Source organism: Syngnathoides biaculeatus, chromosome 2 (genome assembly GCF_019802595.1).
Source record: "Syngnathoides biaculeatus isolate LvHL_M chromosome 2, ASM1980259v1, whole genome shotgun sequence".
In the NCBI taxonomy this organism is placed as follows: domain Eukaryota; kingdom Metazoa; phylum Chordata; class Actinopteri; order Syngnathiformes; family Syngnathidae; genus Syngnathoides; species Syngnathoides biaculeatus.
Genome location: NC_084641.1, coordinates 20,876,985 through 20,988,303, shown reverse-complemented (window position 1 = coordinate 20,988,303; position 111,319 = coordinate 20,876,985). Strand labels below are relative to the sequence as shown.

Below are 111,319 nucleotides of genomic sequence, written 5' to 3'. Positions count from 1 at the left end.
CCATTTTGGCGAGTCACATGACCTACATGCGCGGATGTGTCGTAATAGGCGTGCAAGCAAAGAAATCCTCGCCGATTTGTAGCGTCTTCACATGCGTTAGCACCACGATCGAGCACAGTAAAATGGCTTACTATATCGCTAAATTTTGCCATAATTCGGATGGAAATAATCCGCAAAATGTTCGGTGGCACGTTCTGCCCTATAAGAAAAAGAATCATTTAAGGATCGGAAACCGGAGTGCCCGGGGAAAACCTACTCAGGCACGGGGAGAACATGCAAACTCCACAGTTCTCCAGACACACAAAACTCCACAAAAACAACAAAAAAAAAAACTCCACAAAAATCAAGCCCAGGTCTTCAGAACTATAAAGCCAACACTTTACCAGCTGAACTACTGTGCCGCTGTTGTGGAGGCAGTTTTAACTTGCGCCAAGCCAAAGATCATTTCATTATGACTTGGACCCCGGCCACCCTGTTGGTTAAAACAACCTTTTCCACAATAGGCCTCCCTTTCACTGATGCGTTCTACCATCCTTCATGGCCACGGGTGCTGTCCTCAGTGCAGTCCTCCGCCTGGCTGGCCTAAACACACTCCAAAATCGATAGGATGGATGAATGGTGTGTCCCGCGCGTCAGCCGACTCGCGGTCTTCATCAGATGAGGATAAATCCGAGAAATCAGCGCTGTCCATGATTGTGTAGAAACGTAACCGAAGCTTTGTTTATGCGCTTAATGTCCCTGCGCGTCGGACGAGTCGTCAGATTCTGTGTCATTCCCGTCTGAAGTACCATCCGAAAATTCTACATTGTTTTCAGCCACAGGTTCAGCCATCTTCCCGATCAACAAATACTTCTGTTTTTTCATCAGATGAGGATAAATCAGAGAAATCAGCGCTGGCCATAATTGTTTCCCAACGTAAGCGAGCCTTATTACGTCACACCCACGCACGTAGGACATGTGATTCACCAAAATGGTGGCGACCATGAAAATTTGTAGTTGCTGGTAAAAATCTTCTCAAAAAACAATTAAATGGGAGAGGGTTAACATCACATTGTCAAAGTACAGTAGATATGACTTGACTTACTGGATACATTGTTAATCCAAACCACCAGAATTTACCTTTAAATGACCTCCGGCAGCCACTCCTCACCTGTGCCTCATTGGCTCTAATTATGTTATGTATTTAATTAAGCCTTGTATGTCATGTCGTGCCAGTTCTTTGTGTATGAGACTGCGTGAGTATACGAGCTTCTTTTTGTCTGTTTGCCTCGTTGTCAAAGTCAATGTTCCTGAGCCACCACAGCCAAGTCTTGTTTTTCCTGCTAGTTATCTGACCTCGTTTTCATGTATTGGGACCTTGCCTTTTGCCAGGCATTTTTTTAGCCTTTGCCTTTTTGGACTGCTTAACTGTGCATGACCTCTGCCTGGAATAAAATCCCCCTCGACAACATGTCACTGTCACGTCCCATCTGAATGAGAGGTAGGACCCAAATGCAGGAACTCGAAAGACGCAAGGTAGTTCAAGAAGAGACACGTTTATTATATGCCGAGGTCAGGGATCGAGCAGGCAGTCCGGTGCAGCAGCGGTTGTTGGGGCGTCGGGCGAAGAGAGCAGATGAGTGGGCAGGCAGTAGTCGGTACACGGGGAAACAATCAACGCAGGCAGAAGTGTCAAGGAGTCAGGCTTACAGGGTTGGTCGGAGAACGGACGAAGGTCGGTACACACAGGTTCAGTCAGGAATACGAGAGTGCTGGAACGGGACATAAAGCTCAACGAACTGCCGGAGGACCAGTCGTCACCGGGTCCTATATATACGGGGGATGATCAGGCCGCATGAGGCACAGGTGTGTGCCTCCCAATCAGCGCAGCTGCACAGCTCGTGCTGAAGCGGCAGGATCATGACAGTCACTGCTTCGGAGTCCTGCATGAACAGGAATTAGTCTATAATTTTGGGTTAATTCAAGGATTTGTGTTCTTGTGAACTGCATGGAGTTTGCCAAGCTTTTTTTCCTCCAAGTGGTATATAAGTTTGATGATAATTTTGAAGATTTGCCATAAAAATTAGTTGCAAGACAAAATTAATTATTTCAGAAAGAGTACAAAAAATGTTGAGATTTCCAGGAAATACAGGATGGGTTCTCCCTGTGTTAGAGAGAGGTGGATGCACGAGATAGGCTTAGATGGAAAAAGATGACACAGTGGTGACCCCTAACGGGACAAGCCAAAAGAATAATAATAAGAAGAAGGAGAGGATGGGTTCTACCTGTGTTAGAGAGAGGAGGATGCACGAGATAGGCTTAGATGGAAAAAGATGACACACTGTGGCGACCCCTAACGGGACAAGCCAAAAGAATAATAATAATAAGAAGAAGAAGAGGATGGGTTCTACTCAACAAATGCAAATAGCAAAATCTGTGAATAGCAAAGGGTGTATAGGAGAGAATTCAATGTACTCTGGCTAATGTGCCTGGTGGATGGCATCAACTTGAGGACTCTCAGATTAAAAATAATAATAAGATGGAACAGTGGAACAGCTGGTTAGAGCATTGGCCTCACAGTTCAAAGCACTGGGGTTCAAATCCAGGCCCCACCTGTGTGGAGTTTGCATGTTTTTCCCCTGCCTGGGTGGGTTTTCTCCAGGCACTCCAGTTTCCTCCCACATCCCCAAAAAATGGATTGATTGGAGTCCCTAAATTGCCCTTAGGTGTGATTATGAGTGTGACTGTTGTCTGTCTCAATGTGTCCTGTGATTGGCTGGCAACCACTTCAAGATGTGCACCTCCTCCTGCCCGAAGAAAGCTGAGATAAGGTCCAGCACTCGTGCGGCGCCTCATCAGGATAAGCAGCTTGGTCAACAGATGGATAATAATAATAAATCAGAACCAGAAATCATCCACCCATTCTCGGTTGTGGCTTAGGTGATTTTGGGTTAGAGGCAAACTAACATACCATTCACGTGCACTTTCGCAATTTTGAGCACAAGAGACATTTTTGGGGGGTACGGGTGGAAAACACAGAACATGGAGAAAACCAACTCAATCACAAAAACTGCAAACTCCATAAAGGGAGACTGCATCCATGACGTAAGTACTGTATCTATCTATCTAGAGTCCTTTTCATTATTTTTTTGCAAATAAACAGTCTCAATGGGGCGGCAGGTAAAGTGTTGGCCTTACAGTTCTGGGGTCCTGGGTTCAATCACCTGAATGGAGTTTGCCTGTTCTTCCCATGCCTGCATGGGTTTTCTCCGGGCACTCCACATCCCCAAATCATGCAACATTAATTGGACACTGTAAATTGCCCCTAGGTGTGATTGTGAGAGTGACTGTTTGTCACGATGTACCCTGCGATTGGCTGGCAACCAGTTCAGGGTGTCCGCCACCTCCTGCTCGTTGACAGCTGGGGTAGGTTCCAGCACTCCCCGTGACAATTGTGAGGATAAGCAGTTAAAATAATGGATGGATGGATGATCTCAATGGGATGGAGTAAAATGTTGTCAGTAGTTTATGGAAAAAAAATAACAAAAATGCTCACTTTACTCACACTGATATCATACCCATAAATAGCAAAATGTAGTGAAATTAACTATTTTACAGTAGCCTCTTACATTTGTTCCAATGTAGCTATATAAAAAAGAGCAATATATACAATAATGAATGCAGTAATTACATGACAAGGTGGAATCTTGTTGGTCCATGTTTACCTGCAACCATATTTTTTTTTTTTTCTGGAGTCTGCTGCATGTTTGTTGTTCACCTCGCCTGCTGACGCGAGTACACTGGCTCATGAGTCAAACCTGCGTCACACATGGTCGTGACTTGCCATAGTAATATTCCCCCCCACCCCCCCACCCCTTCGTGGTCCATCCTGTCTGGAGGTTTGCGGTGCGCGGCTCCTCCTCTTCGATGTTCTCCATCTATAGATGATCCACGCGCACTTTTCGCGTGTCGCGCGCCCACCCGTGAGCGTGGCCGAGATGCTGCACACGAAGAGCCTTTAAAAACCCACCCGAGGTACGTGCCCCACCCTTTTCATGTGGACAAACGTGTTTGTCGTCGTCGTGTGGTGCACCCCCGCCCCCCCAACGCGCTCCACGGCACACTTCCCTTTTTTTCCCCACACCTGGCGCGCGTCGCGAAACGTCTTTTGACATCGCTTCATCGTCACCTCCTCGCCGGGGAAAATGGAGAAGGCACCTTTTGCCGTGCTTTGGTGAATCACGCGCGTGACCTTGACACGCCAGCAGAGGTCATTTGAACGGCAGATAGCCGTGCGTCCTTCATACCTGCATGTTAAAGTTGTCACTCGTTCGATGCTTTTATTTTCATTTCAGTTTCCATTCATTCCAACGCAATCAATGTTTAGAGGTGCCTGGCCAGGCAAGATCAGAACACGTTTTGGGCCAATCTGTTATCTGATGGAGGTTATTTAAATGTTGAGCCAAAACAAAAGAGTTAATGCTGGTTTAAAGACTTACACATCACTAGAAGTCAGCTTATAGCTCTGTGCAGCTCTCAAAGCCCAGTCAGGGAGAGATGGGATGGATAAAGGGGCACAAATCGTTTTTGAGTCATGGGGGTAATGTACTTTTGTTGTTAAAATACGGTAATCCATGTTCTTAGCTACTTATCCTCAAGAGGGTCGCAGGAGTGCTTGAGCCTATCCCAGTTGTCAACGGGCTAGGGGACAGGGTACACCTAAACTGGTTACCAGCCAATCGCAGGGCACATGGAGACAGAGAAGAGTCACACTCACCACCACACCTAGGAGCAATTTAGAGTCTCCAATAAATGCATGTTTTGGACGTGGGAGGAAATCGGAGAGCCTCCTACACACACACATGAAGTGAAATACCATTTATCTGTTCTAACCCTTCCAAAAGACCACAATTTACTCCATGTTTTTAATATAAATCACAAGCATTTTTGCTGTCCAAGTATTCATTGAGCCATTCGTCTTCAGTTTTGCTTATCCTCACAAGGGTTGCGGGTGTACTGGAGCCTATCCCAGCTATTTCCTGCTGAGGGGCACATTTAAACAAACAATTTTCACACACAATCACACCTACAGGCAATTTGGAGTCTTCAGTTAACCTACCCTCCATGTTTTTGGGACGTGGGAGGAAATCGGAGCGCCTCCTACACACACACATGAAGTGAAATACATTTCATCTGTTCTAACCCTTCCAAAAGACCACAATTTGCTCCATGTTTTTAATATAAATCACAAGCAATTTTGCTATCCAAGTATTAATTGTGCCATTCGTCTTCAGTTATGCTTATCCTCACAAAGGTTGCGAATGTACTGGAGCCTATCCCAGCTATTTCCTGGAGAGTGGCACATATAAACAAACAATTTGCACACACATTCACACCTACAGGCAATTTAGAGTCTTCAGTTAACCTACCCTCCATGTTTTTGGGGGTGTGGGAGGAAACCGGAGAACCCAGAGAAAACCCATTTAGGCACATGGAGAACATGCAAAGTCTACACAGGCGAGACCAGGATTTGAATCCCGGACCTTAGAACTGTGAGACGAATGCAGTAACTTCTTGTCCACTGTGCTGTCGTGAACAGATGGAGACTGGACCCAAGAGCAAGTGGAAGCCAAGAGGTTGTGTTGAACAGTTTGTTGAAAGGGGAGATGTAGGTGGTCCTTGGTATCGGGTGGCAGGTTGTTGAGGCAGAGAATGCATGGCAGGGGGTGACTGGCTTGACGGCAAGGTGTCACAGACCCACTGAGGATATATTGAGGACAAGGAAGAACACGAAGGTCAGAATGGTGACATAGAACTGAGTAAACTTACTCATAGGCTGAGGAGATGTGGTTCCGTTGTAGGAGCTGCAATACTCTGCCGAGGTGTTCCCGGATAAGGCAGTCAATCTAAAACGTTCAGCAGGGTAATGAACAAAAAAATCCTTTGAATTTACTTAATTTGAACATGGATATCAGTTGTCCATAATTCCATAGTGTTCATTTTACATGTATTTGGTTATTTGTGAGAAGCGGGGAAAACAGCAGTTTGCCAAAGTTTTAATCGTGTGCGTGATTCTATTTGGTACATTTTTAAACTGCCAAGTCAGCAATAGTTATACAAATGATCCAAAGGGCACCCGGACACTAAAGAGATGTGGAAAATTGGAAAAGTGTCACAATGAGGTTAATGGCAAGAGCAAAGAAGCTACAGGAATGTCTGTCGGTTTTAAAAGAACCCTATTTTGCTGTAAAATAGATATTTGGAAACATAGTTGAGAATTTCAATTAATGACTCAAGCGTAATCAAGCTGAAAGACAGACACTCTAGTGTTCATGTGTTAATGTCTGCCTAAGGGAGGCGTGGTGGATTGAGTAAGGTTTGGATGTTAGACCCCGTCGGGTTTGCCTGTTAGTTTGTTGTCAGTGTCGCCTTCGTGCTCCTTGCAAGTGTTTTCAATTGGGATTTGTGTGCAGCTCGTAATTTGAAAAAGAAAGTCACAGTAGCACTGTAGATTCATTTTCTTTTCTTTCATTCTTTCTTTGTGTTGTCCTGCTCAGCTGTTCAGCCAAGCAGAAAGGAAAACCCTTTTATGCCGCAACAGTTTTAAGCTGCTAGTGTGATTTGTTTTTATTGTGATGGATATTTATTGAGGCGGTATGGTAATGCAACTGGGTAGAACATCGGCCTCACAGCTCTGAAGACCGGGGTTCAAATTCTGGCCCCACCTGTATGGAATTTGCATGTTCTCCCCGTGTCTGGGTGAGTTTTCTCTGGGCACTCTGGTTTCCTCCCACATCCCAGAAACATGCATCCATTGGAGATTCTAAATTGTCCATAGGTGTGAGTGTGGCTGGTTGTTTGTTTCTATGTGCCCTGCGATTGGCTGGCAACCAGTTCAGGGTGTACTGTGGGATAGGCTCCAGCACTCCTACGACCTTTATGAGGATAAGCAGCTCAGAAAGTGGATGGATGGATATTTATTGAGGTGGCTCGGTGGAACGAAAGGTTAGAGCCTCTGCCTCAAAGTTCTGAGGGGCGGAGTTCAAGTCCTGGCCCCGCCTCTGTGGCGTTTGCATGTTCTCCCTGTGCCTGCGTGGGGTTTCTCTGGGCACTCCAGTTTCCCACCACATCCCAAAAACATCCACGATGGGTTAATGAAAGACTCAAAATTGCCCATAGGTGTGATTGTGAGTGTGAATGCTTGTTTATGTGTGCCCTGCGATTGGCTGGCAACCAATTCACGGTGTACAACGCCTACTGGCCGAAGATAGCTGGCATAGACTCCAGCACTCCTGCAACCCTTCTGTTGGTAAGCAGCTCAGAAAATGGATGGATTTATGGATGGATGGATGGACATGTATTGAGAATTATAGTGGTTCAGTTCAATAGAATATTTTAAGCGGATTGAGAGGAAAAACAAAAAGGAGTGCAAGTGAGTAGGTAACTAAATAATATAGGAAGAGAAGACAACAAATAACGAAACACTTGCTGTACACAGTATGAGGACAGTAAAGCATGCTCTACCTAGTACAACGACACATTGGATGTGAGCGTTGTATGGGTCTTCAGCACCTTCCACATCGAGGGATCCACCGTGGTCCACTCTAAAAATTGGTCAACTGGAGGAGGTCACTGGGACCCAACTCCACTGCCTCAGCCAGCCCCAATCTCACTCCCATGCAGACCTCTGACCCATGGAAATGTAATCTTTTATATACTGTACATTTTTGCAATGTAGGAAGAAAAACCCAGATAAACAATAACTCTAAAAGCAGAACAGCACCCGGTGTGAGTTTTGCCACAAATAACAGAAATGTTCCTGATCCAAAAAATTTCTGTATGATTTTTTTTTTTTTTTTATAAGGGGCGCCACGGTGGTTCTGCTGATAAAGCGCTGGCCTCACAGTTCTGAGGTCCTGGGTTCAATCCCGGACCCGCCTGTGTGGAGTTTGCATGTTCTTACCGTGGCTGCGTGGGTTTCTTCCGGGCACTCCGGTTTCCTCCCACATCCCAAAAAACATGCAACAATAATTGGACGCTCTAAATTGCCCTTAGGCGTGATTGCGAGTGGGGCTGTTTGTCTCCATGTGCCCTCCGATTGGCTGGCAATCAGTTCAGGGTGTACCAACCCACCTGCCTGTTGACAGTTGGGATAGGCTCCAGCACACGCCGTGACCCTCGTGAGGATAGGCGGCAAAGAAAATGGATGAATGGATGGATTTTACAAGGTGAGCGTTGTGAATCAGGACAGCTGCCTCACAGTTCCGAGGTTTGGGTTTTAAATCTTGGCTCTGCGCTCCCTATGTTCGCATGTCAGCCTCATTGAAGACAAAGACAACATCCAAATATAGTCAAATGGGTGGAAATAGTCATAGTATGTGCTTTGGGATTGGCTGGTGACCTGAGCCAATATTTAGATGTGGTTTGAGCAGGCAAAAGTTGAGACCAACTTTCTGCCACCAAATTGGCACTCCCCTGAGCACATCTGCAAGGGCACACCCTCGTTGCCCCGAACACCCAGCTTGGCGGAGAACGCTCTGGCGAATATGCCATAAGACTTGCACTTGCACAAAATCAAATTCGTCCAGCATTTGCGCCCTGCTGCAGATCCCGAGTCTACGAAAATAGAGCCCTTAGTGTGCGGCTCTGTACACGTAGTGCATGCCGTAGACACATCGCCACATTTGCTTTTTCTGACTTTTGAAAATCAATCAATGAAAATTCTGTTGAGGTTTGAATGAGTTTCTTCATTCTTCAAATGTAATTCAAAATTTGAAGATGCTGTTTTCCTTTAACATTCAAATGGTTTTTTTTCTTGTCACTCAAAATATGCATCACAACTACCGATGTGCGATAACTGTCTCCAAGCGATTTGACCCCTTGTAGATAAATCCAAGATAAGAAAACTGAACATTTCATGTTTTGTGTTAAATGAACTAGAGTATTTTTAAAACGCCTTGCAGATGACTCGATTAAAGATGAAGGTGACATCTTACACCCCTGATATGTTGACGCTATATGCCGAGGTTTAAGAGTAAAAAAAATCCCAGATAAAATAAATATTTTTGTTGACATATTTTTGAAAATATATTTTTTACATTACTAAGTGAAATAGTCTTTTTTATTATTATTATTTCAAGTTGGAGATCATTCTTGGTTTGTTGGAGATGTAGATGCACTTGTAATTTAAGGCTTTAATTTCTCAAGGCCTTGGGGTTCAAATCCGTGCTCTGGGCATCCTGTGTGCAGTTTGCATGTTTGTGCCTGCGTGAGGACTCCCACATACAAAAAAACATGGTAATGTTTTCATGCAAATGATTGTTTAATTTGTGCCTTACGATTGGCTGGAAACCAATTCCGGGCACCTCAAGTCAGGTGAGATAGACTTCAGTAAGACCATCAGTTTAGGAGGATGAGTGGTACAAAAAGTGAAATTTAATTTCATTCATTCATAATTTCATAGACTCAAAGGACCTGGGTTCAATCCCGGCTCTCCCTGTGTGGAATTTGCATGTTCTCCCCGTGCATGTGTGGGACTCCTCCAGGCGCTCCGCTTTCTCCCCGCATCCCTGTAGACTCTAAAATGCCCTTAGGTGTGATTGTGAGTGTGACTGTTGTCTGTCTCCATGTGCACTCCGATTGGCTGGCAACCAATTCAGGGTGTACTCCTGCCTGATGACAGCTGGGATCGTCTCCAGCACTTCCGTGACCCTAATGAGGATAAGCGGTTAATAAAATGGATGGATGGAAGATCATCTGAATATAGTTTTTTTTTTTTTTATATATATATGCAGGTAAAAACAAACATAAAATACTAAGAAAATGTTTAAAGGGGTTTTGTGGCTCCCAGGTTTTATTTTCCATAGGAAATGAGCTAAATGTATTTAAGGGTGCTGACACATGAGCTAGGCTATCAGCCAGCGTCCAACACGACAGTAGCTCCTGCTGCACTAATACTGTATGCCGCTTTAGAAGGAGCAGGATGAACTGGATCAGACTTGACTTACAGTATGTGCCGAGTCATAGGTCATTGCATTATTATTTTCATTTATTTTTAACTGTGTGTCTGTGCTCATCTACAATATGTACTGTATCTATGTGGATTAGTGGTTGGAGGCAATTGATTTGAAATATGAAATCCACTTTAAGATACTGGTCATTGTATATGAAAAGTGCTCTATAAATACATTTTGATTTGATTTGATTATGTTCGACAAAAGAATTTGGAAGTAGGTGAGTTTGCTAATGGCAATTTGGCTGCTTCTGCTCAACCAGCAGAGCATCGCTTAAAATGTCACCTAGGAAACGTGTCCCTTTCCCTTCGCTGGCTGTTTTGCTGGAGTGTCATCATGACACGCAGCACAACAATCACCTCCAACTCTGCCACAATGCCTGCCCTCCCCCGAGGCAGATTTGCAGCCGTCCCCTCAGTGGACATAGACTCTATTTGCGATGGCGAGAGGAGAAACGGGCGAGCAGTGAGGCTGTACTGTATCTCCAGTTTGCACCAAGAGCCATTGCCTAGCAACTAGACTAAAAGATAATCCATCAGATATGAACTGTGAGAGAAGGTGTGAACCTGTGCTGTGTCGCTTTCATTTGACTGCGGACAACACAGTTTTAATGTGGTTCTCATGTTACAAGAGCACTATCTGGAGTACCTGTTGTCATGTTTTGTGCATGTTTATAACATAGTAACATGCTTTTCACTGCATGTCAAGTCCATCCTGTCAGTGTTAATCCACCTTTGGAAACCTGCAAGTGCTTTTGTCCGCAGTGTTTGGGAGTATCAAAATACATTTAATTATGGTACAGAATTTCCATCCATCCATTTTCTTTGCCGCTTATCCTCAGAAGGGTCACGTGGAGTGCTGGAGCCTATCCTAGCTGTCAACGGGCAGGAGGCGGGGTACACCCTGAACTGGTTGTCAGCCAATCGCAGGGCACACAGAGACAAACAGCCGCACTCACCATCACACATAGGGGCAATTTAGAGTGTCCAATTAATGTTGCTTGTTTTTGGGATGTGGGAGGAAACTTTAGTTACATTTGAAACATCACTGCAACATCCCAAATCTATTGAGAAACTAGGAAGATGTACACTTTATTGTCTTCCAAAGATAATAAGTCACCAGGTCATTTAGCTATACTGTGAACATGAATAATGAATGAATAGAAACATTCACAGTTATTGTTACATGAAATGATTATGGCCACTTACCAATGAGCCTGACATTTTACTAAGACACACACTTATAACAATGAGGACAGAGAGAAGAGCAACGTCTATTTTGTATAAATACAACTATTTTAGAGCGATTAATTACAGGCATGTTGCCACATTGGTTTTGAACATGTTTGGAGGAGGCAGAGAAGAAGAAGAAATTGACCATTGACAGGAGCAAACAGTAGAATACAATATTATGAAAAAAACAAATATGGTGTTATTAAAGTTAACTAGGTGAGAGAGGAACATTTTTTTTTTATTTCACTACAGCAACAAGTTAGAAAAAAAAATAACACTGTGTATGATGTAGTACATAGTGTCTCGTTGATTATTTACTGTGGTATGGCATGACGAATCAGCTGTAAAGCGTTGGTCTCACAGTTCTGAGGATCCGGGTTCAATCCTGTGTGGAATTTACATGTTCTCCCCGTGCCTGCTTGGGTTTCCTCCGGGAACTCTGGTTTCCTCTCACAACCCCAAAAAAATGAATTAATCGGACACTCTAAATTGCCCACATAGGTGTGATGGTTAGTGCGACTGTTGTTTGTCTCTATGTGCCCTGCGATTGGCTGGCAATCAGTTCAGGGTGTACCCCGCCTCCTGCCCAGTGACAGCTGGTATAGGCTCCGGCACTGCCGTAACCCTCGTGAGGATAAGCGGCTAAGAAAATGGATGGACAATTGTTTATTAGATTTGAACTGTCATTTGGCTGTGGGGAGTAAGACGCATTCCTTTTTGCACCTCAGTGTGAAAGCCTGAGAGTGAAGGAGCTGTTGATGGACACGGCGGTCTAATGCAGTTACAACAGTTAACGGTAATATCAAGTCTATCCTGTCAATGGAAATGGCGGCACGGTCGCATGCCTGGTTAGAAATGTCTGAGGATTGGGGCTTCAAAGCCCGGCCCCGCCTTTCTGGAGTTTGCATGTTCTCCCCGTGCCTGCGTGCCTTTGCTCCGGGAACTCCGGTTTCCTCCTACATTCCCAAAATATGTTTCAATTGGAGATTCTAAATTGCCCGTTGGCGTGAATGTGGCTGATTGATTGTCACTATGTGCCCTGCGATTGCCTGGCAACCAGTTCAGGGTTACTATAACACTATGTTGAGTTACAGTTGTAATGGCCCTCTGATGAAATAAATAACATAACTACAATATACCCCATGACAAAGTGAGTTTGTTACCCCTGTTCTATAGGGTTTAAGTCTAGAGATTCACTTGGCCATTCTAGAGCCTTCCACTTCTTGCTCCTGATGAATATCCACAAATGACAATATGGCCGGCGGCACGGTGTGTCAGCTGGTAAAGCGTTGGCGTCACAGTTCTGAGGTCCCTGGTTCAATCCTGGACCCGCCTGTGTGGAGTTTGCATGTTCTCCCCGTGCCTGCGTGCGTTTTCTCCGGGCACTCTGGTTTCCTCCCACATCCCAAAAAATGCAACATTAATTGGAAACTCTAAATTGCCCCTAGTTGGGATTGTGAGTGCGGCTGTTTGTCTCAATGTGCCCTGCGATTGGCTGGCAACCAGTTCAGGGTGTACCCTGCCTCCTGCCCGTTGACAGCTGGGATAGGTTCCAGCACTCCCCGTGACCCTCGTGAGGATAAGCAGCAAAAGAAAGTGGATGGATGGATGGATGGACAATACGGCCACATGGTGTCGTGATGACAGGGTTTTATCTCCACTCCTAAGAAATGCCATGTGCCTGATGCCAGCGGGACTTCGCCAGGTGGATTTCCAGTCTGCTCAGTTGGCAGCAGCATGAGTACAAGTCCCTGCGAAGGATTTCATGTGGATGCATTATGCAAAATATGGCTTTTTGATATTTGTATGCAAAATGTGAGCAGTGTTTGCCCACACGTGACATGTGAAACGAAACAACCAAGTCAGTTTTTAGTTCTCTGACTATTCCTGAAAATGTGTCTGTGAGCGACTGTTACACTGTTCCCGCTGCTATCAAGCTGTGGGGTTTATTGACAAAATAACAACCCCCACACAGTTTCTCAGCCACTCACTTGGTAGCTTGGCTGGATGAAATTCCAGAGTGAAAAAAATACTTTGGCTGTGGCGCTAATGAACTAATTACCCTGTAAACGGCCATTTTTCTGTGGGAAAAATGGATGGAAAGCACCTTCAAATTCACACGTGTGTTATGTCATCTTTGCAAACTCTTTTTCAAAGGTCTTAGAGCCATGCGTGTTGCGATCAATTGTGCAGTGAGCTGGAATAAGGACATTTACTTGGCTTTTGTCATTGTAGTCTGGCAGGCTCTCACGCAGTTTTCGACCTAAATGTGGCTGGGCCAAAATTTGGCTCAAAATCAACAATGGTACCTCACCAGAAACTAAGCCTAATATTAGTGAAGTCTATTGCCGGGGCGGGGGGTTCTGCAGACAACTTTTTAAAATCCAGAACTGAGATAACTATTTGATACAGTAGATCCTTTAAATAAACGCCTTAAATTCACATCCATCTGGGTTCCATGGCGCTGCATTAGTCTGGAGCTTTGTGTCCTTGCAGCAGTCTGTCTGCGAGCACTCGTCCCCAGTCAAGATGCATTATGCATTGTGACTGTGATATTTATCCAAGCCTTTTGAACAGTAGCCTCATTGTTTCGCAATGTTTTCATGTAACATTTCAGCAGCACATTGATGGCAGACATGCTGAGTGTTTCTGCTGACACAAATCCTTTCAATGCATCTATTGGGTCGCAGTGATGAGGACACACTAGCTCAATAGCATTGTTAATGGCAACTTCAGTTTCATATTGCTATTGAAGTCATTTCAGACAGCATCAAAGGATTTGCTCAGATTAGTGTGGGTTGCTTTTTTTTAAACTTTAACTTTCTGAGGCTTATTTTTTTCTAAATGGACAACATTGGTGAGAGAAGAAGAGACTATAGTGTCCAAACACTTGTCCAGTTTGCTTGTCATGCTAGTTGGAGATGACGGCTCCAAGCACAGGCACTTCTAACCCATTTTCAGGGCTCATGAGGCACCCCTAAATTCAATCTGAGCACCTCTAAAATTTGAGGGACTATTTCATTTACTTACTTACTGACTTATCCTGTGTGTCTTTCTGAACAAGCTAACAAGGAATAATACCATACAGTGCTTTGTGGAAACACGTTTTAACCATAAAAACAGCAACCCAGTGCCTCAAAAATAGTTTGATCCACCTAATCCCAATCCATCCTACCGCTCCTTGGGCTCTGATTCACGTTATCGTCCACGTCTTCCAATCATAGTTTTGTAATTACCTGTCTTACATCAGGTTATGTAGCACATTTCCCAACATCGATTGCTCAATACTAACAGACTGGGTCAATATTTGTTTTTAGGTAGGATATACTCAGCTGGTAAAGCGTTGGCCTCACAGTTCTGAGGTCCTGGGTTCAATCCCGGACCCGCCTGTGTGGAGTTTGTTCTACCCGTGCCCGCATGGGTTTTCTCTCCGGGTACTCCGGTTTCCTCCCACATCCCCAAAACATTAAACATTAATTGGACACTCTAAATTGCCCGTAGGTGTGATTGTGTGTGCGGCTGTTGTCTGTCTCTATGTGCCCTGCGATTGGCTGGCAACCAGTTCAGGGTGTACCCTGCCTCCTGCCCGTTGACAGCTGGGATAGGCTCCAGCACTGCCCGTGACCCTTGTGAGGATGAGCGGCAAAAGAAAATGGATGGATGGCTTTTGCTGGTGTGTTTTTTCTAACTAGGAAACAGTTGAAGTGGTCGGGCAATACCACTCTCCTCTGTTTGAGTTGCAACAAGAGAGGCTAGCTGTTGTGTCTCTGTGCATGTGCAAGTCTGCTGACATCCAGAAAGAGAAGATTTTCGATATTAGCATTTAAAATGTACATTTCTGTTAATAATGTATGATCCATTTTAGTTATTTCTTGTGTATTGAGTACCGTATTTTCCGCACTCTAAGGTGCACCACATTATAAGGCGCACCTTCAATGACTGGCCTATTTAAAAACTTTTTTAATATTGAAGGCACATAGAATAGACACTACAGTAGAGGCTGGGGTTACGTTATGCATCCATGAGATGGAGCTGCACGAAAGGCTCAATATTGATTAATATATAAGGTGCACAGGATTATAAGGCGCACTGTCGGCTTTTGAGAAAATTAAAGAATTTTAGGTGTGCCTTATAGTGTTGAAAATACAGTACTCACTATAGAATAATATATATTTAACACAACCTTAATTAAATCAACCAAACGTCATGCAAGAGCAGTGGTACTGTGTTTTTTTTTTTTTTTTTTTAGTTTTGTGTCGCATGCCAAAATGTAAATCATGAGCGAGCTTCAGATACACACAGCTGCTCGAGTGAATAGAAAACCAATTAGTACTTAAGAGACTTAAGGACCTCGATTATACTGTAGACAAAAATTGCATAGATTTCTGCTGATGAATGGTGGTGATGGTTGAGATTATGAACAGACCTAACAGCTGCCGGATAGACACGCCATCAACGAGGTGGTAAAATTTGTTTTTGCAGGATTATTTACAGTAGTTGCAGAAGCAAGTTATCATGTGGAAGACAGAGGTAAACCTATTTTTGTTTGCGTAGCTATTGGCTTGGTGGTGTTTGCAGCCTGTGTGGCGCAGTATTTTGTGAAAAGTTGACTTTGTATCACGTGGGACTGGTGTGATACATTTGCGTGTGTGTTTGGGATGAAGGACAAGAAGCCGTACTGAGGGAACATGTAAAATGTTAGCTTCTTGCCGTAGGAGTAGCAGGAATCTTTATTACCAGACACATGTCCACATACTGTAAAATAAGAGCATATAAGTATAAAAATAGACGATAAAATATGAGACAAAAATATATAATGTACAAAAATAGTATATAGAATTGATATACATGAACGCAACAAAGCAATCTAAGAGTGATTCTCTGACTTTTCTACTCGAAACATTAAGCAGAAACTCTGAAAATAGTGGAGACAAACAGATATGCCACCTTGAGACTGCAAGCAAAAGCCTCAGGTGTCTGCCATAATTGGCAGCCAATTTGTTCTTGAGTCACGTTCTACCAGCCACAGCCAGCTGTGCCCGTGGCTGTGGGGGATTCTGGCACAAGGTCAACGAGGTGTGAGTTTCTCTGTGAAAAGTGGATTAAAGACAACAGTGAAATCTGAGCATTTCTCGACGTGCTATCTGTGGATGGTGGAACATTGCATCACATTGGACCAACACAAAGAAATCTTCAAAACCGGAACCTCTTGATTGTGCGAAGAACTGTACTTTTTGCTGGCTTTGAGTGACCTCTCACAGTTGGTCATAAAGGGGACGTATTTTACCAAACCAATTGCGTTTTTTAAAATTTGGGATGTAATATTGTCTCTGTTGTCCCTCAGTAAAACCTATGAAATATTAATCAAAATTGTCCACGCATTCTTGAGTTCCAGACATTTTCATACCGAGACACCTGACATCATTCAAAGTTCTCACGCTTATCTACATCACTAGCAAAGATCTTTGCATTTGCTTTCTGCTTCCACACCCGCACTGTCAAAATATCAATATATAATAGTTTTTTTTGTGTATGTGTGGCCAGCAATTGTCTGGCAACCATTTCAAATGTTTAACCACTCTTTGCCCAAAGATAGCTGGGATAGATTCTAGCACACCCGCAAACCTTGTGAGTGTACAGAAAATGTCAGTCTTTAATACAGAGGCAACCAATTACAGAAAAGGGAGCAGTTTTAGCCAAATATGGATAAAGAGGTTACAGAAGTGGGTCAAACAAAAGTAGCTGTTTGAGAGGCCTTTTTTGGACACTCACGTGACAAAACTAAGGTTTTCTTTTATAATGAAATTGATGCTTTCATACTAAGTCCATGTTAGAGAGTCACTCTTCTTCTTCTTTTCTTTCCGTTTGTCCCATTAGGGGTCGCTACGGCGTGTCATCTTTTTCCATCTAAGCCTATCTTGTGCATCCTCCTCTCTAACACCCAATGTACTCATGTCTTCCCTCACAACATCCATCAACCTTTTCTTTGGTCTTCCTCTCGCTCTTTTGCCTGGCAGCTTCATCCTCAGCACCCTTCTACCAATATACTGACTCAATCTGGATAATGTCCAAACCATCGAAGTCTGCTCTCTCGAACCTTGTCTCCATAACATCCAACTTTGGCTGTCCCTCTAATGAGCTAATTTCTAATCCTATCCAACCTGTTTGCACCAAGCGCGAGCCTCAACATCTTCATTTCTGCTACCTCAAGTTCTGCTTCCTGTTGTTTCTTCAGTGACACCATCTCTAATCCGGCCTCACCACTGTTTTATAAACTTTGCCCTTCATACTAGCGGAGTCTCTTCTGTAACTTAGAACACCAAACACCTTCCGCCAACTGTTCCATCCTGCTTGGACCCGTTTCTTCACGGTTAGAGAGTCACTCTATGGAGAAATTTCCCATTACAAAACGCAATATCAAAGTAGGATCCCAACACACACAATCAAGATTGAAATTCAACCCAAAAAAAAAAAAACATATTTGACCAATTGAACAACAATAATAGGGAATAAAAATGAAAACAATGGTGACAGAAATGTTGACGCCAAAAGAACGTGGAAATTACCAAAAATCCACACAGTGGATGGACTGAGAGCAACAGGGAACAGAAGCTGAACAGAATAAGTAACAAAACGAGCACAAGAGCAAATAACGACACTAATTAAGTAAAAAACAAGACCAAAACTACAAAAAAAACCACACAACAAAAACAAGAACTGATGTACACAAGATCAGAATGAACAGAAAGGAACACCAAAAGCTTATTTAGATAAAGATAAACAAATACAAGGAGAGAAGATCACAAAACTACTCACACCCTGTCATTGGAATGTATTTTAAAATGCTGACAATAGACGTCTGTCATTTATCCAATCCTCAGATATGACCTACATGAAATATTTCCTTACACCCATCACGTGTGTGTGTTTTTCCACAGTATTAGCCACTTTTGAGGCAAATATAGCGCGGCTTCATGTAGAACAAAGGTCTCAAACTCAAGGCACTGGGCCCAGATACGCCCCGCCACATGATTTTCTGTGACTCGCGAAGACAAATCATATGTGTTAACATGACATAACAAGATTCTTGTTAAAATCTGTACCAAAATTTAAAATTGTCCTATCTTAAATGATAACGTTGAGATATTATAGTTTTGTGTTATAAAACATGAACAATACCCTTGATTTCTGATTCCAAAACTAGTTCATAAATGTCATGTGGAAATATGATGAGATGACTCCTTCTCATTCATCAATCCATCCATCCATTTCTGTACCATTAATCATTTGTAAAAATGTTTCATTGTTTTTAATATAATAATACTGGGGTTTCAGCAGTGCATATGTTTGCATGACTGTACAATTAATAAAGACTTTAAAGTCCTAATTTAGTAGCTCCTACATCTTTTAAAAAAAAAAAATCCTGTTTCAAACAAATGCTGACCAAAGCTCCAACACGTTTGCCTCGGACCAACCGTCACACAAATAGATGGTGTCCCGTTGCCCATGAATGTCACATGATTCACCTTTGAAATAATAACCTCCACTGGGAACTGACTGCTGTAATAGTGGATTAGTGAAATTTTTCAGTCTGAGCTGTTGCGGCACGACTGTTTTCCATCATGGAGGACAATGCTGACATATACTTTACATTTGCGATGCGATAAGTATGAAAAAGCGACTATACAAATAATGTGGTGCCTTGAGACATGAGTGACACTGTAACTTGGGAGTTTTTCAGCGTAAGAGCTGTTGTTCGACTGACTTTTTGGTCTGGATCTCAAATTAAAAATTTCCACTGTATAGGAGCAGTGAATTCAATTCAACTCACTTCACAAGAAGCGGATGTTTGGCAGATGGTGAACAACTCTTCAGAAAAGAGGCTGTTCAGTGTCACTTCCAGCTGAATTTTACTGTCAAAGTAAAGAGAAAAGAAACAAAATTACACAGTGTGTATTCAAAGCAACCACATAGCTTTGCCTTTAGAAAATGTCATCTTAGCTTAAGATGAACAAACGATGCAAAAAAAAATTTTTTTAGAATATCTAACAAAATAGTATTGGTGTTACAGTGTTATATAACCTTTTAAGCACCGATTATTTAAACACAAACGGTGCTGTAACACATGTAGGCAGGCATTGCATACAATACAATACACGTATATTAAATCAAAATCATTTAAATTTTTTGACAGTCATTATTCTATGCTTTTAAAGTACATTATTATAGAGTGCTAAATTATTAAACATTTCAAACATTTTTAATACAGTTTTTATGGGGGTGAGGCTGAATAGAATTTCCATTTGGATTACATATTTGAAGTCATGAGTTTGCTAACAGAATAAATTATACTTGGATTTCAAGGCTCCACTATAGTTGTATCATTAAACTCTCCTTTATTTCCAGGCTAAAATAAATGTTAGGGAACACGGGAAAATTGAAGGAGACTTCACATGCTAATCGTAGCTGTGTTGGAAGAGAATAAATGAAAAACATTCACTTTTTAAAAGTATTTTACTAACATGTTTTTTTAAGCAAATTGATGGCCAGTACAGAGTTTGATGCTCCAGCTATTTGTCTTTGCAGAAGCAGAACGTTCTTCCGCTTCCTCTGAATCTCTCAATAAGAACGCATCCCAGAATCCTCTCTTCATCACTCCCGCCCACCCGTCTGCCTGCACCCCCATCAGAGTGACTACTCACGTGTGTAGCCAACCATGCCAAACAACACGCGAGTGACCCAGCTGGAGCACAGCAATGAGCCGGTCACCGAGTCGGTGGCGGACCTGCTGTCTCTGGAGCACCCGATGGACTACAAGAGCAGTCAGATGAGTATGGGTCTCAGTCCCGGCTCCACTGCCCCGGGAAGAGCCCTGCTGCCCTCCCCGGATCCCGATGGTGAGGACGGGAGGCCGGCCTGGAACAATAAGATGGAGTACATCCTGGCACAGGTGGGGTTCTCGGTGGGCCTGGGGAACGTCTGGAGGTTCCCTTACCTGTGTCAAAAGAATGGTGGCGGTAAGTGGACCCCATTGACCGGGATTTAAAGGAATGTACAGTATGATGGAGCAATTCTCATTTGGTTGACTTTCAAAACAAATTTGTCCCTTGAGATTAAATCCATCTGTAATATTTTCTTCCAAACTTTCACCATCGCAAAAACCTACGGCCAATGCATGAAAAACTCTGTAACGTGAATTTAGATATTATTTTTAAATACACACACATGGATAAATCCGTGAAATATTTCTAAAACCATATTATTAAAACATTTTTTTTTTATCATTTCAGTTTTTTTAGTGTGTGTGTGGCTAAAATGATGCCTAGTGATGCACTTGGGCTTTGCCATGAGTTTTTCCACCCCCACTATATAAGAACTTGAACACCTTTGTCACAGTGACAAACATTTGACAGCTTAAGGTGATGGATGTTGTTGACATGTCCACACAGTCCTCTAGCTAGAAGGTTAGGGTCTATTATTTATGATTTTTGAGTTTTACTTTTATATACTTTTTGGTCACTTTACAGACCCCTAAACAATATTTACAATTTCATATGTACATAAGGGCAGCACGGTTGCTGTAGAGCGTTGGCCTCACAGTTGAAATCCCGGCTCCCGTGTGGGTTTTTTCCGGGCACTCTGCTTTCCTCCCACTTCCCTAAAACATGCATTAATTGGAAGCTCTAAATTCCCCTTAGGTGTGATTGTGAGTTTGACTATTGTCTGTGTCCATGTGCCCTGTGATTGGGTGACAACCAGATCAGGGTGTACCTGATGATAGCTGGGATAGGCTCCAGTGCTCCTGTGAGCCTTGGAAGATAAGCGACTCCAAAAATCGATGGATGGAGGCATTATGCGTTTACTTGTGTCTTTAACAAATACTTTAATTTCTTGGAAGTCCAACAAACAGCAATTCCTAATAATATTGCTATTGAGTAAGAGCACAGTATCTCTGTACTGTTAAACATGGAATGAAAGTCAACAGCTCTGCATTCTTCTCCCTTGTGTCGTAGGTGCCTACCTGGTTCCCTACTTCATCCTCCTTCTCCTCATTGGCATCCCACTCTTCTTCCTGGAGCTGGCGGTGGGTCAGAGGATCCGACGGGGCAGCATCGGCGTATGGAACTATGTGTACCCCCAGCTGGGAGGCATTGGGGTTTCTAGTCTGATGGTAACTGTATAACCTCTGTCATTGATCACATATTAGCAGCACCATTACTGGGTTTAAATACTCCCAGGTACTACTAATTGAATAAAAAAAACAACACGCCTATGAAATGAAACACTCGATAATTGTTGATGGTTGAAGACACTTCACCTTAAATAAAAAAGGTTTCTTCAGTTCAAAATTGTAGAAGTGGTGTTTCCCCATTTAGGTTTCTATTGAATGTCAGAATTATTCCCTTGTGTGTGGAAAAAGACACAAGGAATTTGTCTCCAGTAGTTGGAACCGCTCTAGTATGATATTTGATTGCCATTTTTAAATACTTGGAGTCATAAAACCATAAAAACACACTACAATGAACCAATTAGTCTTTATCAATTCAAAGGCAGGAGGGAAGAATCGCTTTAAATGTCAGCTGGCTTTAGTTTACATTGTTTGATAGTGCCTACCTGAGGGAAGGAGCTGGAAGAGGTGGGGACCAGGATGTGAAGGACCCAAGAGGATTTTTCATGCTCTCATCTTAGTTCTGGGAGGGAGTCTCTGGGGTGTGTGTGTGTGTATGGTGTTGGTGGTGGAATCAATGATTTTTTTCAGTAGTCTCAAATGTCCGTTGCATCACAGGTTGTCTATTTTTTTGTGGCAGAACTAATCCAGATTTTTTGAGGATGGCGTTGACATCGGTCTCCCACTTCAGGTCCCAAGAGAGTCTGTATTTCCCAGAAACTTGAAGATCACGATGGATGACACAGGCCAGCTGGGCACCCTGTCCCCATCCACGATCTTGGGCATGTTTGGTTTCATGTCACGTCAGATGCACCAAAGCTCCAGTTGCTCCACTTTTTGTCGATACAGAATCATCTCCATCTTCGATGAGGCTAATCCCTGTGGTGTCGTCTGCAAAATGAAGAAGTATGCTGGCCGGTTCAGTTAGGGTCCAGTTGTTTGTGTAGAGAGAGAATGAGCAGTGGAGAGAGGACATATCCCTGGGATGCGCTGGTGCTGATGGTCCATGTGGATGAGGTGGTGTTTCCCAGCTTCACTTGCTGTGTCCTGGCCATCAGGAAGCTGTGAATCCTCTGGCAGATGGAAGACTAGACATTGAGTTGGAGAGGCTTGACGAAGCGGAGTTCGCGGATGATTATGTTGAACCCAGATCTGAAGTCCACGAACAGAATCCTTGAATAGGGGCCCGCCCTGTCAGGGTTTTTTTAGGAGGTGCAGTCCCATATTGACTGCTTCATCCAGCTCGGTTGGCAAGGTTCAGGCCCCAAATCATTTCGTGATTTATAGATTTTATAATTGGAGTGATTTGGTCTGATCGCTTTGAAGGTACAGCGGCTGAGATAAATACTTAAAACGTCATCATTTTTTTCCTCACTAAATATATTTCCAAAGGTGCTATTGAAATGAAAGTTTCACCAGATGTTAGGAAGAACCCAAGTAATCCACCCATACAAAGAAAGTAGAACAAATATGAGCACAAATTGTTGTAATAATGACAAATGACACACGGGAATAGTATTGAACACGCCAACTATTTATTTAATACTTTGGAATGACAGCTTCAAGACACCTCATGTATGGAGGAACTAGTTGCATGCATTGCTCAGCTGTGGTTTTGGTTCATTCCACACAAAGAATTTTCAAATCTTGAAGATTCTGTCGGCGTCTTTTATGGGTCAAACTTCACTGTTGGTATGATGTTTTTAGGGTGATGTGCAGTGTCATTTCTTTTCCAAACGTGGTGTGCATTATGGCAGCCAAACGGTTGAATTTTGCTCTCATCCGACCAGACTGTATTCTCCCAATGTTTAACTGGTTTGGACAAACGTTTTTCAGTCAACTTTAGATGAGCTTTGACGTTTTTTTCACCAATGGAGTCATCCGTGGTGAGTGTGCATACAGGCAACGGCTACAGAATGCATTACTCACTATTTTGCTTGTGACAAGTCTATTTGAAAGTCTCCAGAGATGGTCCTTGGCTCTCAGCCAACGCTTCTTGATTATTCTTTGCACTCCTCTGTCGCAAATCTTGCAAGGACAACCTGTTTGGGGCAAATTTATGGTGGTATGATTTGGTTTTCAACTTACAAATTATGACTCCAACCGTGCTCACTGGAACAGTCAAAAGCTTAGATATGTGCCTGTAACCAATGCCATCATTTTTGTTTTGCAACAGTTTGTCATGGCCTTGAGACAGTCCTCTGCTCTTACCGATCATGAGTCTTGACTCATACCTTGGCAATGAGACCTACTTGCACTGACAAGGGGCTGTATTGGTGTTTGAGTATTGATAGATTTTAGGTTACCTTGGCATTCCATCCCTTTTTGCGCCTCCCTTTCTTCATGTGTTCAATAATTTTCCCCCACATTTTGCACACAACTCAATTTCTGATCTTATCTGTTCAACTGAACTTTGAACTCGTTCGCATAGAAAATTAACTTTCCCAACACTGATCTTGTCTTATTTCACATCACAATTCATATTGCAGGTTAAAAAAAATAGATATATCCCAGTGCCACATTTTTCCAGTATTGTGGAGCCCCACCTCACATTGACAAAAGAAAAAGTCTCATAATGAGGGGGGAAAAAGCATGTAAGAGAACTTTTAGGTGTTTGCATGAGTGTTTTGGGTTCGTATGAGAACATTTTGTATGTGTGTGAGTTTATTTGGTTGTGGCCATTACGGAGAGACTCCATGTTAGTTGACAGACAGGAGGGAGACAGATCTGACCAGGGTGGAGCCTCGAGGGCACGTGTCATTGGGCAGCTATAAAAAGAAACTCAGCTAGGACTGCTGAGAGCAAACTGCTCAATAATTCATTGGCACTCGGAGTTAACCTGACATGGGCTCAGCATCTCCAGCCCCCATGAAGATTTAATACGACATGTTTGACGACACAAACTTAATAAAGCACACACACTTTCCCGGTCTCACACATGCTACTTTTACTTTCAATACACTGTGTGTGTGTGTGTTGTGGAGTGGGGTCAATTGTAGGGGAGATCGATGTATTTTCTCTCTGAATTGTTAAAATTCAAGAAAGACATCTTCAGGGCAGCTGCAGCAAAATTATGTATAATTGTTGCTGAACGTCGGCATTTTTTTTCAAGAAAAATCAACAAAGGATCTTTTTTTTCAGTTTTCAGGACCTTTTAGAAAAAATCTTGGCATTTTCACCCCAAAATACACCCGTTTTTCCCTAAAAAATGGAACGTGCATTTGACCAATGACCATCTTGAGTTAGCCGACAAGGCGAGAGAAAGCCCTTCAGCAGGTGCTGCAGTCTACGCAGTAATGGTGAATGTATACATTTCATATTATGCCTTTCAGTACACAATCATGGCCTCGCTGTCTAGTCACCCGCAGACTCTATGCTCACAGGCTACTGCTAGAGTCACAATACATGCAGTATATTTGACCATGTGGATTTCATGTGTACATTCTGGCTACTTGTACTTACCTGTAAAATCCATGCCATGGACACTTGATATTTGGATCAATGGTGCCACCTACTTGTCCTTCTAATCATTCATTCTTGTGCTGTAAAAACAATAATACTTTTCATATTCTTCAATTAAAGTTTCTATTTCTTCAAAAGCCCAACTTCTTTCCTTGCTCTTGGAAGCTACAATTTTGTCCAACAAGTCAATCACATGATCACCACCTCTTCTCTGATTGGCTGGGCTTTGCTGAATTCCAGCAAACGCTTCAAAGAGTGAATATCTCCAAACAATAAAAAAATTCTCATGCGCTGAGGTTTGGATATGCGTCAGCATTACCAAACTTTGCAAACTTGCAAACGTTTGGTGGCAAACACCATCAAACACACGTTTTCTCAATGTTTGCAAACACATTTTTGCTAAGTGGCAATGGAGTGAGGCTCAAGATGATGAAGTCACACGATCACATTTGTTTCTTCAAGGCATTTGGCGCAAACAAGGTGCTGTCTTTTTAACGGCAGGTTTGCGGCTTCGTGGGCCTCTACTACAACGTGATCATCGGCTGGAGCATCTTCTACTTCTTCCAATCCTTCCAGTACCCACTCCCGTGGGCCGAATGTCCGGTCCACATCAATGGAACCCAAGCCAGTGAGTACAACAGACCAAAAAGACTCCTTGTGATCCATTCAAAACATGAAATGACATTTTCAAAGTCCAAAATGCAAGCATACAGAAATATAATTGACTTTAGAGAGAGAGAGATGCACAACTCGGTTAGCATTAGTGATTTTGAACATAAAAAAATAGACAGATGCATACGTATGCACAACTCTCTTGGTAACATGACTTCAAACATCAAAAGCAAAGACGGGTTCATATGTAGACGCAAGTGAGTTTAAAACATCCAGACGCACAACTCCCTTCGGTGTATACATTTTAACATGAGAAAACAGCTACACATGCAGAGATATAGACACATCTGACTTTCAATGTTAGACACATGGGCAAAGAGAAGCATAACTCCCTCATGATATGACTTAATATCAAAGAAAGAGACAAGTGCACATAGACGCACAGCTATTTGTGGAACATGACAATTGAAATTAAAGTAAGAGATGCAAGAAGTTACAGTAAGAAATACAAGCTATCATACAGAAACAGTGACTTAAAAACAGAAAAGAGACTCAAAAACATGCAGATATCTAACTCCTTTAGTCACATGACTTCAAACATCCAAAACAAACACAGGTGCACTTATAATTATGTCTTTAAAGGGGAAATCCAGTGCTTTGCATGAACAATATATCCAAGAGGTCATGTGATATGTACTCTATTTTAACAATGTGATATTAAATCCTCTCCCATTTAATAGTGTTTTGAGAAGATTTTTATTTACAATTACGAATTTTCAGGGGCGCGACCATTTTCGTGAGTCACATGACTTACGAGCACAGACGTGACGTGCGAGGTGCCACGCCAAAGGCTCGATTACATTGTCCGAAGAACCATCCCCGTCTGTCAGCCCGGAGCTACGGCGGCCTTTGTTAACACACTTACGTCCTGGACGTAGGCCTCCGAGTAGTCAGACTCCGGCGTCATGCCACCTGAAGAACCATTCAAATATTCAACATTATTTACAGCCACAGGTTCAAATCTGTATGGAAGTATTCCTCCATCCTCCCGATCAACCGATACGGCTATTTCTTCATCAGATGAGGACAAATCCGAGAAATCAGCGCTTGGCACAATGTAATCGAGCCTTTGGTGTGGCACCTCGCACGTCACATCCGCGCATGTAAGTCATGTGACTCGCGAAAAAGGCAGCGCCCCTGAAAAGTCGTAATTGTTGATTAAAAATCTTCTTAAACACTATTAAATGAGAGACGATTGAAGATCACATTGTCAAAATAGAGTACATATTACGTGACATATTGGATACATTGTTCATGCAAAGCACTGGATTTCCCCTTTAAGCATTAAGGAACGAGACATGGGCAAATATTGACTCACTTTGTAAGGTGACCTCAAACTTTAAAAATATAAGGCAGATATAGACAGAAGTGACTTTAAACAATAAAGAACGGGTTACAGGTGCATGTCCTTTTTAAATGTGACTTTTAACATAAAAACAGACACAGGCGCACATATAAACACAACTGACCTCAAACATTTGAGAAACACAGGCGCAAAAAGATCCACATCTCCCTTGAAAACGTGACTTTTAGCAACAAGCGTTGAGATGTACAACTACCTTTGGTAGCAGAGTTTTAACTTCAAGATGAGGGAAACAGTTTTACAGAGACATATCTTTGTAGTTCCCGCAGCCACGTTTTTTTTTTTTGTTTTTGTTTTGGTCATTGCAGTTGTAGAGTCAGAGTGCGAGAAGAGTTCAGCCACGACTTACTTTTGGTACCGTCAGACGCTCAACATCACCAGTACCATCGAGGACACAGGCGGCCTCAACTGGAAGATGACCCTCTCCCTGCTGGTGGCTTGGATCTTGGTGTGCTTGGCTGTCATCAAAGGCATCCAGTCCTCTGGGAAGGTGTGTAACAACTGACCATTCTTTATTCTTGCTGTCTTTTCCACAAATTACTTTCTTGTGACATTTGAGAGGCACAAAGACCATATGTAAATGGGGTATTGATGTCGGGTCTCTAAGGTGTCTAAAAGCGCTGATTTGAATAAGTGACTGAATAAACAAGTTGAGTTTGTTTCAGATTTTAAAAGATACACTTTTCCAAACAAATACAAGCATTAATCCAAAGGATTCCATTGCTGATCAGTTGTGGGTTGACATTCTCCGCCACTGACGACATTAATTTACAAGTCAGTGGTGGAAATTCAGTGAATGTTCGTTGATGATGGAGAGGTGGAAAGCAGGTTCTTGGGGAGAAAGAGAAGAGGAAACCACAGAGGTGAGAACTGAGTGTGGGGACTTTGAATGTTGGGACAATGACAGGAAAACCTCAGGAGTTGGTTGACAAGGTGATTAGGAGAAAGGTTGATAAATTGTGCATCCAAGAGAGCAGGTGGAAAGGTAGGAAGCCTAGAAGTTTAGGAGCAGGGTTTAAATTATTATACCATCGAGTAGATGAGACGAAAAATGGAGTATGGGTGGTAGAATATAGAATGTTTTGGAGGTGAAGAGCATATCAGATCGAGTGATGAGGCTGAAACTTGTATCATGTATAAAGTCATTAGTGAATGTGCCCCACCAGAGGTGAAAGATAAATTCTGGAAGGAGCTCGATGAAGTGCTTCTAAGCAACCCAGACCGGGAGAGAGAGTTGTGATGGGTGCAGATTGTAATGGACATATTGGTGAAGGAATTGAGGGTAATGAAGAAGTGATGTGTAAGTTCGGCATTCAGGAAAGGAACTTTGAGGGACAGATGGTGGAGCCAGTGACATAGAATTGTGGAAACGATGACATTTGTGGGAGTTTCGAGCGGTTCACATTTGATTTTGATAAGCAGATGGGCTAGCTCATTTGTAGAGGAGGTGAGGAAAAATAAGTTAAAATACTATGTTAAATATGTAAAATGGTTTTATTTTAACAAGAGCATAATAATCTATGCCCCTTTTCATTCATTTAGTGTTAAATTAATGGTCAATATGTTTTAAATCAAAATGTAACATTTTTAATTATGCCACCTCCTGTGTGAAGTTAACATTAAGAATAATTATCACCACCATATTTAAAACAAATAATCAACATTTTTTTAGGTAAATTAGTACAAAATGAATGTTGCTTTCTCTCGTTGGAAGTGAAAAATCTCACTGACTTAAATAAACTGCCAATGTTACAGTGGTATATTAGTACATATATTTGTATATTTATTTGGTAGAGTTCAGTTGCATTTAACATTTAAGTGCAATACATTAGCATGTAAATATTTAGGAATGATTATTTGCAAACTTTTATTTAGGTACGATTTTATGTCAACTTGTAAGTGCAAAAAATTTTGATTAAATGATTATTTACTTACTTTTTAAATATGTATAACAGTGTGAAGCTTCAAACTGTGCTTGATGTAAGAAGAATAATACCTTAACTTTCTTTCAGTTTGTCCTGTTGGGGGTCACCACAGCATGTCATCTCAGATGAACACTCATATTTGTTTGGCACTATTTTTACGCTGAATGAATAATAATAATGAATAAAGAGATTAATAATAAAAAGAATAAATGTTCTTTTTTAGGAATAAGACCTTTTCCTCGTTCTTGATGACCACTTCAGCCTCCAACTGTTGTTTTCTAAAGTCGGTTGTTATGGTGCTGCTTGGAGAGCGAGCTCGATAGAATACAAGACTCTTGATAATGTAAAAGCTCATTGTGCCGGATCCAAAGATGGAGTGGGCATTGACACCATTCAGTCAACGCGTGTGTGTCTATTGTGTGTATGTTCGCGTTTCCTCGCCTTGCGTATCCATGGCGTCCGTGTCTCCTTCAGGTGATGTACTTCAGCTCTCTGTTCCCGTATGTGGTCCTCTTCTGTTTCCTGGTGAGAGGTTTGCTGCTGAGGGGTGCGGTGGATGGCATCGCGCACATGTTCACCCCCAAGGTGAGAAGCCAACTGTGGGCCAATCAAAGGTTTCCTCCCACGTCCCAAAAACATGCATTCATTGGGGACTCTAAATTGCTCCTAGGTGTGATTGTGACTGTTGTCTGTCTCTATGTGTACCCTGTGATTGGCTGGCAACCAGTTCAGTGTGTACCCCGCCTCCTACCTGTTGATAGCTGGGATAGGCTCCAGCACTCCCCCGACACTCATGAGTATAAGCAGCTCGGAAAATGCGGCTGTGGAATGTTGTGAAAAGATGTGACAAATCCATCGTGTTATCTCCGGCTCCAGCTGGAGAAAATGCTGGAGCCGCAGGTGTGGCGCGAGGCGGCCACGCAGGTCTTCTTTGCGCTGGGCCTCGGCTTCGGCGGGGTCATCGCCTTCTCCAGCTACAACAAGCGAGACAACAACTGCCACTTTGACGCCACACTCGTCTCCATCATCAACTTCGTCACGTCCATACTGGCCACGCTAGTGGTTTTTGCCGTCCTCGGCTTCAAGGCCAACATCATGAACGAGAAGTGTGTCGTGGAGTGAGTATTATTGTGTCGTCACATCCACCGCTCTGAATTGTTTGTCTTATTTTTAGTCGGAACCTTTATTGTAATTCCTCACTCATTTGATGTTTCACACCACAGTGACGTGCTAAAAAATGGCAACTTTTTTGTATTCACATGCTTTTGTATGACCTGTATGCAGGAATGCAGAGAAGATCCTGCTGTACCTCAACACCAGCGTGCTGAGCAAAGAACTCATCCCTCCTCACATCAACTTCTCGCACCTGACTTCGCAGGACTACGCTGAAATGTACGGCGTCATTAAAACGGTCAAGGAGGACAACTTTGCCCAACTCGGCCTCGATCCTTGTGTGCTGGAGGACGAACTCAACAAGGTAGGCGGTAGTTTTCTTTTTTTTCCTCATTTGGATCATCTCAAGTCTATCCCAGCTGAATTTAGGCAAGAGATTCAATGTACAGATAGAAAATACGATTAATAATTGGCAAACAATATACACAAGCAATATACTCGTCAGAAGTCAATGTCAGGGCAGATGTCGACACAAAACTACTTCGGTCAGGAGTGGAAATTTGACTTTTTTGATAACTACAATTGTGCAGCTTGGGGGTGGCAGGTGCACTAAAAAAATTGCTTGGCTGTGGAAAGCTTGAGCGCAGCGTATTTAGTCAAGTGCATTCAAATGTTTTCTATATTTCACGGCACTTAAAGGCAACACAGGTGGAGAAACTTCTATCCATCCATTTTCTGATGAGCTTATCCTCACAAGGGTCACTGGAGTGCTGGAGCCAGTCCCAGTTGTCATCTGGAAGGTGGCAGGGTATACCCTGAACTGGTTGCCAGCCAATTGCAGGGTCAAGAAACAGCTAAATAAAAATCAGTAAAATGATTATGGGACTCCTACGCATTTTTTTCCATGTGCTTAGTGAATTTGTAAAATCATTTATTTTCTGTTTCTGAGCAGTATATGTAAGACGATTTGTTTTCACAATGATATGGACTGGACCTATCTTATTATTGCATTTTTGGGTGTAATGGAATGTAATTTTCCGAGAGACAGGTATGTATTTTTTAATGGGAGTTAAAGTCGTTATTCCCTTTATGCAGGATGTTCATTCACATATGACTTTGGACTCACTAGTACACCACGTAAGAGTGATGGTACTATTACAGCATGCTTAAACAATTCAGCGGAGGATGGGGCCATTGGCGACGACGTAGAAAGATCCGATTGACGGGGTTTCCCAGTATCAGACGGCAGTTGGCTGACTTCGCAAAGTCTTTGAAAAGAATTGCAACTAATGATCATTTTAGAATTCGATTGGCTGGTAACCAGTTCCAGTACCCCGTCTCCTGCCCGAAGATAGCTGGGATTGGTTCCAGCACTCCCGCGATACTTGTGAGGATAAGCGGGTCAGAAAATGGATGGATGGATCAATGATTTCCAAAGTTAAAGATGATGTTTACTCGTGTCATATTTTAATCAAACACAAAGATAATAAGACATGGAAAATAACATAGAGTACATTCGAGAGGCTGTTGAGCTGCTGAAATTTCAAGGGTTTGGAGAATATTTGGGTAAAACAGGTCTGTAAATGATTATCGATTATCAGAATAGTAATTGATTAATTTGATGATCAATTGGTTGTCAATGAATAAATTCATTGTTGCACCTAAGAACTAGTTGAAGTTACAATGGGTCTAATCACGAAGGAAATTTGCATCACTATTTGCGACATTTTTGCATCCTCCAGGCCGTCCAGGGAACCGGTCTGGCCTTCATTGCCTTCACAGAAGCCATGACGCACTTCCCAGCCAGTCCCTTCTGGTCGGTCATGTTCTTCTTTATGCTCATAAATTTGGGCCTAGGAAGCATGATCGGGACCATGACCGGCATTACCACGCCCATCCTCGACGCCTTCAAGATACGCAAAGAAATCCTGTGCGGTGAGCTTTTCTTCTCATCTCTTCAGCAACTTGAAGTTGGTTAAAGGTCTGATCGCACTTTTGCGTCCTTCAGTGGTTTGCTGTATCATTGCCTTCCTGTTGGGCCTGCTGTTTGTGCAGCGCTCAGGGAATTACTTCGTCACTATGTTTGATGACTACTCCGCGGGCTTGCCGCTCACGGTGGTGGTGATTCTGGAGAACATCTCCGTGGCCTGGATATACGGCACCAAAAGGTACCAACCTCGATTGCAATCCATCAGTCTTGTATAATGTATCTGAAAGCGATACTGCATACCAGGCAGCACCGACTGCCGGAGAAAAATTCCTTGTGTGTTTTTACACACTTGGCCATTAAAGCTGATTCTGATATAACGGTAGCGATAAAATTTTGGTAAAAAGTATTACAAGTAAAGGTATTTTGAAAAACATCATCTCCCATTTTGTCATTACGAGAGATGAAAATTCTCTAGGGAAATGGAAGGGAGTAAAAGTTGACATTTTATTTAGGATATGCAGTAGTTGCCAGAAATATAAATCAAGTGCAGCTATATACAATGACATAATTTAAGTCCAATAATATAGTATTTGCTTTCAGTTTCATTACAAGACTGCAGTTGGCTGTCAGCATTAAAGGCCACTTTAAAACAATTCTTCATTGCATCTCTCCGTAGCTTGGCACGCACACTTAAAAAAAAGTAGCTCTACGGGGAAGCCGCGGAGCTCTTCTCTCATGATTGGCCCATTTTAGTCACATGTTGTGATGACGTACTCAACGTTTCTTTGGGCTTCACATACCACCTACGTCAGTACCTTCTCGATCGATTCATCACCATCTGGTCCTTTAAGTCCGTTTGCTGGAGAAAACAACGGTTGCCATTGTTGTTACTTTGTTCCTTGAAATGGAAAGGAAAGTAAAAATGGCTACCGGAAATGACCAAAAAGTGCTGAGGAAACTCCATCCCATCGCGTATGAGTCAAAATCAGCTGTAGTGACACTTCTGACCTGGAGAAGAATTGGAGCACATTTCCAAAAATGCATGTGGGTTCCCCTCGAGTATGAAGACAAACTACGCGCAGGAGACCCGCTGTGATGTCAGAGCGGTCGCCGCATTAGCAACTATAAAGAAGCCTTGAGTAGTCAACAAGTAAATGAAGTAATTAGTGATGAGTGAGTTTCAAACCCATTAGAAATCCACAAAAAAATCTACTCCCGTAATTTCTGGAAAATAATGCGCAATTTTTTCCAAAAATATTTTCAAAAAGTCAATAGCGCATTATATATTGGTATGGATGAAAAATAAGAAAATACAATCACCTTGTTTAGTCGTATACAGGTAGAAAGAGTGGTTAAAAAAAGGCATACATACACATTTCAATATGATATTCGATGTCTTGTGTTATACATTTATATAAATTATGGTAATGTTGGCCACCAATGTGAACTCTTGACCTCCTCGGGTGGAGCTTTTCTTTTTACGATCATTACCATAGCATATTGCACCAAACATCAGAAACGACTGCCCGTGAGTTTGTTTTAACTAAAATGAAGACATAAATCGTCAACTACACGGGCTAGTTGTCCAGTCGCTTTTAAAAGAAATTTGTCATCACTACGGCCGATGACGCCTCCAAACGGAAACCAAAATAACGTGAGCTGAAACTACGTAGTAACATCGTAATCGGCACATTTGAAAATAAAACGTAATTGAAGTGCTCACTTTTTTTAAGTGCCCTTTATGCTCATTTCTATGTAGTTTTATCCCTCGTTTTGATAGCGAACTGGCGCGATGAAGAGCTGCTACAAATTGTAGCCTAACGGGGGAAGGAGGCTGCGCTCTTCGTCCTGTGGCCTGTCCCGATATATATATATAACCGCTTCGTGAGTACATGCACAAAGATTATTGTTAATGATGATTTTTTTGAAAAACAATACAAGTACAAACAATAAAAGTACAATCCTAGCAAAATAGAAATACAGATAATTCCTAATATTTTGAGCATATGGATAGCAGCAAATTGGTGGTGTGCATTGTACATTGGCAGAAGGGTTTTCCTGATTTTTTTTTTTTTTTTAGGTCAACTTTGGGGGTGTGCATTATACTTCAGGACGCATTATACTCGAGATATTACGGTGTTTCCTGTGAATAACTCTGCTGCTTTCTGTTGTTGCTCTGTCCACACCTTCCCATCAATAACTTTGTTGCTCTGTCTCCAACTTTCTTCTCTACTGCTTCTTATTCTCCTCACAGGTTTATGCAGGACCTGGAGGACATGCTGGGCTTCCGGCCGTACTCCTTCTATTACTACATGTGGCGGTACGTTTCACCGGCCGTGCTGGTGCTGCTAATCGTGGCCACCGTCATTGAGATGGCCGTAAGCCCTGCAGGGTACAACGCCTGGGTGGAGGCTGAGGTGCGTGCACCTTGTGTGTGTTTGAATTTTACAACGAAAGTTAAAAAAATAAAGCTATCAAGGTAATGAGATCGGTAGAACAGGAAGTGGAACTCCACTGGGACAAGGGAAGGGGATGTGGTTGCTAAGTACAATATGAGTAACATGATTCAATAGCAACGACCTTAACAAATGCTGTATTTATTTTACAAAGCTAATTCTAACATGAATTATCAAACCTCTCTATTTAAGGACCATGATCTACTGCAAATATTAAACAAACCGTACAAATATTTTTTTAGAATTTCTCATAGACCAGTGACCCATGACATCACACATTTATCACATTCTTCAGTGGCACCACTAATTTAAGTAATAGTAAAAGTCATGTACAAATTTTGACTCTAACATTGTAAAATCTTCCTCGATCACGTCCGTTGTAATAATTTTCTTTTTTTCAAGGAAATTAAAAAAAAAAACATTTTTAGAAGATATCTGGCAGCCCAAAACTATGGTCCATTTCTCATTTTAAACTCATCTTTCAACATTACCCTTAAAAATGAGTGGCAGCCAAAGTCTGAGGAAACTCGCACGTATGTCGCCTCTTCTAACAACCTCTTAAAATCCCAGTTATCCCAATCCCTATTTACCATTTGATCAGACTTTTTTACTCAATGTTATTAGACATTATCTCTCACTAAAAGTCTACTGGACAGGGATCCATCTTGCCCGCAATTCAAGTGAGGATAAAGAAATACAGAAAAGGATGCATTCCTGTCACAAAAAAAAGTCATGTTATTAACGGGTCCGGAATAAAAGTATCCCATTTCAATGGGAAAAATGGTTATGGTATTCAAGTAAATTGAGTTATGAGTTTACCTCATAAATCGAGGGACCAATGTACTCTAGACTGAAATATGGCTGATCTTATCAATTTACTGAGATATCTACTGCATGTGAAATCTCGGCCTGTTTACTTGAACCCAAAACTGAAGAAGTAGTTATCATCATTGCCATCATTACTTATTATCACTGTGAATTGTGAATGATAGGCTCGGCCCAATTGAGTAAAAGTGGGTCTGTAGTCATCTGGAGGTTGGGAATCTGTGTTCATCTTCGCCTCATCTGTTTTCTCTCCACCTCTTCAGGGGGCTGAGCGTTTCCACAGCTACCCTCCGTGGGCTTTAGCCATGGCCTACTCCCTCATCGCCGTGGCCATGCTGCCTTTGCCCTTGGTCTTCGTGGCGCGCCACTTCAACCTACTGTCGGACGGGTCCAACAAGCTATCCGTGTCCTACCGCAAAGGCATGATGAAGGACATGTCAAACCTGGAGGAGCAGGACGAGCAGCGCTTCATCCTTAGCAAAAACCCTCGCCAGGTGCCCTCCCCCGTTCCCCCACACCGTGCCTACCTGGGGCCCGGAGGCACACAAGAAATGACCAACACCAACTACGGGACCAGCACCAAGACGGGCTACCAGAACATCGGCTCACCCGAATCTGAGCTATAATGCGCTGAGGTGGTTGCATTTCGGAAAGAGGTTCCGTTTTGTTTTGTTTTTTTCATCCCACCTTTTCGCGTCGGGTGGATCAGGTTCAGGTTTGTCCAGTGCTCATCGGCTTTATGATCTGAACACAAATAGGAATTTAAGCTGCAAGCAAGGGCCCATTTTGTCATGGCCAAGCATCCAAAGTATCATCGAACTTTGACTCAGGCTTTATTAGATGGCGTGGAGTTCGTAGACCAAAAAACCTGGAAATTTGGCATCTCCAATACTAACTTTCTTGCATATCTGCTTCAGATTAGGGCTCACAAGAGATAAGTTAAGGTTGCAATTGCAATTTAATTTCAGGGTACAACTTTTTCTTCAACCCTGTTATGATAGACATGGCCACACAATTTTCTGTCAAACGTTGAAATAGTGTAGTCATCCAACCGAGCCCTTGCACCATCTGTCATAGCCGTTGCTCGAAATGCCAATCAAACTTTGACACCGCAATCCGCCCACTTCAGACAGCGTAAGGCAATTTGGCCTCCCCTCTCATATCTGCTCATTTGAATTAAGCTAAGAGGAATTTGTCTAAGTATGAGCCTTGGAATTCAATCAAAAAGGTTGATTCAAACCAAAATGGCCACAATTCTAAGCATGTGGCCTTGAGACGTTTTGGTGAGTCTTGTCACAAGAGACATGTCCACCCGATTGCGTGTTGATTAGTTACTTTTACTTAATATTTTCTATGTGTTGCTAATGAGGGAAGCCCTAAAATACATATATTTTCACCAGGATACATACACTTTGAAAAACTGAGTTTTCACCCTTGCTGAGGTCTCCAAAATGGTATTTAATTCATTGGTAGAATAACATTTATGACTGTACAGTTGTTCCAAAAGGGCCTTCAAAGGACGGAGGCTTGTACTGGGATGTAACAACAATGTGGAAAAGAGCACAATTTTAGTCAGCCTTTCACATTTCTTGAAGGATATACTAAAGACTTGTTTACTGTGCTTGACATACTTGCCGTTTTACCAACCAACACAACCAGCAAAAACACTGCACAATGCAGAACAGAGGTCCAGCACTCCAACATGGAATGTTTTTTTTCTGGAGGGTCTGGATGATGTCTTTGAATCTTAACTCAATATCCCTATAATGTGGAGCCAATTTAAAAACAACCCCAACTGTAACAAAGTGCCGTATATACATGAAAATCAAATACGAAACATCTTACCATTTAATGTAATTCAAAAACAACACAACAGGAGAAAATGTAAAAACAAAACAAAAACGAGCTCAAGTCATGCTCTGCTCTGACATTTTAGAAGGTCATCCCTTAGATTGTGACCGGAAACAGAAAAAGAAATGCCGTACCCCCTCTGAAATTCACGGAGCAAGAGTGTAGGAAGGATCAGCTCAGGGAGGTCAGGTGTGGCAAGACCATTTTAAGGTGGCAAAACAAAGAACAGAATCTTGACATGAACTCGATGTGGAGAGTGAGCCAGTGGAGGGAGATCAGAATCGAAATTGCTGGATGTCTTACGTGCTCCAGTTAAGACCAGCGTGGCGGCATTCTGTCAAAACTGTTATTGTAATGAACTTTGTTGTTATTATTATGACCTTTGCTCCAAACTAAGCCACATATTTGTTTGCTACGTCTTAAATAATGCTATGTTATTGTTAGCCGATCTGCACGAACACTGCAGCTCTGCTTACCTTTTGAGATTGATAGGCTCACATTCAGCCAAAGTGGTTCTTTTGCTCTGGAACAGGCCAGCTGATCATACCATCGTCCATTTGGTTACGTCAGGACAGAAGTGCAGAACGGCTTGCTCATATTTTCTCAAGTAGATTGACAAGGTATTTTAATTTCACCCTTAAATGTGTGGGCAGCCACTCGCGACACAAAAATGTTTGCGTACGAGACATTGAAAATGAGTCTCGAGAGACAAAATGAGACTTTTTTTTGGGTCCCATTTGTTGAATGTGATTGAGAAAACTAAGTCTGAGGGCTCAATGATCGTATTACGGGTGGGACTTTGGTCTTTTGTGTGTGTGAGGCCCTGGTGAAACCCTTAATGTTAAAAATAGAGCTGCCTTGGTAACACGTCTTTCATGCTTAAATACCATGAACATCAGAAGGTTGTTGTCACCTGCACACCTCTTTGTTTAGCCATAGATGAGATGATTTACTGTTTGGTAGAAACATTCAGTATTTCAAACTCCTTGAATGATTACAATAATTAAACTAAATGCTTAGATGGAAAAAGATGACGCACTGTGGCGACCCTAACGGGACAAGCCAAAAGAAAAAGAAGAAACTAAAGGCTTGTATTTATATACTGCAGCACCTTTCAAGGGACCCGAGGAAGTGTAACAATGTTTTTGTTGTCCAAGGAAACTGATTTTAGTAGGGTGCGAGGGTTCTAGAGAAAATGAAGAATTTGGATTTCACAGGCTTGCTGTGAAAAACCAGAACCTCCTTAAAAACCACACACACATGTACAATATAGGGACTTGCAGTACCTGAGAAACGTCCTAATGTTTAGGTTTAAATCCTTGTAGCGGACGACCAGAGCCTCATTATGAGAAGCTTCTGTAGAACATCTAAACCCGTAGAATCTCTTGGCTAAGTTTGAGTTTCACTAGAATCTTCGGTAGAATGTCTACATCTGGAAAACCTCTAGTCCCATCTTATTTACCAGATTCAGAACCTTGTCGTGGATGAAAGGAACCTCCTCGATCACCACCGGAACGTCCTGTTGAACATCTAGACTTGTGGAACCTTTATAATCTTTTTAATATCCTTATTCCGAACATTGTGGTGGATTACAGGAACCTCCTTCATCACCGCAAGAGCCGGCAACAGATTAGGTGATTAAGAAAAGTATCAAAACTCTGGAACTTGATGGGTGCCGGTGAAGGTGCTTGCTGTTAACTAACAAGAAGATGAACAGCAAAATCCTCAGTTTTTTACATTTCCATGGATGTCTGTTTTTGTCTAGTCTGTTGGAACCTGCTGAAAACACCCCATCAAAGATCAGAGGGCACTTTTTTTTAAATCATCATCCAAAGATTGCAACAACAATACAGAAAGACTGGAAGAGCGGACATCTTTGGAAATTTTCATAAATCAAATACTTGTAAATTTTGCAGCTCAGCTCTTTGTTAGAGAACAGAAGTTGTGCAAAACGTACTGAAATATTAGACTGTTGGACACAAAGTCGAATTAAGTTCACATGTGAGGGTTAATGTGCATTTTTACTTCCTGAAAACCAAATATCCCTAAATTGTTTTGGCAGTGGCGGGATGGTGGATCAGCTGGTAAAGCGTTGAGTTCACTGTTCTGAGGTTCCGGGTTCAATCCCGGACCCGCCGTATGGAGTTTGCACGTTCTCCCCGTGCCTGTGTGGGTTTTCTGGCAACCAGTTCAGGGTGTACCCCGCCTGCTACCCGTTGACAGCTGGGATAGGCTCCAGCACTTCCGCGACCCCCGTGAGGATAAGCGGCGAAAATAATTGCTGGATGGATGTTTTGGGTATTGTAGTCAAGACATGAATGCGTGTTGTTGTTCCTGTACACGCTTGCAACCGCTAGGTGTCGCTGCTTCCAAGCAATGACGGAGCCTTGCTGTGGCCCCTCCCGAGTTCCAAAGCTTGAGCGTCATCGGGTGTCTCGTCGCCTTGCCTTGATGGCTTTTTAATCATTTTATTAATGGTGATGATCATCATCATGATAACGTTTAGTGGTACGCAATGTTACCCAGTAATAATTCATCTTTGTAATATTTGCTGGTCTGGCTCAACGGTTGTCATTTTTCTTCAAATAATGAAAGTACTTAGAGCGCTTCAAAAAAGAGCTCTCCAATTGTTTGTGCTTTTAAAATGTAATATGACACATTGTAAATGTTGAGCCATGATAGCAGCAACAAAAATGAAAGTTGCAATAATGCTGTGTTGCATAGTAAAGTAATTTATGGCACACAGAGCCGAAATGTATGTATATTTTGCGTATTGTTTTTCACAGTTTAAAAAGGTTGCAATGTGTCTTAATCCCAAATTTTTAGTATGTTTTTATTGAAATATCCCAAGGATTCCCTTTTTTTAGTCGCAATTAGCCTTTTTCGGGGGGTTGTCCTTTCTCCACCATGACCAATTTCGAGTTTGACTTTTGTGACTGTAAAGACCGGGGGGCTGTTCTAAGGGATTGACGAGCCAACACTTGTCCCCGAGCACCCCAACGTCTGAAGAAAAATAGCAAGCCCCTTAAAGACCAATTTGTAACGTTTCTGCTTTCAATGCTCCGAGGCCCCTCAGAAGCTAAAACTATTAGCTAATCCTAAACTGTGCTAACACGGCAGTCCTTCCCTTTTGACCAACTGTGACATCACAGCAAATTTCAGAAGGGCCTGTTCACAGACACATTCTGGGAGCTACAGTAGAGCCAAGGACACGATTTAAGATGTACTTTTACTCACTGAAAAATGGGAAACAATTTTAAAAATTTATAGTACTTAACATTTCATTCACAATTTTACATATATTCATGTTTGAAAAAAAATCTCATGAAATAAATGCAAATATTGAACTTCAAAGTTCACTACAACTGAACCGTATTTGAGCAAGGATTCTATGGCGTACTACAATATGGGTGACAGTGAGTACTAGTTTTAAATGACATTATTTTTGCCTTCTTTATGGCACGAGATGAAGCACATTTGAGAAAAAGCACATTTACGTGAGCACAAAGCAGCGGCCGCGTCTCGCTGCTGAGCGATGAGCTCCAGCAGCCGGCGAGCTAAAAATACAACCTAGCAACCAGCCGGCCAGACAGGGTGAATTTAGGAAAGAAACGAGTAAATCATGTCAGGTGTTGGTCTTGGCACAAAGAAAAAGCGTGAAAGCACACTAAAAGCCCTAAAATGCTATCGCTGGCCACATCTCACTCTTCGTACGATTTAACTCACTATTAAAAACAAAAAAATACTGTAGTTCATTTTTCATTTTTTAGTTTTTGCCTCAGATGTGGAAGTTTGGTTAAAAAAAAAACATTAGTAAATATGTTTTAATTGGTTAGCCACCACAACCACGTTCTATCAAATATTCCATTAGTTGTATTTGACAAACCTGCTTAAAACATGAATCGTAATGTCGTGCGCCTAACATTGACTGCTTTTTGTCTAATCACATTGTTTACACCAATTTTATGTTTGTTTGTTTTTTTGGTGCTAGATTAAAAAAGTGAAATGATAAGTCACTTTTTGATTTTTCACGTCTTAGCGAAAGCAAAAAGGAATCAACCAGAAGGTTCATCTTGATGTGAGCAAAGCATATTTGTCTTCTACTTATTGTATTTAAACTGTAAATCTTGATGTACATTCCGATAAATTTACAAAGTGTATCGGTCTATACTTGAGCTGTAAAAAATAATTGTATATTTTCAACAAATTTTTGATGTACAGTAGGTCATTTATTGTCGGTTTACTGTCTGTCAGAGTGTGTATGTGTGTGGGCGTACAGTACAGTGTGTTCAATCTATGTAGGTTTTTGTGGTGTTAAAAGTGTAGTGTGTTCACGGGATGTACACTCGTGGTGTGTAAACAATCAACGTGTTGGATTTCACCCCTACGACTAAAAGAAGAAATTTGATCAGTAAGATAGAACATCTTTCTTTCTTTGTGCGAATGCGTGTGGAGGGAGGAGGGGGTTCAAATTGTACAATCTAAGATGAAAAATTAAAAGATGGCTTTGATTAAACGTCTTTTGTGAGGGCTGTCTTTGGAACATTCATGTTTTAAGACAATACATGTACAGTTTGTGAGCCAGAAAGAGAATTCTAAGCTATTTATTTAAAGGCTGATTTGTAAATTTCCAGACTTTTTTATTTTATTTAATATTATTTTTATTTCATCATGTCGTGATCAATCTGTTTCTGTAATAAAGTTTCAAATGTATTTATTGTATTAATTTATAAACTACATTTGAAAAAATAATTTAATATTAATTTTTCCATGATTTTGTTCATGATTTATTTATGTCACAACCACTGTACCAGTAATAAATTATGTAAATTGTGTATTTATTAATGAAAAATATATTAATATATTTACTGTATTTCATGTTTTATTTCTTGATGTTTCGTTTATTGTAGCATACCATAAATTATATGGATATGGGTATGTATTTTGATTATTATTATTATTATTTGATTACTTTTGTGATTTATTCCTCATGTATTATATGATGCAGTCATAATAATATTAGGATCCCAAATTAAATTTTCACTCCGCTTTGTGTAGCAATGCCTATAAATTGGTATGGAAGGCATTTTTAAAGCAATTATAAGAAACTTTAAAGAATTTAAAATATATCTGTTATAGTTTGCATTTTATAACTAACAAGGAAGCAAAACGGCCAAAAATACTAACAGCAAGTAGATGTCACTAATAGTCCACCAATATCGGACCACAAAACAATTTAATCTCAGGTCACCATGGCAACAGCGGTGACATTCTCCACGCATATTATTGATTTAGCCATATTTTTACATTATAGTATTGCTTTTAACATACTGTAAAGGGGCGGTGGGTCAACCGGTAAAGCGTTGGCCTCAAAGTTCTGAGGACCTGGGTTCAATCCCGGCCCCGGCTGTGTGGGGTTTGCATGTTCTCCCCGGGCCTGCGTGGGTTTTCTCCGGGCACTCCGGTTTCCTCCCACATCCCCAAAACATGCAACATTAATTGGACACTCTAAGTTGCCCCTAAGTGTAATTGTGAGTGCGGCTGTTTGTCTCTATGTGCCCTGTGATTGGCTGGCAACCACTTCGGGGTGTACCCCGCCTCCTCCCCGTTGACAGCTGGGATAGGCTCCAGCACTCCCTGCAGCCTTTGTGAGGATAAGCGCAAAGCAAATGGATGGATGGATGTTTATTGTATTTGATGTTTAATACAAACTTCCATTTTCGTCTACGTGTGGCAATTGGATTTATGGTACATTAAAACAATGTATGGCATAACAATCAAATGCCTGCGTAGTCAAAACAATGTTTACTACCTTGAAGATCCTCAAAGTGGGGGCTCACCATTTTGCTCAAGAACATTTCGACATGGTCACAGGGGCGGGGGTTTGAACCCACAGTTTCAAGATTGGGAGATGACCTGTTGGGCCATGCCTCCCTAATCTCTCACAAAGACACGTGTCCTCACTTCTGTCATCAATATGAATCTCCACCATAATGTATGCATGCCATAATGATACCCTTGTGTAGTTAAAACAATTTCTCACAAACCTGTGTGTGGCATAACAAACCCACATTCCGTCCATCCATTTTCCAAGCCGCTAATCCTCACAAGGGTTGCGGGAGTGCTAGAGGCTAGCCCAGCTAACTTCAGGTGAAAGGTGGACTACATGCTGAACCGGTTGCCAGTCAGTTCGATCCTTTGCTTCCCACACCAGAGACAGGCATGTGTACCACTACACCATCAGTCACTCCAACCCCACACATGTGTAGTCAAAATAATCGCTCACAAAGCTTCAGTTCCAGGGGAAAAAATCTTGGCCCTATTCTCAAATTCATTTTTTTCTTTGCATTTTTTTCCCCAATTTAATATTTAAGATCATCAGACAAATGTAAATAAAAGATAAACAAAGTGAACATAAAGAGCAGTTTTTAAAAGCTGATTTTATCTATGATGGAAAAATATGACCCATAGCAACTTTGATCTGGCTAAAAAAAATCAATGGCCCTGAAACTTAATAACTGGTGGGGCCGTCCTCAGTGGCAACAACTGAAATCAAACATCTTCTATCACTGGCAATGAGTTTTTCACATCTCTGTGGAGATATTTCGCCCCACTACTTCCTGTGAGAATAGTTTTAATTCAGCAACAATTTTGAGCACGAATGCCCTGTTTGAGGTAATGTAACAGCATTTCATTTGGATTTCAAGTCCGGACTTCAGCTAAGCCAAAACCTTCATTTTATTTTTTTTTAAACCATTCAGAAGTTGACTTGCTAGTGTGTTTTGGATCAATATCCTGAAGAACCCAAGAGTGCTTCAGTTTGAGGTCAGAACCTAGCACATCTGTGAAAGCACCATGATTGCTTAAAGTTACAGACATGTTTTGAGCAACATATGCTGCCATCCAAGCAACACTTTTTTCAGGGATGTCCCTGGTTGTCTTAGCAAGAAATTACCAAGAAATTACAACATCATGGCTTCCTAATAAAAGTGTGTGAGTAGTAGATTGGCCTGCAAGCAGTCCAGACATGTGTCCCAGTGAAAATGTTCGGTGCATAATGAAGCTCAAATACGACAACGGAGACTCTGGAGTGTTGAGCAACAGAAGCTGTACATCAACCGAAAATGGGAAATAAATCTACCAACGCGACTTCAACAATCAGTATCCTCAGTTCCCAAATGCTTATTGAGTCTTGTTAAATGGAAAGGTAATACAACACAGAGGTAAATATGTCCCTGTCTGGGCTATTTTGGTGTATGTTGCAGGCAGCAAATTCAAATTGAGTGAATATATGGAAAAAAAAAAATAATGATCACTTTAAATATTAAACATCTTGTTTTTATAGTGTATCCAGTTTAATAAATGTTGAAATGTATTTGCAAATCATTATATTCTGTTTTATATACATTTTACACAAAGTCCTAACTTAAATGGAACAGGGGTTTGTAAGTCGTTGTTATTTTTTATTGGGGGGATTTATTTTACCTATGTCCATCCATCCATTTTCTTACCCGCCTATCCTCAAGAGAGTCGCGGGGAGTGCTGGAGCCTATCCCAGGTTTCGTCTGGCAGGAGGTGGGGTACACCCTGAACTGGTTGCCAGCCAATCGCAGGGCAAATCTAGACAGACAGCCGCACTAACAATCACACCTTGGGGCAATTTAGAGTGTCAAATTATTGTTGCATGTTTTTGAGATGTGGGAGGAAACCGGAGTGCCCGGAGGAAACCCATGCAGGCATGGGGAGAACATCCAAGCTCCACAGAGGCGGGTCCGGAATTGAACCCGGGACCTCAAAACTGTGAGACCAATGCTTTACCAGCTGATCCACCGTGCCGCCCATTTTATTTATGAATGTATTTATTTATTTATTTCATTTGTTTTTTTCTAAGCAATCATAATGGCTGTCAATTATTTGCAGATTTTCACTTTTCATGTTCGGGTCGGAACATGAGTATATTTGAGCATGACATGAGCGGGAGTATATTTAATAATCCAAATGTGTTTGAAATGCAGAAAAAATCCCAATGGACATTATTTATATCTCATTAACTCTCTTACTAACCATTTTGTTGATACAAGCAGAAGAGGTTTCATCTTGAAAACGTTTTTTTTTGTTTTTTTCAATCAATTGCTCTCGCTGACCTGCAACACAACAGGAGGATTAAAAGCAGTAATTGACTCATTATGATCTGTCAACATTAGGGATATCCGACAGGTTGTGTATTTGAACAAGGTCAGCACTGACCACATAGAACTTAACCTTGTTTTATTACCACATACATGAATTGTGCATTCTCACTTCTGCGATGCAGTAGTTCTAATCGATAGTTCCATTCCTCGAGGCCATGTTAAACTCAAAAGCTTTTCTTGACACGCAACTGAAGACTAAATATCATGTGTTTAAATGTGCACTTATCATGCTGCCTCCAAGTTGGACCATGATCTGTTCTGTGGAGCTTTCCTTTTGTCAACTTTTAAATCAACATTTCCATTTTAAATCGTTTATACACTATTTGGAATACAAATAATGTAATTCATTCTGACCATTGGAAAACTTTGTACACTATTCGGACATTGTTTATACTAACATAGGAGAAGTAGCCGGCACAGTCGAAACTCACATAGAGTATGTGCAAGTTAAGTCAGTGAAAGGTTCTTTCTTTTTTTGTTTATTTATTTTTCAAGAATTACAATTAAACACAGCTTGCTCTGAACCAAATAATCTTTAGAGCTCCCTCCATCATACTTTCCTCATCAAATGACCTCTGCATCATAGTGTACTACTTGGTTGTCAGCTTTGTGTACAAAAGAAAAAATAACAAAACCCAAAGAAATTACACACTATTTTGAAAACACAGTTTATAATGTAAACAGGGAAGTCGTGAAGTTCATACTTGTATCTCAAAGCAACAGTGCACAATTAATTATAAATACAAAAATAAAAATCAAACGTGCCTGTCGAGCAGAAAGATTGCCAATTCTGGCATCTGAATCCTCTTTGCTGCTTGACATACCGCCGCTCCGCTTTTATTCGTGCCGAGTTGTTGGAAAAGTTCTTTAGCAAAGCCACTTAAGCCCAAACTAACGGGTAAGTTTGTGTGAGGCTGTAGATTTGTACCCACAATTGAACATTGTCAAGTTTCATATGTAGATTAGTGAGAATAAAAGTGGCATTCAGCATTGAAGTTGGTAATTATCACATACACTGCTTGTACACTTTTTATGGTGGACTGGGAATGGCACCAGCAGGATCTCTTTTTGGGATGTTTATCCTAGAGCCCGCTCCTCATTTTACAAAAATTCAGCCACCCAATGGAGGAAAAGAGCGCTGGATATTTTTCACAAGTCGAGCGTGGTTTTCCTGGCAGAGGCGCTGCTAGGGCAGAGAGGCATCCGTGGTATTCTCACACAGCTCTCTCGCAGCTGCTGTCATCCCCGGCAGATGGCCCTGCACCAGGCCCGTTCAGTCGAGCGACCTGACAGACAGCCAGGACAGGACAAGATAGGACAGGACAGCTCATTCCTGCCGGAGCAGCCAATTCCCAAGAAAACACAGCTGAGCAGGAACGGCATCATATGTTGCGCTCTGATTTCACACACACAAAATGAGACTATTAATAGTTGTGGGGAATTAATATGAATTTTCAGTCCGAATCTTTGCATACAGTAAAATTACATGATAATCTAACACAAGTTGACACAACCCAAGGAAAGGTAGCGTAACGGAATCAAGCATGCCATAAAAATTTAGAGTATTGGTCCCAGAAGGGGAATTTATCTCTTAGCAAAAAGAAATGGGAACAATGAATATTTCAAAAGATCAATACAGATAATAACAGTAATAAAATAAAACGTACATTACAGATAGCACAGTAGCAACCAAGACTTCCAGCTGTCCATCCATTTTCTGTACCACCAATCCTCACTCGGGTCATGCATGTGCTGGAGCCTATCCCAGCTATCTTCGGGCAAGAGGTGGGGTACGCCCTGAACTGGTCGCTCGTCAATCGGGGACGGAGCATCTCCTTGGAATATGCTACATTTGATGTTTACTCGTGAAAATGGCCAGAGTTAAGTTCATGTGGGGCATTGAGTAGTAGGTTTACTCAAGCAGCGCACAAGGGGGTACTTCTGATTTTACAGTCTTGGGAAGTCCTGTTGACCAGTAGCAGGTGTTTGGCTCCCCTGCTGTTGCCTTTCTGCGCTCTGCTCATTTACTGATCCATATGCCTACTCAGGTTTGGCGCTATGATGCCAGGGATTCCTTGGTGTTCCAAGGTAGGTTATAGGCTGGAGGTTTGATGGTGTCGTTGCTTTCTGGAGTCCTAGATGATGTCCGACTTTCAGTTAGCCATTGTGGTCTGTTCCTCTGATGTTAGGAGCCTCTTTATTTGTGATCCCAGGCATTCATAGAGAGCAGGTAGCTTCTTTAGCCAGTAGGTGTGAATCAACTCAAGTCCTGGTGCTGTCCAGCTCTTCATTTTTGACACTATTTTGGGCATCTGCCACTGTTATGACTACTGGTTCTGGCCATTGTGTGATGCCTCCTTCTCTCAGAAACCTTTCCATTATTGGGCTGTCTCAGGCTTGGGTGGGTCTCTTTCAATCTTGTTAGCTTGCCACTGAGAGTAAGACTTAGCTGGGTTGTTGGAGAACCATGTTTATTCTCCTGGCCTCTCCCTCTCTCATGTACCTTTTCAGGTGGATAGCTAAGGCTGTAAGTTGTTGCTTGGCAGTCTTAAGTGTCTTGGCTGTGGACATCTTGTTGCTGTGATCTTCTTGGTAGGGATGCTCAGCATTGCTCTCTACTTCTTTCTTTAGCCTTGGTAAGAAGTCAGTAGCCGAGTTCCCCCATGACGTCATGATCTTCTATCTCAGGTCAATTGTTCTTGTACTGAACTTGTCTGTTCGTGGTGTCTGGAACCCAATCTCAATGTTTGGATGTGATGGTACATGAAATCAGCCCTTTTAACTACTGCCAACCAAAATTATAAATAATTACCTTGCTGTAGAGCCTTTGTACTGCAGATGAGGTAGATTGAATCTCAAGTATCTCTCACTGTGATAGCAAGATCATTTTGCTGATATTCATATACTGAGTTGTTTCTTACTCAATGTGGCTGTGGGATTTTGGAGATTCCATTCCTCCCACATTCTCTGCATGCATCGCCTTTCACTGTGGTTACTAGAGAAGTAGCACTCCATCAGGTCCTTGTTTTCCACACTGCTCATTGAATGTTTTGCTCTAGTTCCAATTGGCATTTTTCTCACCAGAGTGTCCTGGTTCCCCAACACCTGATGCGGACCTTGTTGATGCAAGTGACACTGGGGCCGGTATGACTTGTTGTGTGTATTGCTCATTCTAGGTATCGTAAAATTAAAAAAAAGTCCCCTTTGACTTTGCATTAAGACATTAGCCATAAATTGGTGCATTTTTGCCTGTTTTAAATAGCCATATCTTCCTTCATGTTTTTCATTGGAGTCATCTTTAAAAGGTTTTGGCTAATAGGGCTGATCTTGTGTTATTGCTTATACAAATGTAATCGATTAAAATTTTAAAGATTACACAAATAAATTTACTACGCTGTCAGCCATCACATCTGGCTAGTACATGCATGACCCAACAAGCAGAAAATCTAGATGCTCTTGAATAAAATCCTCCAAAACAATTCCACTTTCTGCAGATGTCTGAGTTCCTTTACTGTCCATTTCAGAATTATAAATTTCACACAAAAGTTTCATTATCCTTGTATAAATAGCCAGATGATGTTTGGGCATTGTGTTCTTGAATTTACATTTCTTCTGGATTATGGGAAAATTCCCAAAATCGGTTTAGGAAAAATGATATAATAGTTCAAAATTAAATTGTATGGGATGTTTTTTCATATTTTTTCATTTCATAATGAATAGCAATATATAAGCAGATGAGGCATCACATCTGACAAAAATCATAATTGCCTAGTAATACTCTGCGTAAGGGCTTTAATAGTATACATGAGAAGAGCAGAAAGTAGCACGTTACGGTAATTGCAGCGAGACATAACAATCCATGGACTAAAAATTCTGCACCATTAGGGGATAGGATGGGCCATATCTTAGCAACATCATGGAGATGAAAAAATGCAGTTTTGGTCACATGCTTAGTGAGCATTTGAAAGGAGAGTGTTGAGTCAATATGTTTAATTTTAGATTTTTTGGCCAAGATACTTCGGGTAATGGTACTTTTATCATGTAGAGCACATTGCGTTAACTTGTGTATGAAATGTGCTATACAAATAAATTTGCTCTGCTTTGCTTTCCTTTTATCAACACAAAAAAACAAGACAGCAATCCCACTTGTGAAACTAGCTTTGCTGTGATAATTTCTTTTCATGTTGAGATGAATATGAAATCACTTGCAATGGTGGTTTGCGTTAGTATCGTTTTCTTGTTTTTTGGTATTGCAATGGGTTGTGACAAAGTGTGAGTCATGGATTAAACAAGAGGGCCTTTTGAGACAACGCAATGCTGACCCAGTCGGAAATTGAGGACTGACAGTTGCACTAGGTCCTGCTTTATTTGTTTTTTTTTCTTAAACAAAAACATATTGCTCAGTGGGGATAGAGCGCTTGTGTGTGTGTGTGTGGGGAGGGGAGGGGGGTGTCTGTGGCAAGTTTCTCTGCATGCTAGCCTGAGGTACTCATCCACAAGTGAGAATTATGTTTATCAGACAAAAGTTCCAGAAGTTTCACTGGAATTATAGACGTCGTATGAGAGCAAGAAAACAGGCACCACTGTATATTTCCCTTACTGAGCCACACTCATGCGCACAAACACAACTTTATAGCCATTGCATCTATTCAAATAATTTTTAACATTTTATAACACATATTTCCGAGCTATACTTTGAATGCATTATCAAATGTTGGATGAAAAAGCCATGTAAGGTGAGTAACTCTTTTACGTTAATGGAGACAAATTAATTGACGGCATGGTGGATGACTGATTTGAGGGTCTGCCTCACAATATTGAGGACTGGGGTTCAAATCCCAAAATATTAATTGGAGACTCTAAATTGCTTCTAAGTGTGATTTTAAGTGTGAATTGTTGTGTTTCTATATGCCGTACGATTGGGTGGCAACCAGTTTCGGGTGTACCACGCCTCCTGCCCAAAGTTAGCTGGGATAAGATCCAGCACTCCCACGAGCCTGGTGAGGATAATCGTCTCAGATGGATGGATGACTGGAATTTCTTTCACATGTTAACCCACACAGGCACGAGGAGAACATGCAAACTCAACACAGACGGGCCCGGGACTTGAACCACGGTGCTCACAACTGTGAGGCCAATGCTCAACAGCTGCTCCACCGCGGCGCCAAGAAAATCCCTTAGCGGCAAAACAGGAGCCATGTGGAGATCTGGAAAGGTGTAGGAAGACGGTCACTTGGGATGTGATCAGAGGATAAAATGTTGTTATATTCTTTCTTCAGTTATTTAGAAGATAATGTAAAAAAAAAAAAATGGATTTCAAATGTTTCAGGCCATCTCCATGAGCAGATGGAGGGATTAGAGGTGGGAGAACAAGAGAAGTACGTCTGATCCTCTAATCTGATGTTTGCATTTCCACACTTTTCACTGCTAATTTGTCATGTCTCCCACGCCTCGCCCTGGGTAAGACACCTATGATGCATCCCTCCTCTCCTTGAAGATATGTTTAATAAAATCTGACACACAGATTGTTATTTCATGAGTTCTTACGTGAAATACTCGTGTAAAATACTGTTACGCTCAAGACCACATTACCTGAGACTAAGACTTGCCTGAAACCAGAACTCACTGACACCAAAACAAGACCAAGACTTGTAGGAGTCACATTGGACACAATACCAAAATCTGACCGATCTAAACATTTCTAGTGTGTCGCGGAGTGTTATAACACTTGCTTTCGCAGTCAGACACCTCCTGTGAGGGATGTAGCACGCAACGCACAGCACATCACAAGAAATGCACGACAAAAACAACTTCTTAAAGAAGCTGAGAAAATTTTGAATTACCCGTAAACTGCTCAGCACTCCAGATGCACAGTGGAAAGCATCCTTTACAATATTGTATGAGAACTACTGTACTGGGGTGGACGGGAAGGCTCTCCAGTGTGTCATTAAAACTGAACATAATTTTTGTGGAGTCGTCTTCACACCACTACACCACATTTATGACACTTGTGCCACAAAGAGGGCACAGAACATTAGTAGAAAATGGACACATCCACAACAAACAATTTTCAAAATTCTTCCATCTGGCAGATGCTAGCATCATGGCCAAAGCATCCATCTGTCTATCTTCTTAGCCGCTTACCCTCACAAGGGTCGTGGGAGAGCTGGAGCCTATGCCAGCTATCTTGGGGCAGGAGGCGGGGTACCCCTTGAACTGGTTGACAGCGAATTGCAGGGCACATATTAACAAACAACCATTCACACTCACAATCACACCTCCAGGCAATTTAGAGTCATCAATGAACCTGCCGTGCATGTTTTTTGGGACGTGGGATAAAACCCACGCAGGCATGAGAGAAGTCGCAAACTCCACATGGGCAGGGCCAGGATTTGAACCCCAGTTTTCAGAACTGTAAGGCCAACGCTCTAACCAGTCTCTCACTGTGCCATGTGTATCCATCACATCTTAAATCAGCTGAGATTGACTCCAATTTACGCATGATCCAAATGAGGACATTAAAATTGATGCATGGAAATAAACAGACTTTAAAAAGTTCGAAAAATTCCAAAACCAAATTTAAAAAGCCGAATAAACCAAAGATTAATATGTCTTGTAAATTTGACACGGGACAGAGAAGACTATTGTTGATAAAATGACAGACGAATTAAAGGATTAAAGTCGATGATTGGGCAAAGATAAGAATTGGCATAATCACTGTATTTTAATAGTACTGCAGTGCAAATATAGCTGTAATACTTTATTGCACCATATAATGAATGCCTAAATGCCTTTCCAAGTTCAACTACTAGGACCGTGAGAGCGATGTGATCACAGTGGTTAGTGGATTGCACTGCATTTAGGAGGCCATGTTAAATATTTAACAGGAGCATGGATGGTCTCCATAGGGCAGCTGGGGGTAGGTAGTACAGTACATCATCCCTTGATGAGCAGAGTTGGCGCCTGATTGATTTCCCACCCACCTGTGGTAAGATGTGGTGGGGGAGGGGTGAGGGTCTCATCATTAATGCATTAGCAGTTTAATGGCCCCAAAGATTGCACCCATGGAGCCGAGGTACTGTAATGAAAGCTGGATAGCAAGAAGCAGTCATGTTGCAGTCCTTCTCTAAAGCTCAGTTGATTGGATTGGACATCCCTGTCAACATTGTGGAAGCTACTAGTTGTGAGCGGACTGATCCAAATATCAATAATATCAAAACAAAGTCAGGACTGGAATCGGATCAATACTAATGTGCAAAATAAAATCACTGTGTTGTGCTAGTTTGTGCCTTGACCAATATGTCCATTACAATCTGCACCAATCACTGATGGACTGTAAAAGAGTTACGTGAAGACAAGGTCTGGTTTGTCACGTTTTCTGCTGATCAAGAATCCGAATGCAGGTAATTAATATTCATGAGTCATTTACTTCTTTTTAATTGATTCCTTTCAATGTGTCAGGAAGTGAGCGCCCAAATGGACGATGCACTCGTTCAGGGAGTTCAGAGGCAAGCGTTGGAGAGGAAAATGTATGTATGTTGCTAATGGTTGGCTTATTCGCTGGCTGACTCATCATGGCCAACCTTTCGCTCTCTTTCAGAGAGAGAGCGAGAGAGATAGAAAGAGAGAGAGTGAGAGAGAGAGAGAGAGAGAGAGAGAGAGAGAGAGAGAGAGGAAGGCCACCTCTGCACTCGCTAATAAAATTTTGCTAAGCAGCAGAAGCTTTCAGGTAGTCAAGGCTCACTTGAAAGTATTGGCAAGCTTCCACCTGAATTGTAGTGATTGCAATGTCAAAATGTTTGAAGTTTACATAAACTAGCTGCTGATGACGTCAATTATATATATATATTTTCCGTCAAGTGGTATCACTTTTTTAGTTCAAAGAGATCCGAATTTCTGTGTGTTACTTCTATTCCAAGTGCTTCTTTTCATTTCACCTCTGGATTTTTCCACTCATACTATGAGAAAAATGTGCTTAGGGAAAACATCCAAGTGGATTGACCAAAATTCCACAACCATTAATCCAGATGTGCATACTTTCCTCCTTCCGTCAGGAGCTAATGACCCCAGAATCTTGTCATCTATTTTCCTTTTTGTCCAAAAAAAATAAAAATAACAACAGTAGACAGACTGATTGGATGCATGAACAGATAGATAGATAGATAGATAGATAGATAGATAGATAGATAGATAGATAGATAGATAGATAGATAGATAGATAGATAGATAGATAGATAGATAGATAGATAGATAGATAGATAGATAGATAGATAGATAGATAGATAGATAGATAGATAGATAGATAGATAGATAGATAGATAGATAGATGGCAGTGCTCAATACCAATGCTAGAACCACGACGGATTGAAGTGACACCCACACATACACCGAGTGCCTCCATTAGCCTTCCACAGAGCATATGCTGCTTTTGTGGTGGTGGGGGTGACGTCCCTTTCTGTTAAACATGCAGCAAGGAATCATTCATGTGCTCCTCGCAGATCGTGACATCTCCATTACCACTCACGTTGATTTCTTTTCATTTTTTTATTTTGATGGCTCAAGATGTTATTATGGTCAATGGGCTTTTGAGCGCTTTGTGAAGCACTCTGGCAAAACACTTGCGGGCACTTTTGAACAATGTTGATATTGTGCGCACAACTGATATTAACCAAGTGTTTGATTACAATTTAAAGTGCAGTAGTATTTTCCTTGGACATTGTCACTAAATTGCTCGTGTAATAAACCTAGAGCTGGTGGGAAGAATGTGATCGTGACAATCAAGTCCCCCGTGAGGAGTCATCCCATTAAGACCTCTTAGAAATCCTGTGCTTTTGATTGATATTGGTAAAGAGGTATTTAAAAATAAAACCTCTGCCTCATGTTTCAGAGGTTCGCGATTTGAATCTTGCTCCCGTCATCTTGAAATTGTCCATCATTGTGAGTGGGAATGCTTGCTTGTACTTTATTAGACACTGACTGGGGATCAGTCCATTGTTCGCTACGGTGCATTCAAGTAACGATGAAGACATGTGCTATAGAAAAGCGATGTGAAGATGGGTTGTTTGTTTGCTTAAAAAGGATTCCTCGTGCATCCATACAGGGTTTTAAAAAAAAATAATCCACAAGTAGTCATCGTGGAGCTTTCTTTCACATTCGGCATCACACTGGCGGCGACGCGGCTCGGGCTGAGCCCCTCACCATGGAAACTATTCCCTATCGTCATGACAACCGTCAAGTGGGAAGAAGAGCACAAAGCCGTGAAAAGAGGGCAAAACAATCAACGAGTGTAATCAAGGTTGACAGTTTGAGCCCTCGGCACATTCTCTTCCTCTCACCGTCCGCCTCTTCCTCGTCGTCTTCAAGAGCTCGTCGGGTTTTGTGAATCATCGCCGTCGTTTGGGTGGAAAAACTCCCAGCTATCTCAGGGAGCGCCTGCTTTCCATGATCCAATTTAGAAACAGCAGCTACACCAGGGGTCAATAACATGGTCCACACGAGCAGCCTGCGGACCTGTTCTAAAAATAGCTCCTCAGTAATGGGACATTGTGACTTCCCAGGAATTCTTCTCATTTGAAATGTTGTAGAGAATAGTGTGAAGTATTAATATTTGTTTCCTACTATTTTAATCATTGTGGATTATTATCATGGGAAATCATTAACATGATCCGTGTCTTCGCATTGATTTATTTGTGAATAACAGATAAAGGCAAGTTGAGCGATTGTGTTATTTTAAAATTTGAATCAAAGTGGTACCCTTCACATTCATTCATTCACAGTTACTGTAAGTTGCTTTAAATGCATGCATTTTTTTTGTTTAAATAGAACATGTTTTTACATAAATGGGAATTAATAAAAATAATAAAGTATGGGAACACATTAAAGCCCTTTGTATTATTTCCCATGGAAAAAAAATGTTTCGCAGGTTGAACAAATCTGACTTTGAACACTCCACAAAAACGATTTATGTTTGAATTCTGAGGTTCCACTATATAGTGTCTTACATTTATCAAATCAATGAAGTGCTACAGAGAACACCTTTTATTCCTGCATGAAACAAATATAAGTTGAACTCTTTTTTTTAAAAAAGCTTACTTTCAAATAAAATAGTAATTGTGTGTTTGTGTCCTGTTCATATTTATGAAATTGAAACATAACTTAGATTATTTACCAGCAGCCAACCAAAAACACATTTTTTATTAAGGCATCTTTTAATTGCATGTGGAGTGTGAAGTCAGGTTTCTAGGATTAAAAAATTTTCCTTATCAGTGTAATATACATATACACACACACTGTATATGCAAAATACTAACCAATCGAAATATTAATTTTTCCTTGTTGGTGATTATTGCTCCTTAATCTCAGCATACATCACCTGCACATCAGGCCTGTAGACGTCACTTTCATTTTCATCTGTGTGGCCTTTGTTTTCGATATAGTTCATGCAGCATTAAATGCTCTGTTTCTCACTAGGATTGCTCTAATATAGCTCAATAAATCTTGACACAATCTATTGCACATTGGTGCCTGTGGCGCATATTATGAATGATAAAAAATACATATTTTAATATTACAAGATCACCATAATCTTCAAATTCAGAATAACATTTGAAAACATCCATCCATCTATTTTCTGAGCCGCTTAACCTCACAAGCCAGCTGTCATGGGGCAGGAGGGAGACTGCACCCTGAACTGTCGTATCAATACTGCTTTGTGAGACATGCTGGTTTGTCATTTAGTACCTGTGCATGCAGGATTGTGCAGTGAAAGTGTAGAATGTGTTCAGAGGACATCTCCATGGAGATTTGAAATGGCAGGCAACACTAATTACTGCTCACACAGACGGAAAAAATCTTGGGCCCATTTCTAACCTGAAGCCACAAAGCAGCAATTTATACATTTCCTCTCAATTAATTTCATATTGTCACTAAATGAATATAAAGGAGGGATAATCTGTTTTCTTATCGACATGTGGCGGTATAATTAATGCAAGTCTGCGTGTCTGTATGTGTGTGTGTGTGTATGTGTGTGTGTATGCATGCGTGCACTTCAGTACAATAAAGTACAATAAAATGAATGCAGTGGCGATAAAAGGCAACAGCCATCTGCAGAGCACAGTGTGTGTGATATGCAAAATGTGTTTTTTGTGCGGTAGTGCTTCACGACTTCTAATTAAAACTAAGATGGTATTAACACGTAGACAGTTACCCTCCTATCTATCTATCTATCTATCTATCTATCTATCTATCTATCTATCTATCTATCTATCTATCTATCTATCTATCTATCTATCTATCTATCTATCTATCTATCTATCTATCTATCTATCTATCTATCTATCTATCTATCTATCTATCTATCTATCTATCTGTCTGTCTGTCTGTCTGTCTGTCTGTCTGTCTGTCTGTCTGTCTGCCTGTCTGCCTGTCTGGGAGGACCATCCGTCCATCCTTCCTTCTAGGACAGGGTTTGGCAACCCATGGTGTGGCTCTTCCATCCTTCTGTTGTTGCTCTCTGTTGATTTAGAAATTAAATACGAAATACTGTGACGCCACTGAGCTAATGCTTAACAAAGCTTAGTATAGCTGATTGTGCAAATGACTGGGATGTCATTGTATCCCACACAACCAACATTCAGAGTTTTGTAAAAACAGGTAACATTAATGGATCCCAGCAGTTACATTAGACACACATTCAACAAACTGAACAGAAACATGGATGGAAAAAAAGGATAAATGTGCTTAGTTCAGCAAAAGTTCAGGATTGCATTATGTAATGCATGGGATTTTAAACATCTTAAAACGTCTGAGGACCGGGGTTCAAAATCCCCTCCGCTCCCTTCCCGTGTGGGGTTTGTATGTTCTCTCCGTGCCTGCGTGGGTTTTCTCTAAATTACCCCAAAGTGTGATTGTGACTGCGACAGTTGTCTGTTTCCATGTGCCCCTCTATTGGCTGGCGACTGGTTCAGGACGCATCCCAACTTTTCTTGTGAAAAAATGATTTCTTTTGTTCTTTTTGGAAGGGCGGAGTTTGGAATGAATCAACAGCATTTCCCTTCATTTCAATGGGGAAGAGTGACTTGAGATATGAGTGTTTTGATATATGAGTATACCTCAATGCACCACTGTATTGCCGTAGTATCATGCATGTGTGTGTGTATATCTGCTGAAAACAACAAGAATATGCATCTCATTCCAGACCACCATTTTTTTAATTTTTAAATGCGACACTGCGCTTAAAGGGGCATCTATTCAATTCATTTGTGCATGGAGACACAAGACTACATTATACGCACAGCGCACACACACGCAGGATCCAACAACTGATGTGCTTCTTTTTCATTATCAAAATAATACATTCTTCATTCATGGTCATATATGTATTATATATATATATATACAGAACAGTTACAAAACAAAGAAGAATAAAGAACATCAGACTGTGCTACATACTGTACAAACAGTACAACTGTGCTTATTATACACAATGTCTATACATGGATTCAAAGGAACTTGTAATAAACATAAGGCCACTATGGTAGACTGTGAGGAGGACTGTATACAACGTGTAATGCAACTGTCATCAACAATGGCTTTTGACATATGAAGTAATCAGATTACGTTACAGCACATAGTCCAGATGCATTACTTGACATGAGGCTGGATTTACGCTGCACTGCTTCAAAAAAAAAAAAAAAAAATAATATATATATATATATATTTTTTTTTTTTTTAATGGTATATTTGCATGTACATTTCCAGTGTCCAATGTGGCCTACATTTGCAGGAACTGAATGAATAACACAACACAAATTCCACCTTAATAATCTTAATATGAAACTAGGCAAAGACAACATTATCTGACTTTAGCACTGTTGATATAAATGATTTAAATCTACACTGCAGTTGTTGTTGTTGGCTTGTTTGGTTGTTTTTTTTTTCCTTGTATTCTTCTTGCTTTTTCCACCAACCGCCCTGACTTACATCAGGCACCCATTTTCTTATTTGTGTTGTTGATATTGATTTTAATCCAAGCTTGTGGCTGGTAATTTCATGAAAGGCAACAGCAATAACCACTACATAGCGTTAGAGCACTACAGTAAATTTTCTTTCATCAACCCGGATCATATTTAATGCTTTATACTCCTCAGTCACCTATTTTCATCATATTTAATGTACTGCATATACAGCTTGAATGCAACATATTCAAATCATACAGAGAATATAGCCCAGTTCAAATGCCCGGTTTAGTGTTATGAAAAAGTGAGCCTTGCACCTTCTTATATTCAATGTGATATTGTCACATTCACACTCATGTTAAAAGGGAATCAGCGCACAGCTGACGCTATTTATAATGCTTGCGATGAACCCCAAATAAATTTAAGATGTTCTTTTCCTGACATTTTTTGCGTGATTTCTATCAGAAGCTGCAAGGTTTTGTGCCAATACCAACTGCTATTTTGAACTGTTTATACTCCCTCCACATTGACTAAGGCCGCAGATCCCGAAAAAAAACAGCCTGGGGCATGATACAGCCACTACTGAGTTTCACTATTGGTATGGTGTTCTTTCGGTGATGAGCCGTGCTCTGTTTGTGCCAAACATAGCCTTTGGAGTTATGGCCAAAAAGTTGGTTTGGTCAGACCGTGACACATTTTCCCTCGGGATTTGCAGTAGTTGAAAAACTGCAGAATTGTACAGGTTATCAGTCACATTTATGGTGGAAAAAAATTCAAAATGATTCATCTTGGTCTCATCTTGTGATATGAAGACTTTTTATGTTTATATTTCTATACCGCTAGACTACATTAAATTGTTTATGTGTACCGTATTTGAATGTGTTTGTGTGAGTTATCTATTTTTTATCCACGTTTGAAAGAGGCCAATTTTTTTTTTCTCTCTCTTTATGCTGCCATGATCCACGAGCCAATGGGGCCACTTGACAAGAAAATATTGGAATTGTCCCTGGAACTTGAAGCATGCAGAGTGAATCCAGCCTTGGTGTTATTTCTCTCTCCTGCATGAGCGCACATTTGGTCCTGACTCAACCAGCGTTGCTACAGCAGATGACAAAGGCAAACAATGTTGCCCCACATTGATTTTTTTTTTTTTTTTTGGGCGGGAGATCAATCGAAAGTGTAGAAAGGCGATGGATGACTTGACAACTGCTGTGTTGCACTTGATGAAGGCAGTATTCTCTAAACTTAACCCCAAAGAAAAAAACAAAAAATCATCTAAAATTAGTTCACAGTTACCGTTACTATGTACAATAGCGCAAAGGTTTGAAGTTACTGGCCAATCATCATAGCACAGCCCTCAGTGGCGGCACTACCTTGAGTTCAGGACAGTATTGGATGTGATTTATTGTTTTGATTTGAGCTTGTTGTTGTCATAGTTAAAGGTCAATTAACAATTAATCCAAAGGGGAAATAGTTGCATAGTTAAAAAAAAAAAGACTGCAAAGCAGAGGTAGGCAAACATAAAGGTAACACATCATAATAAATGCAAATGTTGCTACATTACTAAAGTAATGACCAGCTCATATAACACTAGATCATGCACTACATGCTTTTAAACATGTGATATACTGGATACATGGGCAAAAAATTCAACTCATATTCACCTTAACATGTCTGGAGGGTGAAGAATTGAGTCTAAGATCCTTCAGGACTGGAGAAAAAAAAGTTGAGTTCATGCTTTTTTCCCCCCCATTCCTGTCCTGGCTGATTAGCATCCAGTCAGTGACGTGACGTCCGGCTTAGAGTAGTTTGCGGTGGACGCCATCTTGTCTTTGCAAGTCTCTGTTAAGACACACAGATATCTCTTAAGAAGGCTTACAAATGCTATGGTAACATAGCAAGAAAGCAACATTAGGACCAAAATAATTTTTAAAAACCACAGTAATCCAGATTGATAGGGATTTTACACAATACCTAGTCGTTAGGTAACATTTCATAGGAAAAATGGTGTAAAGACAAGAATTAAAATATATATGTAATCTATGTTGAAATATAAAAAATACAAATCTAACGAGAAAGAGTACAACGGGAAATTGAATATACATCCAAACAGGAGTCAGGTTCTAATGCTAAATGCTAACATATAAAGAAATATTGTGCAAACATTTTAAAACTTGATTCAACGTGTGCAAGCGATGCAACACAAGACTAGTTATGAAATAAAATTTGACACAAAACCAAATGAAAACAAGACAAAATCACAAAAACAAAACAGCAGTCGATTTTGTCCTTCAGTACGAACGTACAAGCGCAACAGGTGTAGGAAGTAAAACAATTGTTGAAGAGTGACTAAAATGTGTTTACTTTCATTTGATAAAATGTTAACCAGCTAAGAAATGGTATGCTAACATACAATAATATGGCAACATGAGTAAAAACATATTGTTTATTGGAAGAAATGAAAAAATGAAAATATGCTTATGTAGCAAGATAGCAACTCGATCATAAACCTTTAGTTTAATAGTACTTGACCAAATGCTAACATGCTAACATGCTAACAAATGTGCAGACTAACTAAATGCAGGTTTTTGGATTTTGCCCTTTAGTCAGCAGCCGTATTAAAATACTGAAAATGAAAGGAAACTGTATTGTTTTTCGCTCTGATTTCCAGGCTCCAGCAAAGAGAGGCGTCCGTTCTGTCCATCCATTCTCTTAATGGAGACATTTTAGCGGCAATCGTGCAAGAGTGGTCGATTGAGGATATGGAAAGTCAGTGATATTCACACAGCTCTTACTAACACTTGAGAGCTCAGCCAGCCAAGATGTCGTTTGTTGGAAAAAAAACCCCATCATTGTTCCTTCACAAAAATGTCATGTACTGGGCTTGTGTTTGTGTGTATTTGCACAATTTCACAATTCCAGGAAGGGTTTAGAGGAGGAGGGGGCAGACAATAGGCCAAGGCCCACATGCAATCCGTTCAGTTCTTCAGTCTGGCCCACTGGGTCTTTACTGTACAGTATAAAAGGTGCTACAATACTTCTTGCATTTGTTTCTTTCTAACCATGGTTTAATCTTTCCATCCATCCATCCATTTTCTTTGCCGCTTATGCTCACGAGGGTCGTGGGAGTGCTGGAGCCTATCTCAGCTTTCAACGGGGTACACCCTGAACTGTTTGCCAGCCAATTGCAGGGCGCATCGAGACAAACAGCCACACTCACAATCACACCTATGGGCAATTTAGAGTGTCCAATTAATGTTGCATGTTTTTGGGATGTGGGAGGAAACCGGAGTGCCTGGAGAAAACCCACGCAGGCACGGGGAGAACATGCAAACTCCACACAGGCGGGACCGAGATGCAACCCGGGACCTCAGAACTGTGAGGCCAACGCTTTCCAGCTGACCCACCGTGCCACCAGGTTTAATTTATATTATATATTAATAATAACCATCCATCCATCCATTAACCAAGTGATAATTTAAATGGATAATTATTGCATTATTAAAATATCCTATTTTACATGCACATTTTTCACTTTTTGTTAACCTCATCCAAGAACAACATGGCCCATCTGTTGGTTTTAATAATGTAAAGTTTGGCAATGGGCAAATTGAGATTTAGTTAGTTGATCTAACATTACAAAATATTTATAAAATAATCAAACCTTGATTCAAGTTCAACATTGCTTGTATTTTATTAAATGTATCAATTAGTAATTAGAATTCAAATCATGACAACAATATTTTGTTGCCACGTTAACATACATTGTTTTTTTTTCTTTTTAATATGCTTTTTTTTTTTATTGTGGTCATTTTTTACTGTGACCAGAACTGGTTGGATGGATGGCTTAGTACAGTAATGTCTTAGTAATTGTGTTACTTTTGTAGTGCGTTGCGCTGAGCACAGACGAAAATGTGTTTCATGGACGTCGCGCACATGGCTCAGAATTGAATTACCTCCTCTCTCTTTCTCGCTCTCCGCAACTGAATTTTGTTTGACATGCTGTGTTTTTGCTCTGCTTTCTATAGCTTTTCTTTGAAAATGTGTTACTTGACAAATACGCCTGACATCTTCAGGGAGAAGCCGTTTTTCATTCCCGCAATGGGCGTATAACCTACAGTTTGTGATACACAACACATTCAGGGACTTTTCGGAAGAAAATACTTGGATTGGGTTCTAAGGTTTAAAAGAAGAGAAAAGAAAACATCTATAAGTAGTCTCATTGGAGCTGCACTCCAGTAAGTGGGCCATTTGTGTCTCGTTGTATTTTTCTTGTCGTTCTAATGAGCTCTGCGAGGAAAATCATGTAGACAAAGTGCAGTTTTGCAGGAAAATCACTTGACGGATGACAAACGGTCCAATTGGACATGGGTACCCTAGACGGTCTGTACACCTCAAGTGTACAATATTTATTCATCACTGAATGGTGTATGGATCTCTGGTTGAATATTTTAATCATATGAAATTGTCTGTGCAACTCTAATAAAACATTTTCGCGCATACTTAATCGTCTGTGCAGTGTGTGCCTCTAGTGTGCAATATTTATGCTTTATTTAATGATCAGTGCACACCTAGAGCAGGGTTGTTGAAATAAAATTGAAAAAAAAAGGCCCAGATAGAGAATATTTCTTGAAGCAAAGGTCTGGAAGATGATGTAATTTATTGTTCTCTTCCATTTATTATGATATTTATTTAAGCAGCCTAGACTTCATTTGCTTGGACTCAATAAAATCCAAAACCCTCAGCCATTCATTATTATCAATTAATACAGAACTTAATATCTAAGTCTGTTAGTAAATACCTGGACTCGCTAGCTTTAAAAACCAAAGACACACCTGGGTGTTCTGATAGATTCCGACCTGACCTACAACAGTCATATCAAACCAAATACTAAAATTGCCTTTTACCATCTGAAGAACACATCCAGAGTGAAGCCTTGGACATACTCAGCTGATAAGGAGAAGCTCATCTATGCTATTTTCTCAAGTAGACTTGACTATTGTAATGTTCTTCTGACTGGACTCCCCCAAAAAGAGCATGAAACAGCTGCAGCTCATTCCGAAAACTGAATCTCAAGTTGTGACCGGAACAAAGAGGTCAGAGCATACGGCTCCAATTTTTAAGTCTATACTGTCTCCCAATCAGGTTTAGAAAAGATTTGAAAGATCTGCTACTGGTCTATAAATCACTAAATGGTTTCAGATCCTGAATACATAAAAAAAATGCAAATGATATATAAAACTTGCTAACTTAGTGAAGCAGCGTTTAGCTATTATGCTGCACACAACCATAGGCTGGGATACGCTCCAGCACTCCCCGCGACCCTCGTGAGGATAAGCAGCAAAAGAAAATGGATGGATGGACAACCGGAATAAGTTGCCAACAGAGGTGACGTCAGACCCAAGTGTGAATATTAAAAACTTTTCTTTTTTTCTTATGCTTTTTGAATATTTCCATCTATAAATAATAGTTGTTGCACTGTATGCTGTTTTACTTTCAATTAGCTCTTTGTTTTTAAATGCTTTTAATCACGTAAAGTATATTGGGTTATCTTGTGTATGAAATATAAATTCAAATGCAAATAAAATTGCTTTGCTTTGCTTAGTTTTTTTTTTTTTTTGCAGGGGGGGGGAGATAATGGGTTCTTAAAAGAATCAGTAGTGACAGCAATAATCTAGTGAAACATTTTAGACCATGTGTAATTAGGTGTTCACCTCAAGTGTACAATATGTTTTCTTTATTTAGTGGTCCGTGCACCTCTAGTGGAAAATTTTAGACCATACCAACTGGTCTGCACACCTGTAGTCAAACATTTTAGAGCATACCTAATGGTGTGTGAGTACCTAGTATAGGATTTTTACAGCAGATTAAAATGGTCCTTGAAGCTCTCATGTGGCATATTATATTATTGTGCGCCTCCAGTATATTTAGAACTACTGTATGCTAGAATTACAATTTGATGTGAAATATGAGGGCAATCCTTTTATAACCTCGCAGGCTTTTTGCTGCGTGCCGTGTGGTGCAGTAAATCACCATAGTGGACGCTGGGTTCTTCGGGCGTGAGCAAGAAGCAGGTGGCTTCTTTCTTGGTGCGATCTCTCCCCCGAGGGCAGCGCAGGGACCATTTTTCACTGGGGGACAGCGGCTGAGTCAAGCTGCAGCCTTCCTCCTCGGAAAGGGCCACATTTGCGTCGCCATTCTGTTTGGAGTCTGGCAGAAAAAAAAAAAAATAATAATCACCACACACCGACAGAAAAAAGCAATGGTTTTGAACACTCCTCCTGCAGGGCCTGACAACAACTGATTACTGCATTAGACCTGCCTGAGATCAAATCCTCTGCATGGCTAGTTCACATACACCCAGATGCATGTAAATTCCATGGACAGACGCCAGGTGCTTGTGTGCTGGCTCTCTAAATTCTTCTTCTTGACTGGATTTCAAATCCCAGGTGGAGCAGCTATGTTTGGATAAACCTTTGAAACATGACAAGCTTTTTAAAAATATTTATTTAAAGTTATTTTGTACTGTATTGTGTGGTTCAGGACATAAAAAGCCACTTTGTACTGCATGTTTGTATTTAGAGCATGAAAAAGGTGCCCTCATTTAGTCCATTAAATTGAGGTTCCACTGTACTTTGATCCCATTTACGTATTTCTCCTTCCACCTATACTATTTACATTATGTTCTCTAATGTATCATAGACATTATGCAGTCGATCATACCTTAATTGTCTGTGCATCTCTAATGTAACAGCATTTCATGGCTGGTGCACCTCTTACGTACCATGTTTACATTATATTTAATGGTTCTATGTCTACTGGAGCATATTCCCATAGTGTTTTCAACATTGACATCACATTTAATGGTTGGTAAAATACTTACAACAGATTTAATGGTTTGTGCACATCTACTGTATGATATTTACAGCTTATATGTAATGGTCTGTGTAAATCCACTATAACATATAGACATCATTTTAATGGTCTGTGCACCTCTAATGTGGAAGTTTTATGTCAAATTTACATGGCCTGTGACTCTGAAATCTGGGCTTTTTGCTGGACATTTGGATCAATTTTAACTGTGTTAATGCCAATATGGGTGTCCCGGTGGCGCATTTCGTTAGAGCGTGGTTCAAATCCCAGCCCCGCCTTTGTGGAGTTTCCATGTTCTCCCCGTGCCTGGGTGGGTTTTCTGCGGGCACTCCGGTTTCCTCCCATATCCCAAAAACATGCATTAATTGGAGATTCTAAATTACCCTGAATGTGTGATTGTGAGTGCGACTGTTGTCTGTCTCCATGTCCCTGCATTTGGATGGCAACCTGTTCAGGGTGTATCCTGCCTCCTGCTCAACGATGGCTGGTATAGGCTCCACCACTCATGAGGATAAGTGGCTTGGAAGATGAATGAATGTTAATTCGAAGGATTTTTGTACCTGATTTTATAATGTGCAACTTCCGCTCTGTAAGTATCTGTACACCTCTAATGTACCAACAAACCAAAACCCTCACAGTGAGCGGTGGTCTGACCTGTTCGATTGTCGTCAGCCGCCAGCGGAACCGTGTCACTTTGGGTGCTTTCCCTGCATGAATTGCTGTCCGACTTCCCAAAGGACGCTGAGTCAGTCTGAGCCTCAGGATTGGGGTTGTGCTTATTCTTCTTCTTGGGCAGCTTCTGCTTGGCCATGGCCAGTGAGTAGTACATCCCAAAGTTGTTCACGATAACTGGCACGGGCATAGCGATGGTCAGCACACCGGCCAGGGCGCACAAGGCCCCCACCATCATGCCCAGCCACGTTTGCGGGTACATGTCTCCATAGCCAAGTGTGGTCATGGTGACCACGGCCCACCAGAAGCTGATAGGGATATTCTTGAAGTGTGTGTGGTGGGCACCGGTAGGATCGTGCGGACTGGCTCCGATCCGCTCAGCGTAGTAAATCATGGTGGCGAAGATAAGAACTCCAAGAGCCAAGAAGATAATAAGCAGCAGGAACTCATTGACGCTCGCCCTTAGTGTGTGCCCGAGCACGCGCAGACCCACAAAGTGTCGAGTCAGCTTGAAGATCCGCAGGATACGGACGAAGCGGACCACCCGCAGGAATCCCAGGACGTTGTTGGCCGCCTTAGATGACAAGCTGCTCAGGCCCATCTCCAAGTAGAAGGGCAGGATCGCAACAAAGTCAATGATGTTCAGCGAGTTCTTCACAAAGAGCACCTTGTCCGGGCAGAACGCAATCCGAACCAGGAACTCGAAAGTGAACCACAGCACACATACACCCTCAACCAGGGTGAGGACAGGCTTGGTCACCATCTCCAAGCGCTCCTCGGCTCGCGTCACGTTGCCCACCAACACCAGCTCCGTTCGGTTCTGGAGCTCGTTGAAGGCCTCATGGGTTTCCAGGCAGAAGGTGGTTATGGACACCAGGATGAAGAAGAGGGATGCTAGGGCCACTCCCTGGTGAGATATCATTGGACAAGAGTATATCAGCATTGCAAACAATATTGTCCACATAATGTACATATTTTCAGAATGTTTGTGAAACAAAAGTAAACATCAACAGGGGAGGTAACCCTGAAGACGCAAAGTGTAGTACACCAAAGAATCATGAAATTAAAATGTCGAATAATGCATAATGTTACTGTGGCTTACAAGAATAGTAAATGCAATTTTTAGGAATAAAGTCTTGGCCTTGTCTTTGATGATCACTACCAAATATACTACAGAATCTTAATGTTGGTCATTCCGGTGCTACTTGGAGAGCCGAGTATTTTTTGGAGATGGGACGTAGTGTAAAAGGTCTGAGATCCATTGGCCAATAGCCCAGAACAACTTCTAATGTTGGCCCATATAAATGAGTAAACAACGGCACTGCTTTAGACGCTGCAAGGACATGTTGGGAATTCAAATGCAGAAGCCTCTTGAATAGCTGTTGGCATAACTGTTGGTAGTTAAGTTATTTGTTATGTTTAGTTTTGGGGTCCTATGTGGTCCTTCTTTCCTGGGCCCCCAAAAGGGTCTCAGAGTATCCCTGGCCAGTGTTCTTCCAGGTTGCATAAAGTTATTGACTACAGCTAAGGTTGCGAAATTCCCCAATGTTTTGTGCATTACTGCAAATCTATAGGAATTAAGGGGATTAAACCAAGAGTTTACAAAATAGAAGAGTGGCTATTAATTAGGAAGGTAAGTTTAGTTGCGGAAAATACATTTGGGCATAAACCCAACTAAAATAAGCACATTTCATGTAAGTACAGTTGAATATTAAGAGCCCATTGGCTCAAAGCTAGACATTCTAGGGGTGAGTCAATCATTGGGGAACTGGGTTCTTGATATCCTAAACCACAGACCGCAGACAGTCAGAACCAAAGCACTGTGTCCTACTCGGTCACTCTAAGCTTTGACTCCCCCCATGGCTGCTTGCTCAGACCCCTACTGACCTATAACTGTTCAGAAAAAGTTCCTCAGCTGTAACAGTAAAGTTCGCAGATGACACGGAAGTGGTTGGATGTGTCACAAACAACGATGAGTCCAAGTGCATTGAGAAGGTAGAATATCTGGTGGAATGATGCAAAGATAATTTTGGAATCGTGTGGAGAAGACCGAGTAAATGTGTTCGACTTCAGGAGGGACAGATGCTGCCTCAACACCTGCACATTGGAGGACCAACAGTGGAAGCGATCTCTAGCTCATTGGAGTCCACCTTATCAAGGTTCTCACTTGGAGCCAAAACGCTTCCTGTCCCCATAAGAAGGCACACCAACATTTCCCCTTCCTCCGGAGCGTCATCAGCAGTAGCATAACAGTGTGGCAGCTTTGTCACAGCGGCTGCTCGGCTGCAGAGAGGCTACATATTACAGCAAAGGCTGCTCAGAAGGATCCGGATTGCAGCCAGCCGAACACAACAGAAATCTTCATCAGCAGATGCAGAATGAGGCCTGTATGCACCTTCAAAGACTCACCTGACTAAGCACACCGTCTCTTCCATCCACTACCCTCAGGCTGGAGGCTACAGAGCATCCAATGCAGGACCACCAGGCTGAAAAACAGCTTCCTTCCGAAAGATTTTAGACTAATAAACTAGAAAAATATTCTGTAGAGAGGATCTTTAAATATTTACTTGTACTTTGTTGGTGTTTTGGAATAGAGGGGGAACATTTTTCTTGCATTTTTGAATGGCTTTGGATTTGGAGAGTAGGAACATGTTGCTCATCATTATTGTTCTTCAATGAAAGAATTGACTGCTCAAGAGTTGTTGTTTTTTAATTTTTCAAAAATGCTATATCTACAAATAAATATTTCTAATTGTCTTTGATTTTAATTGTATTACAGCTTGACCTGGGATGGATTTTACCAGAAATTCCTTTGCAACCATACCTACCGCTAATTTGAACTGACAATGATAAAAATCAAAAGATTGTCGTGTTTGGGGTTCCATGGCCAGCGGTAACCACTTCCAAGCAGACAGATTGGAAAGCAAACATTCATGATCAGGATCATGATGATTTTTTTTCAATGGTGAAGTACGTGTGATGTCATAATCAAAGGGTCTGTTCTGTATGGTGCATTGGAGGTTGACAGACCATTACATATATCCATCCATCCATTATCCAAGCCGCTTATCCTCATAAGAGTCACTGGAGAGCTGGAGCCTAACCCAACCAGCTTGGAGCGAAAGGCGGACTAAACCCTGAACTGGTCGCCAGTCAGTCGCACGGCAGATATCAACACCATCACTGAGCAGGAATTGATCCCATGCTGCCTGCACCAAAGCCAGGCGTGTGTACCACGACACCATCAGTCCATAAAATATACTGTAATTGTGAATAATGTTAAATTAGAGGTCCATATTTGATCAATACATCACTTATTTTTCATGTCCCATGGTATGAGTTGGTGAATAAATATGGAGAAAACTGAAGTGCTCAAAACCATGCAAACAATGAAAAACAGTGAGTTTGTCATCCCATCCCATTTTCAATGAACAATATTGCAAGCAGTCAAAAGAATGAATGGATGCATGTTTGTCTCTATATCATAAGAAGCCTGTCTTGTGCCTTTCAAAAAGCCTGAACAAATTGTATCACCCTTGCTAAATAAATAATCCTGCAGCTGGATAAATAGGTGCGCACACACGCGTGCTAGCGTGTATATGTGCGTCGTGTGCATGGATGGGCGTTCGCGTGTATATTCCATGAACATGTTTACACGTTGTGTAGCTACTCATCTCCCTTTTTAGGATGAAACGCTACCAGCTCTTTCGTGTCAATTTACGTAAAGTCTGTGTGTGTGTCTGTGTGCATACACGTTTGTTCATATGTGAATGCATGGCTGAGTAAATTTATCTACACTCGTGAGCCAACGTGTGTGTGTATGTGCATGTGTGACCGTGTGTGAGCATGTGCGTGTTCTTCTGCATGACAGGTTGTAAGTGTGAGTGGATATACTGTATGTGTTTTCACCCACGTAGAGAACATGCAAAGTCCACACAGCCGGGGCCAGAATTTGTACCCCGGTGCAAAGTATGACTATGATTGGTTGAATGATGGGTGCTGTCCAGGTTGTGTACCCAAGTCTTTTTTCTGTGGTATCGCCAGGACCTTTGTCATGTGACTACTGCACGTACAGACATCGCGATGATGATGATCAAATAATAAATCATGCAGCCCGACTTCGGTTCGGGGAGGTATTCTGCAAATTACGTCATGTTTGAGACTACGCAGAATGGCACGTGAAAAAAAGCACAATGTGTCTGCTTAAGAAGGAGGAAGTGGAATAAAAAAAGTATCTGCCCTCCATCCATCCATACATTTTCTTTGCCGCTTATCCTCACGAGGGTCGTGGGGAGTGCTGGAGACTATCCCAGCTGTCAACGGGCAGGAGGCGGGATACACCCTGAACTGGTTGCCAGCCAATCGCAGGGCACATGGAGACAAACAACCAATCGCACTCACAATCACACCTACGAGCAATTTAGAGTGTCCAATTAATGTTGCATGTTTTTGGAATGTGGGAGGGAACCTTAGTGCCCTGAGAAAACTCACACAGGCATGGGGAGAACATCCGAAATCCACACAGGCGGGTCTGGGATTGAACCAGGGACCTCAGAACTGTGAGGCCAACGCTGAGCCAGGTTAGGTTATTTTTAAATGAAACAATATTGTAGCCATTTAAATTTCCAAGCCAATTCATTTAATTGCACAATTTCTTGAAGGATTGTAATGGATTATATGGACATAAATTTTGTCATCCTTCATCTCATTACCTGTAATTGATTCCTCGCCAACATTGCTCTGCAGGTGTGTTATGTGGATTGGTGTGTGCAGTTTTGCAAGTTTTATCATTTTTCATTAAGGCGTCTTTCTGAATGTGATTTGAATAATGAGTGTCTGAATATGATTGGATGAATGAATTGGTGGGTGAGGCCTGTGCAACCCAGGAAGAAGGGGAAAATATTGCGCAAGAGAGCTTGTGTTTGGAGGCACTCACAGTGAGTTGATGACTGGAAAAAATGTCACTGACGTTATTTATTAGTCAAAGTCAACTCGACGACCGTCACTTTCATGTTGACTACAAAAAAATCTGCAGTTGCTTAAACTCTGGCGTGTGTACGAGGCACAAAAAGAAAGCGAGAAAGAGAGTGATCACGCTCTACGGTGGAAACTTTAAACACGTAGATTTATTAGTGTGACCACCTAGGCCCGTTTTTATGCACACACACATACACACAAATATATATACAAACAGCTTTCTATTTGTCTGTCGGGACTGTGGCTCTGATGCAAACGTGGTTCATCGGACGCTCACGCTCAAATACAGACTAGTGGCAAATGTGTGCCCACCGACAAGAATTGTTGTCATACGACATATTTAATGGTCTGTGTAACCTTTCAAAATGTTTACATCATATTTAACGCGCTGCAAACCTTTTCAGTAGCATACTGACAACACTGCACCTATTGAGCATGGGTGACAAAACATTTCGCAGCACGCCCGGGACACAAACGAAGATGACATATCACACGTTTAAAGAACAAACATATCTTTTGAACACAAGGGACGAATACAGTGGAACCTCAATTTAAATAATAATGGTGAGGGGCCAGCTGTTAAAACTGTCTGTTAATTTGAAGCATTTTTTTTCAATGGCTAAAAACCAGAGGTGGTTGAATTTGTGCTTCACTTCTGTACTTAAGTACAATTTTTTCAGGTATCTGTTCTTTACTTAAGTATTTGGAATTTTACCCTCTTCCTTTTAAACACAAACTTTATTTTAATAGCACAAATAAATGTTTGTCTTTTCATTGAAGCACACCTGTATCTATCTATCTATCTTATAAATATTTATAGAGCCACACGTGGTTGTCCTACACAGACAGACCTACGGACGGACGGACGGACGGACGGACGGACGGACGGATGGACAGATAGATAGATAGATAGATAGATAGATAGATAGATAGATAGATAGATAGATAGATAGATAGATAGATAGATAGATAGATATAGATAGATAGATAGATAGATAGATAGATAGATAGATAGATAGATAGATAGATAGATAGATAGATGTGCCAGGACCATTAAATTGAGCTAGCGAGAAGCTAACAAGGCAGTTTTTTTTAGCATCAAAAGTGCACTGCAGCAGTGACAAGATAATACAAATATGCTATAGTAGAGGTGCGCAGGCGATTAAATTCAATGTAATTATGTTACATGAGATGTGTGCTTGCCCCAGTGAATGAACTAGTAGAGTGCTACTTTAGCTTCTATTCTAGCTGATATTTACTTATACGAGATACTTTGAAAGCGGGCATGTTTCATGTTTCTTATTTGACCATCATGACATTTTCTCTGATGTAAATGTGACTAAATGTAGTTTTTGTGTGTCTTTGGTCTAAAAGGCAAATCTTTAAATGCCATCAAGTCCAAGTCCAAGGGCGCTGACAAAGAAGTCGACTAAAAGCTTGCTTTGCTGCGCTGCCATTAGCGTGCGCATTAAATGCTACTTACGTATGAATCCATCCGCGGGACTACACGAACGCAGACCTTTTTTTCTGTATACGTTTAAAATGCATTTTCTTTTTTGCTTATCCCGCAAATAAAATGATGGCAGCCGAAGCTCAGCTCAAGATAGTTGAGCACCACATTAAACGTGATTGATGGTCTGCAATGTTTTCCTATTTTTCAAACAGTTTCTACATCTCATAATAACATGTACTGGACATTATTTTGTCAATGCCACAAGGATTATTGAAATATTCATATTTCAACCACCCATTCATTTTCTTTTGCGCTTGTTTCCTTTGGGGTCTGCCCAGCTGACTTTGGTGGATACATGAGGTGGTTACCAGTCAATGTTAGATCGCATGTAAACAGCCAACAGATTGGTCACAGGTCAGTGTCAGGGCACATACCGTTTACAGCCTGTATAGACCAATAAGCGCTCATACTATTATGCTAACAGGTTTATGGAATGTTGGACCAAAAAAAAAAAAAAAACACACAAAAGGGGAAGGGGAGAACTTGGAAACTTTGAACCTTAGAACTGAGAATGATGTGTTTACCACTTGCTTCAAAATTTCTTCCATCAATCTGTAAATTTTCTTTATTGCTTATCCTCACAAGGGTCGCAGGGGTGCTGGAGCCTATCCCAGCTGTCTTCGGGCAAAAGGTGGGTACACCCTGAACTGGTCGCCGGACAATCGTTGTCCGAATTTGTTGTCTTTTTGAAATTAGCCAATTTTGAGAGTAAGGTCTCATGACAGTTAAGCACGCCTTATATAATCCTGAGCCAATAATAAGTCACACATCTGTTACTGTGACAACAGTAGGCTTAGAGTCCAGAGTGTGGAAAACAAGTGAGCGCTCATCAAGCCTTTTCATTGTTGGAGGCAGCACTTCATCAGAAAGTTGCCCAGATACATACCGTGCATGTGGCAAGTGCAAAGGAAATACTAAATACTCACTCAGCCACATCACTGCATTGACAGCATCACCCTGTAATCAGCTAAGTGCTCAATAAAGCTCAGCTTACGTTTTGGCTTTGAAATGCTATTTCCCTGAGTGTAGTCTCGCTGTGACATCAAAAGCGTCGATCTTTGTGGTTGCACAAGTGTGCACACCCTCTTATAACTAGGAAAAGCCTATCTTAAGAATGAATCAATCACACTCAAACTCAAGTGGGTGTCAGCCGACAATTACCACCTTTAAAAGCACCACTGAATAACCCAAATAAATATTTAGATGTTCTAGTAGGCTTTTCCAGACTTTTTTTTTTCACTTTCTAGAAGCAGCCTGAAGGTTTTGTGGTATTAACTCATCGAAAGCCCCGAGATTTAGTTCAAAGAACAACAGTCCAAAATTACTTTGCTGCCACCACAACGCTTCAATTTAGCTATTGATTTTTTTTAAAATTCCAAACATAAATTTTGGAATTGTGACCAATGTTTTAACTTTGATTTAAAAATCTTGCAAAACACACTTGACATCTCTCATGTGCATGTGTAAAACTCTGTTATGGTTCAATGCCCCCAAAGCGCCAGAAACAGGGAGTCACATGACTGCCAGCCACCATCTCGAATGATCATGAAACTCTGGACAAAAGTATTTGGACACTGCTGCAGTCCTTTTCTACAAAAAATGTGAGGACGCTTACTTTACACTAGCTTCGTGTGGATATTCTTCCACTCTTATCACCAGTCCTTCCAGAAAACGGTGTTGCACACACACACACACATGCAATCGACCTGACATCTGGAAAGTATTCACAGTGTTTCACTTTTTATGTTGCAGCCTTACTCAAAAAAAAGAAAGAAAAATAATGCCTTCATTTTTCCTTCCCATCCTACGTACAACACCTCACAATGAAAATGTTAAAATGAGTGTGAAATATATTATTATTCACATTCATTTCACCACACAAGAGCTAAGGTCAATTTCGTACAATCTAATATTAATTCCAGCAGTATCTACATAATGGTGCGTGGTGACAAAATACCTCTGGCAACATCCTCATCAGCCTAATTCAAAGACTGAGTAGTTTTACTTTTGTTTTCGTTTTAAGAGCAGTTAACTCTGTTCGGCACACAATGTTAAAAAAGAAGTCTTTCAAATATTTACTGATTAAGAAAGTAAATAATGATTGTATGATAAGTGTACAATAACCACAGCTTTCCAGTAAAAATTCCATCACTATCCTCCTTTTACATTGCGGGTCAAGTTGACCCATTTCAAAATCAAACCAATACGATACAAATAATAGTTTTTGGGCATCACACATATTAGTGATTGAGTTTATAATGATAGATAAACTAAATTTATGGGGGTGTTTTTGTTTCCTGACACAAGACACGTCCTGGGTCAGATTGACCCGGGATCATCATTGGTGCTTCTGAGAAATGGACGTCACTGGACGATTAAAAAGATGTATTTTATTATTTTGTAATAAGAATTTTTTTTCATTTCATACTTATTTGGATAGGGTCAATGCTAAAACAAAGACAACTGAGCAGCACATCTTTTATGCACAGAAACACATCATTTAGGGCTAAGCTAACTTCTGGTGCCCAACCTTGAAGAACTTTTAAACAGGCGTACACACAAACATATAAATGTTTTAGAGAAATATATATAATAATAGTAAAAATAATGCCAATGATGTTTTTTCTTTGTTTCTGACACTTTTGGATGATTGCACATGCCTCGGGTCAAATTGACCCTGGAACATTGTTGCTATTCCTGAGAAACAAGAGCTAACTGTTGTTGTTTAAGCAACATGTGGGCCCTAAAGGTGGAGAAGATCACGTTTATGTTTATTGTTTCTGGCGCTTAGGTAGTTAAACGTGCCCAGGTCAAATCAATCCATTCAAAAGTAAAACAAATGCATTTCTAAAACATTAAAATACATTTGAATGAACGATTAACGATAAATTGATTGGCATGCATTTGTTTATGTACCATGGATTGGGACAGGGTCCAACTCACCATTTTTAATACGGGAGCAATCATGGTTTAAAAAAAAAACTTTTAAAAGTATTATGAAACTTCTTATAATGGAGCTCATGAAGTGATATAAACAATAATTATTGGGATTTTTTTTTTTTGCATTGTTTCTAACTGGTGGATAATTTCATGTGCTTTGGGTCAAACTGACCTCAGAACATTACTGCTGTTGCAGGACAGAGGAAAAAAAAGCTACCTGTTGCATAAGAAAAATGTGCCCATTTAAAAGGATAGTAATAATAAAGATTGTTTATTTGTTGCTCACAATTTTGGATATTTGCCCACTCGGCTGATTCACTGACCCATTTAAAATTGAAGCAAATGCAACAATAAGAAATTTTGAATGCATTTTCCAGGATTAATTTAGTTATAGTTAAGTAAATAATGAGATATCCATCAAATTTCTTTGGACATTACTTCCCATCACACTGTACATGACATTTCTGAATGATTGCACATACCTCTGGTCAAAGTGACCCTGAGGCATTATTGCTGTTCTTGAGAAACAAAAGCTACCTGTTGCACGTGACGTTTGAGCAACATGTGGCTCGTAAAGGAGAAAATAATAACAATAATGATAAAAATGTTGGTAGTTATATATGCATTACCTCACTTTATAAGTAAACAAAAGTAAATGCCAATAAATAAATAAAAATTAAATGAAAATATTCCTCGTAATGAGATGTAAGCGTTAAATCGAGCTTGGCACATTAAAGCTGTTCTCAAGAGATAAAAGCTACTGTAGCCTATAAGTGCTGTTGGAGCAACACGTGTCGAAAAGTGTGGCCCAAACTCACCCTGGCTGCTTTGGACGAGTAGGGGTCGTCAAACAGGGCCCAGATCCTGGGCTGCCAAACTTGGCAGCAGCTCTTGGACCTGCCCGGACACTCTTCGATCCCGAAGCGCCGCGTCACGCCGTCGTCGTCATAATCGTCGTCCGCGTTGTCGTCCGGCTCGGGCGGCTCAAAGGTCTCCAGGGCCTCCTCGGCGTCGCGGTGCTGTCGGTAATTCATCCAGCAGCAGGGCTCCACGTCCGTCTCGTCGATGCCCCAGAAGGCCAGTTCCTCCTCGAAGAGCGGCCCGCACACGTCGGCGGGGCAGTGAAGCTTGCCGGTGCGGTAGTAGTTGAGCACGTAGGCGAAGATGCCAGGGTGGCGGTCGAAGAACAACTCGCCGCCGCCGGCGCTGCTGCTCGGCGGCGGCGAGTTGCACGACTCTTCGGAGCCCTGCACCTGCCCCTGCGGCTCCGGGTGGGCCAGCCATGCCAGGCGGGTCCCCGGCAGGGTGCGCAGGGTGCTCTTGTAGGTCTCGTGCCGGATGCCACCAACGTTGATGATGATCTTATCCGAGTCCTCCCCTCTGGACAGCTCCTCTTTCAGGCATGATTTGGACGGAGGCTTGTTGCCGGACTTGCGCCCTCGGTAAGATGAAACGCACACGGAGCTGATCATCGTCAAATCGGCGCCGCTAGATGATGTCTGGCTGCTCCTTCAGCGCGCCCTCATCGCATCTCCCAAACCACTTGTTTGCCAACCGAGTGTGGCTTGGCCTCACTGTAGTCCTGCGACCCGATCCTACCTCCTACTGTGCAACTTTCCCCGTCGCCGACCCTCCCAAGGGAGACATTCAACAGTTGGAGCAGGTCGGGGGGGAAACAACGCCGCTGTTGCGCCTCTTTCTCCCCAGCGACGCCACGCCACGCCACGCAGCTCCCTCCACCACACAGGATCCGCTTTAACTCTTTCCCTGCTGTCATCGCGCAACCACTCCCTCTGTTTTTCATTCTCAAAACGCGCACGCACCAACCTTTGAATTACACCAAAATCCCCTTTAGCACCGTGAAAACAATACCGCTGGAGGGAATATTATACATAGCCTACTGTGCACGTTTTTTTTTTTTAAATTCTTTTTACTGTAAGTGCAATCCTCTGATTGACGGGTGTACGGATCCAGCCCTATAGCAGATATCCGCGCGTAATTGACGTTCGTAAAATAAGGTTTATAAATACCTACCGATGCCACAATGATCACCACAGCACCACATTTGTCTAAATGAAGATCCTCAACACATTTAAGTCGTTTCTTAGCACCAAGATGGTGGAATACCTGTATAAACCCGAATTTGGTCTAAATAAACCTCCTCTAGTCACTTCGAACTTGCATCAATGGCACAGGATGGCGGAGAAACACACATTTTTGTCCAAATTGTTCTGTGGAACCAACTTCCCAAACGATAGTGCCAACAATCTAATTTTGCCTTAATAAACCTCCTCAATTCTTTTCAAACTTGCATCTATGGAATAGGACGGCAGCAAAACACAATTTTTTGTCCAAATTGTTCTGTGGAACCAACTTCCCAAAAGATAGTGCCAACAATCTAATTTTGTCCAAATGCATAACAATTAATGTTGCACCACTATCTTACAAGATGGTGGCAAAGCTATTGTTTTGTCCAAATGAGGCATGCAGACATAGTACTTTGAGAACACAATTCCAGAAGGTGGCAACAATGCATTACTTTTAGTGATTTAAAGCTTCTCAACTCACCTCAACGTAGTTCCTTGGCGCAAGATGCCACAAGGTGGTGGGAAAAGGGCAACATTATTCTAAATACTGCTCCTAAACTCACATCTTTGAGTGAGTTCTTTGGCACCAAGATGCCACAAGATGGTGGAAAAGGACTACTTAACAAAATAAAATGCATCAACTAACTTCAACATTGTTGTTGGCATCATGATCTCACGTGATAAGCTCTGTATGTCAAAAATGTACGCTCAAGGATGTTAGCTTGCAAAACATTGTGGCACAAGAAAATGATCCACTATCATTTTTTCCAGTTCAGTTTTACGAAATAGTTCATTTGGCAACTACAAATTTGATGAACGGTTCAAATCCCTGCGCCGCCCGCGTGGGGTTTGCATGTTCTCCCCGTGCCTGCTTGGGTTTTCTCCGGGCACTCCGGTGTCCTCCCACATCCCAAAAACATGCATGGTACTCTAAATTGCCCATAGGTTGTGAATGGTTACGTGCGGTTGTTCGTCCACATGTGCCGTGCGATTGGCTGGTGATCAGTTCAGGGTATTCCGTGCCTCTTGCCCAGAGTCAGCCAGGATAGGCGAAACTTGTGGAGATTTGCAGTATGGAAGATGAATGAATGAATGTCCTCCTTTGTTCTCTTTTTACACCACCAGATCAAATGCGAACAGATACACTTATTACCGTAGCAATTTATAGCAACATATATGTACACAGGTGGCACGGGGGCTCAGCTGGTAAAATGTTGGCCTTACAGTTCTGAGGTCCTGGGTTCAATTTCAGACCTGCCTGTGTGGAGTTTGCATGTTCTCCCCGTGCCTGCGTGGGTGTTCTCCGAGCGCTCCGGTTTCCTCCCACATCCCAAAAACATGCGACATTAATTGAACACTTGAAATTGCTCCTTGGTGTTATTGTAAGTGCAACTATTGTCGGTCTCCATTTGCTCTGCGATTGGCCGGGAACCAGTTCAGGGTGTACCCTGCCTCCTGCCTGTTGACAGCTGGGATAGGCTCCAGCACTCCCCGTGACCCTTGTGAGGATAAATGTCTAAGAAAATGGATGGATATAAAAAGATAAGTCTCAGTATAAGCCAACAAAACATTATGTTACCTCGCAAGCTAATGGTAACACTAACAGTTGTACGTAAACATGCTGGCATTCTGTGGAATCATGGTGTAAAATTCTGGTGTGGGTGAAGTAATTTTATCACAATTAAGTAATTTAACTTTTCTCGAGTTTTTCTTTACAGAGAATAAATAATACTCTATATGACAGAGTAATGTTATATGGTTTGTCTACATGTTTTGCGACACAATTTTTGTTCAAATCTTTTGCTTCAATTGTTATAACACAGCAAAATAAATATATAAATACTAAAGGCTAAACTATGTGGTTGTTTGAAATACACGACAAGTAATGGATGCTTGGATGCTAACTTTGACCAGTAAGTACGTTGCAGAAGCCTCTTTTCCCCCAAGAACTAATTCTAATTCTATGTGAGAGCCACTTCCAGAAAAAGGTAAATGTGACAGTTGTAAGATTGCAGAAGCAGTCATTTGTTCTCTTATATAAAGAGCTTTCACATGAACTAAAATAGCAAACAAAATCAAACAAGATCGGCCCATCATCAATGTGGAGACACAGGATGTATTTTATGACCATTTCCGGCTACTTTTTAACTATGAGCGTAACAGGTATTGTTGCTGTGAGGCGTTCAGGTGAACTCGGAAAAGTTGTATACTGCTCCACAGTGGGGATTTTGCGAAAACTCTCTCAGTGTAGTCTATTAAAAATAATAACATCCATTCTTACAATTTCTGACACGCTTATCCTCACAAAGGTCGCGGGAGTGCCGGAGCCTATCCCAGGTGTCAACGGGCAGGAGCCGGGGTACACCCAGAACTGGTTGCCACCCAACTGAATGGCACATGGAGACAGACAACAGTCACACCCACAATCACACCTACGGGCAATGTAGAGCGTCCAATTAATTTTGCATGTTTTTGTGATGTGGGAGGAAACCGGAGTGCCCGGAGGAACCCATGCAGGCACGGGGAGAACATGCAAACTCCACACAGGCAGAGGCACAATTTGAACCCCGGTCCTCAGAACTATGAGGCTAATGCTCTAATTAGTTGTTCCACTGAGCCCCGAAAATAATAATACAAATTAAAAAATTAAATTCGTTCACTCGTACAGTCAAGTGGTTTTCTCACGATTCACACCAAATGCCATATAAACAAAAATAAAGCTGTCGAAGTAGCGCCATAATGCCCGTCTTAAAATACAGAATGTAGTCGGACAAAATGTTCTTCGGAATTAGTGATTCCCAAGTAAGTATAGTTCATATTATTATAAACCGCGGTAATATTATGATTGATTTTGATTTTTAGTGATGTGCTTAAATATATTGAAATTTAAAAAAAAATGCTATTTCAATAAATAGTCATTTTACGCTATGCACATAAAAGTCAAATAAAAATGGTACCTAAATGAATGTCTTAAAACAAACAGTCCTTAAAGATGAAATGGGAATGTTTAGATCTAAACGTTAAACACAACGGTAATTCTTTCATGCGCCACGAGAGAGAGCCCGCAACCACCATTTTGAGAATCACTCATGCTGTCAATGACAAAAATCCAGGAGGAAGTCATGCCAAAAGATGGCAATGCAGCATAACCCAACACAACTAAGAGTTTGTTTGTTTGTTTGTTTGTTTTTCAAGACAAAAGCTAATATAAAGCAATTTAAGAGATATGTTAAAAACTATTTTAAAGTAAACCCAGGTATGTTTAAAAGTCAATTAAAAACTAACTTGAAAACAGATTAAAAACAGTTTATTAGTCATGGCATCAAGTTCATGTAAATCTTGCAAAGGACAATAATCTTTATATCACAAATGTTACAAATCATTGAAATTATTTATTAAAGTTCAAATTGGAAAAGGAAGTTGAGATTTAAATTTTTTGAAACAACAGTATACATTTTTCTTGCGTCCAGAATAATTGAATAGATTATTGACTGAACTTTTTATTTGGACCGTGCAGCACAAAATAAGACAAAGAAAAAAAATACATACACATCTCATCCTGAAACCAGTAATAAAAAACACAAGTACAATTACTAATTTCTTTTTATTTGGCTGAATCTTTATTACGTTAACATTTTGGGAAAACATAAATAATCTAAAGTGGAAGAGCCATGCATTGTAATTCAGTGCAAATATTGGCTTGGAAGCCTTTTTTTTTTTTTAAAGAAATACACAAATCTTACAAACACAAAAATAGGATAATAATACAGATGGCAAAACAATCAAATACTGTTAAAAGTCTGCACCTGTCAGACGCTTTATAAATTATTCAAACAAATTGGAATTGGACCTATATACAGTAGGTCTTAAAACATTGACTGTTATCAATCTGTAATTTCACATATGCTCACATCAAGGGTTGTGCTATTTACACGTGTTAAAGGCCAATACAATATTGTGTCGGACCAGCGATGGCAGGCCTACAAATAACCCTGGAAGTGGTCAGGCACTGCACGGAAACACTGATTTGCGCTTTCCCTGACTCTAAACGTCTTCCGATCCCATCCCGTTCAAGCGAGCGCTTCAAGAATCGGTGCACCTCAGCAGGTCGTATTTGATGTAGCCCACCCGGTCCACCTGCTTGCGGGGCGTCATGCGCCAGTAGAAGCGGTCCCAGTAGAAGTAAATGTGACCTACAGAGCAGACAGACAGGTTTACACTCAAATGACAGAACGCATCGTACCTCAATCAGTGGGAACAAAATGTAGAGTCAAAAAATCGGTGGAATAACAGATGGAAACCAGTTTGAGAGCACATTTGAAAAAAGTTTGAAGAAGTTTAGATGAACTACGGTACTTTTGTATAAACTATTTAAAAGTGGAGGAAGGCAAATTGTTAGAAAGACTCATTTGAACATGTTTAAAACTAGCTTGAAAGTCGATAAAGTGCTATAAAAGTTGGTTAAAAGTAGTCTGAGAGTAGACTTAAACTCATTTGAAGCACCAGTTTCAGAGTGGATCAGCACTTTTTTTCGCATTTCAACACATTTTTACAAAGTCTAACTTTTTTACAGCACTGACAGATTATTTTACTTGTTTCTAATCAGAATCCTTTCGAAACAGGTACACACAGTGGACCGCTACATCCAGAACTCTGCCCACTTGACGCTATGCCACTGACGCCAATCAAGATTTTTACGTGATGACGGCATTTACCGTTGAACTGGAAGACATCGTGAGGCTCACTGGGCACGCCGCCAAAGACCGTGTGTGTGTATCGGGGATAGCCCCTTTCAACCATCTGAGTTTTCACATCAAGCCTGTATTGACAAACATCATCACAATTATGAGCATAATAAAATGTTAATATTGGTTCAACTTAATGTGCGTCTGTCTGAATTTCAACTCACCTCCAGTATTCATCCCCACTGAATAGCAACACCTTGGATTTTCCCCTCTGCAGCGCCCCCTCTACCTTCGTCACGCTTGCCGGGAGGCCAAGCTTGTCAATGCTGCGGGGGCCCAGGACACTTTGTCCAGTGTACACCCAGAATTGCCGCCCTAGAGAGACCGCGAATTGTTTAATGGGACATACGCTACTAGAAGACATGATTTCATGTTGCCATTCATGCAAGCTTTGTGTTCAATCGGCCCAGATTTCACACTAAGTTGTTTTTTTAAAAACATTGAGATGAGAACATCCATTCATCCATCCATTTTCTTTGAGACCTTTTCCTCACGAGGGTTGCGGGAGTGCCGGAGTCTATCCCAGCTGTCAACAGACAGGAGTCAGGGTACACCCTGAACTGGTTGCCAGCCAATCGCAGGGTATCATCGAGACAAACAGCCGCACTCGCAATCACATCTATGATGAATTTAGAGTGTCCAATTAATGTTGCATGTTTTTGGGATGTGGGAGGAAACCGGAGTGCCTGGAAGAAACCCGTGCAGGCACGGGGAGAACATGCAAACTCCACACAGGCGGGATTGAACCCGGGACCTCAGAACTGTGAGGCCAATGCTTTCCGGGATGTACGTGTGTTGCTGCCTTGTTCATATTCAAATATCAGTTGCTTATAACACCGCAGCATGGATGCTAATTGTTAGCCCATGTCTACATTGTTATCCATTAAGTGTTCTAAAGAAGCCAGCGCAGGTTACGTGGATGTTTCAAATAAACAAAAACTTCAACTGAGCTCCATATTTTTATGCTAGGAAAGGCAGTATTTGTGTTTTGTGCACATAGAATACATGAAGCTTACATACCAGAGAAGAAATACAGTTTCCCAGTGAGGAGGTCTTCAAAGGCAGCATCAATGATTGTTGGCAGTGCTGGCCAACGCTCAGAAACATGAAATGGACCTTTGAGCTCATCACTACTATCTCTGCTGGATTTCTTCCAGTAATATCTAAAAAAAAAAAAAAAAAACAGGAAGACATTAGGATATCTGGGTGACTATGAAGTTTGTCACCAAGTTGTTTTACTTACCCATCACTGAAGAAATATAAATTGTTTTTAATGACGGTGATGGTGTCAAATTTGTCCACTTTGCAGACGTCTTTGGTTGTCGGATCCACAGGTTTTGGGGTGGTGGTAGTTTGCACAGGTACAACTGGGGTGGTGGTGGTAGGGGTGTCAGGTCTAGGGGGTGTTGGAGCTGGACCTTCTCTGCGTCCTGAACACAACAGCACATATTTTATCCAACAATACCAACTCATTTTGAATGATGAACGTACTTGGATTTGAGTGTCTCTTGCATTACCGTAGAGATACTGAATGCCCGCGATGTCATCTTTGTGCAGGGAGAAGTTCTCCACGTAGGTGTACATGGGGTACATGAGCGCCTGTCGAATGCTGGAGTGATCCAGACCAAGCGCGTGTCCAAACTCATGAGCAGCCACCAAGAACAGGCTGTATCCTACATGGTTTGGGAATAAACAGGTCAGTAAAGAGCCGAAAGAGTTTTTAACCCGTTGCCCACACATACAGGTAGTTGTGTGTCCGGAGTTCCTGCCCAACCGTCATGCATAAAATGAAGCAAGTCAATCTTTTGTCAGCAGACTGTTTTCCCCAAAAGGTCTGTAGGCGAAGCACGTGTGTGACGTATCCCTGATCCCATTAGTGAAAATACAAGTGATGTTTTTCCCTGGTCTTTATTGAGGCTTGCTTTTCTCTTCAGTTATAGGCTGCTATAGAACGCGTTGCTCCTAGCCTCGTCCCAACACCCTCGCTTCAGCTTGGATGTAATGGTAACAAAAGCCTTTTGGCCCCATAGAATAAGGCGGCAGGGTGAGCTGTAGCAAATTTCCACCAAGGACAATTTGTTACTTCAATGTTCAGCCAAGTTCAAGTTGTGGGGGCGGGAGTATTTGTGTCAGCTTCATGCCCCCACCACATATGCCACATTGACTACACTAATTGGCAACAAAGTGTAATTGGGCGACTTGGTGATCGGTGAACAGTTGAAAACGGACTATTTCACCCACAAATGGTTTCTGTAAACAAACTGTGGTGTGGTGAAGTGCTGCCCCCACGAGTGAAATTCCAGTAGAAGTGGTGCTTTTAGGGTGCCTCACTTGTTTAGTCCAGTGGGCCTCAAATGTTTTAAATCAAATCCCACTTTGCCTCTCCAAATAACACCATAATGACCAATGCTGGAATACAGAAGTCAACTCGGCCCATCAAAAATGAGGTTAATCCCTAAAAGGAATATTTATTATTATTGTAAGCCATATTAAAATTATTCACTGTTCTGTTTGACTATTAACACTCTGCAAATATAGGAATAAATAAATCTGAACTTAAATTAGACTTCAATTAAAATTCATTATAAATGAAATTTTAATATGTAAATTATTGTTGGAAAAAAGCTCTAAACGATTAAATTAAGTGTAATTAATAAATGTGCTGTGGTGGATTTAAAAGAAATGTCAAGTCAGTTTAAAACGATGTAGTGTCAACATTTAATACAGTAATACTTTCATACACCGCTAGAGGGAGCCAGCGTACCACAAGTGGTACTCGTACCAAAATTTTGAGAGCAACTGGAAGAATGTGGGGTAAGATTTGCAGTGGCTCCTCAAACGTGAGTGATTTTAACAATTGCGACTTGATACGTGTGGTGTAATTTTTGGTTGTCTTTGAGCTGAGATTTGAACCGCAATTTTTAGAGACGAGCTATCACGATGCTACTCCAGGTACACGTTTGGAATTGTGAAAAAAAATAACATTTGAGTTCCTGACCTTTATCCTTACACAAGCCCCATTTTTGGTCCGTGTCGTAGCTGGCGGTGGTGGCACACCACAGCCTGCCGTCGGTGCGGCCGTCGCTGGTGCATGCGTCATACTCCGTCCCCTGGAAGATGAACGGGAAGTGGCACGGCTCTCCCTCTGAGTTCCCACCAGATACAGCAGTCTCTGCTCGTGTGGAGACACACACAGAATAGTAACAAGTAGGGTTTGAGACACATGGGGGGGTCTTGAAATGCATTTTTCACCAAAAATCTGGAATGACAAAATACACAAAAGGTGTCCTTTTCTGTAACATTTGTCGATACGCACCTCGACTGGGACAGAATCCATATTTCTTATCCTGGTCAAAGTTTTCTGTGGTAGCACACCAGCGGTACCGGTCTTCACGACCCTCCGTTGTACAGCTGCTGTACTCTTTCCCTTGGAAGATGAAAGGGAAGACGCAGGGGGCGGCGTCGGCGTTTCCTCCAATAGTGTACAGAACTGTTGTTTTGGGAGGAAGGATGTGGATTACACTCTCTAAGATCACTTCAAAGTTAACTACAGTGGTACCTCTACTTACAAAATTAATCCATTCTGGAAGTTATGTCATCATGTGAATTTTTCGTAAATTGAAGTGCATTTTACAGGTAAATAGCCTAATCTGGTCCAAGCCAACCAACCCTGGCAAACAAGCATTCAAAGTATATACTGTAGAAAATAATAAAAATTATGTTAATTTACCTTTGGCATTGAGTGGCTTTGCGAGGAAGCGTGACAAGCAAAAGGAAAATGCTATGGTGACAGCCAATGGGAAAACAGCTCTAATAAACCAAGCTAGAGGATGTTTACGTTCAGCGGAATTTGGGGGCTGCAAATCCAGCACCTATTTTTTTTCTTTCATATCCTGAATTTTCCTTCATTACTGGGGACATTTTTTTTTTTCCAAGGAAGCGTTTTGTAACCTGAGTTTTTAGTTACGACAGATGTTCGTAACTAGAGGTACCACTGTATTCATTTACATCCCGGGTGATTCTAGGATCAAGGTTTCTGGGGTGCTGAGCTATTAGATTTTTTGTTAGATTAGTACTTTTCAACTAAGTGTTAAATGCTTTTCCACTTTCCAACATTATTTAAAAAATGATGTGATCTCTCAAATTTTAGGGATGTTTGGATTAATTATGTTTTTGAGCACCCACCAAAATTGAGCAATGAATATGAATTTTACTTGATAACTAACATCGATCTAACCGTCAGCTTTTCATACTCACGTTCACTCGAACAGAAGCCATATTTTTTGTCTCTGCCGAAATCAGCCGTGGTGGAGCACCACGGGAGGTTGTCCTCGCGGCCGTCGGTGGTGCACCTCGTGTAGGATTTGCCCTCAAAAGTGAACGGGAAATGGCAAAGGGCACCTTCGGCATTCCCGTAACGAGTCTTCACCACTTTTTTAGAGACAGGAGAGTGTGCTATTTATAGGACTGAGCAGCAGAGTGCGGCCGATGCAGTACAAGGGAAAGCATCAACAACCTGCTCCTTTTCCCAGTGTCCAGTTTTCATCGTCATCGAAGTGGGCATCTCCCTGGATACCCTTGCCCGGGGGGTACGCGTGTGCCAGGAGGCCATCCTTACCGTCAAACGGGTACGGGTCGCCGTGGTCTGTAACGTAACATTCAGAGATTTCCATTACATATTTGGCAATGGCAAAAATGTTTACTGGTTAATGTGACCCAATGCATGTTGAACCATCAAAAATGATAAAATGTTGCCTCCCTTTTGGCAGCAGTCTGATGTTGGTTGGTTTATGCTCAGACATTGACTGGTAACCAGGCTATTGTTTGTCAAAATGTGCCCTGATATTGATTGCTGTTATTCTATAATTCTTGATGATGTAAAAACCAATGAGCAAAAATGGGCCAGGTTAAAAAGCAACATAACTATATATGGCCAGCAGACCATAATTCGCCCCCCATTGATTATTGTATTTTGTTGTTAAATGTCCATTGTTTGGGATATTTAGACCTCCACAGAGAGATTTTCTAACATGGATTTATTATAAAAGTGGCAATTTCAGACCTCTCGAAGGATATTTGGAACTCAGGAATGGACGATTTGAAGTCATATTTCACATATGACATCGAACCGATATTACATCCCAAATACTAGAAAAAGTTGGGTTGGCAAAATATGTCTCCTATAAATGATGCGCCACAACCCCCAAAGATGAAATCCGTGACATCCTGTGACACGTACCGCCTTTTCCAAACGACACCATGATATCTGCCGTCCCTTCAAAGAGGCGAGTGAACGTCAGTGGGGTGACGTCACTCCAAACCTTGAAAGCTCTGGCAAATGCGTCATCAGTCAGGGAGCTGTCCAAGTCTGGAGAGTAGTTCAAGATCCTGTGGAAGGACCATTAACAAAATTCCATTAGAAATATGGTTTAATATACAGTGTTGGGAAGATTACTTCCCATTACAGGAAATGCAGTTGGTTACAAGGACAAGTTATTCTGTTGAAAATATAAATACCAACGTCATCAGTGTAAACACTCCAGAAAATAGCATTTCATAATATTCTTCTAGAAAAAGGTTACAAAAATATAAAAATAAACCTGTTGAAAAGCCAATGTTTTTGATTTGTTCAAAAATACAACTAAGAACATAACACCCCGTCCCAAAAAAAGCCAGTGGGTTTAGAAGGGGGAAGTGAGATTTAAAAAAAAATCATAGGTTTTGCAGGATATTTTTCAAATGCAGAAAATATATTCATGGAACCCCCCCCCCCATACCAAAACAACAACAACAAGAAGAAAAAAAAAATCTTAAATGTATTTACACATTTTCTCCCAAAAATATTTTGGCTAAGAATTACATAAATTCTGTGATTGAATTATGTAACTGTGTTATGTGTTTTCTACTTCTTAAAATTCTGTGTATATGTGTATTTTAGATTTTTTTAAAAGTATTTCAGATTGGCACTGGATGGCTTAAAGCATCCATCCATTCATTTTCTTTACCGCTTATCCTCACGGGGGTCGTGGGGAGTGCTGGAGTCTAACTCAGCTGTCAACGGGGAGGAGGCGGGATACACCCTGAATTGGTTGCCAACCACATTCGCAATCACACCTAGGGGCAAATTTGTGTCTTATTAAAGTTGCATGTTTTGGGGATGTGGGAGGAAACTAGAGAGCCTGCAAAAAACCCTCACAGGCACGGGGAGAACATGCAAAGTCCACACAGGTGACGAACACGGGACCTCAGAACTGTGATATCAAAGCTTTACCGGCTGAACCACCGTGCCACTTTTCTTAAAGCGATGGTTTGCAAATTGTTTTCGTAGTACAATCTCAAAACTACTAGGAAATCACAAAATCTGAGAAAAATCCCTGCCCTTGAGAGGTTGAAATGCATTTGCCAATACTTAGGAGGATAATTGCATAAAGTCAGGAGATTGTAAGACTGCGTTTTCTGGACTCACCTGTAAGTGACGTCATTGTGGTCCCATTTGAGGTCTCCGTCAAATGTTTGGTAGTTGGCCACGTCGGGAAGGCCACAGCGCGGCTGCTTCATGGCCTCCAGGGTGGCCGGGTCCAGCTGACCCGTCTCTTCCAGGCCCATATGCTTCTGCATACGCTTCAGGGCGTTGGCGGTGGACACGAGTGACTGGAAGCCACTGCGATGGAGGTTCTCCATGTAGCCAAACTTGGTCAGATAATTCTGAGGAAGGAAGCAAATGGTGAGAAAACATACAGTTCCGGAGATACGGCAACAGGTTAGGCTGGACTGAGAAATTCACCCAGTTTGATTTGTTCCTTAAACACTCAATTCATCTTTCCCAATTGGAATGAATGAAGAGGCATTTAATCTGTTCCAGCCCCAAGTTAAAGACCAACCAAATTTTGTTTTTAATAAATAGTACAATATAGATAATCATAATAGTCATTTATAAAGCCATACAGAAATGACAAAGAAATGAAACACTTTTTGCCACAGGTTTTGATGGACAGTGTGTTCCTCTTTCTAGTGTGCGCGTTTTGGCAATCTGGGTACAATATAATACCATGCGGTTACTTCAACTCCTCAGTACGCTGCAGTAATATTTGTTGTTCTTCACAGAGGTTAAGAAGTGTTAAAATTTAATGCTCATATATCTGTGCTGGATTTAACAGGCTCCACATTTGCATTTAAGTTAGTTAAGTTATTCCTTTTAAAACACAAGTGTATCAACTGGTCCAGCTAGCATGCATAGTACTGAAAACTGATTATTTTCTTCATTAATGTCCTCTAGTAATTAGTTGAGCAGGTCATTCATTTTTTTAGCAGCACCAGTAGTTGAAAGTGTGTCTTAGGGGACATCCACTGCTTACACTAACAATATGGCTATGGAAAGGAGTTAGTTTAGCAACGGAGTGATGAGAATTTAAGGAATTTTTGCAATGATTGTGAAGACTATTTTATGACTAGTGATTTTATTAAGAAATGACCCATATAGAAGGCAATTGCTGAGTCAATAGCGTTGACCGTAGACAAAGACCACAAGAACACTGCACATGTTTGCCAATTTGACAGACCAGTCTGTGCCAAGCTGGTCATTTCGACGCAGCAGAGAGAGTGTTCTTGGACATGCGCTCTGCTAGGTGACAATTTGGCAGAGGATGGATGGATTGATGGATGTTAAACAAATTATTTCTTAGTTGTTATGTATCGATGGAAATAAAGCAAATCCCAGAATAGAAAAGAAAAGAGCAAAATTTGTTTTGTATTTGGGTTCAAATTAGGCCTCGCCTGTGTGGAGTCTCCATGTTCTCCCTGTGCCTGTTTGGGTTTTGTTTGGGTTTCCTCCCACGTCTCAAAAACACGCAATTAAATACTCTAAATTGCCCCAATGTATGAATGTGAGTACCGATTCTGTGCCTTGTGATTGCCTGACGATCAGTTCAGGGCGTACCCCGCCTCTCGCTCAAAGAAAGCTGGGATAGACTCCAGTACACTCACAACCCGAGCGAGGATAGGTGGTGCGGCAAATGAATGAATAAATGAATGCAAGTTTTGTGAAAAAAATGGAGAATGTCATTTCAAGGCCAGATTGCTCAGCCCTAGTGCCAGGTAATTAGTTTCCTCTCCTGCTTCCCCGCACAGCTTGACTGCTTTTGTCAAAACAACACGCACCATCTGCTACTTACTTGTGCCAGCTCCATATCAGTCATATTTTTGATGACGTCTCCTGGAAACGTGACATGGAGCGACTTGAGGGGAAGGCTCCATCCGTCCCGCGTGGTGCTGAAGCCCCAGAGCAGACACACAAGCAAAGCACAGGATCGCATGGCGGAGCCCGTCGGTCTCTGTGGACAAAAAGTCAAATTGAAAAGGCGCAATCCGTCTAGTGTCCTCTTGTTGGCGTCTCGCCGCTCTTGTGTCCTTGTTTAGATTTGTGAGGCCTTTTATGCAACTTGACATCTTAGTCACTTCACCTCATCCCCCTCCCTCCAGCAACCTCAACCCTCCCACTGCACACCCTTGCCACATGCTATAAGTTCAATTGACTCCACAGGGACTTTCCAAAATATTCACATCTGAATTTGCAACAACAATAACAACAGGCCAGGATGGCATTTGTGATGATCGTACATTTTATACGGGATTTGGACACTCGTGGAAAGGAGTAGTGTGAATTTATTTCAGCAGCGTTGCTTTCAAGACAGTTATTTACTGGGCAATTACATTATCACCAATCCAGTCATATTTGTTGTGGTCATTTTCAACACAAATGGATTGTTGAAACATGTTTACTGGTTTGAAAATAATTTATCTATTTAAATAATTCATCAGTTGATATTGTGGGATTTGTACCCGGTACCTCAGAACTGTCAGGCCAACGCCTTCCAGCTGAACCACCGTGCCCCCCTAATAACAACTTATTCAACTTATTTAGTTGATATTAAGTCATACATTTGAACCATAAGTGTAGGAATGATTGTGAATATAATTATCATACATCTGCTTCCAATAAAGAAATGCTTTGCTCTGCTCGAGATAACCTGGCAGCCGCCTAGCAGGAGATAGCAAGAACAAAAACATCCAATCATAGGGAACTGTTAGAACCAGCAAGAACTCAGCAATCTTCCACACACATGCACACGCACACGAACAAACAAGTACACTTTGTTTCCAACCATGTTTTGCTTGCCGTCTCCTTTTTGTAACATCCGTCTAAATAAGGGGCGTCTTGAAACTAAATAAATAGAGGTGCTGAGGAGAGGATAAGCAGAGAGTGCAATGGCGAATTGTACGAGACAGTTCCTCTCCTCAGTCCTCGCGAGCTGTCAAACTTGAACTGGTGTCTTTGCTTCTTTTTTTTGTCCAGTTTAATGAATGTCTATTTGGTAAAACTGACAATAAGTGCAATTTAAAATGATAGCACTGATAGCAAAAATAAACTAATAAGGTTAACCTCTTCAGAAAATGGATTTCCTAAATCCTAAAAAAAATGCACGATAGGTTAATTGAAGACTCCAAATTGGCCGTAGGTGTGAATGTGAGTGTGAATGTTTTTTTGTTTGTCGTTGTTTTGTTTGCTTGTTTTTTTTTTTTTTTTGGGGGGGGGGGGGTTCTTTATACATACCCGGCGATTGGCTGGCGACCAGTTTAGGGTGTACCTCGCCTCTACCCAGATGCTGCTGCAATAGGGTCTAGCAAAAGTGAGGAGAAGCAGTATGAAAAATGAATGAATGAATGAAAATAAACTATTTTAGGTTTTTACTTTGCATTTTACTTTAGATACTTTCTCAAAAATGCTGTCTCTTTATCTCTTCTACAAATGAGCTAGACCCCATCCTCATTTTAAACTTCAAATTTTGCCCCTGACCACAAAAGTCTGACCAGCTCCCTGGTATACACACAATATCGTGTTAGAAGACATTTTGTGTGTGTGTGTGTGTGTGTGTGTGTGTCTGATTGCTGCAGGAGACACTTCACGTTGCACAACCAAATCACAAGTTCTGATGTTTATTTTTTTTTATTTACTTAACTTTTTCCACAAATAGAAAAAAAACTCCTGCAGATCTAAAGTTGTATATGGAAGAGATACAAATAAAAAGTAGGACAAATGAAAATAAAATGACAAATTATTCCCTGAAACTTGTTCTCATGAGCTAATATTTTGATTTTAATAGTCTCCCACATCGTGTAACTCATGTAATATTCCTTCCTCTTGCTTTGCAATTCATTTGTCATTACAGGTTTCATCATCACATTGATGCAAAGTCCTCTGACTCCATCAGCAAAATGAAACGAGTCGCCACAACACCCTTGCCTCATTTGGTCAAGGCAATTCAGACGACTTTTTGAAACATGTCAACACTCTTTCTATGCAACGGGGCCACATGGCGTGTACATCTACCTCAAACATGAGGTTTTGAACTTTGCTCACAGCCTCCTCTGTGTGCCGTTTACATCTTCTGCCGTGGTTGCTTGGGTTTTTACTGTCACAATCCAAAAAAACATGTTGATGAAGAAATCGTTCATTGGTTGGATTTCTTGTTTATTGATATGTACCCTGTGAAATGTGCATTGTTTGTATGTTCCCTGGGATTGACTTCTTCATCCGCCCGTTTTCACAGTCAAACTGGTGTTGCGCTCATATGTAAGCGTGTGCACAAAAGTATGACTTACCAAAGCTGCATAGGGAGATTTTCTCATTGAGTGCACTGACGTCGTTGATCATCTGCCCGTCATTCTGCCCCACGCAAACCAATGACATCAACCGGGTTTGTAACTACAGAACTGAATGGTGAATATTTCACAGAGGACTCAAATTCTGTTCGATTAGTTGAGATGTAGTCAATGTACAATGTTTGATTTGGGGAAGAAAAATACTAACGGTGAACACTCACTATCACTTTGGTGTTCATTGTTCTTGAGCATCAAGTTGCTATACTTGTAACCTTATATGGTAAGAATTATGAGCAAGTGTTTCTGCAATGTCCTGTGAGAGAGGAGTGTTGTGAATGTGGTTGGATGAGTGAGATACTGCATCCTTCCTTATATTTCAAGTTCCTGACATGGTTGATGCATCACTCATTTTGACACATGGCATCGAGCCTCATTCATCAGCCTGTCTGCTAAATGATTATTTGCACCTCTGAGAAATGTTGTCATCTTTACTTGTGCAGTACTTCTCCATCGTGATTGCTCACCTGAAAAGCACCATTACGGTGACGGAATATTTATCTTGTGATCTAATGTGCAGTTAAGTACATAATGATTCATTCCCATTTCAAAGTTTGAGTTGAAGTGATGTTTTTATATGTTGTGTCTGACTCAAAATGACACAATGAAGTGGCAAAACATTCTAAGAAATATATTCAGCATTTTCACATTTTTTTTTTTACATCTGGAAAACAAATGTATCTACACCTGACAAATTTAAGGAGACACAATATATCGGGCATCTGGCGGGCGGCCCGGGGTGCGCGCCCCGAGCGCCACCGCTAAAACCCTCCGCACGAAAAAGGGTGGCACGGTGGAGCAGCTGTTCCCTTCACAGTTCTGAGGAGCCTGTTTCAATCCCCACCTCTCCCCGGCAGTGTGGAGTTTGCATGTTCTCCTCGTGGCTGGCTGGGTTTTCTCCAGGCACTTCGGTTTTTCTCCCACATCTCAAAAACATGCATTGATTGGAGACTCTAAATTGCACCTAAGTGTGATTGTGAGTGTGACTGTTGTCTGTCTCTGTGTGCCCTGCGATTGGCTGGCTACCAGTTCAGGGTGTACCCCGCCTCCTGCCCGTTGACGACTGGGATAGCCTGCAGCACTCCCTGCGACCCTTGTGAGGATAAGTGGCTAAGAAAATGGACTGATGGATGGAAAATGTATTGAACAATCTGTCTGTATGTCTGTGTGTCCAATCACAGGGCAAAAACAGACAAATGACTGGTCACCAGTCAATGTCAGGACACACAAATGAGCAATGGATTGTCTGCCAGCCAGTGGTTGCCAGTCACGGTACATATTATCAGTTGAACTGCGTAATTGTCCAAATTGTTTTTATTTTACAAAATCAATTAAAAAAAAATTTCCAATGTCCTTGCTAATGGTTGTTTTTCTTCTTTACTGTATGTCTGTGTAGATTTTGAGGCATCATCTACCAAAGGTTTAATCAAGGCAATTTTATGCTTCTTGTTTGTTGAATTTTGTTGTGTTTTTTCTTGTTTTCTGAAAATGTTTTCAAATATTAAAAAAATTATTAGGCTAACAGGAATCAATTGTTTGTCCCTCACATATATACAAAAAAATTGCTGTCTTGTATTGTCAATGTGTAGACAAACAATACAGTGGTCAAGATACTATTGAATAAATGTTTTGTGAATCTGTGCGGAAACTGGAATACGTGGGGAAAACCTACACAGGCAACGGGACAACATGCAAACTCCAAACAGGATGGGCTGGATTCTGCTTCCGCAGAGACAATTTGACTATTTGAGTTCCTGTGCCGCGTCCATGCATGGCAGGCCTGCTTTAAAAACATCTGCCTCTAATTTGACGCGGCGTCAAAAAGCCCAAGTGAACGCGACTCCATGTCAACAAAGTCATCTGGATTTTGATTTTTTTAGCTCCCCAAAACAGGCCTGGAACCTTGAAAAAGATTGTTTTATTTTCAGAGGCATTCTTCCCAAAATTAGCTTCAGTCATAACATGGGTGCACGCACACACATACGCACACACACACACGCACACACACTAGTACACGGCCAACAATGTCATAACAGAGCTGGATAGTGTCATGGCAGAGAGGTAAGTTCCTCAAAATGCTTGTGGGCAGAAACCATGTGATGAAGTTACAATGTGAAATAGGGCTCGGTGATATTGCCTTCAAGGGGAAGTCAACTCCCTTTTTTTTTTTTAACAATACATTGTATTGAGTCCAAACACAGTACCGTGATCAATATTGTGTTGTGGAATAAGAATCCATCCATCCATCCATTTTCTTTGCCACTTATCCTCACGAGGGTCTCGGGGAGGCTCAGTTGTCAATGGGCAGGAGGCAGGGTACACCACGAATTGGTTGCCAGCCAATTGTAGGGCACATCAAGACAAACAGCTGCACACACAATCACACCTAGGGACAATTTAGGGCGTCCAAATAATGTTGCATGTTTTTGGGATGTGGGAGGTAACCGGAGTGCCCGAAACTCACGCAGGCACGGGGAGAACATACAACCTCCACTCAGTCAGGTCCGGGATTGAACCCAGGACCTCAGAAGTGTGAGGCGAACACTTTACCAGCTGATCCACCGTACCGCCGAAATAAGGTTCAAACGTTAATTAATCCACATGAGAGCGGGTCGCCATGTTTGGTGAATTTGTCATCAGCATGATGTGTACCAATGATGAAGGGGCTACTGGGGGGGCCTGCCACCCTGGTATTTGACTGGAATTCATATTTGCATTATACTATTGGTCTGTCCCCAGGTCATCTGGTTTTTTTATGCATTATTAAGCAATTCAAAGTGGTGAAAACATCTTGAGAACAAAACTCCATTACTGTTTATGAGCCAGTGTCTGAGAAGTGATGTAAATCTCTGGCTCTCCCTGTACTCTGCTGTCAGGCATTGTTCCTCATGAATGGAAGTCTGGATTTATTTTTTTGTTTGTTTTACAATAACTACCGAAGGTAGTTATGTCAGATGCATTTGAGCAAATTGATGGCTGTAAGGCTGTTGTAACCTCAAAGGGGATACTTGTTCGCCTTTGAAACTTCTCATTATTTATCTTGAATGCATCACACATGGCTCTAAGACCTGTGAAAAGGTCAACCAGGCGACCCGCCACGCGACCCACTCAACTGGAGTGAGCAGCTAGCTGTTAATGGGGTCAAGCTGGCACCGTATTATACAATTTTAATCAATGAGCCCGTAATTGATCAGTGATGTTTTTTTTAGTGTGTTAAATTTTCAGTTTAACATGATTTTGGGGTGGTGTAGCGTTGTAAGTTTGCAATAGTACCCATCTGATGATAATATTATATACAATGCCAACTTGATATGCAAGCCAGCTGTGAATATGCCCGACTGTGATGACATATAACTTGTTGCTGCTGAATATTTACCAACTTTGTACATTTTTCTTAGTTAAAAAAAAAGCTGCATAATAAGATGAAAATGATGAACATGAATTACAAATTCATCAACTCTCCCAAGTTTGCACTTTTGCAGGAATAAGAAGATCTAAAAATGGCAGCTTCCATAAGCGAGTAAATGCAGTATTTGAATACGTCATAGACAAAGACAAAGACATAAGACATTCTATAAACAACAGCCGATAAATATGTTATGCACTTGGAAAATACAAAAGTTTTAACATCCTGGTGTGTGGAGGTGAGGATGGGCTCGATGATGGCCGTTGAGAACTCAACAAATATCTTGGTTGGAAATTTGTGTTCCCTCAGCTCCTGTAGTGTGAACGTTCTCTGGTGGGCCTATTTGACCAGGGTGCTGATCGTTGGGTCTCTCTTCAGGTCGCAGGTGATGGTGGTGCCCAGGAAGTGGAAAGACTCCATGACAGAGATGGAGACGTTTGTGAGACTGAGGTTTTACCGTGAGGCTGTGACTGTCTTCAAGTCCACGATCATCTTCTTTTGTCTTCTGGATGTCAAGCTCCAGGCTGCTGCGGTTGAACCAGGACACCAGACGCTCCACCTTGTAGGGAGACTCATCACCATCCTAGATAAGCCCAATGAGAATGGTCTTGCCCCCAAACATGATCAGTTTAGCTGAGTGATGAGTGGAGATGCAGTAGCTGGTGTGCAGGGAGAAGAGCTAGGGGGAAGGTAAACAGCCGTGACGGGATCCGGTGCTGATAGTCCAAGTAACAGTCTGCCCCAGCCGCACATGCTGCTTCAGGAAGTGGGTGATACACTTTCATGAGGAGTCGGGAATATTGAGGTGGAAGAACGTGTGCTTGGGTAGATGATGGAGTGCAAAGCAGAGCTGAAGTCCACAAACAGGATCCTGGCGTAGGCAGATCCTGCAGAATTGAGTGAAGGGCCAGGTTGACTGCTATATCTACAGGCTCTCCAGGCAAAATGCAGCGGGTCCAGGATCTGCAGCAGGTGATTGACTTGAGGTGGGGCAGGATTAGACGCGCCGAAGACTACATGACCACAGACATCAGTACCACAGGTCTGTTCTCATTAAGGACAACAAACCCTGAATTCTTGGAGACGAGGACAATAGCGGAGGACTTGAACCAGGTATCACTCCAAGGAGGTGTTGAAAATATCGGTGAAGAAGGCAGCCAGCTCATCCGCACAATGTCTCAGTGTGTAGGAGTGGACATTTTTGGGTCCAGAGGCTTTGTTGGGGTTCAGCCATCTGAACATTCCGCGTGGATCCCTTTTTGTGGATTTTCAGAGTGGAGAGAGGAGTCGGGTGTCACGATACGGGGCTCAAGGGTGGACCGAAATGCACGACTCCAGAGACAGCAGACAGTACAGAAGAAACCTTTATTCGGTCCGAAGTCTGAGATCAGGTAGACAGTCCAAACAATCCGAAGTACCAGTACGGATGGGCTTACGAGGGTGGTCAGTGGACAGGCGTGGGTCGGTGTACGGAGATCAGAAGTCAGGAAAGCAGGAGTGCGGGAACGAGGCATCAAGAGCAACGATCTAGCGGAGTATTTGTCGTCCCCCGGGTCCTATATGTACTGGGTCTAATCAGTGTTCATGAGGCGCAGGTGTGCACCTTCTGATTAGCTGGCCACGCCCAGCCCGGGCTGGAATCCAGGAGCATGACATCGGGTTGCCGTTGAAGACAATTGTGACGTCTTTGCCGGTCATGTCCATTTTAAAATCAGGTCTGCAATTGATTTAATAAAAATCGGATTTCACAACTCGTTTTTTTCCCCCTCTTCTTATTCAAAAAGCAAATGACGATGAGGTTATTCAAAACCAGTTTTACTCTGGCCACACATGCACACTGTACTGTACTGTAGATACAGTAGTATACCTACTACAGTACACTCTCACCACCAAAATTAATGGCAACGGTGTTTGTCCTCAATTCTGTGTTCACACTTCAGTGTTAAATTTAGTGTCACTTATTCTATTGCTAAAAAGTGTTCTCTTATGTTTTCTATTAAGCATGAAAAAAATGGCCAAAGTCACTTCCTGTCTACCAAAGCACTGCTGAGAATGGACCTCAGCACTGCTTTTGTAAATCATGTTGAATTTGTGGTAAGTCAGTGACAACACTCATGCATGCATGCATGCACAAAGGCACACACGCACACACACACAAGTGTGACTGTGTTTGATGTGGAGACAATATTAGCCCATTTGCTATTTCACAACCTCCTTTGCAGTGTGGGAAATGTTTCTTTTCTTGCAACTTTCCGGTATGTTGTGTCCCTGCCTGGTACAATATTTGGGTTTTGCCATCTGTTTTGATTTCATAATGACAATTTCCACAGTAGATCATATTTCCAAAGGTAAACCTTTTTACAATAAAGGTGAAATAGTAAGCATTTCGTTCAAAGAGTTCCCAGTAGAGATGCACGAAAAATGTTTATGGTTTTTTTAATCGATACCGAAAACTGATTGCGTGCTGCTTCTCCTACTGATATTTTTTATGGTTTATATGAAGGGCCTTCGACAATTTCCAGGCCAAAGAACAGCAAATGGATGGAAAGCTGGAGAAAGGGTCCCCGACTTATGTATACTGTATTCTATATATTGGTATTTTGAACAAAACTAGTCATATAATAGAATACCTTTTTATTCAAATGAAATGTGGTTAAAGTAGGAAAAACTGTGTTACTAATATCATAAACATATGTCACATAAAAATAAAACTGCTTTCTTTATTGTCACTATACACAAGTGCAGTGCAAAAGTGACATAAGATGTGATCTGTAAATTAAATTTTGCATTGTGCAATCAATACGCGACCATTAATTGTTCAGTTAACTTTTTTCTTCAGAAACTTGAATAACGCACTATTATATATAAAAATATATATATTCACGTATTTATGTATTTATTAATTTTTTTTTTAGCTATGAAAGAAAGGGGGCCGGGACGGTGGATAAGCTGGAAAGCGTGGGCCTCACAGTTCTGAGGTCCCTGGTTCAATCCCGGACCCGCCTGTGTGGAATTTGCATGTTCTCCCCATGCCTGCATAGCTTTTTTCTGGGCACTCCGGTTTCCTCCCTCATCCCAAAAACATGCAACATTAATTGGACCCTCTAAATTGCCCCTAGGTGTGATTGTGAGTGCGGCAGTTTTATGGTAAATGAGCCAATGAAAGAGTTAAACCTGATATATAGTTGAGACCCAAATAATTAATTGCCTGGCCAAATGTGAGAGGTGATATATTTGCTATTTTTCCACAAATCAAAACCAAGGTGCCTTTATAAACGGTACCTTATATTCTGTATACTCAAAATATAGACTATATATACTATACTCAGATCTCTCTAAATAAAGTTGCATTAGGTTGAGAAAGGATAAAGAATTAAAATACACTTAACGTCTGCTGAGAAGAATCTGGGTCTTTCCACGGGCTTCGTAGTTACGAACTCTGAGTCACTGTTTGGTCCTAAATTTGTACACTGATGTTGATCACAAGATAATTTATTGCGGATCTTTACTCTTTTAGGTGTCATAGGCGAAGAATTATGGTCATAAAATCGAGGACATACGCATACATACACATAGTATATCAAGTATGGGGATTGTAACTAGGTCAGTTACAATGAGCACAGGTCCCACAAAATCAATGAAATGTTTTCATATTTTTATAAAGTTTAACATGAACATTCACAGCCGACAGAGGAAAAAGTAAGGTGAATCCTCAGATGTCATAACTGCGATGTCTGGTTTGAATCACACTCTTGAGGTCATGCCACAGCATCTCCTGGCTTTTTTACTCCCATAACGAAGGCGGAGGCGAGGGCTTGGCAAAGGGCCATTGTGACTATCTTCCGCAGGAGAAAACAACAAACACTGGGAGCCACTATACCCTTTCAGCATGTGAAATGAACATAGGACTCTAATCTGATTTTACTTTACCCGTATTTGCAATAAAAAACAACAACAAAAGAAACTGTTTATGAAAGCGAACACCTGCTCAAAGATGTAAGATATTTTGACATACTACATAGAAAACTGGAGAGCAACCACGGTTGTAACTGTGAAACGAGTAGACAGGCCTCAGTGAGAATTGAACTCACAACCCCTGGTTTACTAGACCAGTGCTCTAACCACTGAGCTACAAGGCCTTGACATGAGTTTCTGGGTGGGTGACCTCTCTCTTATAGCCAGGATCATGACGCCTGTATGCCCTGTATGCTTCTACTCCTGTCCTTGTCTTTTCTACTCCTGTCTTTGTCCTTGTCTATCTTCTCTACTGTCTCACGCAACAATCTTATTTCATGTTTCCTTGTTGTAGATATGTGATGACTCACTTTTCTCATCCTGTTTAAGAGTAGCCCTTTATCTTTGTCTTTCTCCCCTTCTAGAAATTCTGATTTTGAATAAACTTCAATTATAATACAAAGAAACTACAGAGAAAACTTAGAAGCTTGACTGTGAGACAGTAAAATTGTTCCGATTTTCCATTTTGCTTGATCTAACAGCCGAACAAGACCAGAAAAAAAAGAAGACACAACAATTTTTTTATCAATTAAGAAAAAAATTCAAAGTCCTAAAATAGATGATTGGTTGAAACTTACATTCAAATGAAACTTGAGGTGAGTTCTCATATTTATAAAATGAAAAACATACTTAAAATTATCCACCTGCAGCCAAACAAAAATATAAACCAAAGATGCTTCTGTGTTCTGTCATTATTTTTTATGGCATGGGGAGTGTGCAGTCAACTGTCAGTTTGAATTAAAAAGGACAATTTCACTTAAGTATATAAAATATACAGTATATTCATAAAAATAACCAATCAAAACAATATTATTTTACTTGCTTCGTGTACATTTTTGCTCTTGAACTTCAGCATACAGTCAATACATCAAGGCTGTAGATGTCCCCTTCATCTTTACACGATGGCAAGGTGTCCTCTGTGAGCTATGTTTTCATTTTTCCTTGCGCACGGCAGGTGTGGCACATGGGCCTCTTTAATGGACATTTTGAGTGATAAAAAATTATTTCCAAAATTTTTTCTAATGTTACAAGAGCGCCATAATATTGAAATTCAGAATTACATCACATTAAATTATTTTTCAAAGTCACAGAGAGCCACAAGAAAAAGATGACCCCGTGGGGTGTACACCACTGACGTAGGTGCGAAAATGACCAAAACTCTGAAAGCGAGCTGTAGCTGTGTTTTTTTTGTTTACTCTAGCAAAGGTTTTTTACTCACAGACAAAAACAGAAATGAAAACATGACATTATTCTGGCCGAGGGTAAGCGGCCATAAAATGGGCGTAAACCACTTCAAAGTTAGTATCGTTCTTACGGCCGCCTTTGTGTCATGAGTCATAAATCCTCCAGTTTGACAAGAATACATTTGTGAGTGAGACGGCTGTCATCTGGTACCGTGGCAGCACAGTCATGACTCACGTTCTCCTGCCGTTAAACACTGCCGATCAAAACAGAAATGTACAGTATTGCTTTTGTATCACCTGATGGTATTAATACGAAATTTATTGGCATTTGACTTTCAGCATCGAAGGTTGCTTAGCTCTTCCCAAGGTATTTTACAGGGATAATGTAGTTCAAACAGGATATGAGTACTGAAACGTCTTTCATCCCAAGAGAGTCCCTGGTGGAATTTTGAACATGATTCCTGGGCGTGTCCAGAAGGTTAAAGCGAATTCTAATGAATTTTTAAACAAACAACAACAACAAAATACTTTCCTCTAATACCCATTTGTGGTAATAGTTAATTCGGAAGAATTTAGAAAAAAAAAATACAGTACAGTATTTTGTGAATTTATGAAGAAAAACATATGCATTAACAGGTGACGGTCTGTTTAGCAAATCTCCCTCACAGGAGAGAAGTCCTGGGTTTAAATACGGGCACCAGTTTCCTGTGTGGAGTTTGCACGTGTGCTTCCACAAGTTTTTTTTTCTGATGACTGTTTTTTTTCCACATTCCCAAATTTTGTCCTTCCAATTCCATTCAAATTCACATTCCAAAAACTTTAATTTAAATGAACACTTTAATTGTCCATAGGGGTGAATGGTTGATGGTCTATGACCCCTACGATTGGCTGGTAACCAGTTCATGGTTTACCCCACCTCCCGTCCAAAGTCCTGCACACCCGTGACCATTGAAACAATAAGCGGTACAGGGAATGGCTGTTAAAATGTGGGGATACTTTTTAATCACATTGTAGACAATAAATAATGTAAAAAAGGTTCTTGGTGATGGATACACACTGCAAATAAAACAATTCAAATCTGTCATATCCAATCAATTGTTGTTACCCTGTGTATGAAATGCAGTGTATAAATAAATTTGCTTTGCTTTGCTTAAAACATTGTATGTGAAGTTAATAAAGGCTTTATGATAGTGAAAGTTGGGCCCAGGAATGAATTATTACAAATGGAGTTGATTTTAGCGGGAAATTTTGTTATGAAAGTGAACCATATTAAAGTTTGACCAGCATCACGGAACAAATTGTGGTCCAACTTGGAGGTTCCACTTTATTTTGAGAAGGTTGGGAAACTCCTCATTTCACACATAAAAACACCCACCAGCTACAACATTATACACGGAGTTGTGGCAGTATGACGAGAAAGTGAGTGCACGGGTGTGCATGTGTTTGCATTTACTCAGCACGCTGAGCCAAAGCCTGGAGGCTTGGATTACTCTGCTCTGCTTGGATTGAGCCCAAGAATCAAAGTGTGCTGTGCGCATAGAAAGCCATTCATTGCCACTCTAAAGCACACCACGGACTGGTCGCCAGCCAATTGCATGGCGCATAAAGACAAACAATAGACTGTACTTGTGAGACATTTTGGAAATTTTACAGTCATTTATGACATAGCATCCAGCAAAATACTTCAAAGCGGCTATACAATCAGGAATTAAAGTTTCCACTGCACTATGGGAATTTAGTTGACATCACACAATTAGTGTACTTTCATAAATGAATCTTAATTATTGTAAAACATTGGAGGCACAAAAATACGATAATATATTATAAATCAATTTGGAATTCCACTCAAGCATGATATAAAGCAGACCTGGAGAACCCTAGTAAAGTACTATGTTGAGAATTTTATTATGCAATCGCCATCTTAACTGTGCTATTTCATAAACAAATATTGTGTCAAGACGGCATGGTGGAGCAGCTGGTAACACAGTTCTGAGGTCCCTGGTTCAATCCCGAACCCGCCTGTGTGGAGTTTGCTTGTTCTCCCTGTGCCTGTGTGGGTTTTCTCTGGGCACTCCAGTTTCCTCCCACATTCCCAAAACATGCAACATAAATTGGACTCTCTAAATTGCCCCAAGGTGGGATTGTGAGTGGAGCTGTTTGTCTCTATGTGCCATGCAATTGGCTGGCAACCAGATCAGGGTGTACCCTACCTCCTGCCCGTTGACAGCAGGGATAGGCTGCAGCAATCCCTGGGACCCTCACGAGGATAAGCGGCAAAGAAAATGGATGAATGCATGGAATATTGTATCAGACAATTTTCTACAATAACACAATAAATTGGTAGAAGTGCAAAATGCTCCGCAAAGTTTGAAAGTAGCAGAATTTTGAAGCCTTGTGTTTCCCAGCATGCCTTGCGCAATACAATGTCGAACAGTTGGCATGATAAAAGCATTCATCCTTAATCTTCATTGACGATAACAATTAATGCAACATTGATCATGTTTCTTTATGTCACCTGTATTTCGGTGTATTTGTGTATTATTTTAAGTCTTGCGTTACATTGACTGTATGCTCCACTTTAGAATTAACGTCGAACTGGTCCGTTCTGCTGTATCCTAAATGGACCTGAACCATGAAGCGCTACCTGGTGACTTCTCATCTGCATTAGACCCAAGTGTGTAATTCCGTGTGATTGCTCAATTCGGCCTACTTCTTCTGCAACTCACAACAGCTTCCGTTTTACTTGTGTGACTCAAAAGCACCGCAACGAATAAATACATTAATTTAAAAATATAGGGTAAATTTCTCCTTAAAGTACACAACATCAACCAATTTCCCGTGATGTAGTGGAAGGTAGATTTAATTCAAATCTAATCACAGTATTTTACTGTATGAGTATAAACGACTTGGACAATGGACACGGACATGGATATGCTGTGTACGTGGTGATGGTGGTCATAGTACGTTTCTATGGGGGAAAGCTCAATGAAGCAGAAGACCATTGCTGCTTTTGCAAAGTGTCACCTGATCAATGTGAGCTAATAAACAATAAATACTGCTCAATAAATGATTTTAAGTAATATCTTCAGAATCCTATTCCAACAGCTGGCCTCTGTTTTTATTATCTTTTTAAGATCAACATTGACTGTGGCTTGAAAAGCATCTAATAAGGCTGCTGCATAGTCAGCATGTTAACTTTGTTGAGGTCTGGTTCATACGGTAGTTGCCTCTTATTTTCCCAAATGTACACATTGCTATAAATAGCAGCGGCAAGCAGAGCATAGCTGGCTGGCGGCCACGTGCGCCGAGTGCGTCTGCTGTGGCGTGGGCCACTGTTCACGTCAAATCCAGGCAGACGTCTTGACTTTATGGACGACCTCAGCTTGTTGGTTCACGGCCACGCTTCGAGGCCAATTGCTGCCGGTCATGAGGGGGAGTCTTAATGGGCGCGTCACCCCCGCACATCCAAAGGACAACCGCAAGCAGTGCACTCCTTCTACTAAATCATTTTGTTTTTTCGAACAGAACAACTCCTCTGCCTTTTTTTGAAAAAGAAAAATTCTACCACAAGGAACCAAAAGATAAACTGCCTGTCAAAATGTGGGTTTACTCAGACAAATTCTGATTTTCCATGAAAACGTACTCTTGTCCACAGACACTACATTTCAAAGTGTGAGGGTCATCTAAAAGTGTTTGTTTTTTTTTTACTACAAAAAAGCATTTTTTTATATCACAACAGACAATACAATAATGGAATGCCGTAGATTCTTAGTAAATGTTATTTTGATTGGGAACAATTTTTTTCTTCACAGACTGAGCATATTTATGAGTCTGTGTATGCCAAAATTTGAACTGCCCATCCATCCATCTATTTTCTTCACCGCTTATCTTCACGAGGGTCGCGGGGAGTGCTGGAGCCTATCCCAGCTGTCAACGGGCATGAGGCGGGGTACACCCTGAACTCGTTGCGAGCCAATCGGAGGGCACATAGAGAAAGACAACACTCACAATCACACATATAGGGGCAATTTAGAATGACCAATTAATCTTCTTCTTCTTCTTTTCCTTTCGGCTTGTCCCGTTAGGGGTCGCCACAGCATGTCATCTTTTCCCATCTCAGCCTATCTCCTGCATCTTCCTCTCTAACCCCAACTGCCCTCATGTCTTCCCTCACCACATCCATAAACCTTCTCTGGTCTTCCTCTCGCTCTTTTGCCTGGGAGCTCCATCCTCAGCATCCTTCTACCAATATACTCACTCTCTCGCCTCTGAACATGTCCAAACAATTGAAGTCTGCTCTCTCGAATCTTGTCCCCAAAACATCCAACTTTGGCTGTCCCTCTTATGAGCTCATTTCTAATCCTATCCAACCTGCTCACTCCAAGCGAGAGCCTCAACATCTACATTTCTGCCACCTCCAGTTCTGCTTCCTGTTGTTTCTTCAGTGCCACCGTCTCCCATCCGTGCATCATGGCCGGCCTCGCCACTGTTTTGTAAACTTTGCCCTTCATCCTAGCAGAGACTCTTCTGTCACATAACACACCAGACACCTTTCGCCAGCTGTTTCAACCTGCTTGGACCCGTTTCTTCGCTTCCTTACCACACTCACCATTGCTCTGGAATGTTGACCCTAAATATTTGAAGTCCTCCACCCTCGCTATCTCTTCTCCCTGGAGCTTCACTCTTCCTCCTCCGCCCCTCTCATTCACGCACATATATTCTGTTTTACTTCGGCTAATCTTCATTCCTCTCCTTTCCAGTCCATGTCTCCATCTTTCTAATTGTTCCTCTGCATGCTCCCTGCTTTCACTGCATATGACAATATCATCTGCGAACATCATGGTCCAAGGGGATTCCAGTCTAACCTCATCTGTCAGCGTATCCATTACCACTGCAAACAGGAAGGGACTCAGAGCTGATCCCTGATGCAGTCCCACCTCCACCTTAAATTCCTCTGTCACACCTAAGGCACACCTCACCATTGTTCTGCTGCCATCATACATGTCCTGTACTATTTTAACATACTTCTCTGCCACACCAGACTTACGCATGCAGTACCACAGTTCCTCTCTTGGTACTCTGTCTCTAGATCCACAAAGACACAATGTAACTCCTTCTGACCTTCTCTGTACTTTTCCACTAGCATCCTCAAGGCAAATAATGCATATGTGGTACTCTCTCTAGGCATGAAACCATACTGTTGCTCGCAGATACTTACTTCTGTCCTGAGTCTAGCCTCCACTACTCTTTCCCATAACTTCATTGTGTGGCTCATCAACTTTATTCCTCTATAGTTCCCACAGCTCTGAACATCCCCTTTGTTCTTAAAAATGGGAACTAGAACACTTTTCCTCCATTCTTCAGGCATCTTTTCGCCTGCTGGTATTCTGTTGAATAAGTTGATCAAAAACTCCACAGCCATCTCTCCAAATTGCTTCTATACCTCTACCGGTATGTCATCAGGACCAACTGCCTTTCCATTTTTCATCCTTTGTAGTGCCTATCTGACTTCCCCCTTAGTAATCATTGTGACTTCCTGGTCCTTCACACTTGCATCTTCAACTCTTCCTTCTCTCTCATTTTCTTCATTCATCAACTTCTCAAAGTATTCTTTCCATATATTTAGCACATTACTGGCACAAGTCAACACATTTCCATCTCTATCCTTGACCACCCTTACCTGCTGCACATCCTTCCCATCTCTATCCCTCTGTCTGGCCAACCTGTAGAGATCCTTTTCTCCTTCTTTCGTGTCCAACTTAGTGTACATGTCTTCATATGCCTCTTGTTCAGCCTTTGCCACCTCTACCTTTGCCCTACGTCGCATCTCGATGTACTCCTTTCGCCTCTCCTCAGTCCTCTCAGTATCCCACTTCTTCTTCGCTAGTCTCTTTCCTTGTATGACTCCCTGTATTTTGGGGTTCCACCACCAAGTCTCCTTCTCCCCTTTCCTACCAAATGACACACCAAGTACTCTCCTGCCTGTCTCTCTGATTACCTTGGTTGTCGTTGTCCAGTCTTCCGGGAGCTTCTGCTGTCCATTGAGAGCCTGTTTTACCTCTTTTCGAAAGGCCGCACAACATTCTTCCTTTCTCAGCTTCCACCACATGGTTCTCTGCTCTACCTTTGTCTTCTTAATCTTCCTACCCACCACCAGAGTCATCCTACACACTACCATCCTATGCTGTCGAGCTACACTCTCCCCTACCACTACTTTACAGTCAGTAACCTCCTTCAGATTACATCGTTTGCACAAAATATAATCCACCTGCGTGCTTTTACCTCCGCTCTTGTAGGTCACTATATGTTCCTCCCTCTTCTGGAAAAAAGTGTTCACTACAGCCATCTCCATCCTTTTTGCTGTCTGGGATGCTCAGAACTACTTTATCTAGTTCCTTCCAGAATTTCTCTTTCAACTCTAGGTCACATCCTACCTGTGGGGCATAGCCGCTAACCACATTATACATAACACCCTCAATTTCAAATTTTAGTCTCATCACTCGATCTGATACTCTTTTCACCTCCAAGACATTCTTAGCCAGCTCTTCCTTTAAAATAACCCCTACTCCATTTCTCTTCCCATCTACTCCGTGGTAGAATAATTTAAACCCTGCTCCTAAAATTCTAGCCTTACTACCTTTCCACCTGCTCTCTTGAATGCACCGAATATCAACCTTTCTCCTAATCATCATGTCAACCAACTCCTGAGCTTTTCCTGTCATAGTCCCAACATTCAAAGTCCCTACACTCAGTTGTAGGCTCTGTGCATTCCTCTTTTTCTTCTGACGATGGATCCGGTTTCCTCCTCTTCTTTGTCTTCGACCCACAGTAGCTGAATTTCCACCGACGCCCTGCAGATTAGCAGTGCCGGGGGCGGGCGTTGTTAACCCGGGCCACGACCGATCCTGTATGGGATTCTTTAGATGAACGCTCATATTTGTTTGCCACAGTTTTTACGCCGGATGCCCTTCCTGACGCAACCCTCTGCATTTATCCGGGCTTGGGACCGGCCTACAGATTGCACTGCTTTGTGACCCCATAGGGCTGCATTAGAGTGACCAATTAATGTTGGACGTTTTTGGGATGTGGGAGAAAACTGGAGTGCCCGGAAAAAAACCCGCACGGACATGGAGAGAACATGCGTACTACACACGGGGGGGTCTGGGATTGACCGGGATCTCAGAACTGTGAGGCCAACGCTTTACCATCTGAGCCACTGTGACGCCCTTTGAAACGTAAAGTGGCATCAGCCACATCTTGAGTGTACTTGTTCTTGGCTTGTTTGGACAAATTCCCAAGGAGATGTTTGCCAAAGTACAAGCCCCGGAATTCACCCAAAATGGCAAGTTCAAACTTAAGCAGCTGTTTTCCTGTTCATTTTCGCTGATGGGTCTGTGAGACGTTTCCATGTGTCGTGTCATGATTGACATGTTCATCCGATTTTGTGTAGATTGGTGAAACTGGTGCCCAAGGCTGATATCATCATTGCTCTTATTATTATATTTACTATTATTCAAGTTTCCACAAGGCACTACTGATAGCATTTGCCCCAAGCAGTTGCTTTAAACCTAAATTGTGAACTTTCAGAGATGGGTCCTTGTGACTTTTTGGTTTGTCCTATTTCGACATTTCAAATCAATTTAGTGTCGATGGGTAAAAATCTTTTCAGGAGGCACAACTGATGGAATTCTGCCAAATTTACAGCTTCCTCACAAAATGTCCAACGTTCTGTTTAATTTTGGCCTTTGGTCTGGGAGAATTTATTTTGTTTCAGTCAAACTGGTGTTGGGGCTCATTTTTTAAATCCTTACCATCATAACAAGGTCATTGTTACTATTTATTACTATTATAAGGGAATTGTAACAACAAGGTAATAACATCGTAACAAGGTCATTTTTTTATATCAATATTTTTAAAGAGACAGTTGTATGGTGCCCTGAAAGTGCAAAACAATATAACAGATTGTGAACCAGTTTTACATTCCAGAAAACACATGAACCAAAACCCCAAACCCTTGTAAATGTCAAAAAACACATGAACAAAAGCAGAAACACTTTTACAAAAAACAAAATAAATTATTCAATTAAATTACAGGTGAGACTACACGGAACGAGAAGGTCCCATTTCACAGACATTTTTAGAAATCGTACGCTTTTTCTTGGCAATACCCACCTCACTTAAAATGGTGTGTAAAGCATCAAATGCTGTTTAACACCAATGCTAAAATATGTTCATAATATATGATGCTTGTGACCAGATTGTACGTAATGTAGCTCACTCACTGAGTATGTTCAGAAATGAACGGAGCCGGCAGTTTCCTTGCAAATATGCCCACTTTCCCTTTAATTTGCACCAGCAACCTCTCTTGATCTATATTTTATGATTTAAGAAACGTGATCAAGTCCAATATATTGTATACACACCATTAAAAGGCTTTACAGTTTCTCTCTTCATGGGGTCCCAAAATACAGTCGCTATTTGGGATTTTTGGTCTTCCATCGAAAGGCTGTGAGATTTCTAAGAATGTTTGTGAAACGGGTCCTTGCCTTTCCCGGTTGTCTCAGTTCTAATTTATTACATCTTTTTTAAATGTGTTTCTGTCATGAACCAGCTGGGGGGGGGGGGGGGGGGTCAAACACAGGACTCTGGGACAAAGGCATGATGTTCAGTGGGTTTTATTAGAAACTAAAGTTGTCCATGATAATACAGTCCAAGAAGGCAGGATCCAAAAAACAAGAAACAATGTCCAATAACTACGAGACAACTAAAGAGCAGAACAAAAGCGTGACTGGGCTATAATGGCGCAGTGGCAGAGTAACCCTGGATGCGGTAAAGCATACTCAATGAACTGGCAAATGCCAGTGACAAAACTCCAACTTAAATACATGGTCTAATCATAGTGCCTCATGTGAAAGAACTGTGACTGACAACAAGTGTCATATATGAAACCGCTCAGAGCAGTGGCCAGGCCACGTCCTTCTTGGCGGTGATCCAGGCTTGTACGTGACAGTTTGTGCTTTTGTTAATCAAATCTAAAAGGGTTTGGGTTTTTTACATGCCTTGCCTGGAAGGTAAAAGTGTTTTTGTTCATTTATTTTCTGAATTGTACATGTTTTGGCTTTTGTCGACATCCGTCCGTACATTTTCAACACAACTTGTCCTGGTTAGGGGCGCGGGAGCTGAACCCAGCCAACGTCGGGCAAAAGTCAGAGTGCATGCCGAACTGGTCACCAGTCACGGAACCCACAGTGCCTGCACCTTTCAGCCAAGTGTGCCACTACACACATCAATTACTCTTTCATGACTTTGTTTTCCCAAATGTAAAAGTGTTTCACGAGTTGTTTTAATTTGCACCTCCGGGCTATTTTGTCCTAATTTTACAACGGACGTTGTGTTCATTCATACATATTTTTCACATGCTTTGATGACTGCAAAAGGCGCCTGATGGTCCAAAATAAAGTGAGGCACCCGTCTGAAACCGTCTCGGCAGTTCAGGAACAGCTCCAATAGTGGTGACCTCGTATGGGGTGAATCACTTCAGCATGCTTTTTTCAATGCCTTGACAAAATAGAATAAGGCATGGGAATTTCCCGTGTTGATCAAGGACAAACAGCTGATAGCAGAGGGGAAGTGAGTCATTGGCAGCACTTGTTGAGGCAGGCACTTACTGTTTGCCTCCCACTGATGTGTGTTTGACCACTCTGTTGGATAATTTGTGGACCTTGCTAGGGGTTTTGAACCAGAGAAAATTCCAAAATCTCCCTGACTGGCAAAAAAAAAAAAAAAAAACGACAACAAAATAACTCTGGTAGATGTACCGCTCTGTACACAGCGTATGTCATTTTCCTGCGGGAACCCTGACATTAGCGCTTTTGCGGTCATGCATCTGTTGATGACTCCTGCGGCATGTCGCAGCGGTGCACAGCAATACATGGCTTGTAAAAGCGGCATAATTGTATTTGCTCAACATTTACGAGATAGTTAAGAGCTGACTTAAGAAGGACATATTGGAAAAGTGTCTTTTGAACGTGTTTGCACACAGTTACAGTGAACCT

General features: G+C 41.5%; 3 protein-coding genes, 1 long non-coding RNA gene and 1 other non-coding gene across 8 annotated transcripts; 1 reads left to right on the top strand and 4 right to left on the bottom strand.

Moving 5' to 3' along the window:
• The first annotated feature begins 1,237 nt into the window (after positions 1–1,237).
• LOC133511469 (sodium-dependent neutral amino acid transporter SLC6A17-like) lies at positions 1,238–41,616 on the top strand. The gene is made up of 12 exons (XM_061840414.1): positions 1,238–1,480; positions 19,811–20,241; positions 21,238–21,395; positions 25,356–25,482; positions 27,198–27,379; positions 29,289–29,399; positions 29,691–29,932; positions 30,099–30,291; positions 31,670–31,862; positions 31,936–32,095; positions 34,112–34,274; positions 35,402–41,616. The coding sequence occupies exons 2-12, from the start codon at positions 19,941–19,943 to the stop codon at positions 35,762–35,764; spliced, it is 2,193 nt and encodes a 730-aa protein (XP_061696398.1). The 5' UTR covers positions 1,238–1,480; positions 19,811–19,940; the 3' UTR covers positions 35,765–41,616.
• Positions 23,000–27,345, bottom strand: LOC133511481 (uncharacterized). 2 transcript variants are annotated; one of them, XR_009797920.1, is made up of 3 exons: positions 27,239–27,345; positions 24,855–24,934; positions 23,000–23,434 (listed from the first exon to the last, which is right to left on the bottom strand). It is a non-coding gene; the product is annotated as an uncharacterized LOC133511481 (long non-coding RNA). The 2 variants fall into 2 exon arrangements; XR_009797922.1 differs by lacking the exon at positions 27,239–27,345 and having other exon boundaries at positions 23,000–23,204; positions 23,322–23,434; positions 24,855–25,468.
• Positions 41,617–46,474: 4,858 nt separating the features above from the next.
• On the bottom strand, positions 46,475–77,970 carry kcnc4 (potassium voltage-gated channel, Shaw-related subfamily, member 4). Of its 3 annotated transcripts, none has more exons than XR_009797918.1 (5): positions 75,931–77,970; positions 65,665–66,589; positions 64,171–64,347; positions 59,802–59,979; positions 46,475–46,577 (listed from the first exon to the last, which is right to left on the bottom strand). XR_009797918.1 is itself a non-coding variant. In XM_061840427.1 (4 exons), the coding sequence occupies exons 1-4, from the start codon at positions 76,582–76,584 to the stop codon at positions 59,906–59,908; spliced, it is 1,830 nt and encodes a 609-aa protein (XP_061696411.1). In that variant the 5' UTR covers positions 76,585–77,970; the 3' UTR covers positions 57,923–59,905. The 3 variants fall into 3 exon arrangements, 1 of the variants encoding a protein (XP_061696411.1); XR_009797917.1 differs by lacking the exon at positions 46,475–46,577 and adding an exon at positions 57,923–59,381; XM_061840427.1 differs by lacking the exon at positions 46,475–46,577 and having other exon boundaries at positions 57,923–59,979.
• A 2,526-nt stretch (positions 77,971–80,496) lies between these two features.
• Positions 80,497–90,365, bottom strand: mmp9 (matrix metallopeptidase 9). Its single transcript, XM_061840401.1, has 13 exons — positions 90,116–90,365; positions 88,411–88,649; positions 87,184–87,332; positions 86,461–86,589; positions 86,202–86,375; positions 85,261–85,434; positions 84,943–85,116; positions 83,462–83,617; positions 83,188–83,374; positions 82,965–83,107; positions 82,109–82,259; positions 81,915–82,018; positions 80,497–81,392 (listed from the first exon to the last, which is right to left on the bottom strand). The coding sequence occupies exons 1-13, from the start codon at positions 90,254–90,256 to the stop codon at positions 81,283–81,285; spliced, it is 2,031 nt and encodes a 676-aa protein (XP_061696385.1). The 5' UTR covers positions 90,257–90,365; the 3' UTR covers positions 80,497–81,282.
• A 9,767-nt stretch (positions 90,366–100,132) lies between these two features.
• On the bottom strand, positions 100,133–100,205 carry trnat-agu (transfer RNA threonine (anticodon AGU)). The gene has a single exon. It is a non-coding gene; the product is annotated as a tRNA-Thr (tRNA).
• Between the last annotated feature and the right edge of the window lie 11,114 nt (positions 100,206–111,319).

Excerpts from the sequence above, each read along its gene's own strand:
- kcnc4 (XM_061840427.1), bottom strand. The coding sequence starts at position 76,584 with ATGATCAGCTCCGTGTGCGTTTCATCTTACCGAGGGCGCAAGTCCGGC. Across the intron at positions 66,590-75,930 it reads ACTCGTCCAAAGCAGCCAGG|GGAGTGGCCCTAGCATCCCT; the intron begins GTGAGTTTGGGC and ends ATATCTCACCAG. Across the intron at positions 59,980-64,170 it reads AGAACCCAGCGTCCACTATG|AGACTTGCAAAGACAAGATG; the intron begins GTGATTTACTGC and ends GTGTCTTAACAG.
- mmp9 (XM_061840401.1), bottom strand. The coding sequence starts at position 90,256 with ATGCGATCCTGTGCTTTGCTTGTGTGTCTGCTCTGGGGCTTCAGCACC. Across the intron at positions 86,590-87,183 it reads GGTGTCGTTTGGAAAAGGCG|ACCACGGCGACCCGTACCCG; the intron begins GTACGTGTCACA and ends GTTACGTTACAG. Across the intron at positions 86,376-86,460 it reads GACACTGGGAAAAGGAGCAG|TGGTGAAGACTCGTTACGGG; the intron begins GTTGTTGATGCT and ends TCTCTAAAAAAG.
- LOC133511469 (XM_061840414.1), top strand. The coding sequence starts at position 19,941 with ATGCCAAACAACACGCGAGTGACCCAGCTGGAGCACAGCAATGAGCCG. Across the intron at positions 21,396-25,355 it reads TTGGGGTTTCTAGTCTGATG|GTTTGCGGCTTCGTGGGCCT; the intron begins GTAACTGTATAA and ends TTTTAACGGCAG. Across the intron at positions 34,275-35,401 it reads ACGCCTGGGTGGAGGCTGAG|GGGGCTGAGCGTTTCCACAG; the intron begins GTGCGTGCACCT and ends CCACCTCTTCAG.